The sequence below is a fragment of the Sinohyriopsis cumingii genome, chromosome 19 (assembly GCF_028554795.1).
Source record: "Sinohyriopsis cumingii isolate HCF-2022 chromosome 19, ASM2855479v2, whole genome shotgun sequence".
Classification (NCBI taxonomy): Eukaryota; Metazoa; Mollusca; class Bivalvia; order Unionida; family Unionidae; genus Sinohyriopsis; species Sinohyriopsis cumingii.
Genome location: NC_142979.1, coordinates 63,612,697 through 63,740,778, shown reverse-complemented (window position 1 = coordinate 63,740,778; position 128,082 = coordinate 63,612,697). Strand labels below are relative to the sequence as shown.

The 128,082-nt window shown below is 36.1% G+C and overlaps 2 protein-coding genes across 4 annotated transcripts; one reads left to right on the top strand and one right to left on the bottom strand.

The window, feature by feature from the left end:
* Positions 1 to 28,111: 28,111 nt before the first annotated feature.
* LOC149775842 (translation initiation factor eIF2B subunit alpha-like) lies at positions 28,112 to 59,218 on the bottom strand. 2 transcript variants are annotated; one of them, XM_089944033.1, is made up of 9 exons: positions 59,054 to 59,218; positions 55,723 to 55,824; positions 53,624 to 53,763; positions 43,392 to 43,508; positions 41,663 to 41,775; positions 40,460 to 40,528; positions 37,828 to 37,903; positions 31,138 to 31,263; positions 28,112 to 29,595 (listed from the first exon to the last, which is right to left on the bottom strand). In XM_089944033.1, exons 1-9 carry the CDS (start codon positions 59,073 to 59,075, stop codon positions 29,440 to 29,442), a joined length of 921 nt encoding a protein of 306 aa, XP_089800159.1. In that variant the 5' UTR covers positions 59,076 to 59,218; the 3' UTR covers positions 28,112 to 29,439. The 2 variants fall into 2 exon arrangements, with proteins under 2 accessions (XP_089800159.1, XP_089800160.1); XM_089944034.1 differs by lacking the exon at positions 59,054 to 59,218 and adding an exon at positions 58,812 to 59,012.
* A 91-nt stretch (positions 59,219 to 59,309) lies between these two features.
* Positions 59,310 to 124,444, top strand: LOC149775841 (general transcription factor IIH subunit 3-like). Of its 2 annotated transcripts, none has more exons than XM_089943280.1 (13): positions 59,310 to 59,408; positions 61,254 to 61,362; positions 63,682 to 63,767; positions 76,321 to 76,424; positions 77,341 to 77,489; positions 79,131 to 79,193; positions 81,464 to 81,522; positions 86,046 to 86,120; positions 91,466 to 91,519; positions 97,438 to 97,506; positions 115,805 to 115,940; positions 119,236 to 119,272; positions 124,079 to 124,444. In XM_089943280.1, exons 2-13 carry the CDS (start codon positions 61,356 to 61,358, stop codon positions 124,143 to 124,145), a joined length of 906 nt encoding a protein of 301 aa, XP_089799406.1. In that variant the 5' UTR covers positions 59,310 to 59,408; positions 61,254 to 61,355; the 3' UTR covers positions 124,146 to 124,444. The 2 variants fall into 2 exon arrangements, with proteins under 2 accessions (XP_089799406.1, XP_089799405.1); XM_089943279.1 differs by having other exon boundaries at positions 59,315 to 59,374.
* The last annotated feature ends 3,638 nt before the right edge of the window (positions 124,445 to 128,082 follow it).

Sequence of the window (128,082 nt, the reverse complement as noted above, 5' to 3'; positions counted from 1 at the left end):
ATTGAAATTTGTCCAAAAGTAGACATGGATTCATCATTAAACTGAGTATTATGGACACACACATATACACGCGCGTGTGCTCTCAGATTGCTACACGCACGCTCTCTCTCTCTCTCCATGAATACATTAACACAGTGTGATTTTGACTTAGGGGCCGCTCACCAGTCATTGTGTCCTTTTGAGAGCGACCTGTGTAACGTGAAGTTGTTTGCATTTAAAACATGCACAGTGGAGAAGAGAATGTTGGCATACCTCTATGCCACTTTAATGTAATGTGGCAGACACTTATTTGGATATTGTACTTTTGGAAATTTCACATGATCTAGGCATATTGCTAACTAAAACGACTGCTTCCTTCTGCTCGATAATTCAGCCTGAATTAGTCTAAAATACACCATCCGTAGCAGCTATTAAAATAGGGAAATTGAATCTTGCCATACTAGACAATACCAGCTTCTGAAAATGCAATGAATGAATTACCAAATATATCAAATGTAAGAAATGTTATCGGCTCTTTTTTTTAATACCATTTACGTCTGAAGTTCAGGAAGTGAAAATGACCAAGTGGAGCTAGCACTTGTTTGAAACGTGCGCATCTGGAGTAAGGCGAAGCTGTATGCTCTATAACCCATATTACACACATCAATCATACACCAAAATAAAGGGAATTAAAGGTTCTTTGAACCATATCTAAGATATACAAGGTCATTTTTTAAAATAGCCAATATATCCAGTGAGGAAAGCCGGGGAAATCTTTTTCTTTAAAATTCTAATGCAAAATACGTAAATGTAGAGCGCCACCTTAAAGGAAAAAAAAAATGTTTTCGAACGTACTCTCTTTAACTCACACTATATTAATTTATTTCCTGTCATTTTGCTCAGACTCATTCTTCTCAGGTAACATCAATTTATTTTAATTGTCATTCTTATTACAAGGATGACTGATACGACTACATATGTGACTTACCAACAATTTCTGTAATACGTGTGAGGGGGAATAGTATTGAGAGAAGTACCAAGTATACCAATGCATGAAGAGTTCATAGGGAAATTTATTAAACATTATTAAAAATTTATTAAACAGTTCAGAGCGATGACATAATTTGCCCAAGAGTAACATTCATGAGCATTTTTTGTCATCGACAAATTCACACTAATATTGTTCAGAATAATCGTGTTATCACTGTTCTGAGCTGTAATCCATCACAATGCCATTCCTTAACATATCATATTGTTTTGAATTGCTCCCATCCAATGTCTTACCACCAAACTGTACTCAGATTAGTGTTGATTATACGGGCACATGTCAGTGAAGATCCATTCATCAGACCGAATCTCTACGATCATATATGTGATAACATACACCTAAACATTACATTGAAATCCTATCAAATTATTTGGAATTTTCATAAAAATCTGGGATCGTTATTAACATAGTGGCCTTCTTAATTTCTTCTATAGAATTTAAAATTTGTTTGTACAGTAAGTTGTTGAGGTTTCTCTGCCAAAACCCTTTGAGCCCTCCCACTCCATGATATCACTGGTATCACATGAGATAATATTATCTAGCTGATTTATTCCTTCCAATTTTCGTATGATCAACTCTCTTTTCTTTCATGGATGTCACATCTTTCCCGTATGCACCTCTTCACGATCATCCCCGTTTTATGCTGTAATATTGCATCAGCTGTCAAAGCACGTTTAGCAGTTATTTTAGACTGCTCGCATCCTTTTTCTTATTGTAATGTTGTATCAATACACATCACCAATAAGTTTAGACTACACACATGATCCTACTTATGTCTCTTTCATATCGGCAACATTTTGTCAGTTGTAGGTGTGCTGTGATTTTGCGCGACACCATTTATTTCACCTCCTGAAGGAAATGAGACTTAAAAGAGCACAAGTGTCTAACAGTCCAACCTAAATTTACTGGAAATATTACATTGCTTTATTTTCTGGAACATACTTACACATGTTTAAAATGAATTATGCAGATTATAGCCACAAAATACTGCAGAGAAAGGTCAAACTGAATACACAAATGAGAAATGTATGATACATTTTTGAGTTAATCTGCGAAGCAATTGTTAAGAAGTTTAGTGGGGTTTTTTCCTCTTCTTTTTTCTCACATTGAATCATTTTTTGTCTTCTTGCAATATATTTTCTTTCATTGTTCCTTTACAAGATACATTTTCTATGCCCATCATTTAATTTTATTCTCTGCATAATTTGACTATTTTATTCACTTTTTTTCTCTCCCTTTTCTCTTTGATTGAAAACTGTATATTTCTTACGCAATTTCTTTTTCGTTCTATCTGCAATTTAAAGTTTTATCTTTGTTCTTATATAGTATAATACAATAAATACAAGCAGTTGTTAATGTATCCCCTTCATGTTAGTTGTTAAGTGATTTCATTTTAAAAACTCTCTCATTGTGATATAGATAAACCACTCTCAATAGCTCCCGCACAGATAACTCGCAAACCCACTTATAATGTGGGGTCCAATGTCGATCCCATTTTGTAAAACTTGAAAATGCAAAATATTTTCAACCTATTTGATGAAGAAAATTGTGATCTAAATTGGTTAATGAAATCTTTATATATCGCATGTTTTATCGTTGAAATTTGTGGTTAGTAACCGGAAATGTGAATCAACATCATGGACTTCTCAACTTTTAATAATTCGTATATTTTGTGATATTTTCTTTCCAAACAAAATGCTCAAAAAAAACCCCCAGTAAATAACGATATTCGGCAAAATTCGGATCAATGGAGATGTCACTAAATCATATTCGTGGTAACACTTTCATAAATAAATGTAAATTAAAAAAGTTTTGCCAAGTGAAATTTGTGATTTAGTTCTATCTTTTGATTCGGTTGCAGTGTAATCATCATACATGCAGTATACCCTTATGTATTTAAATGTGCAAACATTAGATCTACTGTCGCAGCTACATTCGTGAGAACCTAGTTAAATAGTGACCATGTATCCAACTCGTGCAAGTATTTGTTGCATTGTTACACTCAGTTAAAAGTAGAATAGCTCTGTATTATGTTATTTACATCTTTTGTACCAAATGAAGGCTTACAAAATTCTGTCTGTATAAAAGCTAGAGGTCACGGTTATGTGTCAGGTCAATTCATTTCAACTGATCAATCAAACACTGTTATAGTTTTATGCAAGTAAAATAATCATTATACCTTAAATTAACATATTCATTCACAAATGTTATGAAAGAGAGCAAAGTAGCAAAGCAAAATGAGTACTTTGTGAATAAAAGCGTTGTTTCACATTTATTGTTCATTATAAAGAAGCGAGTTCCGGAGTTTGTAATGAAATTAAAATTCCTGAATTGGCACTCAGAGATTTCCTCAAGAATAAGAAGTTTCACTATTACTTGCAAAGAAATCATGGCATCAATATTTTAGAAACAGAACAAACTCACCCGACCCCCAGTTTTGATGTTGACGGTTGTTTCATTAAATAAATGTCACTAGTTTTTGAGAGAAAAAGAATACTGCTTTGCTGTGAATCAACACAATAAAAAGCAGTGACATAATATACAACGATTTTGCATACACATGATGGATCTTGAAATCTCTTTGAGTAATGTTAACAATCTTTCAGAGGTTGGATATCTTGAAAAATAAGGTTATTTATAAAAAAAATAGAAAAACATCATTAGATAAAAGCTCTTTGTTGATAATTATTCCCAACACAATTATAAAACAGGTATTCTGCTATTCAACGGCCCTATTACCCCCATTGGATTTCTCAATGTCCATCAGGGTTGGCATCGATTTCTTAATTGGCCTGGCAGATCGGTAACATGAACACTTGCTTTTAGTGCAGCCTGTGTTTTTGGATCCTGTTGTATGCGAGTTATCAAAGGAGGGTTGCATTTGAACAGATAGAGCATATGGAATTAATTAATAATCAATATTCTACTTGGTAACACCTATTTGTGGAATACCCAGCCATGGATTACTAATATTTTAAGCAGAGAAAACATCTGACTAGAAAGCTGCCATCATAAAATACATATCTCCTTCTCCCTTTTGTTAAATTAAATGTAGAGATAATGAAACTAAACATTAGTAGTTAAGTGGGGTACATTAGCGACAATGGGAATTAGCATTACAGAGACCCCTGGGTCAGATTAGCGACAAGGGAAATTTAACATGGTAAAAAATCGTGGGTCAGATTAGCGACAAGGGAAATTAACATGGAGAAAAATCGTGGGTCACTCTAGCGACAAAGGGAATTTAACATGGAACTATAGTGTGGGTCTGTCTAGCGACAAGGGGAAATTAACATGGGGAATAGAGTTTGGGCTTTTGGGATTTTTTAAAAAAAATTTTAAATTTAAATTTAAATTTAAATTTAAATTTTAAAAAAGGGTAGGCAATGGAAAGGCTATCTCTTCTCGAGAAATATGGCTGGCCCTGAAAAGGGCCTTTGGGTTTTCTTCTTCTTCTGCTTCTAATTTCTTCTTTTTCTCCACCAAGTTCTTATTTTATCTCCAACACTCTTTCTCTTCTTCTCTTTCTTTTTCTCATGCTCTTCTTTCTTCCTCTTCTCTTCCTCCTCTTCTTTCTTCCTCTTCTCATTTTCTTCTTCTTTTTCAATCTTTTCGTTCCATTTGCTTATTCTTATTCTTTCCTCTTCATCCTCCTTCTCCTCCTTTATCTCTTTCATGACACCACTAATCTTGTCCTTTACCTTTTTTAAGTTATTAATTTCCATCTTTACACGATGGGGACTATAGGAATAATGGTGTTCAACCAGTCTTATTAACATCTGCTCCATCATTCCTAAGTTGTCTAAAACGTCTTGTAATGTTTGTATTTTGTCCATTTGGTTAGAAGCCATCTTCTTTTTTTATTCTTTGCAGAATGGTTTGAACGACGAATACTGTGGGTTCTTATACTTAAAGCGCGTACGTGAAGGAAAACATCCCCCTAAAACGTAAAATTGATCTTACCTAGATCATGACCAAACAACGCGCGAACGTGAAGGAAAACATCCCCCTACTTTTTCATTTCATATAATAAAACCCAAACTATACTTTCTCATTTCATATAATAAAAACCCAAACTATACTCTCCACATACGCTAAGAAACAATAAACAAAATCCATAATCTACTATCCACACAATCTTACGTGAGCGCTTACAAAACCCAAACTATACTCTTCACATACGCTAAGAAACAATAAACAAATCCATAATCTACTATCCACACAATCGTACGTGAGCGGGTACAAACACAAACACACAAACACAAACACATACGCTAAGAAACAATAAACAAATCCATAATCTACTATTCACACAATCGTACGTGAGCGGGTACAAACACAAACACACAAACACAAACACATACGCTAAGAAACAATAAACAAATCCATAATCTACTATCCACACAATCGTACGTGAGCGGGTACAAACACAAACACACAAACACAAACACACAAACACATACCCTCACACTATCTTAAAAAAGAGTTAGTGTTTATATTCACACTACTCTACCTACACATTGGCAAATTGATGGTTATTTCTTTTCTAGAGTATTGGGTAGCCCTGAAAAGGGCTGTTTTTTTGGAACTTCAGGGACACCTGGTTAATGGTGGCACCTTCCAGGCCTGGCGCCACATACACATCTTATCCCCCAGTTACTTTTTACTTTTTTGGGGGAGAGAGCAGAGGCAGGATATGTCGCTTCAGAATCCCAATTTTCGCTCTCTGGGATTCTGAAATTTATTCTTCTTCTCTTCTTTTCCTTCTCCTCCTCCTCTTCTTTGTTTCTTCTCTCCTCCTCTTTGTATCTTCTTTCCTCTTCTTCTTTATATCTTCTCTCCTCCTCTTCTTTTTTCTTCTTTCCTCCTCCTCTCTTATCCTTCCCTCCTCCACAATGGCTTCCGCGGCCAGTTCATTCAACAGGCGCCTGGCATATTCCAGATGCACATGAAGTTCCAACAGTTTAGACAGTCTCGTGTTCATTTTTGGTGTTGATCAATCAACAAGGGTAGCTAGACTGCCCAGCGAGTTTCAATTTATAGTGAAAGCGCGGACGTGAAGGAAAACATCCCCCTAAAAAAACATAAAATTGATGTTACCTACATCATGACCAAAAACAACAACGCGCGGACCTAAAAGGAACACTCACTCACTTTTTTATGCTACCCATCACTATTTTAAAATTTTTTTATAAATCACTTCATTAGACTATCCACATACGCAAAGCAATCCAATCTAACTCCAAATATACACCTCAAACACCAAAAAAAACATGATTTTAATCTACTATTCATACCAACTTACTTAAGCACTTACTAACACACAAACACATACCCTCACATTTTTTAAAAAAGAGTTAGTGTTTATTTTCACACTACTCTACCTACACACATTGGCAAATCGATCGTTATTTCTTTTCTAGAGTATTGGGGTAGCCCTGAAAAGGGCTGTTTTTTTGTTTGCTATGGCATTCTTTTTTTAGTTTCTAAGAATGCGATGTCCTCTGAGGATAGACTTTCTGGCGATAGGTCTGCTTCTTCGGAAAGAAAAGAAGAACTCTTTGGTGTCGATACGGCAATCGACAAAGCCTCTGTCAGGTTCAGGTTGCTGCTGCTGCTGCTCTTGTTGTTGTTGTTGCTGCTGTCTCTGAAGTCTGTACTTCTCTGTCCATTCTTCTTTTTCCCTGTTCATTTCTTCTCTGAAGAGCTCTTCTATCAGGTCTTCAGTCATTTTTAACATTCTCACATTCTCTATTTCTTCTGGCTTCGGTATGAGACTGTGTCTGACCCTATGCAAATTCACGTAGGCTTCGTTGAGTTTAGCTAGTTTGGAGCACATCTTCTTAGGAGGATGAGTCGACAATGGATGGTTAGACTGGAAACAACCCGGTTCTTAAAGTTAAAGCGCGGACGTGAAGGAAAACATCCCCCACACGGTTTTTGAGTCGCAACGTTTAGTGAGTGTCATGAGAGGGATAGTAAGAAATGAAAGAGCATCAATCCAACATTCTTATAGCTAAACAAAAGACAAAGGCATTTTTTTCAAAACACAACATTTTTTATTCAAAAATCACTTAACACTAAACAACAACTCTAACATTTTTAACAATAATCCAACAATATAACATCAAACAATTTTTTTCAAAACACAACATTTTTTATTCAAAAATCACTTAACACTAAACAACAAGAACTCTAACATTTTTTAACAATAATCCAACACTAAAAGTTTCTCCACTAGGTAAAGAGGGATAACAGTCTTCCATGGTTTCTAGTAATCTAGGATGACTTCTCTCAAACTGTTGATTTCTATGGTATTATCGAATTCTGCATACAGGATGACGTTCACCGTTTCATCAGGGTCTCGGTCTTTAAACTGAATTTCCACACGAATCTGGCCGGATTTTATAGGGTGGAAATGTCCCTCGTCGCTGCCTTGGTCTGGAGTGAAATCGAAAGCCCACAAAGAGTAGCCTCCTGCATAATCCTCGTACGTAATACCGTGACTGGTATTGGTTCCTAACTGTCCGGTGGCTTCGTACAGGGACAAGTACGATCTCAAGTAATTCTTCTTGGTAAAGTCAGGTTCGAAAGGTCGGGTACACAAGGTCTTGCCATCGCGACTGACTTCGATTTTGGACACGCCAAAGTGTTGAAAGTAGAAAGGATTTTTTTCGGCAGCTCCGTTGAAGGCTGTATTCTCGACGATACCAACGATCAAACGTTTGGGTAACTGTCCTTGGAACAGATGATCTTCGATCATGGATCGCTGTCCCTTGGGAATGGTGAAGGTTTTCACTTCCACGCGTCGTATGGGATACTTGGCGGTCGTTCTACTCAACGTCTGACTGATGTCGTTTCCCACTTTAGGTAACACTTCCACACGGCGTACGTAGAGTCTGGCTTCTAGGATTTTGGTTTTGTAACCGTCACTATCAGCCATCAAATGGAAACCGGCACTGCTACGATTCAGTCTCAGGCAGACATCCACCCCGTTCAGCAAATACTTTTCTTGCAACCACATGTCCAAATGCAAACGATCCATCAGTTCTAAACTTGTGTCGGCTCCCGTGATTCTCTTTCTTCGTTCTAGAAATCCATCATTGTTGTCTTTCTTTTCATCAGTTTCCAATATTTCAAACTTGGTAGGTTCGTCAGCTTCCCATACCACACAGGCATTGAGATGAGTGTTCTTGGCATCTATTCCGTACGTCAAGAGATTTTCCAGGTAGGCACGATAAGGGTAAGTATCCATGCTGCTACTGACCAGTTTGTTATTCAAGTACAAGTCCACTCCACTGAACAAGGAATGCATGAAATTGTTGACGGGAGCTACTGCTTCATCGTCTATAGCACCTCCAGTCTTATCTAGAATTTTGACTTTCAGGTACAAGTAACTGCTATTCAGATCGATGTAATCTTCGGGCTGTCCTTTGATTTCAAACTCGATGGGAGCGGAATCGGTCAGTGAGGAGACGGGGTGAAATTCCACCCACTGGGATTCTTGCATGGTTATCATGGTAGGGGGCATGGCAAACAGATCCAGTTCCGTCTTGGAACAAGCGCAAGATTCTCGGTGCATCATTTTTTTTTTGTCTCTTTTCTCAATAATCGAAAACGTCTAAGTCTCGAACGGTTCTTCTTTTCTTGGCCTTTCTCGCTTGAAGTCTGGTGAAAGGGTGTTTTCTTCGTCGTCTCTTTCTGCCTTGTCCTTGCTGAATGCCTGACTCGTTAGCGTGCAGGGCATTTATAGGTGTTTCTCGTTGGCCTAAAATGTCTTTGCCCGTTTGCAGCAAGACATTTTTGCCTGCCCTCATGAAGGCTTCTTTAGGGTTTTGTTTGTCGATGATGACATTTTGGAGAAATTCTTTGCCTTGCGTCAGTGTCGCATCTTTCAAGGCGTGCAATCCGCGTGTCACCATCGGTTTCAACACTGGGGCCACCGTACGAAAGGCCGATTTTAACATGTCTCCTAAGCCGTGTCCTCGCTGTCGAGCAACCCCTCGGTACACTGGATACATGACTTACTTACGAGTCGTGAGAGAACCGTTTTCGAAAATGGAGTTTCACCGTGACTTTTCCTTTGGTGAATGGAATATTTTGTCCCAGATCTCCTTTTATAGCAATGTTGACCGTGTCCAAATACGACTTGCTGACAGGCAAATAGTGAGGATGGACAAATTCGCGGTGGACGTGGTAAGTGTTTCCACCTTCCTCGTCAGCGCCCGTGGCAGAATCTACTTTGAAAGGAATGACACGCAGTAACGGTACGGAGGTGTGTCCCACCACGTTGTACTCCACCACATCGGAATACACGAACATCAAATTCAGTCCTTGGTTCAGTTCTACCGGAGCACGAAATAACTTGCTAAAAGACTCGTTGTCGTAAACGATGGGTAATTCGTTTTTCTTGAGCATGGCCTTTCTCATGTCCATGTCTCCGCCCAACATGTCGAACAATTCAGGACAAAATAAAATGGACACGATTTTACTTCGTTCAAATTTCATCAAGAAGCGACGAGCTGCTTTGTGGTACTCCATGGTGACATTTTTGTTGACATGCTCCAAAGCTTTCAGAAACACGACATTAAACCTGGAGGCTATGGTGCTGACCAAATGTTGACCACTAAAATAATAGCCTGGGGGAATGAACAAGTGATAGGTGGTGTACTTTTGTGTACGGGTTTTCTTTTCATATTTGACATTGCTATCCATCCACTGTTGCATTTGCTCGTCATGAACTTCCACATCAAAAAAATTTTGATTGGGAAGGACATTGAGGACTTGGGTCGGGTGAATCATTTCTACTAAAGCCACTTCCCAATGGGCTTCGTGATCTAACTGGATGGCCTGAGGTAATTTGGCCGTGTAACAGCACAACGTGTTCTTGGGAAACACCTCCATGGAACTGTCACTGGGTAAAGTTAAGTAAAATTGGTTTTGGTGACTCATAATTCCAGAGTTCTGTGGCTGTCCGAGGGGTTACTGGACGTCAGAGGCGTGTCTCCGTCTAAAATGGGGTTCTGGTTGTGATTGAAGTGGTGACTGGCACTGGCACTGGACACAAGGTTCCCGGGGTTCCCGTTCGAGGTGAATTTCAGGGAGGGATTAGGAAGCAGGTAACCGATGCAACTGCTCAATAAAATGGTCCACAATTGTTTGTCTCCTTGTTGCAAACTCAAATTGGCGATGGCTGCCCCGATGACACAATACACCACGAAGATTTGGCAGAAAAAGACGATTTGCGTTTTAGGCACACGTTCTCCACACCACACCCACAAGGGTTGTTTTTGTAAATCTTGCACAGAAGAACTAGCGGAAGGAGGAGTGGTCGACGTAGCTGCGTCTGCTGTGTGAAAAGGCATGATGGTCACTTCTTTTTATAGTCGATGACTTGCGAAGCGTCGATCCAAGAATCAAAACTGGGTGGATATCCTTTCCAACGTACTTTGACTTCTTTGACACGTCGTTTGCCCACTTTACGGGTTCTGCGTTCGAGAATGCTTTCGATGTCGTACACGTCGTCTTCTTTTTTGGTCACACGTTGTAACTCGGGCAAATAAAACGTTCCTTTGAGCACTTCTCCGTTCATGTCTTCCAATTTATAGACGGCAGGATGACGGCCATGCACTCGTCCAGTGACGCGAAACAATTCGGTCGTCCAGTTAGGTAAGTAACCTTTGTCGAAAGTGCGTTTGGTTTTGCCAATGCGCACCCAGTCTCCTACGGCCAACTCTCCACTTTTCTTGGGGACAGCCCTCGTCGGGGACGTACCAAACAGGCGCTCAAACACCAACACTTCGTTCTCGGGAGTCACGTCTTGCGGGGCACGTCCGATGCTTCGATGGTAAGATTGGTTGTACGCTTGCACCAGGTGCGGTAAGATGTCGATGTACTTCAGAGTGTGGTGATGCGTAAAATATTTCCACATGCGTTCTTTCAAAGTGCGTTGAAAACGTTCCACGATGCTGGCTTTGGTTTCGGGATTCTCGGTGGTAAAAAAATGAATGTCACGTTTCTTTAATTCTTTTTGGAAAGCTTGGTTCAGAAATTCGGTACCTTTGTCCGTTTGCCATCGAAGAGGGTGACGACCGTTTTGTTTCAACACTCGTTGCAGGGCTCGCACTAACTCGCTGCTCGATTTGGAAGTCAAGGGCACGACCCAGGCAAATTTGGAAAAGACGTCGATGACACAAAACAAATATTTGTAGCCACGATTGTAGCTGGCCAAATGAGAGACATCGGCTAAATCGGCTTGCCATTGATGATCGATGCCTTCCACTCGGGTGCGACTTCTGGCAAACTTGCGTCGAATGGGTTTGTGTAAAGTGTAGGTAGCTTGTTCTTGTAACCATCGTTGCACTTGAGGTAAACGGAGACTTTTCAGTCGAGTTTTGGCAGCACGATACAATTTTTGAACTCCTGCGTAACCTGCAGGATGCGAGGGATCGTAGTAAATGCTGGCTAAGACTTTTTCCATTTTTTTGTGTTGGTTGGTGTGTTAATAAGACACCCACTCTTGGAGGATGCTACTCTTTTTCTCTTGGGGTATTTTCTTGGATTGCAATGCTTTGCGTGTGCGGCCAGCAATAGGCGTCGAAGAGGAGAAGGATGTCTGAGCGGGGGATATCGGTTCTTGTTTCACTTCTGTCTTCACTTCTGTCTTCACTTTCTTTTTCTCTTGTGAGGAAGAAAGGGTGGCCATCATCTTTTTAATCCATCCAATTCTGGAGGTAGGTGGTGTTGTTAACTTGCGTACTTTTTCTGGTGGAGTTTGAAACCCTTCCTCTTCTTCTCCTTTTTCTGTCTTGGTCACGGGTACTGGTGGTACTGGTACTGGTACTGGTGATGGTGCTGGACTTTTCATCAAGGTCTTAAAATCTTTCAGAGTGGGTAGAGCTGTTTCGTCTAAAGCTTTCTGGTGAAAGAGTTGCAGTCGTTGCAAGAGTTGACCGTACTTTTGCGATTTTTCTGTTTCGGACAAATCTTGGCGATCCATCAAGGACTGCAATTCGTGTTGTAACTGGGACATCTCGCTCAAATGGGGATTGGGAGGTAAATGCGGGGTGCGTTGTTCTTGCCAACGATGGTATTCCATCCATCGTTTGTAAGGCACTAAAGCTAGTTTTCGTCCTTCCATGGGGTTGTCAGGGGTCGATTCTGAGATCTTGGGACTTCCGAAGGCCTTTTTATCTTGCTCCCACCAGTCCTCCCAACATGGTTCCCAAGACTCCTTTCAGTATGGGGCCTAACAAGAGAGGTAAAATACCTCCACGTTGCACTAACATCTTCTTTTTTTGACGAATGGGAATTTTCTTTCGAACCATTTGGCGAAGAACGTGACGATGTTTGCTTAAGCATTGTTTCTGGTGTTTGGACAAAGGGATCGTGCCTTTCAAAACGTTCAAACAACATTCGCACACGGTATCGATGACCTCTTTGGAGGCCGTTTGAATGAGTTTTTTTCGTAGGGGTGGAGAAGCTTTGGACAGGACAGATAACATGTCCCCATGTTTGGCTAAACGTGGTGGCAGTCCTTTCCTTTTCTTTCCTTGGGGTTTTCTGGAGGGTGACATCTTTGAGTCTTCATGAGCACCGAAAAAACACTGATACCCGACTTGGTCACAGGCCTTTTTTATACTGGAACGCGTCGCCACTGATTGTCTTTACGTCGTATCAGTTTGAGGACAGGCATGACACGTCGTGCAGGGGTACGCAACGGACTAAATCGAGCCAGTTCTTGCTTGGACAAATCCAGTAAACTTTGTAACATGCCCGATCTTTCTTGAACTTTGATTTTGGGAGAAGGTACTTTGTGAGCAGCAGCCACTGCCACTAAATTGGAAGGTCCTGCCACTGGGGAAGTTCTTTTGGGGGTCATCAACGGAGAAGTTCTTGGTGTGATCAACGTCTCCAAGTACTCTTCAGTTCTGGGTGTCATTAACGGAGAAGTGGACAAACGTGAAGCTGCCGGAGACGCAGTCACCGCCGTGGCAGGTCGTGGTTTGCGAGTGTAAGGTTGCGTCCTGGCCGAAGTGCCTCTCTTGCGACTAGTTTTCTGTGGACTTTTCTTTTTCTGGGGGCTTCTTTTCTTTTTCCGGGGTGGTGTCTGGTCAGAGGAGGGTCCTGCCACTGGAGAAGTTCTCCTTGGGGACCTGGTCTTTTTCTTCTTGGGGCTTCGTTGGACTTTTGTCTTGGGTATAACTTTGGGATCATTAGGATCCCATCTTAAGAGTGAGCGAATGATGACCCCTCCTAGAGTACCGCTCCCTCCAGGTTTCAAAATGATTTGTTTTTTGGTTTGAGTGTCGATGCGGGGATCGGCCAGTTGGACCAAAGCGACTTTGTTTCGATCGAAAAAGCGTTTGGTTTGATGAGGAATCTGAATGATTCCTTGGAGTAATTGACGTGCCGTCACCGTGAACCATCGTAAGACTTCTTTGAGACTAGCTTCTAAGACACGAGCTCGTGTTTGTGGATCTTTTTCTCGACTGATGCCATACAAGGCACGAATCAATTTGACGGGAAGATGCGACTGAAGGGACGTCATGTTCGCACTGAGAGTGAGACAGACGAAAAAGGGTCTGAGGTTTTTATAGATTTTTTATGGGGAGTGAAATGAAGTCGAGGACGGAGACGTGTACAGGACAGGCCCTCCGTCTTGGCACCAGTGGTGAAACAAGTGGGTACGAAATCGCAAATCCTCGGGAGTCGTAGGTTTCAAATCGACGAGTAAATAGGCGTGTGGAGTTTGAGTGGTATCGTCGTACGCCTGAGTCAGCCAAGGCGTTCCTAACTGTTTGGCTAAGACTTACACTTGCGATTTATCTCGAGGGCTTTTAAACAAAACCACGTAATGCGCATTGAGACTGATGGTGCGATGGGCTTTACTTTGTTGAAACAAATTTTGGGTGATGTAAACGACACTGGCATTACGGTGATGCCCTTTGCGCGTGAACCACAGTTTAATTTCTTCTTCGTCTTCTCCTAACATGTCGTCGAAAATGACCAAATGGGTTAGACGGGAGTCAGAGACGATGCCGTCGTCTTCTTTAGGAATGCCTTCCACAAACACGATGGAATCGCCTTGACTTTCTCGCAAGAGGCTGTACGCCGATTGCCACTCTTTGTAACACCACACGATTTGTTGAGGGGGTCGATCGATCAAATGATGTTTATGTTCGATCAAACGTTTGACGAATTCGGTTTTGCCCGAACCGCTAGGTCCAGCAATGAGCATGTTAAAGGGATGGCGAAGATACAAAGCCTCCCAACTGGCACGATCTAAGTGTTCGTCGATGACTTTGACAGTAGAGGAAGAGGGAGCAGAGACAGCAGAGGTAGCCATGGTGTGAGAAATGTCACTTGTGACACGAAAAACAAATAAGACAAGAGTTTATATACTTTTTCAGAACACGTTTATTGAATGTTTCAAACATGAATACGAAAGACAAAAATACATAAAAGCCAAAGGCTTAAGTACAAGAATAAAAGGCACATGATAACCATGAACGTGGAATAAACACAAGTGTCTGTACAACATGTTTTGGGTAAAGTTCTAACCAGTTCTATAGTAGGGGGTAAGGTCACACAAGTGTCCTCCCGAAAGGGTCTTTCAGGCCTGTCCACGACAGTCCTGTCCTGGGTGACGGGTTCTTCTGGCACCGTCACTAACGCAGGTTGAAAAGTAACTTTTTTCCTTGAATAACTCTCGTGCATACTGGGCCACCTCTTGTGTCCAAGCCTCAAAACCCTGGTCTCGGTGATGTCCAACATTTGACTCCTAACCAATCTCGTTTCTTCTTCGTCAACGACATGGTAAGTTACTTCAATGAACAATGAACTATCGATCTTGCCTAAGGTTCCTTTTCATATACAGACCAATACCGACGTGACCGTACGGTAAGGTGAAGTGATTGGGAAGTCGCACTCGCTTCTGGTATACAATTTGATAGACTTTTTCCAAGGGTCGACTGACGATGTGTTGAGTGGGTAAACGTACAATCTTGTTCGGTTGATAGGTGGTCACTTTAAAGTTTCCATCCTCTCCCGATTGCAAGGCTTCTTTCAATACCCCAAAGTTGACCACTCGACTGGTACGATGATTCAGAGTCAGTCCTTTCACTTTGCACGTCGTGTGCACTTCTCCTTGTTTGTCCCGGTATTCGTAGCCGTAATTTTTGGGACCACCACTGACGAAACTTAGAATCTTGTCGTCGGGATGCTCGTCTGTCCAGGCTCCTAAACGGTCTCATTCGATGTCAGGGTGCTGTTGAATCGGGTGATGGATGTAAATGCAACTGTCCGTGTCAAAGTACAGGACGCGTTCTTCTAACAGTTCTAAAGCTTCGTACAATTTTAAGCGAGCATGAGCTGTCACGTAAGCCGCAATGATGACATTTCCAAAGGGGTCGTCTTGTACAAAGTCCAGATCTTCTTCGTAATTGACCAAGATCAAATCCTCTCGAACGACGTCCACGTGTTTCATGTATTTGGTTTTGTCGTGAATCATCTGGAAGTAGCGGGAAGGTTCTGTCAAATATTCCGTCTTGGGTAAACACGGTCGTTGTGCCATTTTACCCCACAAGCAATTTAACATCACTTTGGCAAACGATCGCCTGCCTTCGTTTTTTTCGATGTGGTCTAAAGAGATGCCTTCTTGTGCATAGTATTTCTCTTTGAATTGTATTTGGTCTTCGGGAGTGTGACACCAGGAAGGATAGCCGCTGGCTTCTTGTTTCAGTTTCAAAAAGGCATCCACGTAGTCGGCGAAAATGCCTTTCTGAGTAGGGTCACCCTTGTGGTACTGTTGTGTCTTGGGAAAGTGGCAAATTTCGTACACTTCTAACAGTTGGTACCCCATGTCCAGAGCTTTGAACAATTCCACGCTGACCCAGGTTCCCGTCAAGGCACGTTCTTCCTGGCTGTGATGGCAAGGTTGGTCCTGGTTGCACGTTTCGGCACAAGTACGGCACAAGGGAAACATCAGTTTGCCTTGACAATGGTGAGGTAAGACGGGATGGTATAGGTTCGTGGGAGGCAAAACTTTACACTTGATCAAGCCGTCGTATTGTCGAATGTTTTTCAGGTCGATGTGTTCCGTCAACAATTGCGGGTGCCCTACAGGAAAGCGACAATATTTGCACACGTAGGGATACAGCGAACACACGTCCAAGTATTTGATTTCTTCTCCTTTCTCTTCGTCGGCTTGGTACAGCAAACAGGTGGCATTGGTCCTTCCTCCGTACAAACTATCCCTCGGGTTCAGCGGGTCCATGAACTGGTAACTTTCCACGAGGCGTTTAAACTCGGGATCGGTTTTCAAACGGTGATCGTACTCGTGTTCCCACATTTCCACCACTTGGTATCCTTGCTGTTCTAACTTTAGGCGTCGCTGACAAGTGTCCTGGTACAAGTCTTCCATGGTTCGTTGCAAAAACTGATTTTTAGTGTCACGGTCAGTGTAGCAGACGGGACATCCGTGAAATAAGCAACCGTTAAACTCGTACACGATCTTGGGGTTTTCTAAGTCCCAGCCATCGACCGAATACGTTCCGATGGTCTTTTCGCCTCCTCCGTTGCGGGCATGCTGAATCCATTTGTCTTCCTTGTCGCACAAGTAATGTAACCAACGTAGGGCTTTGACCGAGTATTGACGCTTGACATAGTGGGTCGTTTGAGGACTGATGACAGCCACGGTGTTTTCAGGCATGAATCGTTGGCGGTACACTAAGGAACACGCTTTGGCAATGGTGCAAGATTCTTTCAAAGGATCGACCCCTCCGTGTTCCATGAACAGTTCTCGAAATTTTCCACAGCAACGCCGTAAAATGTCCACGTCGGAACGACAATACTTTAACATTTCTTCCTGAAAGTCGAAGGGGTCAGAGGCATGAGCCTGGTACCAAGCGTAGAAAGCTTCTCGTTGTTCGGTACGCATGTTGTCGGGGTCGTAATAGTGAGCCTCAGGCAAATGGGGTAGAACGGCATGTTGATTGGCTTCCGTACTGAAAAAGTGTGGAAAGTACCCTTTAGCCATTTCTGTCATTCCAAACGTTTTAGGCATTCGACTCAAAGGCATGGCTAAGTAACTCATCGAATCTTTAAACTGTACTTGTCCCACTTGCATGAAAATGATTTTGGCTCCGTTCAAAATCACTTTAGGACGTTCGGTGCCATGTTCCGTATAGTACCTCAAAAGAAACGGTCCATCGTATCCGGAGAAATTGTGAGCCATCACCGTGGCATGACGATGACAATCTCCGTAACGTTCGATGTCCTCTTGGCTCCACGTCTTGTCGATGGGGTTTAAGACCCATCGGGCAAAATCGGCTAACGTGTTTGGTCCTCGAAAGATTTTTTCACGTCCTCCAGGAATCTTGCTGCAGTGAGGGCAATGACTGAAGATAGGTTCTTGAATGCACTTCTCGCACGCTCGATGAGCCACGCAGAAATTAGGAATGTGAATGCCGGTCTCTTGCATGCATTCGAAATCGAAAAAGATGAAATTGCCTTTCTTCTTGTGACCGTCCTCTTCCTCTGGTGGGGGTTGGTATTTTTGCACGTAGCATTGGTGTTCCAAGTCCACGATGTGGTGACAAATGTGACATTTTTTCTTTCCTCGATATACGTGTGCCTTGGCATTATTGGTAAGTATGCCTTGTCCACAGGTAGGGCACAATCTCAGGAGTTGACAAGCACATTTCTTCTGTGAACCTTGTGTTTTCAAATGTTGTTGGTAACAGGTAGGACTGACAAACGTGCGCAAACAAGTCGAACAAGGCACTGGTCCTTCGCTCAGACAGGGTGGAGAGGCCAAACATCCTGGGCATTTCATTCCACAATGCTTGTGTTGCTCTCGATTGTTATAACCATAGTCACATTTCTCACAATAATAACTGTATCCCAGGAATCCAGTGATACTGGTAATGGTATCGAAATGGTCATCGTGATGATAGACATGAATGTATTTTCCGTCCTTAAAATCTTGGCCTCGAAACAACAGAGTTCCACGCATTTCTTGAGTGTGCACTTTCAAGGTGTAGCGTGGAGCTAGGGCATCTTGCAATTTTTGCATCTCAGGAATGCCACAGGGTGTGTCTTTGGACAGTCCGGCTTGTTGCAACAGGAGTTCTGCTTCATTTCGTTGTTTGGCTCGATCGCATCGTTGAATAGTTTTCCAGGTTCTTTTCCATTCTACCGTGTCGTTCTTGTTGGCATAGGTTCGTCCCACCACGATGGCACGGGCTAAACACATCTGGTCTTGAGGGTTGTTAATTCGGACGAGACTCTTTTTGGTGTTGCGAAGGTCGTCCACCAATAACATCTTTTTGCATCCAGTTCCTTGAGGAGGAGAGACGTGGGCCATTTTCAGTGTGGCTTTACCATCGGTGATGTCAAACTGGTCATTAGATTGTTGCACCGGTTGTATCTTGTCCATGACTTTGGAAGGGGTCAGTTCTGCGGGTCTGCTAAACTCGATCCAAACAGGGGATTTCAAACCGTCGTGATCTATGGATAGTGTCAAGCGATCGTCTTCTTTGGCTTGACATTGTCGCTTGAGTGCGGTGAGCAAAGAATCCCACATCTCGGTGATAAACCCTTCTGCTTTCTCCAAGGGTACGTCGGCCTTGAAATCTTTAAACTTCACCGTGTAGGTGTAAGCCGTGGTTCTAAATTTTCTAGAGGAGCGCTTTTCCGTCTCTCGAATGGAATAGTACTTTTCAGGGTTGACTAAGGGTGGTGAACTTGGTTTAGAGGGTTCGGAATCTGGTTCACTCATGTCCTCTTCAAAATCACTGGCATGAATTTGTGCCAAGATTTCAGCCCTGGTACGAGGCGATAGATCACGTTTCTGCCTCTTACTTTCTTCTTCTTTCTTCTCGAATGAATGGGATCGTTTCATCTTGAGTGCAAAACGTCAAATGACTCAAGTTTAAACACCATAGACTAATTTATAGTCTTGGCAAACCAGCGTATATAAAAAGGGTGTGTGTCTTGTCCTTTCACTATTCATTTCACTCTCAAGATGAGCACAACAATGGAAGAGACTACCCAGATGGAACGTTTCGTCAGAGCTTTGCGAGGGGTCATTAGAAAATTCTCTTCAGACCAACCGACGGACTACTCTCCTTCCTTTCGAGATAAAAGTCAAGATACTTGCTATATCTGTCAGAAGAAAGGGCATTGGTCTTCAGAGTGTCCAGACCGTCAAAAAAAGAAAAAAACAGGGGCTAAAAAAGACAAAAGTCAAGATACCTGTTATTATTGTCAAGAAAAAGGACACTGGTCTCCAGATTGCCCAAAAAAGAAACAAGAGGAGTCAGAAGAAAAGAAGGATTCTTCAGAAGAAGAGAGGGATTCTTCGGAAGAAGAGAGGGATTCCTCGAAAGAAGAGAGGGATTCTTCAGAGGAAGAAGAGGAAGAAAGAAGACAATTCTATTTACAAGAAGCAAAGAAACAGGAGAAGAAAAGAAGAAGGGAAGAAAATGAGGAACAAACGGTGAAGAAATTAAAAAAACAGAGAGACTAAACAAGAAGAAAGAAGTCAATGAACTTTTAATTAAAGTGTTCTGTGGTGAATTGTGAATTGGATTGTAAAAAAAATGGATAAAAGAATACATGAATGATATAAGGTAAGTGTCTTTGAGTTCTGATTTTAAAATAAGAAGCTACACTCACGCACTCATACACAGACACGTACTATAAGGTAAAATGGGTGGGGTTTATTCTTGAGTTATTGGCAAATTGAAATTGTATTTCTTTTCGAGAAATGTGGGTGGCCCTGAAAAGGGCCTTTTTATTTTGGTGTAGGGGTGAGTTTAACCAATCAACTTTAACTGCCTTAAGCCTTTGCCACGGCCAAGGCCTACTTCTGATGATTGGGTTGAAATCACTAAGGGTGGTACGACAGGCTTAGTCACAGGGTTGGCGTGTTTAGCTCGGGAAGGTCGTATTCTCTTCGGTCGTGATAAAGAAGTCTGATACATTTGTTTCAGACTTCTTAACTCCGCTAAAATGTCCAACAGTACCGTAGCCGTTTGATTTTCACCCTCTTGTTTCTTTGCTGCTACTTCTTCTTGCTGTTGTTGCTGTTGTTTTTTTCTTACCTCTTCTTGTTGCTGTTGCTGTTGCTGTAGGAGAAAAGCTTGTTCCGCTTCCTTTTGTCGTTGCATAAATTTCTCCAATTCTTCTTTCTGTCTCTGTCTAAAATTCTCCACTTGCGGTAATGAAGAAGGTAACGAAGGTTCCGGAACAAATTCTTGCGAGGTAAGAAAATCCACAAAATCCCAATGTACCTCTTCTGAAAGTAAGTCCGGGTTCCCTTGGGCAGTCTCCACTGCTGGTGCACCCCAATGGATCGTTTTCTGAGTTTCCGTCATGTTGAATCACTGTCGCATAGATTGACTGCACACAAGCGCTAACGAATCTATATAGACCACGTGACGTCACAGACTGCTCTCTTCGGATTGGATGCGAGCTGACTGAATTTTGTAACGCGTGTTCGGATTGGTAAATGAATTCAATCCGTTTCAATCCTTCCTGTACCTATAAATAAGCGCAGTTCACTGCATTGATTCACTTGTTCTCGTCGCTTCAAGATGTGGACCGATGTGCAATCTTCTACGCTTGTGTCTTCCATGATGTTCCGGACGGACATGCTCATGTATGTCCGAGCCAAGTGGACCGTTGTCCACAGGACAAACACCAGCCTGTGGATACGTAGGATCTACGTAGAAAGACAAGGATGCCTGAAAAGAGTGCTGATTTACGGACCAACAGTGAGACGTAGCCTAAGGACAAGAAGAAGACCAATGCGGTACCATTTATGTTAATGAATACATTAACATAAACCCAAAGGCCCTTTTCAGGGCCAGCCATATTTCTCGAAAAGAGATAGCCTTTCCATTGCCTACCCTTTTTTAAAATTTAAATTTAAATTTAAATTTAAATTTAAAAAAATTTTAAAAAAATCCCAAAAGCCCAAACTCTATTCCCCATGTTAATTTCCCCTTGTCGCTAGACAGACCCACACTATAGTTCCATGTTAAATTCCCTTTGTCGCTAGAGTGACCCACGATTTTTCTCCATGTTAATTTCCCTTGTCGCTAATCTGACCCACGATTTTTCACCATGTTAAATTTCCCTTGTCGCTAATCTGACCCAGGGGTCTCTGTAATGCTAATTCCCATTGTCGCTAATGTACCCCACTTAACTACTAACATTTGATAAAACAAAATACTTGAAAAATACTTTTACACGAATATATAAGCCAGGGGTCAATTTGTACTTGCTTCAACTTCGCGTCCATTAATTTTCCCTTGCAATTTTAATTAAAAGATATTATAATTGTCACGTTATAAGTAAGGAACAATAGCCAGATTGCAACATGTATATGCTAGACCCTGAGGCTAATTATTCGCTTCATAAATGTTGCGAGTGTCAGCCTTGCGAACAGTGAGTGTCAAAGCGATGTGTACACAGCTGGCCGGCCGGCTTATGTTACGATAGTGTAAGCCGTCATAAAAAAAACGGATGGGAAGCCAGTTGTATATAACACCGCCATAGGAACTTGTTATTGGCGCCTTATTTGGCTGCGTGCGATTCACAGGTAAGTGGCATGAATTGCCAGTGTTGGGCTCAAAGGAATATCAAGTGGGGGTCGTAAATCCACCCTTGACAGACTGCCGGGGAGGGGGCAATGTCTGCTAATTATGTAGACCATGGGTGAATTGACATCCACTCGGAATTGAGCAAGGCGTGGCCACCATTGGAATCGCAAGTTAAATCTAGTGTCTTGAAACTAAACGTCAGTAGTCGCTAAACCATCTTGCGGGAATTACATAAGGAAGTTATAAGGTACTCCGACGTCATTCGAAATTGGCGGGAAACATTGTTATTCTGGGAATTACAAAGGAGCTTCGGACAGGTCAGTTACTCATTTGCTCGATTGTCGCAATCTATTACGCCAAGGTAATTGTACTTTAATTATGCGGATTCAGCCAATGTGGGTATGTGAGAAAGCTTGCCAGTAGCTTCTCGTGGATCGGTGGTTCTTTCCGAGATTTTCCCGGGTTCTTCCTCCACCATTAATACTGGTCGCCTTGTATAGCCTATCGTGTGCTGAAAAATGGCGTTAAACCCAACAACAACTTAATTATATGCAGTATGTATACTTTATTACTAGAATCGTTAGGACGTAGAATTACCATTTGTAGGGTTTGATTCATTTTTGGTGTTTTGATTTACATGCATATTTTGAGATATGAGCAATGTTTATGTAAAGAATTAATATTGTAATTCGCTATTTGGTTAATTCGTAGTAACCTCGTGCATTTATTCATGTGATATTCTAGATTTTCAAATGTTGAAATGAATTCTAACTTTGTATAATGGTTGCAGTGTGCAACATTAGTTAATATGAGTATTTGACTATTTGTGTATACTTTGTCGGAGTATAATGTGTAAGGATATATCAGAGCATGGATATGTGGATATCTGTGTACACTTTGTAGAAGTGTAATGTAGAGAAATGCGTCTGATTATGTGATGTTGTTGTGGGGTTTAACGCCATTTTTCAGCACACGATAGGCTATACACGGCGGCCAGTATTATTGGTGGAGGAAGAACCGAAAAGAACCACCGACCCACGAGAAGCTACTGGCAAGCTTTCTCACATACCCACATTGGCTGAATCCGAGACTCGAACCGGCGCAGACAGAGGTGAGATGGCAGTGATCCGTAACGGAGAGCGCTTTAGACCACTCGGCCACTCGGGGCCCCTGATTATGTGATATTGTTCTGTATAATAAGATTGAGAATCTATATATACCGATTTGATGAAATCTATTGATATATGCATGATAAGCAGTTGATACCGTGTATACCATACCAGAAATTATGGATATTTCGCTGTGCACGAATGCGTGACCAAAGAAGGTAATGGCTTATCTGATGATAGATTGTTGTTTAGTGTAAGACTAGATAGCTAGAGGAATATACTAATGTCCTTGTGTGTGTTCGGACAAGAAGATTTTAGGGACCGGAGGAGCTGTAGGAGACAGAGAAGGGAAATACCCTGGTACAGTTGATCCAGAGTCTCTGGGAGACAAGAAAAGGAGAGAACGGAAGTTGAGGAAGTGGGAGGCTGAAGGACGTGGTTGTTGGACCAGTCAAGAAATACTACAGATCAGTAGAAACAAAGGACAGGAGGAAAATCTATCACACTAAGTCAGACGATGAAATAGGCCGTCACATGGTCGAGTGAAAGACGAGTGATAGGGTTTTGAATATTGAATTTCATTTGAGGAAGGACTAACTGTTATTGAATGGCATTAAATTTGTTGTTTATTTTAATTCCACCTTTTGTGTATTCAGTAATTTAACAGTCGGCATCGATGACTGGGGGCTCGGAGCTTTGCATCTCTATCACTACTTCAATTTCTAACAAAAACGAGCCAGGGTGGGTCTTCTGTAATAATTAAAGATAATACTGGGAGCACCCCACCCCAACCTAAGGTAGTCTACGAGATCTTTACAATAATAAAAGATAATATTTCCATATAATATTTTTTATAAGAATAGTTTCATGCATGTATTTGAATAATTTGATATGTTACGTGTTTAGGCTCTTAAAAAACGTAGCAAAAAAAAAGAGAAGACAACAAGCTTTGTAAAATTTAACAATTAATTTATTTCTCTAGAAAAACAAGGTAAAAATGAGAAAAAGAACTTACGGTTTTACGAATCAAATCCAAAAATTATCGAACAATTAAAAACCAGAAATCCTAGAAACAAAATGTCATAATAAAACGGAGTTCGAATGCCGATAAAATCCAAAATGGAAGGTGATGACGTATGTTGTAGTCAGCGTCGTATAGATGTGTCAACAGTTCTTTGTTGAACCACAGAAAAAAATACTCCAGTGTTTGAATTCTGTGTAAATTTCGATAACTGTCCTTGTCCAAGAACTAATTTATAGCAATATTATTTCCAGGGATGAGAATCACTTTTCTTTAAAATAATTTGAAGAAATAACATAATTAGCCCCAAAACTGGTCACAACATTAAACATCTGGACGTCTCCAGTGTTAAGGCAAGTATGACTATTATTTCTCAAAGCATCAACAATAAATCTAGCTACAACGCAAAACAGATACCCGTATGTGGGACAATCCTCTGTAAAAACCTAATTGGTACATGTTATTTAACACATAGCCCAAGTATGGCCTTGATTCTACTTTCTGAATCTTACTGTGAGAAAGAATTTAAATTTTTTTAAAAAGTTGTTTACTACAAACTATCACTGGTTCTAAATCAATGTCAGGAACTAGGTCAGCATTAGATACAATGTTTCTATAAAACTGTTTATGTCAAAAATAAAACCATTCAGTCAGAAATGAACTCCATTCAAGTAATTAAAGTTACATTACAATAGCAAGTAATGGAATTTTAAAAAATTAAAACTTACAAATAAACAATTAAATTAAATCAAATATAAATTAAACCAAATACACATAACACATTCTTGTACTCGTCTGAGATTTATAAACAAAATTTGTACTATTCCAACATACTTCTTATAAAAGTTAACCAAAAGTGCAGTAATGTATATACTTACTAAGAAGTCAGATCCAATTGCAGACTGAATAGACTCAGATCTGCCTCCTCAAAGATCTGGGTTTACGAAGTTAGGATTAATCAGTAGAACAAACAGTACCTGTATTTGTTACACATTATATTATGGCAGATAAGGATCTATGTTGTTTTTAGTCTGGGTTGATTTAAAAGCGAGAAAGAACTGCACCTTCAGAAGTTAAAACAAAAGGAATGACAGCTTTGCAAGGACAAGGTTTATGCAAGATATAATAGATTCTGAGATAATTTTGAGACATTGGCACATTCAATAATAGGTCACTATGGTTTTTACACACACTATTCAATAGGAGACATTCTATAAGTACTACTGAGTATGACTACTTGTATTTTGAAAAATTATTTATAAAAAAATATTGCTTTGGGATTAGTGGTTAAAACCCATAAAGAATTAGAGAAATATTTTTTGTTATGTATATATATAATCAACTAAATATTAAGAATGTATCAATGAAAGAAGCTTATAAATAATCTTAGACACTTTTATTATGTCTAATAGTATCCAAACATTGAATGCAATGTTTCCTTTAATAGACATTTCATTTCAGAACATTGATTTATGCCCTTATTGCTTGACCACTCTGGTGGCCTAAGTGGTAACAGTGTCCACCTTAGATGTGGGAGGTTGCGAGTTCAAACCCTGGATCAAGTCATACCAAAGACTTATAGAAGTGGTACAATAGTCTGACTCTACATCCCCGTTTATTTGTACCCCCCTACCGATTTCAAAAACGAGAACGTTTAATGTGATAAAAAGTGCACAGAACTAAGTCAATTGAATCATTGATTTATAATTTCTAACCCGACTGTGACCAGAATGGCACTAATGCTGGCATCCCCTGCACCACTTCATGCTTAACGGACTTTCCATACTAACACGGCGCCATATTGCGTACACTATAGGCTAGTTTATTTCCATCAGACGACATAATGACGCAGTTCGGTAACTGCTGAATAATTATGTAAGTTACATAACTCTGAGAATTTAGAATTATATCCCTCTGCATATATGAACATAGAAATTCAACCACTTCTTAAATCCACATGAAAAGCAAATTTGCAATTGTGATTATTTTCCTTTGCTTGATTTGACAATGTAAATATCGGAAGCAGGCAACTTATGTATGTACATCTGTAGTCGTGATACACCCCTTTGCTGAAAATGGACTTTTCCAGAAACTGGAAATGGATCTGAGCATGTCTGTCTATTACACTGAAAACTTCCATTAAGCATGAAATGCGCATACGATGATGGAGTTAGGGCCACTCTACTCAGAGTCAGGTTAGAAACTATAAATCAATGAATGAATTGACCAAGTTTCTTGCACTTTTTATCACATTAACGGTTTCCTTATTTAAATCGGTAGGGGGGTACAAACAAATGGGTTTGTATTATCAGATTTTAGCAGCTGCATTGCTTGGCATTCAGCATTAAGAGGTTAGTATTAGGACTGGTCATTATGGTGACAGTATTATGTGTCTGAGCAGGACATGCCAAATACCTGTGGCATGATGCCTCAGTGCTAGAACCCGATCTGCCTGCATATTGTGCTCCAGCAGATAAAATTCTATAATGTTTGCAGTTAGACATGACTTGTAATTGAGCATATATGGTATTTTTGTATTTATAATCACACTGTTAGTCCATGAAATCAAAACCCTTCTTATCAATGTACAATTCTGTGGTTCTTACAAGTTAATGTATGACAATAAAAAAAGATACCAGTGTGCTTATTCTGAGCAAATGTGCTGATCCTAAGTAAATCTATTACATTAAAATCTGGCACCAAAATTGCTGAATGTCCAAATGCTAAACTTGTAATGCCAAAGCATTTTGCGTCAGATTATGGTCAGTGAAGTGCCAGTTTTGAAATTGGGGTCCAATATTTTTGTATATGGCTTAGAGAGTAAACAGGTGGTGTCCATATGACAGTTTTGGTTTTAATGTTGATTCAGCACAACTTTAGGCTCAACTGATTTGAGGTCAGCGAGATAATCAAGCAAACTGTTTTACAGATACACTAGAATGGAAAAAGGTGCTTTATAATTTACTTTGTCAAACTCTTCATTTAGTTATTAGTGGGATGTCTGTTACATGTGCTATGTTGATCATTTTGTTAGTTTATTTTCATTATGAAACACGTTTGAAGATTGTATTGGGAATCACCCTAGTATCTTTAATGCCCAATTAGTTCAGAGTCCCCCTCCTCCATGAGAATTTGCTTTTTGTTTTATCTCTGGTTATAATTTTTGCAATGTTGGTTTCTTTGTTTAAACAACAAAATTGTGTCATGCCTTTATATTGTTTACTACTTTTTTGGTAGGGGAATGCATTCATGGGTCTTTTTCTTTCATTCATCTCTCATCAAAGAACTTACACTAATAGTTTTCTAGGTTTTTAATTAGGAAGGTATTTTCTATCATGATTAAGTATAGTAATGATACAGCTCAAGGCAGGGCACCACAATAGGGTCTAATTAGCTTAAAATTTTGAAATATGTCCCTTGATAGCTCATTAGCATGCCATATCATACTAAAACAAATGTTTTATTTCATGAGTACACCAATATAACTGGTTTTAATATAAGAATATATGGAAAATTTCAAAATTATTGCTTGGAAAATGAAGTTACATAAATCTGAGTTTGGATATGTCACAGTATAATGTACCAGTCAGGTATGATGACTTTTCCACTTGTAATATTGGTCAGCAGCCCTCGGATCTCATTTGTCTTTGACAGTTGGCAATAGTTTAGATATCAATAAAGTTGTAGCAAGTAGTAGTTTGTCTTTAAAGTTTGATGAAAATAGGAAGCATGACTCTAAATTTATCTTGGGGAAACTCAAATCATAGGTTGGGCTACTATAACCTTGACCCTGAAGCCAGTGTCTTACTTTATCCAAGAATAATTTCTGAAATTTTAGTAAAACAGACTAACCAGCTCGTGTTACCACAAAGAAACCATCTTGTCCACGGATGGATAGACAGACTGGCAGCATGACTGCGTGTCTCCATTTCCCTGCTGTAAGTCATCCATCCCCTATTCTCCACATGTAATTAGTCAAAACAGCATTGTAACCAATGAAAGACTCACTGCCCATAAATCAATAAATCAGTTGCCTAGTGACAGACTTTATTTACACCTGCTAGGTATGGTCACTACTATGACTTGAAAGAAAAACTTTCATGCCAACAACTTAATTTGGAAAAACTGACATGCAGCAATGCAAATTTGTCTACAGAGTTCACAATGATTATTCCCAACTACATTCCTTGACATATGGATGAGCACAATATGCTATTTTGGCTAACTAATATGCTATGGATCAGTGCAAAATGAAGTGGATTGATGACCCATACTTGTCTAAGATGCACTGCCATTATATCACTGCAAATCTTCATTCACAAAGATAAAACAAACAAAAAAGAACATGCATCATGCCTCATTTATTAGTAATTAAATAATAATGAAGCAAATTACAACATAGCTTTTTAAAAGGGTGGAGATTCACAATGAAAGTAAATAACAAGTGCACAATTAGTATACTGCATATGAATAATACATGGGGTGATCTGTAAAGTAAATTCAACTTGCATGCATGTGTTGAACCTTTAAACATGAGATTTATGTCAAAAGATCTGAAATTACCAAGAAAAATTTGGAGGCTTCCCTAATTTGTTATCATTTGATGTTTTTACATTCATATTTTAAAACTGCATTGATTTCATCAGCTAATACAATTAAGTCATTTCCTTATTTAAAGTTTATGATGCAATTTACATTATTTATTACCTGGGATGACATACTTTTATCACACTCTCTTTTGATACAATGCAGGCTTTTTCATAAATGCTCTTTAATATGTTTCAACAGGAGAAATAACAACAAAATACTCCAAGACAATATTTGCACAAAGCATTATCTTTTTTATTTGCAGAGGTTTTAAATATTAGGTAAATGGTACATTTGCATTTGCTCTATTTTACTTCCAATATTTAGTACTTTTAAATATCTGATGCAATTTTAAGTAAAAAGTATTACAATAACAACAACAATTAGTGTTTTCAAGAATAATATCATTGGCATGAAAGTGTTTGAATACTAAAATATACTCCCAATTAACCCAATATAAGTTATATACTGCTGAAACAGAAAGTAAAATGGCTACCATTGACTGAGATGTTTCACATATTAAAACACTGAACATCATTATTCACGCAAAGGAAGACTAAGACAAATTTTTTCTTTAAAAATACAACACATCTCATCAAATAAATAAATCAAACTCAACTTTGCTCTGGAAACCAAACTTTTTGGTAAATCAGAAATCTATTTGGAGAATTTGGTGAAGATGTAAAAATTTGGAATGCCATACCATACCCATATTATATCCAGATTTGTGTTATAATGAAGAGCATTAGAGAGGGACCCTGTATCTCGATCTGTACTTACTGTTTCAAAGTGTTCACTGGCTTTTCTAAGTCTTTAATTCTTAATATGAAGTCTCCTTTTTTAACTTGAAAGATATGGAAAGTAATGTTGATTCCAAGTGAAAGCACCCTCATAGAAAAACTACCAAAACATCTGCAACCTTCTCAAAGGATGTGAGAAAAAAGTTACTGTGACACTCCTAGTTTTGAAAACACTAGAAAGGATACTTCAGACAGGAGCACCAATGGCATTATGTGGTTAACATAGTCAAGATCGTCTATGTAATCCACTAAATGTACTAAGTCCCAAAAAAGTGCTGATTAATCAGCAGTATAGTTTAATGAGTTCATCACTGACTGCTGAAGGTGTCAGAACACCTAAATCTGTGAAAAGTAGTGTGATGTATGCTGGAGGGGTGTAATCAACTAAAGGATGTTCCTTGGACAGATCTACTGATTCTTTCATTGTAGTGGCATGATACTGAAACATAAAAGAGAATAACAGTATCTTATTGTGGGAAACAAAACTGGTTTCATCATCATCATTAGACAGACATACAGATAGATAGATAGTTGTTGTTGTTGCTGTTGCAGGGTTTAACGCCATTTTTCAGCACAAGATAGGCTATACATGGCAGCCAGTATAACTGGTGAAGGAAGAACCCTGGAAAACCCAGGGAAGAACCACTGCCCCACGAGAAGCTACTGGCAGGCTTTCCCACGTACCCATGCTAGCCGAGCCTTGGACTCGAACCCACGCAGACAGAGGTGAGATGGCAGTGATCCGGAACGGTGAACGCTTTAGACCACTCGGCCACCGATAGATATATAGAAAGATAGATACGTCAATCAATCACTAGATCTCTATCAATTTTATTTCTGACCCATTTTATGTTATTTTCTGGTTTTTTGGTTGTCTTCTATTTACATAGAAACAGACACAATGGTATTTCTACATAGGAACAGACACAATAAGTATGACTGGATCACAAACCACAAATGCTGTGAATTCATTTTTATTCATGGGGAACCAAGTTTTGTAAACTTTTCATTCTTCCAAACTAAACTGATATATCTACATACCACCCTGTATGAGCCTGTGAGCAACAGTGTATGAGAAAATGATCTAAACACAACCCTAACCCAAAGAAACTGAACAAAATGCAAAGGCAATCCAAATACACTGGACCATGAAACATAGGTCACAGTTACTTAGTTTTCCCTGATAACTGTACCATTCTTCACAATGCAATTACATACCATGTAGTGATTCCACATGCAACAGTGCCTGAAAAAATTGGTAAATGCTACGGTTAACTAAAATTACTCAACCATAAAATATGTGACAGTATCATAAAATTCACAAAAAGTTTTAACACTCCACCTAAAACATCTAAAAACCAGTATGTCACTCTCTCAGAAAATGAACTAATGCAAATTCTAACCTAAATTAAGTGAGCAAAACCACAGGTTAATAAAAATCGATAGACCATGAATTATAGACCACCAAGACCTAGTTTTCACTAATGACTGTAGCTCTCAAGATTTAATTACTTACCAAGCTTTAGGACTCTTGAAACTAAAATCATGTGACTGTAAAATATAAGTAACAGTGACCTAATTTTCACTGATGACTGTAGTGCTCCATATGCCACATCCAAATGTTAACTTATGGAACTATTATGAGAAATTTTATTAGAAAATGACCTAAATACAAACCATAATATTGCTGATGCCACAGAGATGGACAGGACCAAATCAAGATGCTCCCACTGCAGAAAGTGGTGGGGGGCATAATGATAGAACAGTTTGAAAATAGACTTGCATAATGCAAGACTCTAATCTTAGTACTGCATTATGAGAAAATAAACTTGGGGGTTTATTTTTACTTCATTTGGAGAAGAGAATCAAATTTGGATGCACAATAAAAAATATATATCCTGATCGAAGAAATGAATACATCTGCACTGTTTTTACTGCCAAAAGAGCAGACAGGTAGATGAATGCAGAAGACTGTCCTTACTTTAAAATGGTTAGGCAGATCTCGTTGATTCAGTGGATAAAATCTGTGGAACTTGAAACTCTCTGCCACAACATATGTAGGTTTATTCATAGTTTTGGCTGCTATGGCTATATTATACGTTCCAATCTGAAAATAAATAAAGTCATACATCTATATATATATATAATATATATATATATATATATATATATATATATATATATATATATATATATATATATATATATATATAGTCATGGAATTGTATCAATCCTTTTATTTATTAAATACATGTACTCTGGTTTTGTTTTAGTGTACAATGATACCCGAGGGTGATTTATTGTACAAAGATTTTAAAATATTGAGTTTGGTTCATCTTATGCTGCACGATGGGGAGAATTGAACACTTCCAGTGCACAGACGATGTATTGCGGCATCGTCTATGAATAAATACCTCATCGTAGGTCAAAATCTTTACATTATGGAATGTCTTGTCAGTGAGTGGTCTACTTTAAGGACTTGTACATCTTCAGCTGTAGAGGTATGTGAGTTATTAATTTCTTGTGTATAAGTTATAACTATTGTACTACCACATTTTATTTTTGTATTTTTTCTATGTAGCTTTGGCTTATGTAGTATCATGCAAATATTTTCTATTCTTGTTTGTGACTTAGCAAGAGATTTATATTAGCATTTTTAAGAGGAAGTATGAGAATCGGGGTCCTCTAGATTTCTACATCGTAATGGTTTAATGTATAGAGAGTATACTACGCCTGATGGTAGGAAGTTCTTGCAGCTAGTTGTTCCCCAGAAATTTAGGTCGCATGTACTCAAGGTGGTGCAAGAGTTGAGTATGGCAGGCCATTTGAGTTTGAATATAACAACGGTTAAGGTATTATGGGAATGTTATTGGCCCAAGGACAAAAGTGATGTAGAACGATTTTTATATTAGCAACATATAAAGTTGCATTTTTAAGAAATGTTTAGTACTGTAGTATTCTTGTTAGGCATGCTTAGATTCACTTCTGAACTTGTGTATTGTTTTGTAATTATTCAGCCGATAATGTAATCGGTGTAGCTTACCGTATATAACGTCATTACGTTTTATCATATATGCCCGTGTGATGCATAGTACACAGTGTTAGATGTATTTTCAGCTGACCAGAGTGATCGGATTGACCAGAGTGATCAGAGTTATTGGAGTGATCGGAGTCGTCGTGGTACAAGCTGTAGAGCTAACCATAAGAATTGACCATAGCAGCTGTGAAGCAGAACCACAGCAGTTGTAGAGATGAGTAAAGTGTTGCTGGTCAAGTAGCAGGTGATCGGGCATTGCTGACCAAGATTGGTGGGCACTGATTGCTTGAGTGAACAACCTGGAATACTGACTGCTTGATTGACCAGTGTGATTGGTCGCCAAGTGTGCTGGTGACAGAGTGTCTAACTCCATACAAGTAATCTTTTAACCATGGGCTAACCTTTGGCGTTTGCAATACCCAGCGTATTCTGGGGACCGTAAAGATATTTTGCACATCTGTCTCTTTCTTTTCATCATTTTCACTATTTAAGTAAATACATGTTTTGCTATATGAGTAAAATACCAGTTTATACTCTTTGAGTAAAACACATCATTCTTTCGTTGTGAAATCACTATGAATCAATCACCCTTTTTCCTTGTACTGTGTAAGGGCATTTATTTGTATTTTCATTATTTAGTTCATGCAGATTATGGTAACTGATCCAATATTTGGATATTATATATGCATGCATTAATCATAATTATTTTCCCATTGAATTAATTTATCATTAAACATTGTATTTGTGTCACCATCAAAAGTGTTGTAAATCCGAAATCCCACCCAGTTATCTTGTTACATGTATACATATATATATATATATATATATATATATATATATATATATATATATATATGAATGATACATTTTTAAACAAGAAGTTGCCACTTATAGGTCTATTCAGATTGATGATGGATTCTGGTCAGATTGTAAATAATTATGTCACCAAAGTGTACAATCATCTAGGAAAAGGTTTTCTGTGCATGCATTAAATGCTAAATCTGCACCAATTATGCAGGCACTGAATGTTTTCTTGAGATAAGTCATGTAAATATTTCAGGTATTGTAATGTACATATTTAGCATGAAGATTTATCAAAACCATTTTTGTAATGTAACAGGAGTGAGTTTGGCATAGGTTCCCTATTTGTGAAAACATACCTTTACCAATGTTTTAATACAATTGTTCTTCAGATTTTTCTCAAAATAAAACATTGCTAATTTTTGCTGTAATGTTAATGAAATTTCTGAATGCGAGGCTCCAATCTACTGTGTGGTAACCTTAAAGAGGCAACTAAAATCTTGTGTGACCTCTAACTACACCGAGCATATAACCCATTTCTGCCATGAAGTGAGGGCTTGAGGGGTGATATCCTGTTTCCTCACTTTCACCAGAAGAAAGACGGATCTGCATGTACCACGACTTGTCTTTGTGCATTTCAAGTAGTGCTTGAGTGCACAAACAGAATCTTGTGTGGCTACTGCTCTCAACTTGTCTATGGAAGAGAGTAACCAAATGACAACTCCTTGGTTACCAACAGACACTATTCTATTCTTGGCTAAAAAAGGTCTGGTTGTGTCAAGAGGACCACTGAACCATTTCATCTGAAATGAAGATATATCAGGTCGACAGAAAGGGCATGCAGTTTGCTTACCTGCATGCTGAAGCTAAAGCTAAAAGGAAACATGTTTTATTGATAGTAACTTTAGTGAAGTGTTGGCTAAAGGTTCAAATTTATCACACCAAATATCACGTCTAGCATGATGCTAGAATGTGTCTGATATCATGAAGTGATAGCCTTTGATAGTAACTGGGGCCAACTTTTCTCCTCAAAGAGCTATAGAAAAGAGTCTGCCAGTTGAGAGATTGAGGCACTAAGTGGATCAGTTGAGGTATTGAGGTACTAAGAGGGACAATGTTATTGGTATGGCACCAGTCTCTAAAAACATGCCACTTTCCATCATAAGCCTTCTGCGTGGAGGGCCTTCTTGCTCCTGATCATTCTCTCCACAATCAAAGGTTTAAAATGTTTGTCTCACAAGACTGCCCTGATAAGAGTAAAGCATGCAAAAGAAGATGGTCCGAACAGGGATGGAACACCTATGACCATGGTTGCTTTAGAAGAGTCAGGTTGGCCGGAATCATCCTGGGCAGATTTATTGCTAGACTGACTAGATCAGTTACCCAGGACTTGTCTCATCTGAAAGGGGCTATCAGAATCATTTTGCATTTCTGACCCGGTCACTTCTGGATTAATTCTGGTAACAGGACCAAGGGAGGGTACGCAAATGCCCACAACCACACCCAACTGATTGAGAGTGCATCCATGGCCCAAGCTTCTGGGTCTGGGACTAGAGAGATGAAAGTGGGTAACTTCTGATTCCACCTTGTTACAAAAAGGTCGATTGTTGGATGCCCCCAAAGTGAGCAGAGCTGAGTGAAGACTGATTGATGGAGAGACCATTATGTGTGAATGACTTGACCTTTCCTGGATAGAGTGATGGCCAAGACAGTGAGTCTCCCAGGAATGTGCCTGATTTGTATATTGATATGGAAATTGAAACACCAACACAGAAACTGCCAAATTAGAACACACGGGTCAAGTGATTTGGTGCCCTCTGTTTGAGGAGATAAGGTCACCACCACAGAGTTGTCAGACATTATGAGGATCGTTTTGCCTGACAGCCAATCTTTCCAGAGTGAAAGGCTTTTAATGACAGCCTTCATTTTGTAGAAGGCTGATGTGTGGAGGCCACTCCTCTGGTTTCAACATGCCACTGTCAGCAGTGAAGTCCAACAACAGTTGTGCACCCCAACTACATACTGGCATCAGTACATACCATTATTTTCAATTGGGGCTTCTCCATTGGGATGGCCATGGTCATTATCATGATGCAGGAATTATCATATTTTGAGCATGGCCATTACTGATTGACTGAAGGGACTTGAAAAGGAACACCATTGCGTTAGCAATGTCCTTTGTAAGGGGCACATAAAAAGACGGCTGAGCAGGATCAAGTCTGCTGCTGCAATGAATAATCCCAGTGGCAATAACACCCTCACTGAAATCCAAGTTCTGCTGGACATGGACTTGATGAGTTCGACGATCCTGATTATGCAAACACGAGGAACATATCAGAATCAGGTTGGTGATAAACTCCATATCCACGGGGACAAAATTTTGGGTGGGACAGATGATCTAAAAGTGACAGATCATTCCTGCCTTGGAGTAAAATGTCATCCACATATGCAGCCACTGTTGTAGATGAAGTCAATTGGAACAGGGTAATGACAGAATCCATAACCTTGGTAAAAACTCAAGGGTTGCTGTCAAGGCCAAATGGTAGGACTTTGAATTGATAAACATTGTTGCAGTAAGCAATAAAGAGAAATTCCATGATGCGGGGTGGACAGGGACATGAAAATATGCATCAATCAGATCGAGACCAACAGCATACTAATCCCATTCGATGGAGAGACAGATTGATCTCACCATCTCCATTGTGAATTTCTGTGGTGCAATGAATTGGCTGAGGCAACTCAAGTCAATGATGGGTCTCAATTTGCTGATTGCTTCTGATCAGAAGACAGCCTTAAATAAAACATTAGCAACTGCAGTTTTAGCACAATCTCTACCACTTGTTTTCTGAGGAGAGACACTATCTCCTTTCATAGAAAGGTTTCCTTCTCACCATCTGACGGTTGTCCATGAAGAGGGGAGAAGAGGAAAGTGTGGCTTGGATAAATGAAACCTGAAGCCCCTCTGAAATGACCTTGAATCACCCAACTGTTCTGAGCCCAAAATTACTGGAATCAGCCACCCACAGGTAGGCTGTCTGAAGGGGATGGGGAGGGTAGGTCAATATTGACAGTTAGTAGGCTTGAAGGCAGATAAATTTGGTTTGATTCTTAGTTTGGTTAGACTGTTGTTTCCTGGCATTGGACTGGGATTGATACTGGTTCATATCTGACTGAAGAGATCCCTTGTCACAAGGCAGCTTAATGTCCCTCTGCATTGGTGGGGACTGAATGTTTCCAAATGCCTGTGTAGGTTTTGCAGAGTTGGAGGGGCAGTTCCTAAACTGATGGCCTCCAAACTTCCTCAAATCTTCCTCCAAAAGGCAGTGGTGACCCCAATGGGGTCATCCGTAAAGCAAGGGTATAATGAGGTTTGAGCGGTGTGCACTGCAGACATGCATCATATCATATCAGGTCTAAGATGACTGATTCGGTCAATGAACTGGCCATGGTATGTTGAGCTGCTCATTTAATGACTTTATCATGACTGTCATCTCCCAAGCATGATTATTTCAGAATCCTCCATGAGTTGGAAAATTGCCAATGAGGCTAAATCTAACATTGAAGATATAGAGTTTTATACTGGTTAGATGAGAATGTCACTGGGAATTGGCTATCTGAGAAGAAAGACTTAGAATTTCCAAGGACACCAATTCTATCTGGAAGCCGGTCATTGATCTCTTTAATTCTAGCAGATTGGTGAAGATGTTGGAAGGATAGTGTTTCTTCCTCCTCCTCGAAATCTACGAATGCTTCAACTTATAGTCTTGAGTTGTGGTAGTGGGTGGATGGCATTTCGGATTTGCCAACACCCTATAAATTTCATCAAGTGTCACTTTAAAGCTAAGTTCAGTCCATTCCTTGGTCATATCTGAGTATGGCTGATTTGAAGGAGCTTCGTCACACACTGCGTGTTGAGTGATAATCTTGGTCCACATGCAGCCATAAATAAGTCATACCAGGTGGCATCAATTAAGTTTCTCCTCTTTGGAAACTGTCCCTAGCTATCCCTTGTGGATAAGGAGTGAACATGTGATGATCTGGGACTGATGGAATTCCCCAGCATATGGATGGCTTGGACGCTGGCAGTATAGAAGATGGTCCGGTTATCACTGGCACCAGCCGCTCCAAGTGCCTGGCTGGATGGATAGATTTCTCACTGAGATCTCCAGCATATTATCTGATATTTTGATCCCAAAAGTCAACAAGCTTCTGCCTTACAGCCAGTGCAAGTCAGCCACAAAGTTCGGTCCAGATCTATGATGTACAACTAATGTCACTGTGTGAAACAAGTTATCTTCTTTCAGTCATGGTGACCTTGACCTTTCACCTAAGCATCAAATGGTTTCATCTTTACCCCAGGTTTAAGCGATCCAAAGAGTTGGTTCCGATATGTAATGCAGAGCTAATACTAACAGGTGAAAACCATTTTTACCTTAGCAGTCACAGTGATCTTGACCACCGACCTTATAACCCCAAAGTTAACAGGGTTCTTCCTTACCCCAAACGCAAGTTACTCATGACATCTGGCAACAGCAGATGCTGGAAAACATTCTGTTTATCAGAAACAATTTTTCATATTTCTGTTTGAGCAACCTTGACCTTTGATCTGTTGGCATAAAAATGAACAGTGTTTTTCCTCAGGCCTAGAATTTTACATACTAACAGTGCAAGCCATCCACAAAGTTTGGTAAATGTAGACAGTTGACAAAACAAGTTATAAATTCAGAAACAAAAGTGATAACAAATAGATGGTTGAACAGCTTACCAGACAACATTGTAACATACCCTCCACCTTATTATGATGGGCATATAAAAAAAAGAACAGTAACTCACCTTATTTATGATACCCCCACTCTCCACAACACCCTCTGCCCCAAGCAATACCAAGTCTACTTTCTCCATCACATAGCTGAAATTGAGTAGGAAACATTATCTAGTGGGAAGAGTTCCCCCAAAATGTGTACAACTGAGTGATGAAATCAATTTTTTACTAAAATTTACAATATGACAACTGTCAAGTTGAAACAAGATTGTTAGGTATAGCTCAGCACATCACATGCTACCAATGGTACTCTTCATGCATTGGCAAAATAAATAAAACTCTCGTGTTTACTGTGATAATTAGCACAAAAAATGCACCTCTGGTGTTTACTTTGATAATTAGCACAACAAATGCAACTCTGGTGTTTACCATCATAACTAGCAAGAAAAATAGAACTCTGGTGTTTGCCATGATAACTAGCAAGAAAAATACAACTTTTGTGTTTACCTTGATAACTAGGAAAACAAATATACTAATAAAACTGGTGTTTACTGTGATAATTAGCACAACCAATACAACTCTGGTGTTTACCGTCATAACTAACACAACAAATACAACTATGGTGTTTACCTTAATAACTAGCAAGAAAAATAACTCGTGTTTACCTTGATAACTAGGACAACAAATACAACTCTGGTGTTTACCTTGATAACTAGCACAACAAATAAAACTCTGGTGTTTACCTTGATAGCTAGCACAAATAATTTCCTTTGATGTATTAGTAAAATAAATACCAATACTGTTTCCTCTGATATATTTAGTACAACAAATGATAGCCTATTATTCCCTCCATATAAGATGATAAGGCAGTCCTATTCAGAGATCCCATTTAATAGTGTAATATTATCTGTAGATTAGTGGATTTTCCAACAGAAATAATGTTGAAAATTTACTAGTAAATTATATAAAATATTTTTTCACTGCAGTCAATAAACATCAATGACTTTATACTTTATAACCAAAAAATTATATTTGCCATTATGTGTCTTGCTTGGTCTAGTAAAAAGCATGGCCACCTTAAATAGTGGAAAACTGGGTTAAAAAATATCACACAAATGTGCCTTTTTTCTGAGTTTTTTAAATTTTTTACCTGAAGAATTGAAAGAGTGTTATGTTACAACTGATATTTTCTGTGCAAAAAATGTACACAAAACACAGCAGAATGTAAGACAAATTAACTAGCCAATATGTCAAAAGAATATAGGTTTGTTCATAGTTTATAAAGGATATAATTCATCTCAAGGGTGTATTTTCACCCACTCAATTAAATTCATTTGTTATTCACTCAATACATGCAAACATCCTCTATAAAATATAAAGTGACCTCACCTATAATGCAGTCTACATTGGCTTCCATGAACATCATTATAGTGAGAGAGTATTGTACAGTGAAACCTGACTATCAAGGGCACTACACAAGATTGTCTTCTATGGGCTGGTGTCCTTTATATATAAGTATAATATGACCATAAGAAAAATTAAAGGGTTCTTAAAATGCTGTCCTTTAAGAAAATGTGTCTTTGATATAAAGGTGTCTGCACTGGCAGGCTTTAATGTAATAATATATCCCTAGACAAACTTGATGAATGAAAATGTTTCCCCTGTTGCAACAAATAAAACTTTACTTTAATATCAATGTTTCTTTTCAGTTACAAGCACACAAAAACAACTGCCTATTTCACCCAATTCACCTTGAGGTACCATATGTACTTGCTTTTAAGTTCATAAATTCTTCTCCACTGACAGCAGAACCAGTTTCCGGGATTCCATGTGCAACAACTAAATGTTTAAATAAATGGAAGTGTGGAATAAACAAGAGTTGTTTAGTACTGAATCAGCAGGGGCCTCGAGAGGCCGAGTGGTCTAAAGCGCTCTCCGTTATGGATCACTGCCATCTCACCTCTGTCTGCATAGGTTCGAGTCTCGGATACAGCCAATGTGGGTATGTGAGAAAGCTTGCCAGTAGCTTCTCGAGGGTCGGTGGTTCTTTCCGGGCATTTCCCGGGTTCTTCCTCCACCATTAATATTGGCCGCCATGTATAGCCTATCGTGTGCTGAAAAATGGTGTTAAACCCTACAAAAACAACTAAATCAGCATGTTTATGGGATATTTGATTATTAGGTTTAGAAGAAACAACAGTTAAGATGAATGAGGTTACATTACAATTATAAATCTTTTGTGATGTTCGTAAATTATCCCACATAATTAAAGATGACTGCACAAGTCTTTACTGGGTTCAGATTATTCAATTCATCCATTATTATTTATGATTAACAGGTACGGAAGAGATATGGACTTTTCTGTGATTCACATCCAATGTGGTAAGTTCAAGTTGAAACTGATTCCTAAAATCAAACTGAAACCAGATATGTTACTTATGTAATCAATGGCAAATTATCCACTAAACTACAGTTGTCAAAGTCAAGAAAACATGCTCAAAGGAACTGACACTGTTTGATTTCAGTTCTGGTCCAGTGTTCTGGGGGCACTATCTTTCTCACATGACTGTTCATACATAAAATCCTGTGTTACAAATAGTCCTGTGTTACAAATAATCCTCTGTTACAAATAGTTCTGTATTACAAATTGTTTTGGAAGTATGTAGTACAGTGTATTATGTAATGCTGAAATTCTACACTTACGCTACAGCTGCATCCAGCACAACTGTAGTTGGGATACCGCAGGCTGTCAACTCATTGTATGTCCTGATCCTGAAGTAAATGAAATGTATTCACCAATGTAAGAAAGTAATATTTTCAAATTAGTTTTAAAAAATTGTAATTCGAATAGTTGTACATATTTTAAAGCATATTATTATTAAAATGAATTGTACATGATACCAAAACTTTACAAGAATGAGTCTATCTGTCAACATATTAATAATAGTTAGTAACACTGCAAAGAATTTATATAAAAAAATACATTCCTACCTGTCTTGAACAAACATGTCACAATAAATTTTTATATTTAGTAATTAAACTACTCTGATATGCTTGACCTAAAATAAGTCTGAAAGATGTAATAAAATGTAATAAAGATGCAATAAAATGGAATACAATTATGCTGTAAATCTGTATGAAAATCAGAAATTTATTCTAAATGATACAGTTAATTTGCAGACAGGAGCCATAATGGCATCATAATAATCTCAAGAAAAAATATCTTTTATCAAAATTAGATTTGCCTTTGTAAAACATCATAAAAGACATAAGTTGCAAAATGCATAAGAAATAAAAATAGCTGTAATGCCCCCACCCATCAAGATGACAAATATTAAAATCCAATCATGTCATCTAAACAAGACGATCATTTCATGTGCAAAATTTCAGGACTCAATATGAAATAATTATTTGTAATTACCGATAGTGACATGGATTCAAACAGGCGTCTAAAATTCAAAGTCACAAAGAATGATAACAATCAAGCCATCAACATGAGTTTCATACTTCTTGTAAAATTTTACAACTCTTTGTGTGACTGTGATGAAGACAATGCAGGAGCAACACATCAAAAAAGCCACAAAGATCTTAACTTTGTTCAAAATACGGCTATACATGAGGCAATCTAATGGGACCACCCACTTACACAGTGATAAAAGAGTTTAAAATTTAATGAATGTACAGTAAACAGTGTTTGTTCAATTATGCAGACAGATCCAGAACAAACACTGAAGTCTACATCACAAAATGCCATGATATGCGACCATGACGAAGTGTTCAAAATTTCTTACCAATAAGTTTAACAGCTTTTATGGGGCAGGAGGCATATTAAACAACCTAAAATTTTCTTTATTTACAGGACAATCACAATTTTTACTTGTTTATAACAACAGGGCTGTACTTTACCCTGACTGGTTTGGCCCAGACTCTGTAACGTAAACATTAAATCGTTTCTTGGCATTGGCTGCCTCTTTCAGCACCTGCTGAACAACTCTGGAGTATGAATGGACCAATATTGTCTGAAAGCAGGACAATGAATGGTTTAAAAATGAAATGGAATGAAAGCATTCTTATGAACACTTCTGTACAAAGGACACCAGCTTGTACAGGAAAACATTTTAAAACGCTTTGTATTGTTCTCACGTTGATGTTCATCTTCTGTTTTGAAAATTTACATGTTTAGAACATTACTTTTAATTGGCGTCATACAGCCTTTATTGTGCCGACATGCAATAAAAAGCTAATTTATATATACACACTTGTAAGTCAAGACCAACTGCAAACAACACAGACCCCAATCATGTTGTTGTACAATGCACTGGCAGAGCAGATAACAGTGTCTATGTTTGTGGTTTTAGTGAACACCCCGAACAAAATGCATAGACTTACATCTGATAGGCATATTATGTGATAGCAGATATTGGTCTGTGCAGTTTACAGTTGGACTCATGGTACTCATACAACAAAATGTTCACAAACTCCATGTTTACTATTCTCACTGTCATATTAACCTCCATATACCACACTTGCTAATACTTGATATTAAATAAAGGACACACCTGCTAATACAGGATGACATCTATAAGCAATTTTTATTGTTCACATGTTCATATGTAAACTCTTTATAAAGGACACCCACTAATACTGGAAGATATTTATGAACTCATTTTATTGTTCTCATAATGGGAATTGATCACCATATAACATGTGCTTATAATGGATGAAATTTACTAACCCATTTTATTGTTCCCACTTTCAAATTTAACCTCTGTATAAAGGCAACCTGTCAATAATGGACACACTTCTGTGTTCCCATCCCCCTTGTCTCCCTTAAAAGATAATTTCACTATCTGTGAACTACAAAGTTTTATAAAGGTGACATTGGTTATTCATTCTATTATATGCAAGTAAATCACAATAGTTTAGCCTTGTAATTAAAAACCACACATTAGGCCAACTATGCCACAGTCAGAGATCTTGTCTTCTATTATTAAAACCCTCACACAAGGCCAAATGTACCACAGTCAGAAATCTTATCATCTGTTATTAAAACCTGCACATGAGGCTAAACATGACATGATCAGAGATCTCAGTAGCTGTCCACCTAAGAAGATATAAGAAGATACAAGAGAGGATTGCCCATCTTTTTGTCTACTGAGCTGATCCATTATTCCCATTTTGGCTTCTGGTTGTAAATAAATTTTATGAGAAAGTGTTATCATGGTTAACTTTACAATTTAAAAATAAGTTTTACCTCTTAGTTAACTTTTCAATTCATATGACGTAGTACCAACTGAACATGCATAAACTTGGAAATATAAATGAATTTTTTTATGATCAATGTATTTTTAGCACTATACAACTTTTTAATCAATGCATGTAATATTTTTTAAAAGAACTATCAATTAAGGTCAAAATATCAGCAGTAATTATAGGATTGTTTTCATTATAAATTTTGCCCATGCCAGCTTGCCCTCTTGCACAGAATATTTATGAGCAACTGCCCATCTTCAGCAACCAATTTTTAATGCCAAAAGAGGTAGTCTTTCAAGGCAGGTTTTAATGTAATTGTATAAGGTACACATACAACTGTTAAGTGCAGTTATTGTGCTATAGCAACAACCACTTTACTTACAGCTCCATCTCTGATGAAGGGATGTGCCAATTTGGCTATCTTATGTCTCGACGTAGCCACTTTTTGTATAAACAGTTTACCTCTCTCCGATAAAATCTTCTGACATTCTTGAAAATTCTAAAAGAAAGAAGCAGAATTCACAACATAAAGCATTAAGTTTAGCTGGTCAGTGCATTCAACAAGAAGGTCAAGGCCTGTATTTTGAGCCCATGATGAAAGCTGTAATGTAAACAATATACCCAGAATGAATTGTCTTAGATTCCCAATAATTCACACCAAGTATGAAGGAAATCCTCTAATGTATTTAAGATATAAGCAAATAAAGAAACTTTAATCAAAACCTTAATGCAAATTTTCTGACAGAGACCATGACCCCAAAGAAAAAGAGCTGAGAATGCATTAATAAATAAACATGAAATTTAGCTTCATGCCAAGTATGATGCCAAGTATAATGGCAATCTGTCAAGGGGTTAAAGAAACATGCCAAGGAAAATCTTGAACTAAAACCAAAATAAACTGCTGATGCTACTGACAGAATTTCAACTGCTGTGTCTCACTTAATGTTTTATTGCCAAAAAGTGTCGTAACTACTTTGCAAATGTAGCAAACTCACTGCTGAAAGTTATTACAACTACTGCCAATTATTTCTAGGAGTGTGTGTCTTGCCATTAAAAGAAGAAATTAACTAGATTTCATAATGCAAGTCATGGGCAAGATCCCAGGTGTAACAGGAATATGTTCTGACCCGTGGTCATCCTGGATCTCAAAAATTTGGGAGAAGTCACTTTTCCTTCCTGGCAAAACAAGAAGTAAGCAACCTTCAAGGAGATTTGATAAAATCATAGACATTTTATTAAAGCAATTTTATTATTGTTATTATTACTTTATTATTATATTATTATTTTTATTTTTTTATTATTATTATTACTACTACTGTTATTGTTTTTTGTTATTATTATCAATAGCAATAGCATCAGTTTGTAGTTGATGCTGCTGCTATTAAAAATATATTTATAATCTTGCCATCATCAGAATAATTTTTTTATAAATATTTACAATAAATTTATCACAAAAAATGGAATGGTAAGCATTCAAAAACACAAATATACCCTCACTCTCCAGCATCCCACCTGATTGCATAACTCTTCTGAAAACAGTGCGAGTAAAATGTTTGTCAACATATATTTCTAATAATGATGGCCATAATATGCACCAAGTTTCACAATAATCCACTAAAAACTGCAAGTGCAGTTGCATTCACAAAATTCTGTGAGGTCCCAGATGTCAGAGTGGTCTAAAGTACTTACCTTTACTGATCAATGCTATCTTACCACTGTCCGCATGGGTTAGAGCCTCATACTTGGGTATGTAAGAGAGCTTGCCAGTAGCTTCCTGTGGTTTGTTGGTTCTTACCGGTTCTTCTTACACCAATTATTCTGGCTGCCATGTATAGCCTATCATATGATGAAAAATGGCATTAAACCCAAAACACTAACAACAACAAAATACTGTTAAAAGCTTCTTTCAAAATATGACTTTAAATGGGTAATAACCCATATAAATGCCAGGGAATATAAGTCAAGATGAGCATCTACAGAAAATGCCCATAGTATGTACCAAGTTTCACAGCAACCTGTAAAAAACTGGAAGGCACGTTGCATTCATAAGACTATCTAGCACAGCATTCAGTTAGGTAACAAAAAGGACAATAAGTCTTATAAAAAACATCGGAACAAAGATTTGTCAATATAAGCATATTTAGATGATGCACTAACTCTAACAAAAATCACAGAAAACAATTTTTAATAGTAAATTGTTTCTTCGATTTAGGTACTACTTCAAAGATCTGAATGGGTCTTGTAAGTGGCCTTTAGTTGATGTGTCCAGGAGAAACAGAGGTCTCAAGACAAAGTCTGGTTACCCATCGAAGGAAGATGGTTCTTGGCAATGAGCAAGGAAGAAGTCATGAGTAAGACTGACCCATCTTGTCGGAACTGCAGTTAATTGGGGTCTGTGGACAGGGCATGTATTTCACTAGTTCTGCCTGCTGAAGGAAAGGTGCACCAGAGATGCCAATGCGTTTGGTTCAAAGGGAGTCTTGTTTAGCCAGATTGACACCCATGATAGGTTTCACTTGGGGCAGACAGTAAACATTTTAGGCTGAGTGTACTCAAAGTTTGCAAGTAAATCGGGTAAGTCCTTGTCTTGTCCAATATCTTTGCACCCATGATGATAAAAGTTGTTAGCTATCATGGAGCTGTAGCCTTTGAATGTACTCTGAGCTAATTTTCTTTTTTTCAAAGAGCCAGAGGAAGAAATTAGCTATCTGTGGTATTGATGCCTGGAGACGTAAAATATGTTTATTTGCGCACCACTGGGTGAAAATGTGCCATTTGCCTTCATATACTTTTAGAGTGGATGGCCGTCGTACCTGAGTGATTCTCTCCATGACTGGTTGCGAGAATTGTTTAAGTCTGAGGGCCTGTTTGACATGATCCAGATGTGCAGTTCAGGTACGATGAGGATGAGATGACAGGCTGATTCCTTGCTTTCTGTATCATTTTTGGAATCAGGTGTTGGAGGATAGGCGTATGCATTCAGGTTGTTCCAATCCAAGGATAGAGCATTGACTGCCCATGCTTTTGGATCTGGGACAGGAGAGATAAAGGCTGGGAGTTTGGTATTCCACCTTGTCATAAACAGGTCCACCAATGATCAGTCCCATCGGGTACAGATCTGGGAGAAAACCGAGGGATGAAAAGACCATTCTGTCTGAATCAATTGTTTTGTGATGAGTCGGCTATAACGCTGAGGCATCCCGGTATATGACAAAAATGTATATGGATTTGTTGTTGACCACACCAGTTTAGAAAGTCCCACACCATGACACAAAGGTCTGGGGACTTGGTTCTTCCCTGTCATTTGAGTTAAGTCACTACTGTAGAGTTGTCAGACAGAACCAGGACTCCCTTGCCAGAGAGGTGCTTCTGCCACCAGTGAAAAGCTTTCACAATGGCCATCATTTCCAGAAGACTGATGTGTAGAAGTCGTTTGTGGGGAAACCATGCACCGCTGGCATCCCAAAATAATGGTAGGAGGTGGGCTCCCCAGCCTCCATGCTGGTGTCGGTACAAATTGTAATCTCTGGCGGTGGTAAATGCAGAGGTATACCTGCCATAAGCCAAGAAAGGTTGCTCCAAGGCTGCTGATGGTGCCTCAGTTGTGAGCAGATGGTTAGAGGCTGGTCCAGTGGGTAAACTTTGGGTCTCAATTAAGATAGAAGAAGCATCTGTAATGAACATATAAAAAGACGACCTAGGACGTGGAGGTCTGCTGCTGCACTGAATAAACCAAGGAGATGAAGGAATTCCCATGCGGATAGGGTTCTCCTTAAGAGTAAAGAAGCCACCATGTTGCGGATTTTCAATGTCCGACCCTGAGGGAGACGAACGTTTTCCTGTTTATTGAACTCCATACCTAGATGAACAAAATGTAAGGAGGTTACTAGGTTGGATTTGTCCTTGTTTACGAGAAAGCCCAGATTGGTAAGTAATGTGACAAGGTTTAACATGTCTTGAAGTAAAATAGAACTGACCTAATGTTTTTGAAGGATATCGTTCAGGTAACTTCATGCTGCTGCTGTAGAAATGAAACAGACATGTGGCATGACACTTGATTCATGAGACGAGTGAAAACCCAGGGGCTGATATTGAGACCAAATGGTAGGGCTCTGAACTGGTATACCACATCGTTGTAGGCAAATGGCAGGAACTTCGTGGAAGCCTTGTGAATAGGGACATGGAAGTAAGCATCTTTTAAGTTCACAATGATGGCAAAGTCTCCCTCTTGGATGGCATTTAGCATGCAATGTGGTGTTTCCATTGAAAACCAAGGAGTGTAAATGAAGCGATAGAGAGTGCTGAGGTCGATGATGGGGCCTTTGCCTTTGGAACCAAGAAAAGTCAAGAATAAAATACCGAAAAGAGAGTGTTTCGAGCAGGTTCTACTGCCCCTTTCTGATGGAGGTTGTCTATTTCCTGTTGTAATGTGCTGGCTTTGAGTGGATCCGATGGGACATTGGTGAATGACAGAAATCTGAACAGAGGTGGAGACATGTGAAACCAATTGCCAAGTCCAGGTATTATGGCAAATTTTGTCCCATTCAGCAGCAAAGAAATGAAGTCTTCCTCCTACCGGCATGTCAGGAAAGTGCGCATTGGAGATGGCGTCAATTTTGGGTAAAAAGGCTGTCAAGCAGAGAAATGCTGAGTCGAATGAAAGGCACCCCTCTGTGTTTTATTAACTTTGGTTTGCGATGGCTGTGGCTTACAGTGAGTGGATCTCTGGTAGGAGTTTCCCAGAGGTTTGTGTCCTACAGGTGGCTCTTGGATCCCTTTCCTGATTTCCCATATTATCCATGTAAAGGCGCTGTGGTGGGTGATTAGGGAAATCTGATTCTTTGGTGGCCTGATTTGAACCTCTTTAATCTGGCCATTGAACAAAAAGTTGGACAATAAAGGTTGTGTGCACAGTCTGGCTTTATTGTGGTTCTTCAGGAAGGTGGAGGTTGTGAGTACAGAGTCCAGTTCAGCCAATTGTAGATTGGTAGCAGCGGTGATGGCATTGGCCAAGGTGTGTTGTGCTGCCCTATTTAAAACATAGATCATGCGTGGTAACAACTTCCAAGTTCCATACATGCCCTGTAGAAGTCGAAGTGGGAGGAGAGAGGCTATGTTCCGCTTGTTGGAAAATTGCCATGGAAACAAAGTTCAGCAAAGAGCCCACAGCAATGATGTTGCACACTAACTGTTGAGAATCATCAAAGGTCACTCAGTCCATATGTATGGGGTGCCATTTGGACATCCCCAAAGCGGTGATATTCCGCTCTATTGCTGGGATTTCCAAGTGAAAGACTGGCATGCGACAATGGTAGAAACATCTATGGAGGTGAGATGGAAGGTGTTTTTGTGTAAAGAAAATTCTGTTAATACTGGGATCCTGCAATTAGTGATAAAGACAGTTCAAAATGTCTGTAACTCTCCCTGACTGTGATAGTAACTTGAAGGCAGGCTCCTCTTTTTTGTCATAAGATCAAAAGAAGCTGGGACTCTAGTCCAGTTTGGTGTTGGCGTAGGGGGAGGTGGGCAAAACTCAGGGGGGTAAAAGGAGGAACACTTCCTCAATGGAGGCCCTGAAGGCTGAATCTTCATCTGCCATCGTATAGTCCAGAATCGATGGCATTCCTTGAGAACAAGCATCATCATCCTTAGGGGTATGAGATGAGCCTGAAGAGTGACAAGATCTATCACCCACTAAACTCATAGTATGTCCCGAATTAGAAACTGTGACCTCCAAGAAAGTCATTTAGAATAGAGGCTCTTCCCATGGCAGGCTGTTGGGAGACTGGTGATTCAATGTCTGTAGAACACTGAGGAGCTAAATGAGGCATCATGCAGGAAGGGAGTCCTGAGGAGGAAATGTGTTGGAGTGGTCCCTGGGTATTTTCTCGTAGATCTGTTTCGATGCACTGGGATAAGGGCTGTTGTGTGACTGAGCCCTAAAAAGAAGATGTTGTTGCCACTCCTGATCACTCGAACATGGCCATGGCTGGCTGTAATGGAATTAGGCCATGTGTGTGGGAGAAATATCGTTCAATTCATAAAGCTGGGACAGATTACAGGCTGCTTGACCCAAGTAACCTGCCTGTATATCTGAAGATTGAGAGGAAAGTAATGGCTGTTTGTTTAAGCCCTTTCTCTCATTGATCCACAAGAGAAATAGAGTAAAGTCCAATAGGAATTGCCAATAACACTGGGTCTAGAGGAGATGACTTGGGTGCTGAGGTAGTTTCTGATCTTGTTGCTTTCCGGCGCTTAGTGGCTGAAGGGATAGAGGTAGAATTGTCCCCCTTACCCACCAAAAATTACTGTATGGATGAAGGGTCAGCTTGTAGACTGATGATGTTATCATCTTTTAAATTCTGTTTGTGCTTTGCCCATATATGACAAAGAGGACAATGACAAAATCTTCAGGAGCCAAGTGTTTTGTCAATATGGACTTCTTTGGATGATGACTATAACATTTGAAACTGTTTTCACTAAAAACTGTAAAAGTAGCTGTCTTCACAAGATTCCAGCATATGCTACATACAATTACAAGTCAAAAAGGGCATTAACTCTGATAAAAATTTTTTGCAGGAATGCAACGATTTCTCAGTATGTGCATCTTCTGCTGAAAAGTATAATATATACTACATCTCAAACCAATCCATGAACAAAAGGCCCAAGTGGGCCTGATATTGCTTACCTAGCTCATATAACAGTTTCACTAAGCAGGCTTACATAGTAGTGTAAAAACACATCCTGTGCAAGCTATCTCCCAAACTTTATAACAGTTAGATTTCACTTATTTTACTATATCTTGATACAAATTCTTTATAAATGATGATGGCATAATTAATATGCAGTCTCTGGCTCATAACTGAAGTTATCCAAGATAAACCCAACAGACTAAAAATATGACTTGATGAGTCACTCAGATAAAAGATCTCACACTTTATTGAAACAGTACAATATTCTTATGGTACAAGCATTTTTTCCTAGCTCAAAGAAAATCAGATTACCAGAGTGATACCAAGCCTGGCCAATCAAAGGTAACATTACGTGATTAATATGTGTTGATCTCATTTATTTTCAATCCCAAAGAAGATCCTGATAATGCAAGCCAATGTTTTAAATTTTTATCAAAGCTGGATCAGAAATATAGCTTCCAGCATGGTAAAAAGCATAACCACAGCATGCAAGATCAATTCATTGATGCATGCATCTCCCTCATTTTCAAACCTGTACAAACTCTTGGTGATATAATTGCACACTGCAAGTTTGATCAATTTAAAATCAGAAATCTGGCCTAAGGAGCAGCAACAAGGTCAGCCAATTGGATGCAAGATTATCTCATTATATTTTGTCAAAATGACATAATATTATGACTGTCAATTTAACATAATATTATGACACTGTCAATATGACATAAGTTTTTACCCAACTGTATCATACTGCTTTGTACTCTGGAGGGAGACCAGAAGTAAAATGATATGGTTGTCTGTCTCCTATTAAAAACTTAAAAGAGAAATGTCAATAAAATTAAAAAGTTAGTTACAGTCCTGTGAAGAAAAAAATGATAACGTGAATGGTGTGTGTGTGTAATTTGGATTTTTTAAGTAGCTTTAATAGTTTTTCAGCTATATCACTGCAGTGTGGCAGTTTAGAGTGATGTCTAGCACTGGGATATCATGCCGCAGACACATAGCATGACGTCCCACCCAGTCACATTATCCTGACACCAGGCCGACCAGTCCTAACACTAACCTCTTAATGCAATCTTTTTATATAATAATAACAGCTGGATACCAAAAAAAAAGTAAATCATCTTTATGTTGATTATATATTTGGACAAAAAAGATCTTATCAAAAGAGTCTTGTATATTTAATGTATCTGTGTTCAGGTGTCATTTAGGTGTCATTTATATTATCTGATGTCATCTAGTTTGGGGTATATTACTGAACAGCCCCAATTATAGCCCAGTGATTAACTAAGTGCAATAAAGTTTGATAACTGGACAACTGGTAACTGATAACTTCAGATACTATTGGGGAAGGTATCATTAACACATTAACCCCTGGAGGTTTTTGCCATTTTTGCCAGAAAATCAAGTAGGAAACACATTTTGAAAGCTATTTCTGAATAGATTCGAAAACACCAAATCCCCAGTCATCTTTCAATAACATATTTTTGCTAACATTTTGTATACAGGTTTTATGAGAAAACAACAAATGAAAAATACTACAATATTGTTTAATGATGAAATTTAAACTATAATTAATTTCCTAAAATTGCTTTATAATGATCTTGAAGATTGGTTAACATACATTGTTATTTCAGAAATATATAACTTATGCATCAGATTTAATACAAAATAAATTGTCCTCTTAACAGACATCAGCATTACTTTAAATGCATTATTATTGTTGCTGTTTTTTCTCTTCAATCATTTTGGAAAGAGAAGCTACTGCTGACATCTTGTAATTATAATAATAATAATAATAATAATAATGAGGACTTTGTATAGTGCATAATCTTTAAAAGCTCTAAGCGCTTTACAACATTAGACAGCACCTAAAAACATATATAATGAAAAGATTATGAAAAGCAAACACCATGAAATTAGAAAACAAAAAACATGCTGAAAATAGTTATGGTGCTGAAGGATGTAGCTAGCTTGCTTTGATGAAGAGTGCACGTGCTATTAAAGTCACCGCCAAGGTCAACTTTGGATGGCCAAACAAATGCTTGTTTGTTATTTGCAATGGCAATGAAACTTAACAGGTCATCAAAAGAAATAAACCAGGAAAACTTGACTATAGTCTGACTATACATCCCCGTTTGTTTGTACCCACCCCCTACCGATTTCAATAACGAAATAATTTAATGTGATAAAAAGTACACAGAACTAAGTCAACTGAATCATTGATTTATAATTTATAACCTGACTGTGACCAGAATGGCACTAATACTGGCATCCCCTGCACCTTTTATGCTTAATGGACTTTCCATAATAATATGGCACCATATTACGTACACTATGGGACGACATAATGACGTAGTTCATCCTATTTGGTAACTGCTGGATAGTTCCGTAAATTACCATAACACTGAGAGTTTGGAATTATATCCCTTTGCACACATGAACATAGAAATTAAACCGCTTGTTAAATCCACGTGAAAGGCAAATTTGTTGTTGTCATTCTTTTCCTTTGCTTGATTTAACATTGTAAATATCAGAAGCAGACAACATATGTATGTACATCTGTAGTCGTGCACACACCCCTTCGCAGAAAATGGGACTTGTCCAGGAACTGGTAATGGATCTCAAGCATGTCCGTCTATTATATTGAAAAGTTCTGTTAAGCATGAAATGCACAGATGATGATGGTGTTAGGGCCACTCTACTCACAGTCTGGTTAGAAATAATAAATGAATATACTTATACTAAGTTCCTTGCACTTTTTATCACGCTAAAGGTTTCCATTACTGAATTCAGTAGTGGGGTACAAACAGGTTGGTATAGTCAGACTATACATGCGAGTCTAACAGCCTTGGACAATTTATTTGTGATTATGGAAAGAAATTAAAATTTTCGGGTTTATTTCAACTTTCAAAGACTTTTATAGACCTCATGGTAATCTGCTCGATTTTCCCAAACTTTCAAGGCCTTGAAAATGCTACCTCATTTTTCACAAACTCTCAAAGACCTTCAAAGACCATATGAACCCTGCTGAGCCAGTGATAACACTGCCTCTCTCTCTTGCAGAGGAATTCAATGATTTGACACATTGCATTTTCATTTATCATTTAGTTGATACAGAAATTGCTAGCTGATGATATTCCATTTTTCACAATGTTAAATGATGAAGACACACTCTTAGTAATATATCCCCCAACAGCACAACTCCATCTCATGGCGCAATCTGAGAACAATCTATAAAAATTTCACGTTCAACAACAGAAAAAGAATGCTGATTTGCAAGGTGGGGCTCATCTTAATACATCACATGGACTCAAGTCACAAAAGCTACTTAAGTTGTACATGGCCTAGAAGGAATATTTTGACATGTACATATAAACCAAAGTCCACTGCATGGTACTACAATAAATTTAGTGTTAATTTAATGGTCTATTATTTTCAGGTATAAACATTTGTGAATTTTCTGGATGCTGCAACAACCAATTTAAAGATGTGATTTACTGTAAGTCATCAATAAAAATAACTGAACCCGCTTCCAAATCTACATATTTAAGTACCCTTTAAACTGAAATTTTTTGTTTGCCAAAACAATGAATTCATGTCTAATAAAACAATTAGGCATGGCTAAATTATGCTTTCATGGTGAAATTCAATGATAAATATAAAATGACACTGGCTAAAAAAAATGTGACTGACCACTTCTGATTTCGGTTATGTCTAATCTATTTGAGAAAAAAATTAATATATACTGATATAAATTGTAAGATACTATCTGCTCATATTAATAGCTGGTGTAAATGCGAATCTACTGTCTGCTCTATCAGTAACTGGTGTAAATGGAGACTTCCTGTCGCCTCATATTAGTAACTGGTGTAAATGGGGACATAATGTCTGCTCATATTTAACAACTGGTGTAATGGGGACCTACCGGCTGGTCAAGACTGGCCAATGTGATGAATCTGAGGAACAATTCACACCCAGATGAGATGGATGTCACACTGCTATCTGTCTGGGTCAACACACTGATTGCATCTCTCAATTTCGCTCTCATTCCTGCTAGTGTTTCAACTAAAGAGAGAAGAGAAAGATTTATATATATTTATATGCATCTGATTCTTAAAAAAGAACAACAGATCTAAGCCTAGCAATAGAACTTAATAGATGAAATTCTGTAATCTTTAATACCAGTGAATTATGAAAAATAATCATTATGATTAATAATTATTAATTATTAATAATAGAAGTATTATTCTATTGAAAGAAATGTGTATTCTGTTTCAAAGTCAAAGAAAGGTGAAAATACGATTAATTTTTTTATGCATCATTTTAATATGCATCATTTTTTGTGGTTTTCAGAAAAATGCTATATTCATTTGTACTTAGGCTCAGTAGATTTGTAAATTTGGAGAAAAAATCCATTATTTTTAAATTCAGACAGATGATTGTTTTGCTGAACACTGAAATTTGTGGTTTGAAAGCCTAGAAGCTGGTGCCTTGTGAAAATTGTTACATATAATGTCTGCATGTTGTGATGTCATATGACCCAATTTTACTACCAGTTAAACGAAGTTATGTAAATAAAATCATTAACAAGTATGATATGTACTTCTGTAAAAGTCGTGTCCTACCACAAACAGACATGGATCTATTGTTGCATAGTGCACTGGCAGATCAAGTTCTACTTTGTTTTACTAATTATTCCTAACTAAAAGTACAGACCCAGATCTGCTGGCATATTAGATAAACAGATCTGGGTCCATGCCGTTTGCAGTTGGATCCTATTTATAAGTGAGTATACAGTAATTCCCAGTCATAGCCATATACAGCTGATTTGTGACAGAAGACTCCAGTGAAATAATTTTCAGTAATTAAAGTGTCAAATTATTTGAAATCACATTGAGAAATTGGCCTTACTTATATAATAAACTGTTATTTACTGATGTAATCTGACTATTTACCTACATGGGGAGTTATGTTGTTGTTATGGGGTTTAATGCCATTTTTCAGCACAAAATAGGCTATGCATGGCAGCCAGTATTAATGGTGGAGGAAGAACCCGGGAAGAACCACCGACCCACGAGAAGCTACTGGCAAGCTTTCTCACATACCCACATTGGCTGAATCCTAGACTCGAACCCATGCAGGCAGAGGTGAGATGGCAGTGATCCGTAACAGAGAGCGCTTTAGACCACTCTGCCACTCAGGGCCCTGACATGGGGAGTTATAAATAAGCTGACCTTCATAAATTGCAGAATACTGTTTGCTTCATTTGGAGTTAGGTCAAAATGGCATTTTTGCTGATTTCTCAGCACAATTATGTGGGCACAACTCCTCCTGAAATCCCCACAAACAGTTTGCAAGTTATGCTCCTCCTGAAATCCCCATGAACAGTTAGCAAGTTATGCTCCTCCTGAAATCCCCATGAACAGTTTGCAAGTTATGCTCCTCCTGAAATCCCCAAAAACAGTTTGCAAGTTATGCTCCTCCTGAAATTCCCACAAACAGTTTGCAAATTATGCTCCTCCTGAAATCCCCATGAACAGTTTGCAAGTTATGCTCCTTCTGAAATCCCCATGAACAGTTTGCAAGTTATGCTCCTCCTAAAATCCCCATGATCAGTTTGCAAGTTATGCTCCTCCTGAAATCCCCACAAACAGTTTGCAAGTTATGCTCCTCCTGAAATCCCCACAAACAGTTTGGAAGTTATGCTCCTCCTGAAATCCCCATGAACAGTTTGTATGTTATGCTTCTCCTGAAATCCCCATGAACAATTTGTAAGTTATGCTCCTCCTGAAATCCCCATGAACAGTTTGCAAGTTATTCTCTGGAAATGTATGTTTGCAAACTGACAGACCAACAGACATGGTGATAACAATATTTCCCCATATTTTCATACTGGGATGTGGGTTGTGGGGGTGAGAAAAAAAAATGATTCCAAATGAGTGGTTAATTTAAAGGAATTCTCAAACACCCCACCCTCCTCCAAAGGAAAGAGTGCTAATTCTATAGGAAAACTGAGATACTTACATTTGTTTGTCTCAATAAAATGCAGGAGTGTTTCAATTGCAGCCACTGCAGCCGACATGTCTGGGTTATCATTCACCAACTGACTAAAGTATGACAGAACCCCTGTGTAAAGAGAAAATACAACACCTCATCAACTTTCTGCATGTGTTGGAGACATGAGCACTGATTAATACCATTGTATAATTTTGTACTACATACTGAAACCTATAACGTAAAACCATTTATTGGTTCCTGACTGAAAAATGTGGTCCACATTGGAAGGCTGGTCTGATTTCTGAGGTAAAACATGAACTTTCATAATAAAAGGGAATAAGATTATTGTTTGGGAGTAGACTGAGTGTTCCAAAGAAGAGGTACATTTCACTGTGTGTGTGTGTCTGTGCATCTGAAAATGGCATATATGTGCATGTGCATTTGCACAAAGCATATCATTTTATTAAATATTTCCCTTTCTTTTAAAAGAATTTAATTTAATGTATATTTGAAAACAGCATTATCAATATCCTGTGTGTGCATACCAAAACAGCATTATCTGTGTACTGTGTGTGCATTTGAAAACAGCATTATCAATGTACATGTACTTTGTGCATACCGGAAACAGCATATTTTACTGTATATGTGCGAGCATTGAAAAACAGTATATCATTTTACAATATGTATCGATGTGCATTTCAGCACAGCATATCATTTTGTCTGTAATATTGTGCATGCATTTACAAACAGAATATCATTTTAAGGTGTGTGTTTGTGTATGCATCTAAAACTGGAGATCATTTTGCTGTGTATATGTGTGTGCATCTAAAACAGAAGATCATTTTGCTGTGTGTATGTGTGTGTGCATTTAAAAGCTGCATCTTGTTTAACTGTGCACATTTATTTGCCTATCATTTTATCTGAAGCATATCATCATTCATTAGATTTCTAAAAAAATATTTGCCTCAGATAAAATGCTATTTCTGTACTGATTCTATTGGACACAAGATGCTTTGATCATTCCAGTAATATGAAAAAATAACAATTAGGAAAACACAATCTTCAAAATTGGTATCTGTAAAAAATAGAAATGTTTCAATGACTAGGACTTTAATTTTGCCCCAAAATAAAATAAGTGACATTAGAGTAGATAATAAAAATTTAAATTATCAAGGATATAGTTTATATATAGAATGCAGCTTTGCCAAAGCCAGACAAATAGTCAGTTGACATGAATAGAGAATACGGTAAATCTACAATATAACAGCTGGGTGGTACTGATAACTTAAATATTAACGGATATTTGTTTTTTAGTTACATATTTTTACCTGTTTTACCTGAAAATATATGCTATCAGTATGGTTCGATGAAAGACATTTAAGAAAACTACATATGTCACCATGTCATTTCATTACTTTATTACAGATCCTACAAAAGGAGACTAGTCTTGTAAATACAAATAAAATTGGTTCTTTGACAATACTTTTATTTCTTTAATGAGCAAAACAAAAATCAGACACTTATTCCCTATTTATTGTATGTTACCGCAACCTAAAAGGTACTGAAATGTGATGTCTGAAATATAATATTTTCAGCATTGGATGGCACACCCTGGGTTCAGTTCTTTGCCCTAACAATTAATTTATCTGACCAGAAAATATGGTACTCATGTTGAGTCTATCAAAACTTGAAAAACAAATATGAATTGACTTTCAAATAAAACACAATTATGTGTTGCTTGACTTCTGGAACAGATATGGGAATAGGTATTCCTGTAAATGTGCTGAATACCATCCATACCAGATTATAAGTCAAGACCAACTGTGTGGACACAGATCTACCATCACATAATGCACTGGTAGATCTGGGTCTGTGCAGTTTGTTAGGAATAATCAGTAAAACAAACAACATAGACCCTGATCTGCTGGTGCATTTTGGGATGTTAGAACAGGGACTATGCTGTTTGCAGTTGGACTCAACTTATAAGCATGTACATAAGGTAGTAATCCTATGGATAAGTAAAAGTCTATGTAACTCATTACTAATGCTATACGACACATTTATTTTAGTTGTTTATTTATCATGTGGCCTATAAAAACATATACCTCCCATTTTTCTATCTTATGATTTTTCAGAATGTCAGCATTCTCACACTGCAGTCATTTCTGGTTACATAAACAAATGCAATATCAATGGTATTATATTCCATCCTTTTGTTTAATAATCCCTTATGTACACACTAGTGGGACATGGTTAACACTACATGACTGACCAACACCTCTCAATGAACCAGACATTTTTCAACTAAACTTCCTCAGCAGAAACCATAAGGAGAATTCAGAGAAGGAAAATTCAAGAGTAGTGGGATAAAATGTTAGGCTGCCACTCAGTCTGATGTAACTATTTTTCCAAAGACACATAAATCAGACTCTCTGGCAGCCAAAAACATAAAATATGACAAAACTAAGAGATAAAGAACCTTTAGCCACATTGGGTTGATAAGAATACATGGCCTGAACTAACAGACACAGAAGGAAAGATGTTTTGCAGCCAACTGCAAACAATATCCCAAACTGGCATGGGTTGAATATTCAACCAGTGTATTTGTCAATGTAATTTACAAATTCATGGTATATTCAGTCATTGCCCATGACAGTTTTGAACTTCATAAAGCCTATGCATCATAGTATATGCATGACATTAAGCAGAAAATCCCTGATGTTAGAGCTGCTAACAGAGAATAGTCATTTGAAATTTAAATGAAATGTTAAAAAACAAGAAGAAATTAGTACTTTCTTGAACAACTACACCCAAGGCCAATATGGAAAAACATTTCTGATGTGGAAATGCTGTGGGTACTCTAGAAGAACAGATTTAAACTTGGTGCTAATTATATGCACAGACGAAGAGCAAGATAATTTTCTGTCAGTTGATAAAGTCTCGAGAGAAGTAGTTAGCAAGAGTCTCAATTCAAGTAAATTAATTTCAGTTTTAGCTGATAGAAATACATATCAGAGCAGGACAGACTGCAAATAAGATACATTACAATAAAAGTTAAGCCCTTCGAATAAATAAATCTACTGTACATTATTTTCTTTATGGATTAAAATGCATACCTCAATTCTACGCAAGGGAGTTACTTTTTGAGACAAGTGATAATGTTGGTGAGGAATGTGAATTTTCTGAAACCTCTTGTCCTGAACATGTGGGTAGAAGAAAATCTGACAGACACACGCAAGCACACATACGCGTTACATGTTAATAGAAGTATGCATAATGTGTCCACATCAAGTAATTTGTTTGATAAAACGGGTATATGTTTTGGAGGGTATTCAACAGACACTTGTGCTGTTTTTACCAGCTTTGTCAATCTGATCCATGCTACCTAGACTCTATTGTAGCACTCTGATATCCTTATTCTTCAACGAAATGTCTAATACCCCTATAAAAATATGTTATGGGACAATTTCGCCGAATATAGATGTTACAACCCTACTTCAACCGGAAGTTGTTCTACCGGAAGTTGAAGCCACCAGCTTTGCTTGTGTGACTATATTTCATTGGCTGAAAATATAAAACTATCCAATACAATTAAGCGTGCCAAAATGCAAGGTAATCGTGTCACGTGAACAAACAAGATTAAACCACATGGATGTAGAGCGACATGTTTACAACACTGGTAAAGTGTGATCATATTGTCATTCGAATAGACTGTTGAGTATTGAATTATTTTTCATCTTAGTAACCTGATAAGATTTCAAATTAAAATTTCATATGCACTTGCTAATAAAGAAAAAGTTTGAACGAACGAAAAACTTCGCAAGAATTCCATCAAAATGTGAAACATATATTACCATGAGATTATTTGAAATAGTCCTACAACGTAAGACACATCACCCGTTATATTTGTTCTGGGAAGTGATAGCACTAAAACAAAACCAACATGTGCTATGTCTTACATTGTATGACTAATTTGAAATGAGTTTGAGTGAGCCCCTTGCATCTGAAACAAATGCAGACCATCATATATTTATATATATATATATATATATATATATATATATATATATATATATATATATATATATATTTATTTATTTATTTATTTCAGGTAAATTAGTTTACACTTATTTTTGGACAGGCCCGATGACGAACTCATTTATAATACTAGAGAGACCTGATCTATATTTAGAGTGGCTCCCGGCATCAGGCTGACAGAATTGTTTATCTATAACTTTAAATCAGATTTTAGTTTTTGTACAGAATGAAGATATCACTCCAGTGGCCTAGTGGTTAGAGCATCCGCCTTGGATGCAGGAAGTCGCAGGTTTGAACCCTGGCTGAGTCATACCAAAGACTTATAAAAATGGTACTAACAGCTGCCTCACTTGGCGCTCAGCATTAAGTGGTTAGTGTTAGGACTGATCAGCCAGGTGTCAGGATAATGTGACTGGGTGGGACATCATGCTACATGTCTGCAACATGATGCCCCAGTGCTAGACATCACTATAAACTGCCACACTACAAACAATCAGTCTGAGTCCATACAGTTTATCAACCTGGTTTGTTACTAAACAACTTATGGTATATTTTGGTTTGATTGGGTGGATTTAATGCCATATTTCAGCACATGATAGGCTGTACATGGCATGGAGCATATTAGGTGAAGGAAGAACCTGGGCAAACCTCTGGATGAACCACTGACCCACTAGAAGCTATTGCCAAGTTTCTAACATACCTAATTTGGCTGAGCCTAGATTCAAGCACATGTGGACAGAGATGAGATGTCAGTGATCTGTAAAAGCGAGCGCCTTAGACTACTCTGCCATCTTTGGGTCCCCTCTTATGATATCTAGTTTGTCATATCAGAATGGGGTTTTTGCTGAAAAAGTTTTTATGTTGTCTAGTTGGTTATAAATGAAAATGGCGCCCATCTGACTTCCAATATGGCCACCACAATGACCATCTTGAAAACGTTGTTATTACTATTTCTTCTAAATAGCTGGTCAGATCAGTGTTGTGCTTTCACCAAAAGACTTCTTATTATGTCTGGTTGTTCCTAAATGTTACTAGTGCCACTCTTATCCAATATGGCCACCATGGCATTCATTTTAAAAATGTTGTCATAATTTCTCCTCCGAAATGGAAAGTCACATTAACATAGTGTTTCCAGCCATAAGACTTATTATGATGTCTTGTTGGTCTAATCTGACATAAGTATGTCCAACTAAGCAGCTAATTTGAAAATTTTGCTGTTGTTGAAGAATATCTGAAATGGTTTCAACACTTGGAAGTTAAAAGAAAGCAATGATTTTATAATTCATTGGAAATTCTTTAAAGCCATTAGAGTTTCAGTCCCTTCAAGGGAGTCTTGTTTCACACTAGGTTAGCAATATCATTCTGCTGATCAAAACTTTTGTATATCCAAACTGAACTGGTGTCACCTGGGGTAATTTGGATGAATGTACTTGTATGTACTTTACTGTCATGGATCTTTACAATGAAATCTTTTGTAGTGCTATTTTCTGTACATTCAACTTAAAGTTGTTTAATTTCAGGTCTGTTAAAGTGTCTGCCTTGGTGATGTAGCAACAAGTCTTTTGAGGATGATTCTCTAGATATGACGGGGATCTATTGAGTGTTCAACTGAATTGAGCAAAATGAGTGGTATGTACAGTGACTCTGTAACAAGGAAAATGTTGAATGAGTTACATACGTACTAATTTGTTATCAATATTTTATAATATTGCTTGCATAAATATTCCCATGTTGTCTTTTATTCCCAAGCTTTCAGATGAAATCTAGGATATTATGTACTTCCTGTATTTATGTCTATCAATCTGCCCATTTCTTCATTACCTCATCTCTTAACAGAAATGTTGGTTGGGAATTAATAGAATTGAAGTCAAAACATTATCTTGCCCATTTGGAGACCATTTAAAAAAGGAATATAATATTATGCCTCCCTTCCTGGAGTCCTTTTAATTGTGGGGCGGGGTGTTGTGATCAAGGTTAAATGTGATGACAAAATAAATAACAGTGACAGTATTAATTCTTTTCTTTTTTCTGTTCAAACTGTTTGCATACAGTTATGGCTAACATTCTACATGATAGTCAGTCAGCTCTAGGCATCTCTTCCTTCCACAGTAGGTGTGTGTATCAAATGGATGAAATCACTAAGAAACATAAATAAATGCTGTACTTATTAAAGTACATGTTAGACCACTTGCCTCTTGCACTTCATTTTCATTTCTTCAGCAATGTTGCATTTATGTGAATAGTTGTTTACATACTCTGTGTGAGTGTGATGTTTACATGATAGAGGGCCACAAGGTAGATTATATTCTCATTTGTAACTAATTGAGTCACCCTCTGAAAATAAAGTTTTTGTTAGTAGTAGTGGTAGTAGTAGTAGTAGCAGTATTATTATTATCTATCCCTATGTTCCTCTTTCCACCTGTTCATTCATAGCATACATTAAGGTCAATTTTAAAGGTTTTACTGTCAAACAAGATAAAAGGTAGCCCAGGAAAATGTTGATCTTTTGTTGTAGAATAAGGTAGACACTTTTCTTGGAATGGCATTTGCAGCAAGGCTGTCACTGAACATGCCTATAAGTATAAACCTACAATTATTACAATTACAACCTAATCCTACAATTATTATAATTTTTAATTTAAATGATCTTCAGATGTATGTTGTACACTTCTCTTGTGAGTGAAATTATCAGAATGTAGTCTTGTTGTTGTGGGGTTTAACACCATTTTCAGCACACGATAGACTATGCATGGCAGCCAGTATTAATGGTGGAGGAAGAACTCGGGGGTGGGGGGAACCCCAGGAAGAACCACCGACCCACAAGAAGCTACTGGTAAGCTTTTACACATACCCACATTGGCCGAACCCTAGACTCGAACCCACGCAGACAGAGATGAGATGGCAGTGATCCGTAACGGAAAGCGCTTTTGACCACTCAGCCACTCGGGGCCCCCGAAAGTAGGCTTGAATTGTTTGAACAAAACAAATACTGATAGACTCTCCTACACTGTGCAATTAGATTAGCATGGAAAGCTTTATTTTTCACATTTAAGCGACTTTTGTTTGTGTAGCTATTTGTTTCATACACTTCAATATCTTGAAAACTATGTCATATGCACATTAAGTATAGTATATTAGTATGTCAGTGCATCTCAAGAAGAGACACTTTGATCTTATTTTCAGGATTGAGAGTCTGTTGTATTTTTTTTGTACCAGTATTTACAAGTAAAGATCTTTACCTAACATTGAATCATCACATAACTTTCCTTAATAGGAACTTTAGCAGTTAATATATATACAGTATTATCAGTATTGTAATTTGATACAGATTCATATATGACAAGTTTGGAGCTATTGGGACCTTACAAAAACCCAGTCAAATTCAGTCTGGATCACAATACATGACATGACAGTGTGTATGAATGATGTCTTTATTATATTTTTATGTTCATACAATTTTAAATAATGTTAAATTTTATGAGGAAACGAAGAAGAATGCCACTTTCATGTCTTATGTTCTTCATGGTATAGTGAACCAAGTCATATTGTGATGGGTATCCTGTTTAGTGAATAGAGATACTGTCATGCATATGCTCTGCCAAGACTGCATATTCCAAATTCAGCATTTTGTATTCTTTTCTCATATTTGAAATTAAATACATAATTACCAGAGAAAAATGCATCTTCCTACATTGCAGATTGAGTCAACTTGGTATCAGTGAAAAGTGGCCAACACATGTCAGATGTTGCAGTTAGCATATGATGTGGACGTTGACAGGACATCTTTCTGATCCTTTATCAGATGAGAGTCTCATATGAGGCTATATCATAATTCAAAAATGTTGGCAATATCACTAATCATCCATGATGGGTGTGTAATAAAATTTATTATTCTATTCACTTAATCTCAATAAATATAATTTTTTTTTTAAATTACTGTATTCTCAGATAGAAAGAAAGCTAGTCTACTTGTTGTGGTGATTGACACTAACCCAGTCTGGTGGGGACAGAGGCTGGAAGATGGACCAGTTAAGGTATTAATACCAGAATTGAATAGTGCTGGTTCGATGTCAATTATAGTGAAAATTTTTGCACATATTTTTGGGATTTGCAATGGCTATAAATACCTGTAGGTTGATTTAAGGCACTGTGCTGATTTTTTTAGAAACAAGAAATATCCATGTCAGCAAGAGTACTTTGTATGTGGTACAGTTATACCAGTTTACCACTGTATTTTTTCAGTGATACATATCATGATACTTTTTCTCTGTACCAATACATAGTAGTTTCCTCCAGTTAAGTATGGGAATCCCAGAGTAATATTGTTATGAATTAAATGATATTAACAGCATCTTTTCATACTTCATGACAAAAAAATTAAACAAGGTTTTATTATTTGTTTTACAAAAAATTTGTATTCATCACAAATTAAATTTGAGTAGTATAAATATAATTATATTTATAGTTTTTAATCACATGTTTGACACGTTTTACATATGCCAACATGGTGTGAGAATGAAATATTGTAAAAGATATTTAAGCCAAATCCAACTTTTGGAAACATTTTGGATTTTAAGAAGACAAAGAATACAACATTAATTTATATTTACTAGTGTATATGTTAATGTGCTAAGTATATCTTTTCCTTTCTAAGACTCTGAATCTTCCTAAATTTTCAGGAAAACATTTGTCTTCTGTTGGAATTTTATGACATTTCTCAAGTTCACTAAATATTTTCCCATTTGTTGCATAAGTGTTTTGTGTTTATTGATCCTCTCTGACAAATATTTTGCCTGGGTGTTGGCATCACACTTAAAGTTTCCCTGCTTGTTATATCAGTAGTATATATAGTAAATTGTAAGCTACATTATCACTTCCTGTGTTTATCAACAAGCTCTCTAATGTCAGTACAATATTATTCACAGGGTGTTAGGTATAATATAAGCTTAATCATGCCACTTTAGTTTTTAGGGCTGTTCCAGAAAAACATATATCCCCCTCGGGGACGGCACTTCAAAAAACTTATGTAGGAGGTTGTGTTTCGAATTATTTTAATTCTGACAGTGGAAGGTTGGTTAGGAAAATCACTTCTGTTGTGGGTTGTGCTAACAAAATGAGAAATCACTGGTGGGTTTGTCAGAAAGAAAAAAGAAAAAAACCCCGAATATATATTTAAAATCGCATCTACCCCCCTCCTAGCGGTCTAATGTGAATAAAACATTGGGTCCGAAAATGATGCCAGTACACGCATTCTTTGTACAAATTCACGTACTTTTAAAGCAGTGATACGCGTTCGGCAAATTACGTCAACGCTGCAGATATAAAAAATGTTCTTTGCGCAGTATGCAATTTTTATTAAACTTTTAACTTTAACTTAAAAAGTGCATTTCGCGACGTAATTCGCGCTGCCGCAGCTGTCTCACAACACTTGATGCGACATCCAGATATCTGGATACTTCAGTTTGACATGAATGGCTGTTAAACGAAATTTGATTCGTTCATTGGCCCTGGAACAGGCATTTTATGGAGATTTAGCCTTACTTTCATCGTGGAAGTTTTACAAATGCATGTTTCCAATAAGGGCCACACAGGAAACCAAAATGGTTGAATCACAGTACGGTTTGTCTTCAGACGAAGTTTTTCAGTCGGCAAATACTGGTTGGTGATAGCTATGATGACAATGAATTTCATGTATATCGGTCTGTTGGACATTGGAAAAATGTCACTGGAAATACCAGTGTGTGATATTGAGCCCAAAATTGATGTTGAGTGCGAGTCCGATGTACGTGTTGGATGGACAATATGCCGGTTATATTTATTAAATATACCCTTGTCTAAACAAGCATACTATGGGAATGTTGGACTTAAAACCCCAATACAGCATTATGGAAGTCAAAAATCTGGCATAAGAGGCAGCAAAACACTGATTCAAGGAAGTGAATCTTTGGCAGGGTTCATGTTAGTGAAAACTGACAGAGGTCTCGGAAACGCTTAAAATCACGCGTATCTGGACGCCAATTTTGTTTTATTTAGGCTGGCGGTAAAATTCAAATACTTGCCAGTCCTGCTTCGGTCACCTGCATAGTGGTAAAATGTGTTGATCAGTTAACCCATTACCTCATACAACCGTCTTTGGACGCCTCTACAAAAGTCGCATCAAAGCGACTTTTGACGCTTCTACAAAAGTCCCATAGAAGCGCCTTTTGACGTCTGCTGTAAACATCAGCCATTTTAAGCCGGTTTTCGTAGCGCCACCTTCGAGGAAAACCCCTTATTAGATACTACATTCATTTCTGTGAATGACAATTACGTCAGATCACGTGGTCACTGTTTATATACTGGTCGATATCTTCTATTTAAAGTAACTGGGTCGTAATCTCCACTCTCCAAAATGGCAGTCGCGGATTTCATTCAGTACTTAACGAAATTTTCATGATTAGAATCACAACTATGAAAGATTCAATAACCTAGGTAAAGGCTCTGATATTGATATAGGCTGCAATTAGTTTTTATAAATTATCAAATTTAGATGACTTAGTGATGTAGACACAGATGAAAACCTTGTAAATTTCGAGTATAAGAAATGGCAGCTCTACGGTTGGTCACACGGCCTCACTGACATGACGCTGAACGAATTCTCTCCAGATTTTAAAGCACATAACAAATTCTTCCGTGATAAATAATTACACAGCTATAACAATCGGACTTTACTCTTAAATTGTTCCACATGTAATAGATGTGTACCAAAAATGTAAAATGGTTAAAATTGCTGTTAAACGTAACATACACTACATTGCTTAATAGTTCACAGGCAAGCTATGCGTATGCGGTCGACTAGGTAACCTGTGTTCTATGTATAGCGAGCTGCACTTTGTCACTATGCTCTGTGAGGTAAAGGGTTAACTGTGATGATATTTACAATGACAGAATTTAGTGGTTGAAAGCCCCCGTCGTCACCATTATAAGAGTACATCAAAAGAACATGCTGTAACAGCTAAGCGGCGAGATCAAAGGCTTTGACTGGCAGCTGGTTGGGAAAAATCTACTGATATTTACAGTACTTGAATTTAGAGGCAGAAATACCCAGAGATGTACACGTGGTCATTTATAACAGTACATCAAATAAACAACTTTAGCTTTCATTCTTGTGTTCATTTCCGAGTGTAACGGAATAAACAGTGCACGTGACCTCGGAATCATGACATGTTGAGACAAAGACTTGAATGAGTATTTTGGGGTTCAACGGCAAACTGACGAAGATTGTGAGATTCATGAGAGGGCTGCAGTTGCTAGAACTGATAATTTGAAAGGGACATTAGCCAAGTGAATGAAAGTGTGTGATGCCTAGCTTAGTTGCTTTGAATAAGACCTTCCTTGGATCGAAAAAATTCAGACTAACTCTGATGGACAAGCAAGAGCTATGTCAGTTTTATAAATATGTCAGTGTTATAAAGAATGAAGAAATTAAACTCTATGGCAACCAGTAGTTACTATAATTGGCATAGTTTTCTGAGAGGGGACTGCAACTTTTCCTGATGGGACTCATATTTTTACCAAAATGGGAGCCATGGACTCTTAGTTTTAAAATCCTAACGAGACCTCTGATTCAAAACTTTTCTTTCTGGGACAGAGATATCCAAGAGAGAATACCCATATGGCCATACATGTGAGATGTTGAAAATTGCACAACAGTAAAGAACAGTAACTTGTTCAAGCTAGTTATGCATATGCGTTTCAGACAGCAGACAATGAAAGGAGTTCACAGCACAGAAAAATATTTGTACATCGAGGAGGAGGATCATATTAAATTCAGAAACAATTAACAGATTAATGCTCATAAGGAACATCAGAGAATCCCCATACAACATAATTAAGTGTGTGTAGATCTCAAGTTGGCAGAACCACTGAGCAACAAAAGAATAAAAAGACAAACTTTTGTATCATATGCATATGTATGACCAAATGATGTACATGCTCTCTATGTGCAAAAATTAAATGACATTAAACATAAGAGACTGACTGATTTGTGTAAACTCAAAGCAAGATGGATAAAATTTGACCTGTTTATGTTCGGTTCTTCCATATACATGTATATAGATCATGGTGGTATTTTCTGCAGACCTTTTGGCACTTAGTTCCAAGCCATCATTTGGTATTTGTATTGCAAAATGGATAACTAAAAAAGTATATTATCTAGTATAATACATTTTTAAGCAGTATCATTAACTGATGATGAAATTGATGAAAAAATACTTGATGTCATTCTGATATACGGATTTTTTCACTACACTACTAATCTGTTTATCCTGATTCTTTTCTTTTTTTTTACCAAATCCTTTAGTCTTACTGGTACTGGTGCTTTTAATAAAATTGTAACTTCTATTTTCTTGCAATCTAAATATTTATAATGATGTGTTATTGTCAAAAGGTAAAATATGCTTAGTGGTGTAAAATCTAAAACTATTAATTAGCAAGGGATTAAAGTAAAAAGTGGACAGAAGTTATTGCCATATTACAGTGCTGTTAGAAACAACAGAATAGTTGTACAAGATGTATTTTGCACAAAGTTGTAGAACTAGCGCTCGTATTATCACCACATATTCTACTTAAATAATTATATCATTATTTCTATATAGTCCTATCAGTATTTTCCCAGTGGTAGTAATTTTCTGATCTGATGTTCATTTCTTGTGCAATTTTTACACATCAAGACTTCTCACCGTATCATTAAAAAACAATGTAATCTGCACCAAATTGAGTTGTTTGAGAAGAAATTAATTTTTTTAACCCAAAAATCACTGAAGCTACAAGTTCTTGTATCAAAGTCTCACATTAAATAACATTTGAAGTAGCCACGATAGTAGTTTAGGATGCAACTGTACCAATTTCACCTTTGGTATATCCAAATCTTGAATGTGATGGAGGAAAATAGCTCCAAAATAAACACATCAATATTAGAACCTGTTCACTGACTAAGAATCAAGTATCCGAGTCCAACGGAATTGCTAGAAATTTTTTAATTCTTTTGACAACATCATAATTAGCTGTCAAATATGGAGTAAGCCTATAGTCTTTATGCCATCCCAACCATGACCCCACCACAACCACGTGACCATGCCCAATGACCTCACAGTAATAATCGCTATACAACTAGAGATGACATCTCTTAGAGAATTTTGATTTCAGTAGAGCTGTAACAGAGTGGAACAGTAAGAAAGGGTGACAGATATTTAAGTGTTCGGGAGATATTTAACAAAGGCTATTCCCACCACCACCACTTCCTCATTGGAGATCACACACACACAAAACTTAAGAGTACATCCTGAAATCCTGGCAGCATCCCTGCAGAGGAGATAACTTGACTGTTCAGTTTTATTGGTCTCTGGTTATCCCATGGTATTTCTGTTACTTGAACATTATCTTACAGTGTGTCCATTCAGCATGGTCGAAAAAGGCTTACAACCATTGAGTTGTTCAAGGACTCCCATTAATACAGATGTGAAAGAACGAGAACCATACTATAAATCAGTGAAGATAAAATAGAGTATATATGTGTTTGACTGTCCCTGTTTGGTTGATAATGAAAGTAAGATTTTAGTAAAAACAATCTTTTGAGAGCTTGTCCTACTTGTAACTGAAAAAAGTGAGGGACATTGTTTTATTAACATAATTTCCATCCCTTTACAGACCTGAGTTTGGATGACTCATTACTGAAATCAGGAGCTGATTCTTTGGTGCAGTATTGAAAGCACACATTTCAAATTTGTATAGATCCAGAAAATGGTGCGGCTGTTATGGGTTTTTTTCTTCACAAAAGCTGTCATCATAGATGTGTCTATACTGATACAAATTTGATCATGAGCACTCAAAATGTTAAGTTACTAAATTTTAATATCATGGTGTTTGCACAAATTTACAGTGGGAACTGAATTAGTGCAGAGTTCTGAACTCTTCAGTTTTGTGCAGAAATATGGAACTCAAGCAGAATATATCCAGAAATGTAGAGGTTTTTAATCTTGAATTTAGTCTCCCCATTGTGTTTCACACTGATATGCATATTCACAGAACATCTGTATAGTAGTAGGAAAAGTAAGTGAGAAATTTAGATACATATCATAAACAAGACAAACAGTATGTGGGGGAAGAAGATCATTAGAACAGGCTGGAATGGAGAAGTATAATAAAAACAATAATGAGTAGAAGTGTGCCTCTTATTTATGTGTGCAGCATTATTTTCTTAGCTTCAGTAAGAAATTTCATCAAAAGGAAGACAATAACAGTTAACTAAACCAATATGAATTTAGATACTCAAAAGTGTATCAAATTGATTTTAACCTTCTGGTCTGTTTCTGTCCATTCTGGTGATATGTCCACTGAATCAGTATGGTTGATAAAAATATTTGGCAAATTTAAAAAATTAAAAATCTTTTGGCAGATTATGATTATACCCTACTTCTGCCTGAGAGATGTGAATAATTTTATTTCTTGGTTTGTTTATTGTAGTTGTTGCTCAATTCAAATGCATAATTGAAAAACATTGATGCATTCTCATACTTTGTTACAAATATTTATTACAGATGCATATAATCAGATATTGGTGATTATAGCTTGAATAAGTTATAAACAGTTCTAGTTGGAACAATGAACATTGTTAAGAGAAAATTTAAGTGAGCTAAAATGTAAACTTTTTGGCAGTGTGAGATGCAGGACTGCTCAAGACTTTTCCATCTCATATGCTCACCATGAAAACTCCATTTGCACCAACTGATGATGACTTTCAGGTAACTGTCAGAAAGACATAACTGACAATATTCTATAGTCTACAAAAATTACTTGAGTCAAAAGTTGTAAACTTGTACAGCTGTGGCAAAAATGATTGAATAGTACTTTTGCTGCTGTTGCTACAGTTGATTAGTTGGTTGATTCAGTGTGGTTTGATTTTGGGTTTTTTGGTGATTCTTTTTACAATATATTAGGTGGAGGAAGGAGCCCGAAAGACCACCAACCTAAATTGGTTGATCTGTGACACCAACTCACTCTGTGAGATGTTTAAGTGATGTAAAAGCAGGCACCTTAGTACACTTGGGCACATGGAGCCTCTGTTGATTTGACGTTTATCTCCAACAGCTGAAGTCATTTAGACATGAGCTCTCAGAGTTTCAGTAGATCAGTATGGCCTTACACCATTTTCAGATGAAGAAAATCTATATATGGCAGCCAGTTTTACTGCTAAGAAAATCCAAGTCCTTTTGAGACACCAAACACCACTTATGTAGAACCACTGACCTTCCACAAGTAACTGGCAACATTCTCATTAGCACATTGGAGCCAAGTAATCACATGACAAGCATTTTGTACCACTGCCATGGAAGCCCCTCAGATCTGTATCACAAGACAAGCATCTTATACTACTCTGCCATGAAAGCCCCTCAGGCCATAGGTATAAGTCTCATATGCAAGACTAGAAGTGGGTGATAGAACCTGTGACAACTGGATTGAAAGTGCATAATGTTACTGCTAGGCCATCAGTGATGATGATGCTGTTGACAATGCAGTTAACTGCAATGACATTGATTTTACGAATGCTTTGGGAAAAATGATTCCTTGACTTTCATCCATTTTTTTAAATCTGTGATATAAAAATGTTTGACTTGATATATTTTGTTATAACTTTATATTAGTCTTGCAACAAGGCGTAAAAATAAGACATCGGTAACTGAAAAAGATGATCTTACAAGAAATGATATAGTGTAAAAGTAGACAAATGATGCAACATCACTTCCACAGGTGTCATTGTTTTTTTCTCTGACAAATCATAAAAATTTACCAAAACATTTATTGGAAAAAATAATAACAATGAATCATAGAATCTGACCACACATTTAAAGCAATACAAGATTTACTATTATTCTAATCAAAAGCAGCATGCCTGTGAACAAAGAAAAATAGCAAGACATATTGATCACTTTAGGAAACACAGAGTTTAGTAAGGATACAAATTCATGATTTCTGTATTAGAATGGAAATGTGTATTATAAAATCTGTATTCATGGATGTTAAATTAGTAGGTATTAAGGGACTGATCAATGACATCTACAAATAATAAGCCACCATGAAAATCTGTGATTTCACAGTATCAGAGACATACTTGTCTGACAGAAAAACAAACAAAAGGACAAAAGACTGATTATAATGAATGAATATAAATAAAAATATGCAGTAGATTATATGATGTATATGAATTCAGTAGATTACCTCCAGCCAGCTGTCATTTAAATCACTTCTGTCCCCAACCCAATATTAAAATTGCTTCTACCGCCCACTAACCCATAGCCAGAAATTATGTTAAAAAATATACTTCTGTAGGGGGCAGTGATTCTCGATTTAAACACATCTGACGGGGGATAATTTTTTTAAATTGCTTCTGTTGTGGGTTGGTTGAATTTGAAAGTGCCTTCCCCCCGGGGGGTATATGTTTTACTGGAACAGCCCTTAGATTACAATTTATACAACAGTTAACATACACATTGCAAATGCAAATTCATATATTTCAAGGAACTGACCATTTAATTGGTGGTAGGCAGCAATTATTTTTGGAGCAGAGATAGGTTTTTTTATTCTTTTATTGCAGGGTAATTCTTTTTTTTTTACAGCAGATAATATATGAATATAATATGATGTTACTTTACTATGAATCAGAGCAAAATATTTTTTTCAAGTTATTGACAGAAATTATTTTAGAAAGGTCTAAGGCCCCTGCCCTAGAAAATTAAAAATGTTTTCCATGAGTATAGTTCAGATATCGTTATGTATTTTTAATTTGTATTGTTTGTCACTTTTTTCCCAATCATTATGTCTTAATTTTAATTGTGCTTTGGATTTGACCTTATCCAAAATCAAGATGTGTTCCTGAATTTGTGTTTTGTTAAATATCCAGATAAGTATCTTTGTCTGAGTCAAGGACATATGTTTACCATGTTCTTTATTATATTTTAGTATCAGATTGTTCTTCAGATGAACTTTTGTCCAAAATCCTGACTCTTCTCTTGTGCCATTGATTTCTATATAATGTTCTTTACTGGAAAAATTAGTATTCATGCCATAGGATCTTGAAGCAGAATCATTTTTTATTGTGTTCATTATTTTGATTGCTTGAAATTATTAATTCAGTTATTTTTTTTATTGGATATACAAAGTGTTCTTAAATAATATTCTTGACAGAAACATTAAAATGTGAATTAAAGTGAACTCAAGCAAGGATGTCTTGGTTTATAGTACTGTGATTCATCGAAAGACTGTTGTGATATCAAAACATCACAAACCAATACAGGCACATCAACTACATCAGAGTTTTGAATCTTATTTCAGACACCACAGAAATTTAATTAGAACTTTATTTTGGGATTTAATTTGCATTATTTTAAGTTCTTTTTAAACTTTAACTTTGTATTCTCAGAAAATAAATTATTTGTTGAATTTTACAAAACATTGGTTTTTGCTTTTTTTCTATTACATACTTTAAGACTATAGAATGATTATAATATACAGTTGTACACATTGTGTTATTAAAAATACAACAGTACAAAATTTTCATGATACCCAGTTCTGTTATATGTCTGCTTAAATGTCGAGTCCAACTGCAAACAACATAGAGCCTTATCTGCCATCACATTATGTAAAGATAGATCAATGTTTGTGCCCCTAACAAACTGCATAGACCTCTACCTGCTGGCACATTATATGATTGCAAATCTCTGTCTGTTCAGTTCTGTTCAATTTGCAGTTGGAGTCTAATAATTTTGTACAGTAAGTTTAGTCTGATAAAAAAACTCAATAATAATCTATAATCTCTCTGTCTTAAATAGTAAAGACCTCAAAGGTTATATAGGGGTTGAAAGCTTATAGCAAGTAGTTACATTTTTGTAGTTATATATTTTATTTACTAGTAATCATCTATCTTGTCCATCTGTTCACACTTCTTGTAACCAGCACATCTTTGCAGCCCTTGCACATAACTGGATGCCATTTAGTAGGTGAATTGTCTGTTATGTGCAGATATGCCTTCTAGATTTGTTTCATTTATTGTCCAGTTTTCGTCAGAATATATTTGCACATATAAAGACCCTTGACTCAACATAGTTCATGAACCATTCAACATTTTCCAGTGCAATTTGGAGTGTACACTGAATCATACATTTTATACGCCCTCATGGGTCTTGTCTCATCTGTTCCTTTGTGAGTAGAGTTATGGCCATTTATAGTTAAACTGCATATCTCGACGTGGGGTGTTGCTTGTAACCAGCATAGCTCAAAAATGATTTGACATTTTCTTCGCAGTTTGGTGTCAACATTGCATTGTATGTGTCTTATGGGTTTTGTCTTGTTTTAAAGAGTTACCAGCCCCTGATTGATCATCCTACTGACCTACATTCCACAAGGCAACTTCAGCAACATTTTTTGGATTTCAGAAATATTTGGCATGTGGCTGTAGACTGACATGACCTTGAGTGAATTTAATTTTCAGTGTTCTATAACATTATTTGCAATAGTTTTGTTTCCTGACTGCTTGCTTTCATATCTTCATAGTTTACCAGTACCATGTGTTTGCTGTCTGAACACTTGAATTTGTGCATTCTTTTGTCAGACTAGATGTAAGTTCATACAATAATTTTTAATTTATTTTCCCAAAATGTTTTAGGAATGTGCTTCTTTCCTTGTTGTTGTGGGGTTTAAGGCCATTTTTCAGCACAAGATAGGCTATACATGGCGGCCAGTATTAATGGTGGAGGAAGAATCCGGGAAAACCCGAAAAGAACCACCGACCCACGAGAAGTTACTGGCAAGCTTTCTCACATACCCACATTGGCTGAATCCTAGACTCGAACCCATGCAGACAGAGGTGAGATGGCAGTGATCCGTAACGGAGAGTACTTTAGACCACTCTGCCACTCGGGGCCCCCGCTTCTTTCCCTTAAAGATACTATTGTAAAAAAAAAAGAAATCTATAAACCATTAATAAATATAAGGTTATCAAATGCCGAGTTTGGCAGTTTCGATTCATGTTTGCCCATAAAATAGTGGCATAAGATTGGGTACTATGGTTCCCATAGAAACACCAACAATATCTAGTTAATGGGAGTTCATCAGCAAAAATTATTACAGTGTAGTAAACGTTTTAGTTGGGCTAATTTTATTCTATTTTAAGAGATGATATCTGGATTTATCTGTAGCCATGGTTCTGGCTATTGATGTTAGTCCTTTTATGTTGGGTACATTAGTGTATAAGGAATTGATGTTCACCATGACAATAATGAAATCATACAGTAAATTGTTGATGGCCTGAATTTTATCGATAAAATCTGTGGTTTCTTTTAAACTTTGATTGGATAATGTTTTGAGAGGGTTTATTATGTTTATTTATTAAACTCCTGATTTTTTTTATTAGGACAATTATTCCTACTAATGAGAAGGTATCCCATCAATCAACAATAAGCAGAAGCAAGAAGAATTTTATCAAATACCATGGTTCTTTATGTTTTGTAATTTAAACATTAGTTATTAAATAATTCTAAAGAGTTTTTCTACCCACTTCTTTTGGTGTTTATGTTCAACCACTACTTAAGTAGAATCCCGACTGCATTAAATATTAATGATTTCTGAAAAACGGTGTACCATCTGCAGATAAAATGTTATGATATGAATCACCATAAATCTGATGGCACATAACCGAAAAAGCAGCTGTAATGGTGGCACAAGTGGCCTGGAGTATATAAACTTTGCACAGCGAGTTGAACAAATGACTGAATGAGTTACAAATATAAAGAAGCCGATAATGGACTAGGGTAACTATACCACCCCAGCAGAAGGGGGGAATGCTTCCACATAACTTCAGACAGTACATTATTACTACAGATGTTTTGTTGAGATTGTTAAAAAAAAAATCTAATGGTTCATGCATATTACTACAGTGGGGAGGTGCCAATCATTCCAGATTTTTTAGGATTATTACAGATTTTAAATGAAAAGTTTGCATTTCAAATGACATTAAATCATGGAAAATAACAATTTTGGTGACAGTTTGTGTGCTCACACATGTGGGAAGAAAAGTACTTCAGTACCATACTGATAGACTACTACATTGAATTTGGTTCCTTAATGTTATAAGAAAGTGAAATTGGGGATAAATTGGCAGCAGAGGTGAAGAGTGAAGGACATTTCTTAAATTGCAAGGAATTGTAAGGTTTATGGTTGTTATTTTGGCCAAAAATGAATTTGAGGTTATCGTTTTGGCCAAATAATATTGGAGAAATAGAATGAATTAATACACCTTTTATTCATTCTGGACTAAAATCATTACTGACTCTATGGGTACTATAGAATCATCATAGGATGCAGTGATTTTATAGAAGTTTGTTACTGTTACTTGCTATCTATTCCAGAAGGGTTGTTAGAACTCACAATAAGAATGCTTGTGGGTTGTCATTGGTATACTACATTGCCAAGAAAAGAAATCAGTGGCTTACGTAATAGTGAGTTTTAAAAAAGTATGTGACCCTTGATCTTGATATCTTTTTATCTGTGTTACAGAGCCTGACCCAGTTTCTGGATAGTGTAATGGTATTTACTAATTCCCATCTGATGATGAGCCACAGGAACAAACTGGCTGTTATTGCAGCTCACACAAATCAGAGGTAGTTATTACAGTTACCTGAATATACCGATCAGTTCCAATTTGCTAGACCTGTTATATTTTGCTTGTGTCTCCTAAATGACTGACACCATATACACTCATTTTTGAGTCAGGGCCAGGTGCAAACAATGTAGACCCTAATCTACAGTCACATAATATGCTGGCAGATTAAAGTCTTTGTTGTTAGTCCTAACTTGTTTCAAAGACACAGGTCTGTTGGCACACTATGCAATTTCAGATCTAATTTTGCAGTTTGTAGTTGGACCTGACTTGTAAGCAAATATATATGGTAGAGAATAATTAGATAATAATCTAGATTGCATGCATTGATACATATCTAGATACATCAGAGAAAGGAGTTGGATGCATTGTTGATATATCTTCCATGGTTAAGTGCATGTCTAGATCCGGAGAGATTGGGTGTAGTTGTGCATGTATATTGATCCGAGTTTGACTTTAAGCTTCAGTACTTCTGCATGATTATGGATAATGGAGACTTGAGGATGTTTCTAAAATGCAGGGGAATATGTCACATAAATGAGTAAAATGTATCACCTTGGATGGTTCAGGTGGTTTAGCCCCTGTCTTTGTCCCCATCTAGAGATAGGGATGTCTCAGTCTGGCCAAATATATATATATATATATATATATATATATATATATATATATATATATATATATATATATATATATATATACACACACAATAAGTCCAGTCATCTTTCTATAATAAACCATAGTAAATTATGCTTCATATGACCTGAAAATAGTGGTGGTGACTGGTTGCATTAAGTGAGTGCTTGCTATATACTGGCAAATTAGATAGGGAATATAAGGTGATTTAAAAATGGTGCTCACTACAGACAGCTGGTATCAATACCCAATTTTACTGTCCCTTGTTTTATTTTTATTTATAGTTGCTTCCTTTACCCAAGGGCAGAGAGCAGGGAGGCAGCAGGAGGAGGAGAACCAGGTGGTTCTGCAGGAATGAATGATGGAAAATATGAACTCTTTGCACAAGTTAATGAGCAAGTCATGGAAGAAGTGAAGAAACTCATCCTCACCAGTATGTTTAAGAGTTGTCTCCCTTTCAAAAGCACCTTCACAAAGTAGCAACATTTTGAACTATTTGGCAAAGGTGGATGTTTAATATTATTGAATGTCCTATTCTGTATAAATTTATTTTCATTCAAAAGGTCGACAAAAGCATATATCCAAGGACATAAGATCATAACTCTGGATTTCTGTATAATGCACCAAATGTGTTGACCTGTCACGAGAAACCACCTGTCCTGAGAGACCACATTTTCTTGGCAGAAGGGGCTGTCTCTTAAGACAAATTGCATGTTTAATGAAGTGTTCACCACATTAATGTACATCAGTTTACTATGCATGAAAATACGATGTTGTGGACCCTGTTCATAGTTATCAAAATTTCAGTACTTGAATTGATTTTAAAATTTTTAACATGTTGGTTATCAAAGTTTTAATTGTAAAATCTTGTATTTACCAAAGGATTGCTTGATAGGGTTTAAAAATGGTTGAATTGAATCTTGCAATTTCAGTTAAAATCATAGCTACCTTAAAAAGAAATATAAAAAAATGAATGTCCCCAACAATCTCCATCTTACGGTACTAGCTGTAACACAGATTTATTATCTGAAATTTGCAGTAGAAAACATAAGTTACTGTTAACTTAGTGTTGATACTAAAACCACAGGGGGTCTAAAGCACTCTCCATTACGGATCATTTCCATCTCACCTCTGTTTGAGTGGGTTCGAGTCTAGGATTCAGCCAATGTGGGTATGTGAGAAAATTTGTCAGTGGTTCTTTCCGGGGTTTTCCCGGGTTCTTCCTCCACCATTAATACTGACCACCATGTATAGCCTATCATGTGCTAAAAAGTGGCGTTAAACCCAACAACAACAACAACAAAACCACAGGTTAGCACATCAAAGCTTTAATCATTTTGTCAATACATTTGGTTAAGTGTTACTCTCAGCACTTTAGAAATCTTCCATACCATTCATGTTTTTTCCTCAAATCCCTAGAGGTTAACAGATTATCAGCTTCAAGCATTTTAGTGTTAAAACCCAGCAACCATTTTTTTTTCTTACCACAAACCAAGCCTCTGTAGTCTTAACCAGCAGAATAGAAAGAACTACAGGAGATGCATTTCTAAGTGAATAGCAAATGTGGGAAACTTGTTCTAACCCTGTTTAAACATCATGTTATAGTATACTTTAATGTTTACAGTTTGGATGGGGGCAGTGGATCCAGTAAATCATAAAGATGTAAGGACTTGCAAACAAAGCATGATTGTAATTCTTACATGACTAATTTCCTAATAAATGTATTATTTACAAATTATCTGCAAGGATAAATGAATCAAAGTTAGTCCATGCAGTACCACTGTTGGGAGCGCATCAGATATTTTACCTATATATCAGATTAGCTGGAACCTTACAAGGGGATGCCATTACAACCTGACATAGACAATGTGTATTAATAATATTAGTGTGATTTAAAAATATGAAAGAGTCTTCAGTTTTAATGGAGAATGGAAACATGCTTGTTATGTGTCATTTCTCACTATGTATTTTCTTGGTTTTGATATGAAATTGATGATAATAACATTTTATAATGAAATATCACTAAAAACTTGCTAATAAGTTGTGGACTAATGTATTTTGTTTTTTCTTTCAGGTCTAGAGGGTCAGTCAGAAACAGACTCCCTTTTGGCAGGTGCCCTGGCCATAAGTCTCTGCTGTATCCTTATCTATAGTATAATTTTAATGCTGAAGATGCATTCCCATCCAAAATCAGTTTTTAATATTTTTATTTTCTCTGTAGCTCATTACTGTGTAAAATGTTATTCTTATCACAGGAAGAGTTCTTTTAATAGCTAGTTCTATATAAAATTGGTGCTGTTCACACATCTAGGATAGCTGCCACAGTGACCATCTTGAAATTCTTGTCATTGCTGCTCCTCATGAATTGATGGTCTTATCAGTATGGTGTTGTCACTAAAGACTTATAACATCTTGTTGGTTCTAACTGAAAATGGGTATATCTTAACCGATTTGACCCCAATCCCATCAGAAGGCGTGGTGAGCATCAAGGTAATTTAAGATACACCAACATGGGTGGCATTACAAAAAAGCAGACAGATATAGCTCTAAAATGATAACAAATAATCTGGACGTTCTAGTTGCACTGCAAAATACAGAGGGAAAAACCTCATTTCTTTTACCCATTTTTTTTTCTCACCCAAAATTTGCTTGTGGTCGATATGCGATTTTGTGTCTGGATTTTAGACTTTTTGGCCTCAGCTGTAAGGCAGACTGGTCTGAACTGCCTACAGACAGGTGATCCTTTGCAAAAACTAGGATGAGGTGGGCATTTGGAATAAAGAGCGGTCTCCATACGAAAATGATGGGTCCATTAAGCGAGAAAAAAGAACTCCAACTTTTACCCTTCTGCTCATGCGCAAGCAAAATAACCAATGGAAAATGATGTTTCTAATACAACTAGGCATTAGTCTCATGGAAAATCTGTTGAAAGCCGATGTATTCAGAAACAGCCCCCAAATGTCTTTCCTAAACATTTCAGGCAAAAAGACAAAAACCTCTGGGGCTGAATGAGTTAAGTCCAGCATGGTTACCACAGCAGCCACCTGCAGAATCTTGTTATTGCCACTTCTTTGGAACAAAAACATATTGATATGGTCCCACTTATACATCCAGCATAGCCAGCACAATGGACATCTTGAAAATTTTGTTATTGCTACTCCTACTGAATGGATCGTATCAGGATGGGTTTTGTCCTGAAAGATTTTTTTATGTCTTTTTCATCCTAAATGGAAATGATGCCACTCGGACATTCAGTATGGCTACCATAGTGTCTGTCTCAAAGACTCTGGTATCTCGACCTCCTGAGCAATACATTTTATGTTTCAAACTAGCTGATTTGGTGGACATAATGCATGGTATAAACACGACAGTTATCAAATGAAACAGTTGTAAAAGTTGCTTCCTTTAACATGTTTTGGTTTTATTAGAGAAACAAGATCTTTGCTGTAAGGCTGTAATCAATATTTTATATGCAAAAAGTGAAAGATAAGGTATGTAAATGTGTAGAAAGCAAAGAGATACATGGTTTAATTACAGAAAAACTCAGATCTGATTCATTTTAATCTTTGTGCTGTGTATGCTTCCCAGATGGTCAATATTGTAACTGTACATGGGATTCAACATATTATGAAGAGATGCTTTACTGTTTTAATCTCAGATCAGTAAGGTACTAAAAAGGTGAAGAGCAGATAAATGTCATACAATAGGTATGGTTTCTGTCAGAAATAAAATTTGATGTTTTCATGTTGTTTTCACATTTTTTGCAATTCATCTTTTAAGAAAAGAAAAAGATCACATAATTACAAGAAAATTAAAAAATTATTGTTTCTAATATTTTTCCATGTTTGATTTTGTAGAGGATTTGAAGTTTTACAGGATTTACAGTAATTGTGTTAAGACAAGGAAATGCTGGATGACAACCTCACCCTTTTTCATTTATTACTCATTGTGTCATCTCTTTTAGAAATACTGATTGAATAGAGAAAGTGGCAAAGAAAAATGACAATTAGGCACTTGTTTCACTGGACAAAATGTGCCATGAAGATGTTTGCTATAACTTATGGTGCGATCAAAGTCTAATTCAGTGCCCATCAGACATGAATTTGATATGACGTGATTGGCAGTTCTTTTGCTTATAGTATACCTAAATGTGCATGCCTGTATTTTGTATGCAGGGTTTAGTGAATTTCTAAAATAATATTCTACTTAAATATGATATGTCTGTATTCTGTACACAGGGCTTGAAAATTTCACTTGTCCTGACAAGTAAATGGTGAATGAGGACTTAGATTTTTCCTGTCAGAAAAAGTAATGCAAGTTATTGTCATAGAACATTTTTCTGTTATGAAACAATTTGATTTTTTTAAAGTCTTGTTCAAGTATTTCATAATATACTTAATGTGTGAGATATTCATCGATGTGAGAAGGAAAGCTTTGCAGGAGAAGATCTCTCATCCAGGATCTTGGTAAGATTTATTCAGCAAATGTAAATACCATATATATTCATGTATAAGTCAAGTCCAACTGCAAACAACATAGACTTTGATCTGCCATTGCATAATGCACTAGCAGATCAGGGTTTGTGTTGTTTGTTCTACTTATTACTCCTAACAAACTGCATAGACCATGATCTGTCATGTGACAGTAGATCTGGGCCTGGGCAGTTTTTTATTTGGACTTCACTTATAAATGGCTATCAAAGACTTGCCACATGACATTTCATCTAAATAGATGAAGGTTGGTAAAATTTAAAATAAAACGGCCAAGAGTTCAGTTATGATATTCCTTTAAGGAATGTAAGTAGTTAAAAGTGTTTGATTTTTTTGGGATGAATCTTCCAGAAAAATATGACTAAGAGCTTCAAATTAATTTAGCATAAACCATGTGCCAGCAAAATTGCAGATGAAAAAAGTGTGGGTAAACTATACAACTTTGCTAGACATAAGCAACTTATCCATTCCCAAATGCAATGAATCTGACCTTAAAGAACACCACCATAGATCAAATTGTTTATTGTGAAAAAACTTTGCTTAAATGTCCTTTATGTAGCAGACACTTGCACACTACAGATAAAAACAATTATAAATGTAACAATTATAAATTTAGATTATGCCCAATGTTACTGTTGGCAGCACTACTGTATGTTGAAATTAAATAATGGCATGCTTACCTTGACCTTTGGATGAGACTGGTTAAACAGTTTTGTTTTATAATTTAAATTCTGAAAATGTTTTTTGATTGCTATTATTAAATGTTCAATTTCTAATCAGTGCATTAACTATTTCATTTCAATTCTCATTTTTTTAAACACTTATTATGCATTTCATCATTTTGTTCGACAGCTACTGGATTTTGATATTTTCATTGCTGATATTCATTCATATTGAATGTAATAGTGAAGTCAATGTTTTCAGAAGGAATTCAAACTTACCTTAATCTCAGCATTTTCATTTTAAGCAATCTCAGAGTCATAACTGTGTAACTTCCAGTCAGATTGAGAGTACTGGCCCTGTATATCAGAAACACCTGTGAGTAAAAAACAGTTTTGTCTCTTGACTGTTTTATACACAGGTTTCATTCTATGTGAAAATGGTATTGTCAGTAAGAAACAGAAAATGTTTCCAACTGATTAAAACCAATGGTAGATTGATTTGATAGTCAGGCAATTCCTAACATGAGTAAAGATAGGAGAACCCATTTTAAAAAAGAACTTGGATCTGTTGAATTCCTGGATAAAGTAAAATTCTTACTTAGTCTGAATGGTTATATCTTCTGTTTAAATACGCTTATGGCAGGTTGGAGCATTTATGTCCATTGGTCATTTGGTCTTCATGCTGTAACTTGTGTATTGATTTGTGTACCTTTGCCAAAAAGAAACTTTGCTATTGATTGAATTATATGATACAATGGATCCATATGAATTGGGAAAGTAGAACATCATTGGTGTAAATTGTTTTCAGACATTCAGCACCTTTAGGCAAAGTCTAATGTAAGTTATGAACTTTTTCAAACTTAACAATACACAAATCCACCTTAATTACCAGGATGAACTCGAGTATTAGAGATTTTAAAGTTTAGCCAAGAGGACCAGAAGCGAAGGTCAGTATCAGTAACCAATTAAATAAAATTAGCTTTTGCCCAATTATGCTTTCTGCTTTTTATACCTACCAAATGCAAGGCATGACCTGCAAATGAACTGCTATCATGCAGTTATTTGGTTATTTTGTTTTTCCAGTTGTTTAAGCACTCTGTCACCACAAAAGACAAGACAGTAGAGATGTGAGCTATTATCTCCTGAATTTATTATAACTGTATAATTGAATGTTTGTCCCTGGGTCTGTACTATAAAGATGTATCAGTCCCTCATACTGTTTGATTTTTAATTGAATTACATAGCAGTGATTCAGCTCATTGTATCAGACCTATTCAAGAAAATATATAGAGCCAACACCCTGATCAAAAAGAATAAAAGATACTATCAGAATTATTTAACAATAATTAACCTCTATTATATCCTCAACAAAAATCCTGTTAGAGGACCTCATCAAGTGAAACTTTAAGATCAGCTTTGACCAGAAATGGCTGTCAGTTGAGTTTGATGTATTTTCAAGATACTGTAGCAAATCAGTTGGTTGTCAGTAAAGAATTCATTGTTAAAAACAATAAAGTAAAATGTTTTGTGACATGTGATAGTATAGTTTTCTAGAGACCAAAAAATCTTTAGAAATAAATATTTTAAGAGATAATGATTAAAGCATAAAAGGATGGTTCTAAAACTGAAGCAACATCAGTAATGACACAAATAATAAGTTTTCTTTTTTATCACAACGTTGGTTTGCTTCTTAATAATGACTGTATATTATATTTCATAAAAATCTGGCCATTGTGTTAATTTGGCGATTAGAATTTTGGGACCTCTGATACCTACACTGAATTTTAGAATTTTGGGACCCCTGATACCTACACTGAATTTTAGAATTTTGGGACCCCTGATACCTACACTGAATTTTAAAATTTTGGGACTCCTGATACCTGCAGTTTGCTTGCCTCCAGGGTCACAAAGACACCTTTTGAGTTTGAAGGGGTGAGGGTCAAAGGTCTCAGATCAAAGTCTCAGTGACTGATCAGAATAAAGTTTGGACTGCACGTAAACTTATCAAATTTTGCAGATGGGTTATTGGATTCAAAGTAGCCTATTGGTTTGGAGTCAGAGATTGAAATCTTGAGTAACCAACCAAAAGAAATTGGTTTCCACACAGTAACTTAGTTCTCCTTCAAATATCTTTACAGGCTGTGTGCCAATGTGTAGTAGAAACAAGCATAATTTTCAACTTGTCCTCTGTGACAGGATGATTTCCAATACTGAACAGCAAAAAGGACTAAATTAAAAAATATACCCACAATCTGTGGAAAACTTCCTTGCAATTGCTGTTCAGTGTGATTGTTGAAAAGAAAATCACCATACCTATATTCTGAGGAGTACTTCCTTGTTATTGCTGTTCAGTGTGATTGATGAATAGAGAATCACCATACTTATATTTTGAGGAGAACTTTCTTGCAATTGCTGTTCAGTGTGATTGCTGAAAAGAGAATCACCATACCTATATTCTGAGGAGAACTTTGTATTATTAACATAAAGTGTGAATGCTCAGTAGAGGTGATTGATAGAATTATATATTTGTTTTAAAGAGAGATGTTGAAAGACCATTTGATCACATGATGGAGGTAAAGTTTATTAAATGGGACCTTCTCTTGTCAGAGATAATGGCTTAAACAATCTGGTGTTTGAAGGCAAAATGATTCTTGATGTTTCCAAATTATAAATTGATGGCAGGGTCAATTTCTGCATGCTGTGAGCAGCTGATTCTTCACTTCAAAAAATAACTGAACATTCTCTAATCCATTTTTTTTTTATTTTTTAAAAATATTTTATTATTGTCTTTCATCATTTTTATTTGTCTAAAAATTAAAATTCTGTATGTTGAATTATTTTTACCTAAGTAAAATATAACAATTTTGTCTAAAAAGACTGCTTTTAAAGTTGGGAATTTATACCTTTAGTGAGTGTGGGGTTTTGTTTCAGCTGAAACAACCAATAGTATTTCTTACCCCATGCGGTGATTCTCTTTTTTTAATATATGCTATATTACTCTTGACTACACAAAACTTGAATGAGGATAGGTCAAAATACATGCAGTTTACCATTCAACAGAAAGAAAAGTAATGAGGCATAAATAATGTAATCATTTAATTGATACATTAGTCTTTTCTATCCAAAAAATAATACTGTATATACTTGTAAGTTAAATTCAACTGCAAGCTGCACAGACCCTGATTGGCCATCACATAATGTGCCATCAGATCTGGTTTTATGCAGTTTGTTAAAAGTAGTCAGTAGAACAAACAACATTGCATTTTCTGACAGTAGATTTGCATCAATGTTGTTTTGCAGTTGGACTCAACTTAGTGTATATACTGTAGCGCAGTGGTGTCAGGTTAATCTAAGACATAGACTGGGATTAAAAACAAGAATATTCACTACCCTCCATTGTAAGATTGATTGGGTACTGCAGTTGCCAGTCAAAACTTGGTGTGAGCCAACCATAACATTGTCCACAGCAGTAGGTATGTAAAGGACATCCTTAAAATTCTTTATTCATGGTGTTATTGACTGACTTGATTTTATTTATTGTATGTTTCTTGTACCTGTAATAAAGATTGGGTACCAGAATCAATTTATTTACTGATATTGCAGATTACCAAACTATTCTTTTTTTAAAAAAATATTTTTTTTCCATACAATTTTTATTTCAATGCTCCACAAAATGGTTTTGCCACATTTTTTGTAGCAGATGATAAATTTCAGTGGAATTTATTTTACAATCTCAATCAGAAGTTGCTAAGACATTAAAATTTCTCAACCATTATTATAACCCACTGTATGGTAACTTGTAAAGTGTGTACTTAATGTATGAACATTTATTTCTAGATAATCAAAGGCTCAGAAGATAACCCTGCCCAGTATATGAACTTCATGAATGCCGTTTTCACTGCTCAGAAACAGGTACTTCATCAGCATTTTTATTTCACATTCACACTGTAAGAATTGATAGTTCATTGCTTTGTTGTTGTTGTGGGGTTTAACGCCATTTTTCAGCATACGATAAGCTATACATGGCGGCCAGTATTAATGGTGGAGGAAGAACCCGGGAATCTCCGGAAAGAACCACCGGCCCATGAGAAGCTACTGGCAAGCTTTCTCACATACCACATTGGCAGAATTCGAGACTTGAACCCACGCAGACAGAGGTGATATGGCAGTGATCCATGATGGAGAGCACTTTAGACTACTCTGCCACTCGGGGCCCCAATAGTTCATTGCAGCCATTGTAAAATTTCCTATATTTTGATTGAACCTAGGCAGAAGTTTTAAGACATTGATTACATCTGCATCGATGTATGAATCTGCCAATTTGTACATCAATTCATCCATTGTTTTCTACACCCTAGATTAACCTAATTGTTAAAGATTTGTTCACTTTTCCTTTTATGTGTCTTTTCTTGCTAAATAAACTGCAGACATGACAGAAAAGGAACCACTTGTCTTAAGGTTTTTTGTTCCACATTCTGCTTTATATCCCAGAACCATTTGGGTTTGAAGTTTGTCATTTAATTTCATTTTGATTACTTGTCTTAGCATCTCTTTCAGTTTTTTTGTCATGCCCATGTCAAATTTGACAGTGATTACTTTGGTATCATTGGTTGTGTCCTCGGTATGTTCATCTGCACTACCATCCAGTTGTGTCCTTCAACATCCTAGATGAACTTTTTTTAAGAATTTTTACTTTCCTCTTTTGTTATTAAATTGCAGTTTTACCCCACTCTCTTTAGATTTAGAACATAGATTTGGTTTGTTATTATTTTTATTTTGGGCTGAGGATTTTACCCAGTCTTTAACAATGATAGCATGTGAAGCTTGAGATTAACTTTGTTACAGTCTTTTTTGTTTTGCATTTACTTAAAAAATGTGGTTATTTTGCAAGTACAGGTGACAGTAGTCATGTCAGTAGTCTTAGCTATATCATGATGCATGTAACAACAATTTTACCTAAATAGGTCAATAAGACCTACATTTAATTATTTATTGACTTTGGATGTTTTTGGTTTTTTTAACCCAGTTTGTGTTTTGGTAGGTACAACACATTCATTATAACCTATATTTACTATTTCTTTGATTTATATTAGTGTTTGTTCATTAATTGTCATTACCTATTGTTAAGCCCAGCTTGGCTTAAGCTCAGCATCATTTGATGAGACCTGGAATGTGCTTTATTTCCAGCATTTCACAAAATTATTTACAGGAGTTATGACTTTGGATGCCCATGACTTTGGTTTCTGCAGCATACTGTTTCCAGGGCATGTTGAATTTTACAAAATTTGGAATGCATCTGTGCATTGAGATCTTGAACATTTCTGCATTCCATGACATAATTTAAAGCAGGGGTCTCAAACTCAAAACCACCCTGAGGGCCACATGAGGGCATTTTCAATAGCCCAAGGGCCACACCACCTTTGTTCTCTCTCATGACACCTTGTGATGCCAATCATATTGTGGGCCACAGGATACGGTTGGCAGGCCATGTGGCCCTTGGGCAGCATCTTTGAGACCCTGATTTAGAGCAGTTATGACACCTGGTTTCCCTTAATCCTAACCTTGTTTTTTTTTCAGCATGACTTTAATAAGGATTGAAATGTGATATCTTCCACATTTAGTATGAATCTTTATATCGACACCCCGTCGTTAGCATGCTGACAAAAGCGTGCAGCAAAATGTGCACCTTCAAAAGTGCATAGCATAAACTATAAGCCTGTAATCTTATTATGACTTTGATTGATAAATGTCTCATTTCGAATGAAAACTGACAGTTTGAATCACTGTTTCCAGTGAGCAGACATCAAAGTGTGTACAGTAGAAATAAAGTAATAGTTTGAATCACTGTTTCCAGTGAGCAGACATCAAAGTGTGTACAGTAGAAATAAAGTAATAGTTTGAATCACTGTTTCCAGTGAGCAGACATCAAAGTGTGTACAGTAGAAATAAAGTAATAGTTTGAATCACTGTTTCCAGTTCATAAACATCAAGGTGTGTACACTCTTAATATTGAGTAGAAATAAAGTAATGGTTTCAACCATTGTTTTCACTGAGCAGACATCAATGTGCATATTTACGCAGTATAAGCCTAGAAAACCATAAATACCAAATTCATTTTGTAAAAATTTGAAAATCATATCTAGCCATGGAAAAGACTGAGTCACAGAAGAAGAAAGAGCAACTAATGGATATCACATTTTGAACAGTGATAGAAATAACACACTGAAACTCATATTAATACTATTAAACATTTTTTAAATAGCAAATATTTGCATATTTAATTGACATAATAACATTTATAATTTAAGCCTTGCACACTTTTGTCTTGCACGCTTTTGTCAGTGCGCGCTTTTGACCTGTGTGCTAATGACGGGATAAGACCTTCAGTGATTTGATTTCTAGCATTACACGACATTTATAGGAGTTATGGCCCATGATTGTCTGTCTTAGTGACTCTGGTTCTGCAGCATTTTTGGATTTTAGCCAAATGTGGCAAGCAGATTTATATTGATGAAGCCTTGATTATGTTTGATTTCCAGCATTCTATAATATCATTTCAAGATTCATGCCTCAAGTTTGCCTGACCTTCTAAGTTTGGTTCTGCTGTACAACTTTACTAAGCATTGTTGGATTGTAACCGAATTTAGATTGCACGTTCGTATTGATAACCCCTCAGAAGAGTTACATTTTCAGCATTCTTCATCATCATTTAGAGGACTTATGACTATGTGCACCTGTTTTACTAACTTTGTTTCCAACACAGATTCTTCAGTATTATTTAAACTCTGCTTAGCGTATTTTATGATACGCTGATTACTAATAGCTTCTTGTATTAGTTGCACCAGACAAACATTGAAGTTGCTTGGTTAGCAAGTCAACCCAGTTGTTGAAATACGTAATAGTGGTGATTTTCTTTGACCCTTTTATCTATCAGTCTGATTGAATTTTACTGCAATATTTGCCAGAAAAATGGCTAGCTGTGCTAGTAATATTTATATAGATGCTCAGTTTTAAGTCAGTAACCATATGTACTGGCTTGAAAGTAATATGTTTTTTTTTTCTTCTAGCATTTGACTTTGATTTGGCAAGTAAAGTTAAAACACATTTAGTTTTCTTAATCATTATTAACATCAGTTTTGAACTTTATTAGTATACAAAATAGCCATGTTTATTTAAATTTTTGGTTTTTAAATCAACCCCAGTCATGATTTAATTTTTTGTTGAAAAAACTTTGAGTTATATATGAGCATGTATGGTGTATAAAAATCAACTGTAAACCAAATAGATCAGTATGTGGCCAACAGGTACTCCTCAGTCTAACATAATTTCAAGCATTATTTGACGATAGATCTGGATTTGCACATTTTTACAGGTCAATGCGATGATACTTTGTTGATCTTTCTCAAACATAAATTGAGTAAAATGTGATCAGCTGTCCAGCATTCAGTGAGTCATCCACAAAACATTCTCCCTCCTCACTTCTGTCATACATTTAAATGTCTATCCAATTCTGATGTAATACTTACGTTGCCTTCTGGATTTTATTGGTTACAGTCTGTAAACCTTTCACTAAAAGCATGTCTTTGTTGGTTGTTCATATCTTCAAAAGTTTATTGTTATACATCATATGGACATCTCTTAAAAGAATCCAGATCTCCTATCAGCTCCTGCTGTAACCAATACCTGTTTGTTTCATAATCATGCCAGATATACTGTACCTGTCCAGTGTTTTTTTTTTCAGCACACCTGAACAAACACCTATGATTATATTAGGACCTTGTATCACTTGTTGTCAATCCCATCACTTATTAAAACTTCTGACGTAAATTGTCTGTATAGATTTTGTTCAAGGATTACATAGACTTGTATCATCAAGATATGTGAATTACATATCTTAATGAGGTCTTGTAGATCTTGAATGAGTTTGGTGCTGAGCTTCATTATGGTATATTAGTGAGCTCATGCCGTATTTCTGATTGGCTGAGCTTGTTATCACTTTAGAGGCTAGAGTTCTGATTGGCTGAGCTTGTTATCACTTTAGAGGCTAGATATCTGATCAGATGTTTAGGAAACTTAGTATTCAAGCTTATGTCACCAAGATATTAGTTAGACATATCGGATTACAAGCAAAATGTATGCATGCCAATGAGGTCATCTTGCATCAGAGATATTGAGCTTGTCACCACTCTTGGGGTTATATTTCTATTAAGAGTTACACCAGAGTTACATTAGCTTATATTGGCAAGATCTCAGATGAATTTGATAACTGGTATGATTGTTCTCGGTCCATGGTAAAGATGTATTCTGATATTCTGTTGGCAGAGATTGTTGCCACTCTAAAAGCTGTATTTCCAATCAGATTTTGATTAATGTAACTTAGTCTCATGGTGTTAAACCCACAACAAAAACATTAACATTAGTATATATGTTTATGTAACTTTGATCTTAGATGAGTTTGATCATGAATGACATCTGTGGTGTTTTGCCTTCTTATTTTCTGAGTTTTTCACTGTAGTGGCTTTATTTCTAATCACATTTTGATCAAACTCGGAAGGAAAGACTACATGATCAAGATCTTAGATGAGATTGGGATCAACATTTGCACATATTAAGGAGTTCTTAAATGACCCAGGTGAACAATATCAGATCTACCAGGGACATGAGCCTCATGTTGTTCATGATTCATTGGTCAATTTTATTTTCTTTCTTTTCATGTTTGTGGTATGGGCTTTTTTGTCCCTTGTTTTGATTGTAACGATATAGAGATGGCTACAAACATTAGCATCATTCTACTGTTTGTTTGTATTTAATATTGTCTTAATTTTAAAAACTGCAGTGTTATTGTTTTTTGTATTAAAAAAAATATTAAACGGGTTTTTATTTGTCATGAATAATTATGGAGGGAAGAAGAAAAAAAGGATTTTCATTGAATGCTTCAGTGGTGTTAGATGGCATAGAAGATTTCTTTTCATGCATACACTTTGAAATGGGTTTAATTTTGTGGGTTTAAGTTTTCATGGTTTTGCAAAACAACAGTTTCATCAGGGCATTGATTTATTTCCTATATCTATTAATGAAAATTGAAGTCATTGCAGTTATATGTAGCAGCTATAAAGTTAAAACTAGAAAATTGGTACCATCAAAATAAAAGTTGATCCATATTACATGGGAAATATTTTGGCTTGGTTATTAAGACAGATTCTGAAGATAAATAGTTTGTATTATTTATTAATCCCAGTCTATTGTATTTTTTTCAGAATGTCACTATTGATGCCTGCATTTTGGACAATGACTCAGGACTCCTTCAGCAAGTAAGTAGTGTGTTTGCATATATAATATTACCTGCCGTAAATATTAGCGTATAAGCCAAATAATTTAGGGGAAGAAAATAAATGGGAAGCCTGGTAGTAGGGGGGAGGGGTTGGTTTATCTGCAGGCCAGGGTCTACAGTGGCTGTGATACCAGGAGGTTTAACATCAGTGTTACAACCTCTTGATGTCTGCCTTAACAAGGTATTGAAAGACAGATTATGAAAGATATGGTCCGAATGGATTTGTTCAGGTGCAGTGAAGATGAAAAAAGGCGGGAATTTCATGAGGCCGGACATCAACTTGGTAGCCAAGTGGGTCAAAGACACAGGACTCAATTCCATCAGAAATGATTGCCAAATCATTTTGAAATGCTATGCTATGGATGGAACTGAGGATGATGTCATATTTTAATCAGACAATGATGAGGAGAATGAGAAGCAGAACAACACACTATCAAATGACAATGATGACAGCACTCCCATAACAGAAGCCGAGTTTTAGGAACTGTTTGGCAATTCTGATGTTGAGCCAGATTTTCAAGGATTCTAAAAGTGGTATAACTTTTATGATTCAGGATATTAGCATGAGGATTTTATTATTTCAGTTAAGACAACATTGAAGATAAATTGTTTATATTTCAACATATAAATTAGCTTTCTTACTTTCATTTTCGTTAAGTTTGAAGAGAATATTTATTTTTATTAATGTGATTTGCCCAAATAAATGTATTTAGAACTCACTTTGTGCATCTTGTGATGTAGTCTAGAACTTATGCACTGGTCATGCACTTTTTAATATTTTTACCTATTCAGTTTTGGGGATCGGCTTATATGCAAACGGGCTTATACGCAAGAATATACAGTAAGTTATCTCCTCTACATCTATTTATAGATTTGCTGGGATTAAGATCTAGTGCTTAGTACTGATCTTTGACCTCTTGGTTTTAACACTGGGTATGAATCCATGATTTTTATGAAAACTTTTTTAGATTCCCAGATTGCTGAGATTTAGAAGTTTCCAAATACAGTAGATTTGTTCTAACACACATGAAGGAATCAGGACATATAGTTGGTTTATTCACAGATTTGTGTAGATTTTCTAAACCTGGTTCAATACATTGATTATCTTTATAAAATTACAAGTTTCAAAAGATTGAAAACAACGAAGCACATTTTTTATCATACAATAATTTTATTGTATATATTGAGACATGATAAAATATTTAATTTCTTTCTTATCCTAGAACTTCTAGTGAAACTTTTTCTCACCCAGGTCATATGTCCCAAGACTTAAGAAATGAAATAAATTTGTGTTGAATTTGCGCCCCCACCCCACCCCACTGCTCATTGCAATAAAATAGATTTATTTGATAATAAAATGAAAGAAACTAACTTTGTATTGGTATCATTTACTCCCCTTTTTTTTCATCATGAGCATGGAAGAAAAATAATATATCCATGACCTCTGTATATGTAGCATAGGCATCCATACTGTAGCTTGTATCACTTACGTCAGTTAACACATGACACATTGTTTATTGACATGAAGATAGAAAAACAAAATCATGTTTGGTTGAATATGTTATTCAACTGAAAACTGGATCCAAGAAAATAATAAACTGGAGGGAAATAATCTGCTAATTGCTTGAAGGCCTCTGCCATTCATGCATCAAACATCGTTAGGTGCAAAATAATCTTGATCTTGATGGTATTATATCCAGGTCAACTAGATGGTAGTATCTTGCAAATAAAAATCATTATTTGAAAATATATTCACTTGAGTGCAAATGACAATCTTTTTCTACATGGGTTACAAAAAGTATTATTAAAGCAAGTTATTGCTGTGTATACAATTTACCCATAAACATCAATGCCCGTTTGTATTAAATATGACTGCAGATGCCATTTAAATAGAAGCCCCAGTGGTGAATAAACAACTGGCAGCAAGCAATAAACTCATTGTTTGAACTTATCGATAGGATATCAGAAACAAAGATTATTTTATTACAGTGCAAGCTGACCAGGGAAGCCGACTTTGGACTCTTTTTGGTGTGACAATTTTTTTATATTTTTTTATATACAAAGTCTGCTGACAGAGGGAAACTTACTTTGGTTCCTTTTCACTAGTATTTGTAGGAATTTTGAAAACAAATTGAAACAATGGAACAATTTTTAAAGTGACACAATATAGTGCTTTATGCATGGACATTGATGACCCAGGTTCAGCCAGAAGATTTGGAGAAAATAAAATTATTTGATGAATTTGTTAAGAACAGAAGAGAAGATGATGATTTCTCTGATAATATGATCATTAACGTGGATGAATTTCATTATTGGATGGACTGGCAATAAGAAAGGGGGTTAAAACTGTGAGAATTAGCACGACTAGTGCACATTTTTTAAAAATCTGACTTAAGTTCTTGCAGTTTCTGCCTCAGGAGCTGTGTTGCCTCCAATGATGATTTTTCACAGCATGAGAAAACTAAACAAATATTCATGCACCGAAAGAATCAGTTGTACGTGTGCAGGAGAAGGGTTGGGTTGATGAGATGATGCAGTAGTGAATGAAAGAGTTTTATCTCCAGTACACAGTTTTATATTTTTAAAACTAAAATTTCAGCAGGAGTGCATTTTCCGATACAGCTATATGTAATTTTTGAATGACTTAAAAGGTGTCCCACAACTTATGACTCAAACAAACCTGATGTGTACCAGAACACACAGTGCACAAAAAAATTACTTTAAAAATTATTTTATGGTGTCCCAATAAATATGTTATCCCAACGTATACAGTAGTAATGGTAATATGTATTTTCTTATCACTATGTTGCAAAAGTAATTATTTATAATGAGTCAATGTACTTTCATATGCATTTTAGAAAAAGTTGTAAACCTTTGCTCATTGCAAAGACTTTTTAATAAAATCCACAAATATTTTTGTTTCCTTCACAAGATCACTAACTGGTGATCACTGAGAACATTCATTGTGATTATCAAATTTTGCACTTAACAGGCCTTCACTAGTTTTCTGATCCAGGCTTTCCTTCAATCATATTTTGTGAAGAATGGAGAATGGCCTCTATATATCATCATTAGAATGCAGCAGTGATGAAACAACCACACCAGGGCTTTCTTTATCAGCTGGGAGCCAGGTTATTTATCTAACTACTTTTAGTTTACATCTGGCTACTTTAAACAAAACAAAACTGTATCCTTGTTGAGGGAGGTCCCCCAAAACCTTCCTACTTTGGCAACTCATACTCCAACTTGAGATCTAATTGAAGGCTCTGTATACTCATTCAGAAAGGAAGCTCACACTTCAGATTTTCTGTGGAGGGTTTTTTAAGGCTGCTGACTGCTCTCAAGTACTCCTCAAAGCTAGGTTCCCTTCATGGAGGAAGTTGTTAAGATGGACTTGAGATACATTCCTAAGCCTCTTATTTCATAGCTGTTGAATTCTTAGCATTGGGTGAAAGCACACATAATGGAGTTTTGACATGAATTAATACAGTTGAAAAAATGGATAGATGCCAGTAAATATTCCTCTTAAAAGATCTTGAACAACCACAGTACGAATGAAACAAAACAAAATATCAAAATACTGACTCAGATGTTCTGCCAAAATCATTTTTTAGTCAGTCTTTCCTTTTATCTCAACTCCCCAAAGGTCAGCCAATTTTTAAATCATAGATTCAAAAGCCATCATAGACCACCACTGATTCCTTTATTATTTATAACACCCACGAAAATATTCCACAGATCTGGATCTATCCAGTTTTGTTAATAGTAATGAGTAGAATGGATGACATAGACCCTGATATGTCAGAACATTATGTGATTGCAGATCTTCATATGTGTTGTTTGCAATTGGACTAAAATTCTAAGTTCATTATCTGATAAATCTGACACTTGTGGGATAGAAACATACCATGTAGACTTGCTTATAAGGTGGGTCAATTGCATGCAAGATAAATTCAGATCTGCCATCACATAATAAGCCAGCATGGTAGGGTCTTTGATGCGTGTGCAAATGATTACTCCTGAAAAATTAAATAGACCCAGATCTGCCAGCAGGTGAATTGACTTATAACTGAGTATAGTCAGTGGTATATAGAAGAAATTCTTTAAGAGTGCTGTAGTGATTGGGCAGTTGAAGAAACTTCATTGACAAGATACCACACTGAATACTTTTGAACTTAGACAAATCTAGAAGACAGCATTTATCCTGTAAGTGATGTTAATGCGTGTATTGAATAAGGTGCTCAAGAAATAAATGAATGTTATTTTGAAGTAAAGTTTGTTATATATATATATATATATATATATATATATATATATATATATATATATATATATATATATATGTATACACACACTATGTGTGTTAATTTTTTTGATTATAGATTGAAAGGGACATTTAGTACATAACATATTAAACACCAATTTAAAGGATGTGGATTTGTACTTTAAGATGATGCCATGATTTTAGTAAACACATAGTTTCAGCATAGAATTACATATGCTGATTAAGTTCAGCTCAGGTCACAGGTTTCCTGGAAAAACCAGAGTACCAGGTAATCTAATTAATTACTGACTGGCTAGCTACTAAAGTACTTGACCTTGCTGACTTTTATGATTTGGAATGATTATTTAAACCTCATTCTGGTTCAAAGTTTGCATCTTAGTAACTCATATAAGGGATGATTCACTAAAAATTAATTATTCCCCGCATACACATCAGCCTTAGAAGAGACAAATAGTAGTGTTCAATTTAATGGAAAGGATTTATTTCAGTTATTCATTGGGATTACAAATTGCTCAGATTTTTGGATTTAGTAGCTGTTTTGTAATTACTGAGAATTCATTTAAAGACAATTTATATTATATCATGATGATACATCAGGACTATTGGTTCATCGGCACAATAGATTGAACTTCATTAGGAACACCACTGGAACTCATTTGGAATACTCAGTACTTTTTGACTTGTTAAAGAACTGTTAGGACTGTTTAGGATTTCATTGACCATACTGTGCGTTACTTTTAATTTCTCACTTTCTATTTAGGGAATAAATTATAATTTGAATTTTACAGAACATTTTGGTTTTCAGTGTTTTCTGTTACTTAAGACCATAGAGTCGTAACAATGTATAGATACAGTTTAAACAGTGATGGTTGTTGAAGTATCATGTAACAGTTTTGCAAAGTCTTTCTTCATCTCCAATTATATTTTAAAAAATCAATACAGTTAATAAAACTATTTACTTTTCTATCAGTCACTACATGGTAAGTCATCGTTGTTTATTATGTTTTAAATCAGGCAATATAAAATGTGCAGGTCCGGAACAAATCGGCAGTTTACAAATTTTGATGATGTTGATGTAGTTTCAATGCGTTTGTTTCAGACATAGCCAATTTGCTATTTTAAAATGTAAAGTTATTGATCTAAATGTTTAATGTTATCTCCAGTCCTAAAATCTTTTTTCATTAAATTTGAAGCATCTCTATTTACTGACCCCTGAATCACACATGGAGTTGTGAAGGGGAATCCACACAACATTTATATCTTAAATGGTTGGATATTCAATATCCTGTCAGTGTTATATATATATATATATATATATATATATATATATATATATATATACCAGGGGCAGCAGAAATGTGATCATTTACTTCTCATTGAATACATACAGTAATATCTGTCTTGACAGGCACCCTAAGATATAAAAAAATAAAAAAAAGGAAGCTGTAATCAGTGAATTTAACAGTCATTGGTAGCCATAATGTTTTCTTCTCTCAGACAAGATTTAATACATTTATGCAATATGAAAGTAAATTTCTATATTTAAAAGCACTTTTTTATATAAATATTTTTTGACAATACCACTAAACATTTGATTTTTTTTTCTTCTTCAGGCATGTGATATCACTGGAGGCATTTATCTGAAAATCCCTCAACCCTCTGGACTATTACAGTACCTTCTGGTGAGTTACCTCCCTTTAGTCATGCAGGTACTGGTTAATTGTAGATGTGTAAATTTGCAGTGTTTGTCATTGACCATTATCTCTTCTTTTTGGCTAAAGTAATCACAGACATGGCTTTTCTCTTACTTTTTCCATCAATTACATCCTAGATAAAATCATCATTTCAGGGCACATAACCACAAAAGAGTTCTGGCACAAAAATTGCCCAAACTGACATATGTTGTTTGGCATGTATCTGGATTATTTATATATAAATAAATTTGTCATTCTTTATTTCAGTTTCCATCTGATTGGTCAGGCCCTTTTGAATTTCCTTTGTTTATACCTTGATGATCCCCCTTCAGTAATTAGCCCTGCCCACTGGCACTACTTTTCCTGATTTTCACATAGAATTATGCGTAAAATATTTGCATGTTACACTGATATAATGTTTGTTTACATCATCAACAAGGACAATGTGATCATATCATCTTTTTAATTTATAATAAATAATTCTCTTAATGATAAACAATGAACAAATAAATTTGAATTTATAAGACTTTAAAAATATAAAGCTGAAAGTTGGATTGATTTTAAAAAATGTAAAAAAAATCCATAGAGAGAGAGAGAGAGTATGTGAGTGTGTGCATTTGCATCGACATTCCAAATGTTCTTCCAAATTATATTGTAACATGTACATTTTTTATATTGTTATATCATGTATGGCCAAGATGAGTTGATTCTATATGAAGGGACTAAAAAGCAGATTTTACATAGTATTTTAGACATGCTTTGAATCTTGGCCTATTGTCATATTTGCATGTTTTGAAGAAAATAAACTGGGGCCCAAAAAATAAAATATACATACTTTGAATCTAGGCCGATTATTTTATTTGCATGTTTTTAAACATATTAGGGCCTAAACAAAAAAATAAATGAAAGAAGTTAACATTTTCTTCAGGTGCAATTCCGATTAATATAAATAACTTGTTGTAGATTTTAATAGTTTGGATTTGGCCATATTCACCCCAGAAAACAATGGGAGCTATCCTTGACTGTTGTTTGAAATAAATCAGCTGACATTAAAGCTAGTTTTGGGATTTAAAGTGATGGCAAGCATGTGTTTTGAAGGAATTTAATATGGACAGACTCTGTTACAGCAAAGAAATAAAACATTGAATTAATAGACCAGTTTAAAAAATGGAAATTAAGTCATGTTATTTTCGAGGCTGTCTGTGTATCTGTCTGTCTCAGGTTATAAACTGTATAAACTGGCCACTGTATTTGTCATTTGTCGAGGAGACTCGTGCATATTTTTTAAAACAAGACTTCATTGTCATTATTCACATACAACCAGCCCCTACCCACCCCCAACACATACACTTTAGCTTCAAGAAGAATATTTACTGTCAGCTTTGATCAGCCTGAATTTATTTACTTGATGAGTATTTTTTTTCACTTTGTCTATTGATGAGATCCTTAAACAGTGATCTCTCTCTCTCTCTCTCTCTCTCTCAGTATTATTATGTTAAACACATTTGTCTTTCAGAGTAAACTGTAGACAGTGTTGCAAAAGCTAAGGAATAAACCATTTCACTTTATTTGCAACTGTTGTACTCTAGTTAGGCCAATAGGCCAAGCAGATCCTTCCAAATTATGACACCACAAAATAAGGGTAAAAGTAATTTAAAAAAATTCAAATTAATGGTGCAGTTTATCATACACATATGTCGCCACAATGGTTTCACTTTGGACTATATAATTCAGTTGATGCAACTCAATGACTTAGCTACTAAGGATTAGTTTGGGCTATAATTCAGTGGATGCAACTCAGTGACTTAGCTACTAAGGATTAGTTTGGGCTATAGTTCAATGGATGCAACTCAATGACTTAGCTACTAAGGATTAGTTTGGACTATAATTCAGTGGATGCAACTCAGTGACTTAGCTACTAAGGATTAGTTTGGGCTATAGTTCAGTGGATGCAACTCAGTGACTTAGCTACTAAGGATTAGTTTGGACTATAATTCAGTGGATGCAACTCAGTGACTTAGCTACTAAGGATTAGTTTGGGCTATAGTTCAGTGGATGCAACTCAGTGACTTAGCTACTAAGGATTAGTTTGGGCTATAATTCAGTGGATGCAACTCAGTGACTTAGCTACTAAGGATTAGTTTGGGCTATAGTTCAGTGGATGCAACTCAGTGACTTAGCTACTAAGGATTAGTTTGGGCTATAGTTCAGTGGATGCAACTCAATGACTTAGCTACTAAGGATTAGTTTGGACTATAGTTCAATGGATGCAACTCAATGACTTAGCTACTAAGGATTAGTTTGGGCTATAGTTCAATGGATGCAACTCAGTGACTTAGCTACTAAGGATTAGTTTGGGCTATAGTTCAGTGGATGCAGCTCAATGACTTAGCTACTAAGGATTAGTTTGGGCTATAGTTCAATGGATGCAACTCAGTGACTTAGCTACTAAGGATTAGTTTGGACTATAGTTCAATGGATGCAACTCAATGACTTAGCTACTAAGGATTAGTTTGGGCTATAGTTCAGTGGATGCAGCTCAATGACTTAGCTACTGAGGATTAGTTTGGGCTATAGTTCAATGGATGCAACTCAGTGACTTAGCTACTAAGGATTAGTTTGGGCTATAGTTCAATGGATGCAACTCAGTGACTTAGCTACTAAGGATTAGTTTGGGCTATAGTTCAATGGATGCAACTCAATGACTTAGCTACTAAGGATTAGTTTGGGCTATAATTCAGTGGATGCAACTCAATGACTTAGCTACTAAGGATTAGTTTGGGCTATAATTCAGTGGATGCAACTCAGTGACTTAGCTACTAAGGATTAGTTTGGGCTATAATTCAGTGGATGCAGCTCAATGACTTAGCTACTAAGGATTAGTTTGGGCTATAGTTCAATGGATGCAACTCAGTGACTTAGCTACTAAGGATTAGTTTGGGCTATAGTTCAGTGGATGCAACTCAATGACTTAGCTACTAAGGATTAGTTTGGACTATAGTTCAGTGGATGCAACTCAATGACTTAGCTACTAAGGATTAGTTTGGGCTATAATTCAGTGGATGCAACTCAGTGACTTAGCTACTAAGGATTAGTTTGGGCTATAATTCAGTGGATGCAGCTCAATGACTTAGCTACTAAGGATTAGTTTGGGCTATAGTTCAATGGATGCAACTCAGTGACTTAGCTACTAAGGATTAGTTTGGGCTATAGTTCAGTGGATGCAACTCAATGACTTAGCTACTAAGGATTAGTTTGGACTATAGTTCAATGGATGCAACTCAATGACTTAGCTACTAAGGATTAGTTTGGGCTATAATTCAGTGGATGCAACTCAGTGACTTAGCTACTAAGGATTAGTTTGGGCTATAATTCAGTGGATGCAGCTCAATGACTTAGCTACTAAGGATTAGTTTGGGCTATAGTTCAATGGATGCAACTCAGTGACTTAGCTACTAAGGATTAGTTTGGGCTATGGTTCAATGGATGCAACTCAGTGACTTAGCTACTAAGGATTAGTTTGGGCTATAGTTCAGTGGATGCAACTCAATGACTTAGTGACTAACTAAGGATTAGTTTGGACTATAGTTCAATGGATGCAACTCAAATAATGACTCAAGATTAGTTTGGACTATATAGTTCAATGGATTCAACTCAAATAAGGACTTAATGACTAAGGATTAGTTTCTGCCATTAGGTCAGGGAGCTCGTTGCTGTCTTCTGATTTGTTGTATTCAAATTACAGATATTTTGATTTCTAATTTGCATGTATTTTCAGTTTAATGGTCTACTAAACAAGTCTTATTGAAAAGACATTTTATTATTTTGTTCTTATTAAATGTTAAATTTAATTATAAGAATTTACCAGTTTACTTTTTTATATTTATTGAAGTATGACTCCCCAAAAACCTGCAACCTCAAGCATGATATACCATAATGCAGTGATTCAAAAACTGTGTGCTGCGGCACACTAGTGTGCTACGAGAATTGCAGGTGCGCCGTGGGAGTTTTGAAAAATATTTAAAATTGCTAGTGTTTTAAAACTTTTACCAAATCTCATTCATCCAAATCACATTAAGATAGATGTCAGTTGCTGTTTTATTTATTCTGAACCATGCACTCACGAATTAACATTTTTCAGAGATATAAGCGATCCAACAAAGTGACGTAAATCATGACACGCATATTTAAATATACAAGTTGCATAACCAGCATTCAGTATGTTCACATAACTGATCTTTATCGATACATTTTGGTTTTGTGTTTCAGCTTACCATAACACAAATTTGTAACTTCAACACAATATTCATTATATCTTTGATTTTGGATAGCTGGTTGTATCTGTGTTTCCTTTTGTTTATAATTGGCAGATTTGTCTTTTGTTTTCTGACAGATCAGGTAATTGTTTGAACCCTGAAATTGGCTTGTGAAAAGGGGGATTTTCATCTGGCAGCAATGCCAGTAACCATTTGTTCTACAACATTAATGAACACAAATGAACTGTTGTAAAATCTAAAGTGGTTTGAGCAGGACAAGATGACCTGCTTAATAACAGTACTAAATTATTTGGTCCCCCTCAATTAAATTGGACTAAGCATTGACTCTCATTGACAATCAAGTAAGGTATGAGCGTATGAACGATTACCGTAACCGAGTAAACAGGTACTTATTTATGGTCACTGACATCAAAGCAAACTATGTCGGAGTGTTTAAGGTATTGCAATTATTCTCATATTATATTTTAAACTTCCTTATTGCATTTTACAGGGTTCCCACACTACCGGGAAATTGGGGGAAAAAATCCTTGAATTTTGCAAATATTGATGTAAGTTGGGAAAAACCGGGGAATTTTCTGCCACCCCTTGATGCCCGAAACAATTACGTAATTGAGTCATAACTGAACTGATTGTGAGTTAAATTTAACGAGTTCTGACCTGAGTATTCGGAGGTTGCACTATATATCATTTGGGTGCTTGTCATAAACACATTTGTTGAGTTGATCCAAATGCTCATTGGATGAGATTTGTCTAGTAGACTTTTTTTCCCGACAGACAGCACGATGTCTGTATTTTTTCTTACACAAAAGATACAAAAACCAGTCTAGCATCACAAGAGGCCAACAAAGTGTCAGCAGTGCATAGTCGCTTACCAAACTTTAACGTTAAATCAAGTCAGACCCGCATTAAATCAATATGAAATTATTTATTTTCTCATGAATTGCGAGTATTAAACTAGTAATGTCTTTAATCTGCTGAAAGACAAAATAAAACTAGGACGTTGATAAAGTTTGACCTGGTACCGCGATTTGCATTGTTAGTTGTACGAGTACACAAATTTCACAACCCACATGTTCATCACCTCATAGATACCGTAGTCACATGATATCAATAATATTCCATTTCAAATGTTGTAGAAAAAAATAATAAAAAAAAATAATAAATGAAAGTCCCACGCAAGTTGTAATAAAAATACAAAATCGAAAGAACTCTAAATTATACATTTATTCCTAGAACAAATGCTGGGGCTTTGTTTTCTCACTCATGCAACAGAGAAATCTAGCTGTTTTGCTAACCTTACTTTTCTTATCTCAGTCTCAGTCAAAGTGTCCACGCGCTCAGAACTATTTAAAAAAAAAGAAAACCTTCTTGTCTTCTGCTGTGCCTGACATAGTTGTTTTGAAACAAATAACAACAACAAGAAATGTATAACAAAAAACATAGTAACTTAAGGTCAAACAATCTTTGAGAACATACCATACAAAACATTTCATGAGAGACACACACATGCGCATGATGTCAAGTTATTTGGTATTTTGCTAGCTAGTATCACACAGCATGGTTAATTTTATCCTGTGTACAGGGCTAACTCAGTACGTTTTCAGGTCAGCATCATTAAATGTAGCTAAAGCCACCTACATTTAAATACTTCGTGTGAAACAAATTATATTCTGTTAGCTACATTTAATGACGCTGACCTGAAAACTGGCTGTGCTACAGAGAGGATAAGCTTCTCAATACTGTGTGGAATGAACTATGACAGAAAACACTGATCCATGCACATAGACTAGGCCTACATAATTCATAACCTCATGGAGAGACTAATACTGTAACCCCTTGACTGTAATTTCCTTGTCTTGGACCAAAATCCCAACAAAGATTCTATTCAAGGTACACTCAGGCTGTACACATTACCAGCCACAGAAATCACAACTCTCTCAGCAACTACAGAAAATTTAGTCACAGCCAGAAATGTGTTATGTCAAACACACTTTCTTCTAATTTTGTTAACCATCTGAAATTGTGCCCCAGCTCAATCAAAAATATACCTACAATCTTTAATGACAAATAATACACTTACCAGCCAGAAGGAATCAGTTATCCATCCACACATTAATCTATAAGCAGATTTCATGGTGGCACTTGCCATATTTCAAAAACAGAAAAAGTAATTTTCATAGAAATCATGAACTTGAAAGTTCAGTACATTGTTATCCCTTAGGGTCCTTATTTGGAGGGTCTTTCATACACAGGGATAATTTTACAATTAATATTAATTACAATACAACTATGTCACAAAACAGTTTCACCTCCTCCAAAGAAAAGGAGAGTTATATACAATAGTGACACATCTCTAATTACCCATGAATAATCTAATGCAACATGTTACTCTTTGTTACACTTGTACTAAGTATAACTACAGTAGAGATGTGTACCCAGTATTGTTTCATTATTTACAATATAACTTTTCAAAATCGGAACTGATGAAAATGAAACATTTTCTTGTAATAAATATTAATTATTTATTGTTAATTTCATATCACATTCATATATTAAATGTGATAATACCTCATGCAACATTTTTTGTTGTTATTTTTCTTTTCTCATGCATATAAGCTGTGTACTTTGGATGCAATGTCACACCACAGCCCTCATTAACATAGTTGTATTAATGAGTAGCATGTAAACATTTGGACTTTGTTACACTAGTGCAGAGTTCTTTTTACTTTAAAGAAAAATATTGAGTGAGAAAAATAATCTACATTGGGGTTTGGACCAAGACAAGGAAATCCCAGTCGTGTGGTTACATTATGTCTCCCCACGAGGCAAGCCTCATGGGTAGACAAATAATGTAACCTCTTGACTTGGATTTCCTTGTCTCAGTCCAAACCCCATCATAGATTCTATATGTATCACGTGACTACCAGGTTTCTTGTCGTTGTTCTCCAAATAAATATGTTGAGAATTATGTTCTTTCTGGTTTTTACAAAAGGTATCTGACTTTCATTTAATATAATTGAATTTTGTACAACAAAAATAAAAAGGAGTGAGCTGTTGATATCAATATCAATATGAAGTTATCACGTAACTATTGAGATTTGTGAAGTCTTGTGACTAGTAATGCAAATGGCAGGTACAGGATTAGGTTTCCTATATGCTGTAGTTTCGTCTAGACTGTCAGCAGATTAAAGACATAACGATTATAATCCTTGTGATTTCTGAGAAAATAAATCATTTTCCTATAGATTTCGTTCAGGTATGAGTCAATATAACATCGTTTAAATTTGCTAGGCCTGCTAGTAAGCAACTGCCAAATGCCACTTGGCCTACCACATAGTTGTGACAAATTTCGTATTTTTAGTATGCAATTTCTCTGACCCCACATCCCAACTTAAATGTCCATGGGGTGGGAATATGTGGAAGAAATCCGGATTAGAAAATGGACTGCTATTTGTTTTAAGCCAAATTTGTTGTCCAAAATGTTGAATTTGAGCTGAACTTTGGTGAGAACCTATTACACAGTGACATGTGGCTGGAAGCATTGATTTCAGATCTTAAATGCAATGCCAGAGAAATGGGTAAATTGTCGTCCCTTGTATTAAATTAAAAGATGATATGAGCCAGTATCAATACAAGTTTGGGGACTGGTTTATCAAATTACAAGAAGACAAATTGATTTTGCAGAAAATTCAGTTCTTTTTAGTACAGCAATTATAAATTTTAAGGTCTTCTGTCAAAATTTAAATCATCCCTTTTGTAAATGTTTTTGAAATGATGGATTTTTTACCAAATCATCTTAGGGAGTTTATGTTGTTTAAAAAATCTTGTTTCAGATTTTATTGGCACAGATAAATTCAGGTTTTAACCTTTTTCCTTACAAGATAAGATTCTAATATTTTGCATTTATTGTTTTTTCTTACTGCAATAGGAAATTTTACTTTGTGTAACATGCATATATATTGTTATATAATTATTTAGAATTAAAGGTTTGAAAGGAAACAAAACCAATTTATATTCATTATTTTTATGTATATTTTATTTAATTTTATCTGATTTAATATATATATATATATATATATATATATATATATATATATATATATATATATATATATATATATATATTTCAATTTAATTGTTTGTCAGTTTTATTTTAATTTTATTTTTCATTACATGATATTGTAATGTAAATTTATTCACTAGAGATCATACTTTTTTTAGAAAATAGTTTGACCTTGGCTGTTAGCTTATAAACACCAGGTGCTGATCTAAATCCTGAACTTGTTTCAGAATTTGTAGCAACCTTCGTAAACTTTTTCTGTTTTATTTTAACATGATTGGTTGTTTCCAAGGTCATGATGGGACTTTGTCTTTAAGATATAAACAATATTTTTAAATATTATTTCTTAGAGTAAAAATGATTGGTTTTTGTCAGGGTCACACTGGGTAAACGTGATCTGTAACAAGTATTTGCTTCTGTAAACTTCCAGAAGATGATCAGGTGACCTTTGTTTACGTTTTAGAAAGCCCATATAACCCATGTTTTGGAGAATTAATCTCAGTAGAAGTTGGGCTGTTAAACTGTTAGTTGTATGTTGTGCTGTTTGGAGTTATTTCAAATTACATGGTTTGGAGTTATTTCAAATTACTTGGATTCAAAAGGATTAATTCTGTTATATTTCTGGATATTACTTGTGCTCATTTAATATTGTGGAACAAGGACAGTTTTTATATAAAAATTTATTCAGCTATCAGAAACCGGAGTGATAATTCTTGTTTCTACAAGGAACTGTAGGCTTCAACACTATATATTACAGCATATGTCATCGTCTTTCATCTTCGATTCTTACGTCGGGATTCAAACATGAAATCATTAGAACATTTTATTAGGACTTCAAAAATTTTATTCTTGGATAGGTTTTGGATTATTTTTGGATTTGATTCTATAAAACAGTTCATATTTTTTCATTTTTACAGAATTTTTCCAGGGAAATAAATTTTTTATAATATTTTTATTTCACTCTTTCTTGTGTTACTGTTTCTTCGAGCCTAAACAAGTGTCATAATAATTATGTTTCAACGTAGTAACTTAATGCAGGTCAGCATAGTTAGAATTTATATTGTGTACATTGTAATGCCCATTTCTAGGAATATAATCAAACTTGTTTCGTGTGATATATTTGGTGGTTTTGTACCTGATCATCTTTTCTGACTTAGATGTTTTGGAGAGTCTTGAAATAGAAACATCTTTAGATTTAGAAAATGCATTTTTTATTATCTAAAGTGTTATTTAATTCCATTCAGTAATGGTCATATGTGAACTTTGTAAAACATAATTTCTTCCTGGAAAAACCTTGGAAATGACCTGGAAATTTATCTTCAAAAACATGATTTTAGTTTAGTGCAGTTGTGCCTATAATTCAGATTCAAATGATGTACTTCATTTAGTGCAAGTCAAAATCCTCAATGTACATGCAGTGATGCCATGATGTAAACATACTAACTAAAAGTGAGTGTTACGCTAAACGCTATTGTTTGTACGTTCTTGTCATACAGGGAGCACAGTTTTAATGAGTTAGAGATTACATTTGTAAGTTCAAAATTAAAACATAAATTGCTAAGTGCATTGATACAATATTCTAATATAATAATGCTTAAACAAACAATAATAAACTGAAGATAACTATTGACAAAAGTCTGGAAAACTGGATATTTCATCCACAACTTGATGCCAGAAACAATTACATAACTGAGTCATAACTGAACTGATCGTGAGTTACATTTATCGAGTTATAACCAGAATATTAGGAGGTTACAGTATGGATCATTTGGTTGCTTGGCAATAATATATTGAGACAGTCCAAAAGTGGATGAGATTGACTACTAGATTCATCTAGTAGAATTTTTGTTTCACAGTTCGATATCCGTATCTTTTTTATGGAAGGTATGAAAACCAGTCTAGCATCACAGGAGGAGAACGTGGTGGTGTTAAAGCATAGCTGCTTAGCAGATGGACTAGCAAACTTAAATGTTGTTAAATCGGGTTCTACCCACATAAAATAATTATGAAAAGTATTTATTTTCTCAGAAATTGCAAGTATTAAAATCATTATGTCTTTAATCTGCTTGGAGATGATAAAACTAATTCGTTGATGAAGTTTGAGCTGGTACTAGCGATTTTGATTGCTAGTAGCACAAGCACACAGAATCTCACAGCCATTTTTTTCAAATATTATAGAATTTATTAAAAAAATGAAAGTCATATACTGGTTGTAATAAAACTACAAAGACAAAATAGCACAAAATTTTCTATGTTTATTCCGAGACCTACTTCATGAGTTTAATGTTGTGTCACATGACCCACCACTCTGCAGATTGTATTTTGCATAGGGTTAGAATTTTAAAGAAAAAGAATTTTCCCGGCTTTCCTCACTGGTTATATTGGCTATTTAGAAAAGACCTTGTATATCTTAAATATAGTTCAAAGAACTTGTCATTCCCTTTATTTTGGTGTGTGATTGATGGGTGTAATATCAGTTATAGAGTATACAGCTTGACCTTACTCCAGATGTGCACTTTTCATAAAAGTGCTAGCTCCACAAGGTCATTTTCACTTCCTGAACTTAAGAGATAAATTGTAAAGAAAAGATGCAATAACTTTTTTTAACTTTTTATATATTTGGTAATTCATTTATTGCACTTTCAGAAGCTGGTATTGTCTAGTCTGGCAAAATTCATTTTCCCTATTTGAATAGCTGCTATGGATAGTGTACTTTATACTAATTCAGGCTGATTTTTTAGCACAAGGGAGGAGTCATTTTAGCAGTGTGTACAATTTTGAAAAGTACAATATCCAAGGAAATGTCAGCCACATTACATTAAAGTAGCATAGTGGTATGCCAACCTTCTCTCCATTGTGCATGTTTTAAATGCAAACAACTTCACCTTACATACGTCAATCTCTCAAAAGTACATAATAACTGGTGAGTGCCCCCTCTTGCAGGGAACATATGAAACAGGGAACCAGACTAATCTGCTTAATGAATCAGACTGGCCAAGTTTCTTGTAGTTGTTCTCTAAATAAATATGTGGAGAATTATATGTTCTTTCTGGTTTTTACACAAGGTATTAGACTTTCATTACATATAATTGAAATTTTGTTGTTGTTGTAGGGTTTAACGCCATTTTTCAGCACACGATAGGCTATACATGGCGGCCAGTATTAATGGTGGAGGAAGAACCTGGGAAAACTCAGGAAAGAACCACCAACCCATGAGAAGCTACTGGCAAGCTTTCTCACATACCCACATAGGCTGAATCTGAGACTCGAACCCATGCAGACAGAGGTGAGATGGCAGTGATCTGTAATGGAGAGCGCTTTAGACCACTCAGCCACTCGGGGGCCCCTTGAAATTTTGTACATCAAAAAGGAGTTTTGTGACTGTTGGACTTCCGCTGTTGTTGTTTGAGAGTTGTGAAGTCATGTGACTTATAAAGCAAATGGCGAGTACCGGATCAGGTTTCATCTATGCCAAGTTTCATCTAGTCTCTTAGCGGATTATAGACATAATGATTATAATACTTGCCATTTTGGACAAAATAACTAATGTTCCTATCGATTTCATGCAGGTATAAAAATTTTTACGTAATTGCTCAGAATCCAAACTCCATCCTAAATGCCCAAATGTGAAAAATGGAGTTGGAATATTCAGAGGAAACCCGAATTAGAAAAATGTTGAATCTCTGAGCTGAACTTTGGTGCGAAATTATTACACAGTGACATGTAGCTTTGGTTTCATATCTTGAATAGAATGCAGGAGAAATGGGAAATTGTCGTCCCTTTTATTATATATTAAGAAACAAAAAGAGCCCATGTATCAATTTGAATACAGGTTCACAAATGGACAATCATACAGATTATTGTTGCTGCTATTGGTGTGGGCATCACATAATTACAGGCAGCTTGATAGACCTTCATATGTAATGTTATCACCTTGTCAACTGCACATACATACATACATACATACACACACATACATATACACACTCATACATATACACACACATACATACACACACACACACACACACACACACACACACACGTACATACATACATGGGGGCCCCGAGTGGTCTAAAGTGCTCACCTTTCTGGATCACTGCCATCTCACCGCTGTCTGCTTTCGGTTCGAGTTTCAGGCTTGGCTAATGTTGGTACGTGAGAAAGCATGCCAGTCGCTATACATACATACATACATGCATGCATACAAACATACATACATACATACATTTGTATTTATGTACACACATCTGACAGAAAATCACATTAGGTACATGTCAACATAAAATACCTTGATTTAATACAACGTTCTATGCTATTGAGTAGGTCATTGTTATGTCTCTAGGTCAATTCCATTACTATAGGTAAGTTTTTGTTTACTTATTTTTCGATGCATAATTGTATGCATGGTCATGCAACTTTGCATATGGGTGTCATGTGATGAATACAACATTCTCCTATCAAATATTGGCCATTATGACCTAAATTGTGTGCCTGAGTAAACTGGTTGAGTTTAAGTCAGTTTGATAGGCAATTCATAGTTTACAAAAGAGGCATGGTTGGATATTTGACAATTTTGAATTTTTAAAATATTTAGTTTGGGAAATTTTTTGACAAAAATCTTGTCAACACAATTATGCAAACAAGACTTGGTGCAAGCAAATGAAATTTGATAGTTTTTTCTTCAAATAATGAAATCTGACTAAAATGTGCTGCCTCTGCAGCATTTGTACATTTTTCAGACATTTTGACGAAAATCTTGTTAATACAATTTAGCAGCATCAGTCAAGGCTTTTATATGCACATTTGAATGCATTTGTATGTAACTTGAATTTTGCTTTTATAGCATCAGGTTTTCAAACTTGTCCTCATTTTTTTCTTCAAGTTTTGGGACTGAAATACTTTTGACACTTTAACTGAAAAAAAAAGGGTTTTATGTAATAAATGTACATTTATCTACTGGGGGCAAATTTTGTGGAGGGCTTGCACTTAAGGTTATGGAAGAGGCCTGTCAGATTTAGGGTCAAAGGTCAAGGTCATTGTGGCTAAAAGTTGATTTGCTGAATAGCTCTTATTATAGAGTAAGTTGCTTGATCAGACTTTATGCATGGCTGGCATTATTGGTAATAAAAAAATATAAATTATAGTGTGAAAATGTGACATTTCATGTTTATAGTAAGTCTAATAAAACGATAGTAGTTTCTGCACATTAAATTCAGTGTACTGAGTGCCTGATAAACATGGGACAGCCATTTATTTATATATATATATATATATATATATATATATATATATATATATATATATATATATATATATATATATATATATATATATATGATATTTCTCATTCCTCTCTTAATTTTTTTCAGTATTTATATTTTTTTATATTGCATTATATTTTATTTTCAACACTAAATTCTTCTACTTATACTATACTCAATAAAAAAGGAAAAGTACATGTACCAGATACTATTATTGAAAATTGGCAAATATTACATTTGCTTGTCAAAATTATTTTCATTACCTTTGGCTTGCATTGACTTTACACTTGTGGATGTTTTGTCAAAAGCAGTCAACAGTATCATGTGTAAGTGACCGTTATTCAGGATGACCTTAGTTGGGGACAGCACCTGCATAAGAAGACAAGGACTAATGTCATGCATGATCTGTCTTTACGACAAGAAAACTTTTTTAATTTTTAATGAAATGTTTTTTTTTGTCACACATGAAAGATATGGCGTGCTATGATGTGCAATACTGCCTATGATTATGGTTATATTGTAAGAATTATTATCTGTTCTCTATATGCTTTGACTGGTTTCAACAATATCTTGACCAGCAACAAAGCAAATATTCATAACAGACGAGTTTATTAAAAAAATCTTTTTTTGTTAAGTAGTAATTATATGTTATAGAATTGTTTTTATTCCACCCACCCCATTTTTGTCCCATTATGTAGATTAATTTGGTTTACCTTTATTTGGCTATGACTGAATGTGTTAGTTTCATCGAATAATAATGCACCTGTTTACTTTGGCACATTTATTGATCCTAGTATATTCAATACACAAATGCATTGATTATCTTCATTAGAATTATTAATAGTTGAGCAGTTGTGTCACTGGATACTCAATAGATCAATAAATATAATCTAGCACATGTAAGTGTCTGTAACTAAAACAATTTTGTCACATGAATACACAAGCAGATACATATGAAAACTGGCCAGGTATTGATAAGTTAGGTTCAATCAGTGTATTGATTATTCCACTTCTGACACCAGAAATTTGCCCAGCTCTGCCTGTGCATATTGAATCGTAGTCAAGCACAGCCCATTCTTGTTGAGACAGATTTCAGAGACTGTCCTAAACATATCTCTGGCAAATACCCAGTGAAATTTCATGTCCAGCTTTGTCTCAGCTTGGTTCATTCCTGACACAGCTTGCCAGTGCAAGCCTGCTGTCATCGTTTTATAAGGGACTAGACCATTTAAGAAAGACTTTCAGTTGATTTTATGGAATGGTCCACGTTTTTGTATTTAGGGGGTGTACATTCTGATGCTGTAGAATATTTTATACTACAGATGATTCGGCCATAACTTGCAAAAGGGTTTGTGTACATTTGGGGGTCATGTTTTTGAATTATTTCTCATCTTATACACCTACACGTACTTTTGAAATTTTTTGAAAATGATGATTTTTCAACTGTTTTTTAACTATAAACTCAAACTTATTTGTTTGTGTTTTTCTTGCATATGTTCCTTAATGAAAGAATATAATTTAAAATATGTGGGGTTTTTTTTAAATTTGAAAAATTTTTTTTGTCTAGGTACGTTTTGGTCATTAAATATAAGAAGATCCATATTGAAAATAAAGTATACAAAATGAGTTCCAGTTATTATTTGACATAACATGTACAGCTTCTGCATATGCCAAAAATACAATATTAAATTAAATTTACAATTATTACAATATTTATCCAATGAAAAACCTATGCTTGTTGAGAAGTCAATCCCACTTTTAAATATTTTGTATCCAATGTTTACTAATCATACATTTTTCTGATACTTGTTACTTTTTGACAGATTTACTGGTCTTATCGTGGGAGAAATTCTCTTAAGTTTTCTTAAAAGCAGGCCTTATCATTTGATTTGGTAGAAATTATTTGTATACTAAGAGAAAATAAACATTTTGGTATAAGTTGCTTTAAATGAGGACAGGTCAGCAGAATTATATCCATTTGCTCTAGTACTAAAGACACATAAGTGCTGAGTATGTAAATTACAAGAATGCCTTTCTTTATTGATGTAATCTTTTCAGTTAGTGATTGTCCTGATTGAACTCTGTGTATTTATATCCCACAGTAGTTTATTGAAATCTGCCAATGTGTATTGAAATCCACTGTTGTAAATTGAAAGGCACTATTGTACTACTTACAACAAAATCAAAAGTAAAAAAAGGGTATGATACATCACCAGGGGACACAGGTTATGTTAGTAAATATTGATTTGGCAGGTCTGATATTCTGATCTGCTCTTACCTGTGTGTGCTGATACAGTCTAATCATTTCAGTTGAGTATTTATTGTTAGAGTCAGTTCAATGTCCTGACTAAAATAGCATTCACAGTCAGAATAAAGATTGTCTAACCACCAGCAAAGATAGTTATTTCAGATGATTACACTAGTGCTGTAAAACACAAATGACTCAAACCATCAGGCACTAAAATGAGTCTTTAATAGAATCTGCTTCTTTTTGGTAGCATGTTTCTTTCATTTGTCTTCAAGCACTAAAACTCTAAACAATAGAAAAATCAAAGAAAAAACCAAGACTGTAAGCACTGTGTATGTTTAAGTTTTACAGTATTTAAATAAAATCACTACTCAGGTGGCCTTGTGGTTAGAACATCCACCTCAGTTGCGGGTTTGAACCCCAGCCGAGTAATAGCAAAGACTTATAAAAATGGTACGAACAGCTGCTTTGCTAGGCGCTCAGCATTAAGAGGTTAGTGTTAGGACTGGTTGGTCTGGTTTCAGGATAATGTGACTGGGTGGACATAATGCTACATGTCAGCGGCATGATGCCCCAGTGATAGACATTACTATCAACTTCCACACTGCAGACATTGACTGAAAATATGACAGATTTTTTTAAAAGCTATGATAAAAATCCAAATCACACACACACACACATTTAAATAAAGTCATTTAGAAGCTATGTGTATGATTTATATCAGGATCAGTTTATAGTGATAAAGAAAAAACTTGTGCAAATGGCTATAATAAAATTATGGTTGAAGTCTTACAAAATTTCACAATGAGCAGTAGCTGTGTGGAAGACTTATCATTCTTTTAACTCCACAAGATGTATTATAAATGGTGTTTTTGCTATCTCACCTGGTCATTTAGAATTAGCTTACCAGGGTTTAGTTTGACCTATTTTATGGTATTTCGTGTATTAAATATTATTAGTCACACATTATTCTAAATTTGAATGATATTTTTGGTCTTTAATAAAAATTGAATAAAACATAGTGACAGGTTTAACCTAGTATGCATTTCTGCTGAACTGCTTTGAAATGAATAAAACATAGTGACAGGTTTAACTTATTATGCATTTCTGCTTTGAAATTAAATTGCCATTATTAACCTAAACACTCCAGTTTTCCAAATGCCATCATCACAGATTTTGTGTCCATTAAACAGAATTAAAAAACTAAGATAACTAGCAAATTCCAGATTTTTCTAACTGTTGTGACTAGACTATATTTCATTTAATTAATAGGTGACCATAATAATGCAATAATATGACCAGTTGGTTTAAGGTGCTCACCTTCATAGATCACTTGCACATCTCAACTCTGTCCTTGTGAGTTAGTCTCAGCTCAACCAATATGGGTATGTGAGAAATATTGCTCGTATCTTCTTGTGGATCTATGTTTCTTTCCTGAGTCTTCCCAGTTTCTTCCTGCACCAAATATGCTGGCTACCATGTATAGCCTATCCTGTGCTGAAAAATGGTGTTAAACCACACAAAATCAAACCAAAACGTCATGCACATTTAGACGCTTACTATTTTGCCTAATATCTTTAGCGCCTGCTGGATAAAGACCAGAAAGCATGATTCAGTAATGGCTACCGTTGCCTACTGTTTGCTAGTCATTGTTGGTTTAAATGTACAAAAGGTTTATAATATAAATTATTTAAGTAGTTATATATAGATTGTGTATCAAACTGTTGCATAACATCATGTTGTTGAATAATTGTGACAGTGTTCTTTGTCAAAGCAAATAATTTGCTCATGCAACTGTGGTTTACTTTTGGTTGTGGTTTTGTGGGTTTCTCACTATTTTTCATCACGTCATACATGGTAGCTAGTGTATTTAGCAGAGGAAGAACCAGAGATCAGAAACAGTCTGAAACAGTTTCGGAATATGTGTTAGAATCTAGAGTGATTAATTGGAAGAAATGTAATTGAATTATTACAAAGATTAACCTGGTTTTTGTCTCACCTACTTAAGCATGGTGAGACATACCATATATACCAACGTAGTAGTCAGGTCTAATGCAAACTGTGCAGATCCTGATTTGTTGTCATATAATGTGCTATCACATCAAGGTCTATTTAGTTTGCTCTACTGATTACTCCTAACAAACTGCAGATATCCAGATCTGCCGGCACATTAAGTGGAAGCTCATCTGCATCTATCCAGTTTATGGATTGATCCTGCAAATAAGCACATATATATGTTAGGTACCACTTTTTCCTGAAATGGCAACATTGAAGTTTGAATAAAAGTTTTCTCAAGTCTAATATTTCGAGGTGGAGAAAATACATCATTGCCAGTGTGCAAGCAAGACACTGGGTGCTGTATAGTAATTGTTATACTGTATTTTATCCTCTATGAATCATGTCCAAGGTACTTATTTAAGATGTTTTATTTTCCAGTGGGTATTTCTCCCTGACCCTACCCTGAGGCCAAAACTGACCCTTCCCCCCAAGGCTCAAGTAGACTACAGGGCAGCATGCTTTTGTCACAGAAATCTGATAGACATTGGTTATGTATGTTCAGTCTGTCTTTCAAGTAAGTAATCATTGGTTCACCAGAGGTTGAAAATGCATCAGACTTGCAATGATCAATGAAAATTTTCAGAGTACTTTTAAAGGGATAGTAGTAATTCAGGTGTGACCAATATTTGTCATTAATGAAAAGGTTGTTTTACTGAAAAATAGTGCCAACTTTGTTCATTTTGGAAAGTCTATTCTTTCTACTGAAAGTTTGTTTTCCCCATGTTTTGATCAAACTCATACGAGTGCTTTATTTTGATCAAACTCATACAAAAGCTTTGCTCTCTGTCTTCATTACTAATAAACACTTACCAGAGGGAAAAATGGACAAGTCACGTTTTCTTTGCAATTACTTATAACTAGTGTTAAGAGGCGCCGAGTGGTCTAAAGCGCTCTCCGTTACGGATCACTGCCATCTCACCTCTGTCTGCATGGGTTCGAGTCCAAGGCTCGGCTAACGTGGGTACGTGGGAAAGCCTGCCGGTAGCTTCTCATGGGTTGATGGTTCTTCCCTGGGTTTTCCAGGGTTCTTCCTCCACCAGTTATACTGGCCGCCATGTATAGCCTATCTTGTGCTGAAAAATGGCGTTAAACCCTAGACAAAAACAACAACAACTTGTGTTAAAAGGGTTGCAAAATAAGTTCCAGAAAGTCTTTAACATGACTATTCCAGAAAGCCTTTAACATGACTATTCCAGAAAGCCTTTTACATGACTGAATTTGTCTATTAACATCATCAAGTTTATATAACTATAATATCTGGTTGAGTAAGAATTTATTTTGTGCAAGTAAAACTTTTTAATATTTGCCTGACAGGGTATGTGAATATTTTAAAGAGATTTTTCATCCTTTGTCCACAATTCCAGAATATTCCCATTTAATGGCAACATGATGTAATAAATTTCACATATCACACTGTGACTTAAAAGACTATGCAATATTACGCAGCATCGTTGCTGAAAAATGAAACTTTGAATAATGATATTTCCAATATCTTAAGATAGAATCCAAAACTAATGTTGTAAATTATCAGAAATTTATCAAACTCGGTGTATAATAAAATATGAATACACTGCCAAGAGGTATGATGGCCTTAATGGTAGGCATAGCAAGCTGAGATATGATCAGTGTTATGTTCCATTGAGGAGGGTGCTTAAGTTAGCTTGCCCCTATCAGCCCAGCTGTAATTGGGTATTAGCTGTAAATTGCTTATCCCATTCATCCCAGCAGCAAATGGGTACTGACTGTACATTACATCCGCTATTCTGGATATCTTGAAATAGACCTGCGTTCCATCTAGGAAGAGTGGTTTACTTTCAAGGTAGTGCTGTGCCAAGTATATAGGATTGTGAGAATCCCACAATATTTTGCAACTATCCCTTTAAAAGTATGGTATAACATGCCCATAGGTACAGTGTAAAATTCTGTCATTCCTGTCATGTGTGGTTTTGTAGCTACAGACAGACAAAGGTCCTTGTAAATTATTGTTTATCTTTGGTTTTGGGGCATTTTTAGATGGGTTCAACTTTTCTGCATGACAAATACACACACCACACTCATAAAATGTAAGAAGACCAGACTTTCAGTATAGCCTAATTTATGAAATAAAGTTCAGTTGATTAATAAGATTGCCAGTCAGCTAATTGAAACAGATTTCCCATAAATAATGACAATCACCATTGTGTTGGCCTCAGGGCAGATAAAAATAGTTCTGATAGAACTCTATTTGATTCTGAATGAAAAAAGTGTGAGGATCATACCTCAAATATGGTTGCCACAATGAACATATTGAAAATTTTGTCACTAATTCTCCAGAATGGATGGTCAAATCAACATGGGGTTTTCATCAAAAGTCTTCTAATGGTGTTGGTTTTATCCTAAATGAAAACAGTGCTTATTGTACATACAATATGGCTGCCATTGTGGCAGATTTGAAAATTTGGAATACTTGAATCCTTAGCTATGTAACAATATGCAAGTGATTTTTAAATATGTGAATCCATAGCTATGCAGTTATGTATATGTACTGTAATTTCTTTTTACAAAAGTTATAAATACTCCAACTTACACAAGCATTCATCTGTAAATATTGTTTTTTCCAAATGCAATAAATGTCATTAAATACATGCTTCATCTAATAGGAAAGTGTTTGCTTTTTTTAATGCATGTAGTTAGTGTAAGACTGAAAGAATGAAAACCTGTAGTCCTCAGAATTTTCACAACTTTATGTATTCTTTATTAAGCACATAAGTAGCTATATTAAAAAGAAATTATTCATCTGGCCCCAGTTTCACTAATCATCAGCATTTTCTTCCTCACATTGAAATTTTACAAATCTTACTGTTTGGTTTGTAAAATATAACTTTTTACTGAACACATGGCAGGCATCAAAGCTCAAATACAGTCATAATATCTTTCAATCTTTTATCATTCTGGAAACATGAAAGATTTACTCAATTTTTCAATTCTTTTCAGAAATGAAAAGATTTCCAGGTGTACAATTCAAAATTGTTTATTTTCATCCTGTCTGCTATCTGTATCCCTTATGAAAAGGAAAGACATATTGTCAAAGCTAGCTAATGTACAATTGTAATTTAAGAAACATTTGACAAGTCAAACTAGAATCTATTTTTTAAAAAATAAAAGATGAAAAATAACAGGTTTTAAAAATTGTACACCTGGTTTAAATTTATATGGCCTTGATCTGAGTAATTGACATCAGGTGTCAGTAGCTTGGCTTTGGTTGGACAATTCTCATTGAGTTGCCTCCCCTCCATCATCCAGCTCTGCATACACTACTGGGATGCATTTGTGTTTAGCAAGTATTGCTCATGAGTATTTGCTCTAACTTTGGGTCTTTATAATAAATATGTACCTTTCTTTTGCTGGAATAAAATAAAACTCATTACATCATTAAAAGTTGTTAATAGAAAATTATAATGGCTATCTTTATATCCAGTCTAGTGTTAAAATTTATACATTATGTTAAACATTTCTTTCTATTTACTCATCAGTTTTCAGAGCCTGTTATAATCTTCACTTTTTAAAAACATTCTGATGACTTTCATTTCTAAGAATGAAAGGCTCTGTAATTAAAATGTCTAATGCTTTATTTTCATGTTTGTATGTTTGCAGATCCAGTTAATTAATTATATTTGAGGCAAAAAAATCATGCAATTAATTACTGACAAAATTTTTACTAGTTGCTTCAGTGTCTTTACCCTGAATAAATTTCCACAAATCCAGTTTCTTTAATAAATTTTCAAACATTTTCACAATCTTGAACATTTTGTGATATCTTTTTATTTCAGTCTTCTGTTCATTCAGTCCTATTTGTTCAACATGCCAGTAAGTAAAATACTTTTTAAAATTGCACCATTGCACCATTTTTGTCTTTCCTGTCAATTGCAAGACACAGGTGTCACATCCCTGGCAGGAAGTTTTCAGGAATATTTCACACACTTGGCAGTCCATATCAACACTCTTTCACAAACTGATATGTAATTAGTATACTTACTGTGCTGTTTTTATCCTAATGGAATGAAATTCTGACACTAGCAAATGGACACATTTTCATGTTTCGTTGACATACATTTGAGTTTGTTGAAATGCAATGGTAGTCGAGATATGTTCAAGTAGGTTCATGTGGGGATATGTTTCTTGAATGAAACGAAACATTGCTTACAGTTCCAATAGGCATAGTATATTTTTATTTGTTTTGTTAAAGAATAATATTTCAACTTAACCCATTTTTGGCAGTCCCAGCTTTCATTGCTTTCCAGACAGCTGAGATGTAGGCCTACAAAACTTTAAAACAGGTCCATTTCGTTTGTGAGATTTTGAATATATTAGAGAAAAGACATCAGAATAAGTAAAGTCTGACTAAAACATTATTACTTTACTTTGTAGAAAAGCGTCGTTATTGTTTACCAGTTTGTGAGATATTCCTGAAAATTTGACTTTTGTTACAATGTTAGTAGACATCAAAACATGCTACACAGCGCCATTAGTTAGGCAGTAAGACCCAGACACCCAAAACAAATATCAGCATCGAGGTCTTACATGTTGGACTAAGTATTACTAGTCATACTTTCCAAAACTGGTTGCTTAGTAACTGTCACTTCTGTAGATTGGTCACATGTTTTGGTCCCAGTAAGGCCATTCTGATGCTAAGGGGGCGCTCACCAGTTATTATGTACTTCTGAGAGAGTGACGTATGTAAGGTAAAAATGTTTGCATTTAAAACATGCACAGTGGAGAGAATGTTGGCATTTCTTTGAAAATTGTACTTATGGAAATTGTAAATGAGCTTAGCACACTGCTAACTAAAAAGACTGCTCCTTTGTGCTCCAAAAATCAGCCTGAATTTGTCTAAAGTACACTACCCTTAGCAGCTGTTGAAATAGGAAAAATGAATTTTGCCAGACTAGACAATACCATTTTCTGAAAGTGCAATGAATGAATTACCAAATATATCAAATGTAAAAAAGTTATTGGCTCTTTTTTAAAATACAATTTACCACTGAAGTTCAGGAAGTGAAAATGGCCAAGTGGCACTAGCACTTTTTTTAAAGGTGCATATCTGGAGTAAGGCCAATCTGTATACTCTATAACCCATATTACAGCCATCAATCATATACCAAAATAAAGGGAAATAAAGGTTCTTTGAACAATACCTTAGATATACAAGGTCTTTTTTAAACAGCCAGTATAACCAGTGAGGAAACCCTGGCTAATTCTTTTTCTTTAAAATTCTAACCCTATGTACAGTATGAAACTGTAGATCGCCACCTAATCCAACTTAAATAAACTTGCGAAAGGAGTCAAAATATTTGTTATCTGTATCCAGTACATCTGCTGTGTCTGAAAATTACGGTGGTCCAATATCCAGGACAAAATCTTTTTACCAGTGGACCTGTCATATTTTAGCAACACTAGATCATCAGATGTTTTAATATGTCTTATTGAAGAAAGTCTGTTTTTTAATGCTTTTATCCTCTGAATAGAGTCATAAAAGTGCATTGATTCAAGCGGAAGACAGTCGATAAGAGACTGGTGTAAAATGTTAGTGGAAATCGGCAAATTTAGCATGCAATATATGGATTACAAGTCTCTGCTTGATTGTCATCAATCAAACATTTGTCTTTTCTCAACCATAGCTAAAATGGTGCATCAAAATTGTTGACTTAGGGTTTGTTTAAGTATGGATTTAACAGCACTGGGCAAGAAACAACCACAGGGAATATATCCACTACTTGATGTATTGCACTACAAGACCAAAAATGTCCCAGGTCCAGAAATGACACAAACTATAATAAAAATAAATGTATTGGAACTTTCTAGGGTCATTGGAAAAACCCTTGGCCATGGGTTGAGTATTATGAAAAGATGTCAATTGTGTTTTGTTTAATATTTACAACATAACCCTGAGTCAGCAGATCCTTCAAGTACCTCTTTCCAAGGCATGTCCAATTTTAAAACTGGCCAATTGATAGCAACAAGCAAACAGCATAATACTTGTTGTTGTAGGGTTTAATGCCATTTTTCAGCACACGATAGGCTGTACATGGCGGCCAGTATTAATGGTGGAGGAAGAACCCGTGGGATCCTGAAAAGAACCACTGACCCTCGAGAAGCTACTGGCAAGCTTTCTCACATACCCGCATTGGCCGATTCCGAGAGTCGAACCCACGCAGACAGAGGTAAGATGGCAGTGATCAGCATAATACTTGTACCAGAAAGTTCTGTTTCTGTTAGTAAGTCAGTCAGCCACAACATCAGCAAGACCCTGGTTGCTCAGTCCGTTATAAAGTCATGTGCAGTAATAGCTGTAGATCTTTTCTCAACTCCCTGAAGGCACCAAAAAACAAATTAGTTGTCTAAATTTTCAGTTTGCATTAATTTTGTTATTTTTTTGCCTGTCTTTTATTAATGTTACTACACTGTAGTAAATATGTGCACTGTAGTAATTTAGCTGTTGGTCCAGTCCATGACTCGTGTGGAACTGGGCCCTACTGGTCCTGGACAAAAGCATACCTGCCTTAACATGATGAGTCTTGTGAAAAAAACAATTTATTTATTTCCATACCTTTGAAAAACATGATTTTTTCAGTAATCTGAAGAAGAAGAAAAAATAAACGGACATTCTGACCACCACTATATATATATCTAATATGTAATCAATGTAGACAGTAAATAGTCCTGCTTATAGCTCATGACAAACTGGGCAGTTTATACAATAGATTATCATAGAGATAATTAAAAGGTAAGGTGGTCATACATAAGCAACCACTATTTCACAGAATGGCTGAAAATAGCTAGGGTGAAGCTGTGTTAGCTCCTTTGAAGACAGCTTTTGGAGATCTAATTTGGCTAATTTACATAAAATGAAACAACCTAATTTATTCTGAAGTTAAGTAAATCAAAGAGATGCATGTTGAAGAACAAATTATTATGCATCATTGCCTTGAGTGAGAATGTTTAAACCATCTTTATTAAAGGTTTTTGGCAAGTTTGCGATATGCAGCAACATTTCTTTGAACTTGGATTTTGCTTTGTATATAAAATGCGAAACACAATTATTTTGGGTGCTCGGAATAGTGTACAGGTGTGTTCTGTATAGTGGGCAGAGCACAGAAATGCTACATCAGTGATATTCAACTTTTGCAGATTTGATGAAGTTTGAAATACCCAGTGGATTCAGCTATCATTTTATGGGCAGTTAGTGATGGTACTGTTTAATATATTCTTCTCTGTAATGGTCCTTGCTTGGAGATCTCCTATGGCCGAGTGGGGCAAAGTGCTAACTGTTCAAGATTACTGCCATCAACAGAAACAACAACCCCTGCCCATAGATAAATATTTGTCAAAGAATAGCACAAGAAATGCACACCAACCATTACATTTTTTGGTGATGTTTGATTGCTTGGATCCTTAGTCTTTCTACAACTAATGAGTTTAGTTGCAAACCATTTCATACTGTGTTTGGCATTATTGATGAAGGCATTTTTTTGGACATGTGATCTATCTTGTATGCTGTCTGTACACAAGATGTAATAACAGAGTTAAAGAAGGTAAAAGGGAAGATGCTGTGCTTGTTATAGCTAATTTTCTTGAATATTCTGTACTTTACTAACAAATTATTACAGCATCTTTCATACTGACAAAAACATATTGTAAACTTAGATGCAGTCTTACATAAATGATTACCAGTAATCAAAACTATTCTTTGTAATTAATCCAGGACAGTTTAGTCCACTCATCATACCAGAACATGAAGAGTGTTTATTTTACCTTTTTTATAATTTATTTTAAACAATAGGTCTGAAGAAAAAAACATTACTGACTACTTGTTATATGCAGTTGTGTCATGCTCCAGATTAACAATACAAGTACCAATGTGTTGTGTACGTTCAGCTGTATTAATGAGTTACAGGTAGGTTGGAATTACATGTAGATCAGAATTACAGGTAGATCAGAATTACAGGTAGATCGGATCTACTGGTTTATAAGAATTACAGGTAGATCGGAATCCTTACTGGGTAATTACTGTTTTAACAGTAAGGATTTGCTCAGTAGATTTCAGGTTTTGTGGTAGTGTCTTTGTAACACCTGTTCTACTCATTAATCATAAAACTGTATAGATCCAAGACTAGTACATTATGCAACAGTAAACTCTGAGTCTATGTAGTTTGCAGTTGGATTTGACTTATAAGCAAATACATCTTAATTTTAACCAAATTGTAAAAAATGTAGATATTCCTAAGGCTTACATGTTTGACAGCTGTTATTTACATTAATATATGGCAAAATATGTGCAAACAAGCAGGCTTCTGGTGTTCTAGTAGGAGATGCAGTTTGGGTTTATTTTGCACTATTATGCAAAGTGTTTTTTCCCTCTAACAAAAATTACCATGTATGCTCGCTTATAAGTTGACTAAAACTACAAACAACAAAGCTCCTTATCTGCCAAAGTATAATATGCTTGCAGATCAGGGTCTGTGGTGTTTATTCTACTGATTACTCATAACAAACTGCACAGACCCTGATCTTCTGGTGCATTATGTCATGGCAGATCTCCATCTGTGCAGTGAGTATATATAGTAACATCATTTTATCTGACAAATATATATTTTGCATTCTGTCTATTTTCAGAACAACTTTTAAGTTCATGGGACCTCCAAAGATAGCAAAGAAGAAACAAAAGAAACCAAACTCCTAACATATTGTTATACTTTGTTATTTTATGTGCTACAATAAATGTTTGTTAAAAGTTAGCTCTCTACCTAAAACAGTCATATATATATATATATAATTGAGTGTCCTAACATGGTACTCAGATTAGTGGACCATGTTTCTTGCAACTTTACCCTTACACACTTTTTGAGATCATGATTTCATCATCTGGGTCACTAGCATTTGTTGACAGTGACAGTAAGTGCTGATTAAAAAATATTCATTGAAAGGAAATTTTAATCAATACTGCAAAATTCAAATTGAAAATAAAACACAAAGAAAACAGCCAATTTTACTTGTGCCTTATTTGCCTCATGTTTGTGGGCCCGACATAGGTGTTAGCTATTCAAGCCAGGGCTGCTATTCTCATATTGGTTTTTCTTTACCTTTTGATTAGTAGGAACACCACCAGAGATTTTTGGGGCAGCAAAGACAAGGTAAAAACTTGGATACTATAACATGCACTTATAATATCATGTTAGTGTAATAAATCCAATGGAAGAGTGTACATTATGAATATATTCATTTTCTTCTGTCGTAATCATCTATTTATTCATTTATTTTTTATATTTTTTATTTTATTTATTTATTTTTTTTGTGTTGGAATAAGTGCATTCACACGGTAAATACAACAAATCTGATATTGTGCATCTATCATTGTCTCATCCTTTTTTAAGAAAGTGATATACATTATTTTTCTTCCAGTCCAGCATTTTGTCTGTCTGTCTTTCATTACTGTTATTTTTTAAGATCACTGCATCAAGATACCAACACCTAAAGTAAAAACCTTTTCTATTTTTCCATCTTGGCATTCATTCACACTTCTTGTAAACAGCGTAACTCTGCAGACCCTTACATATAATTGATTGCCACTTCATAGGTGAATTATCTTTTTTTCATTTCAGGTCCAATTTGATGAGTTATTACTTTTTTCCCATCAATATTACTTTTCCACCATAGCAGATCCATGTAAACAGCCTAGCTCAGGAACCATTCAACATAATCCATAGCTGCCAACCCTCATGATTTTTGCATGAATTTCACGACTTTTTCAGTGATTCACAGATTCATGCCAAATGCAAAAAAATCATGAATTCTTCAATTCTCAATTTTTTTAAATCTTTAATAAAATAACTGATTTCCCATTAAGCGCTAGTCGTGATATCAGCAGTTGCCGAAATGGTCCGGTACTGCTGGTCACGATATTATTGGAACTATAGCTGATTGATACAGTTGGCCTGGTAGCAAGCATTTTAGCATATTTTAATCTATATGTATAAGAGTAGTTTTACAAATGCTTTTGAGAGAAACTGGGGCCTAACCAGAATTTTGCTCTGCACATGCGTCACAAACACTGATTTTAATTACCATTTGGCACAGCATCCTGAAAATGTCTCCACCAGCAAGGAAAAAGAAATGTATTGCACAAAAAGTGCATTTTAGTTTGGAATATACCAAAAATTGGCCGTGCATTCAGCCATCAAACACCAATATACATCATGCTTTTGCATGCAGTGTGCCACAAATTTTATCATTGGGCATGGCGGCAGAGACGATGTGAGGAAGCACATCAGTAGCAAAAAGCACATAAGGTTGGGAAAATTAAGAACTCGCAGTTGATTTCAGCTGCAAGCTACCAATGCTGAAGCATTGTTTATGAGTTTTCTTGTTAAACATATCTGCCTTTATCAGCTGGAGACCATGTTAAACATTTGTTCCAACAAATATTCCTGGACTGGAAGATCGCTTCACAAATTCATGTCAAAATTCACAAACTTTTATCCCTGTTTTCACTAATTGTAAACCTGTAGGGTTGGCAACAATGCATAATCAGATGCAATTTGATGTGTACCATGTCACATGGACTTAGATGTACCATTTATTGATTTGTTTCATAAACTCCATTTTAGTTGGAGTTATGGCCCCTGACATTTAATATCTCTGCATGGGATGTTGGATGTAACCAGCATTGCATTGTAATCCTTCCTCATAATTGGATGCCTTTTGGCCTGTATTATACATACGTGTTCAATTCCATTACTACCGCAGATCCTTTTAATCAGCACAACTCGGAAACCATTCTGCATAATCTGATGCAATCAGTGTGTACGTTTTCTTTTTTCCTCAGATGTGCCTTTTATGTTTTTTCCTTTTCGTCTTCATTGTAAATACACTTATAACCCTTGACAGTTAACTTAGCATCATCACATGAGAGATTGTTTATAACTGACACAGCTCAAGAGCAATTCAACATATTCCAATCCACTGTGATCTGAATGTGAAGCATTATGCCCTGGATTGCAGGCCTTCCTGACTTTGATTTGCAAATGATACAATTTATTATCATTTTGACCAACTTTGGCATGTGGCTTCAGACTGATGAGACCTTGAGTGAATTTCACAACATAAGTTACAAGTGTTATGGTTTTGACATTGATTTCCACAGCATACCTTCACTCAGCTTCGTTGCGTTTCAGCCTATGTGGCATACAGCTTTGTTGCATTTCAGCCAAATGTGGCATATGGCTTGTTGCATTTCAGCCAGATGTGGAATACAGCTTTTTTGCATTTCAGCCATATGTGGCATACAGCTTTGTTGCATTTCAGCCAGATGTGGCATACAGCTTTGTTGCATTTCAGCCAGATGTGGCATACAGCTTTGTTGCATTTCAGCCATATGTGACATACAGCTTTGTTGCATTTCAGCCATGTGGCATACAGCTTTGTTGCATTTCAGCCATATGTGGCATACAGCTTTGTTGCATTTCAGCCATATATGGCATACAGCTTTGTTGCATTTCAGCCATATGTGGCATACAGCTTTGTTGCATTTCAGCCAAATGTGGCATACAGCTTTGTTGCATTTCAGCCAAATGTGGCATACAGCTTTGTTGCATTTCAGCCATATATGGCATACAGCTTTGTTGCATTTCAGCCATATGTGGCATACAGCTTTGTACTGTGGAGACCTTGAATGATTTGAAGTATTCTTCTTTATCATTTAGAAGCGTTATGGACCATGATTGCTTACCCTGTCAGTTTTGCTTTTCACACCATAGTTGTACAGGGGAATATTGTATATGGCTGTTTTACTGATGGTGGAGTCCTCCATAGCAAAGGTCAGACTTATAAACATTTCCACCATCATGGTTTCCAGATCCTGAAAATTCTGCACTTTATTCAGGCTTCATGCTGTAGCTTCATACAGGCTGACATGGTAGCAATCAGAAGACGTGTCAAAATACATGCCCAAAATTGCTAGACCTCTTGCCATATGTCAAAATACATGCCTAAAATTGCTGGACCTCTTGCCATGTATCAAAATACATGCCTAAAATTGCTGGACCTCTTGCCATGTGTCAAAATACATGCCTAAAATTGCCAGACCTCTTGCCATGTATGCTTGAAAGTACTCGGATTATAATGTTCTGATCCCGATTTCTTAGAAGTTGAGAAGAAGCAACGAATCTTACAATCCAAATATTAATTATGAAGCCATGGGCACTCAGTATTAGCAAGCTGTACTTGGGACAAAAATGGATGCAGTTTCAAATCTGCTGAAAACCAAACCATCGCTGCCTGCTATATAATGTGTGTCTAGGTAAGGCACTTTACTCCAGGTGCCTTTCATGTGTTATTGTGCCATTAAATATCAATAAGTTAATCAGTCTTGATTTTAATAATAATAAGATATGGTGACTTGGTTACTTCAGTTATTCGCCCAGGAGATTGATGATAAAGAAATAAAAATAAAATATGGTGACTTGGTTACATCAATTATCCTCCCAGGAGGTCGTTGATCAAAATAAATAAACAGTAAACATCATCTAATTCACTAATAAAAGCAGTTAGGTGCATAAATGCCTACAGATAAACATGCATGCTAAATACACACACACACACATACGTACATACACAGGCAC

Excerpts from the sequence above, each read along its gene's own strand:
- LOC149775842 (XM_089944033.1), bottom strand. The coding sequence starts at position 59,075 with ATGGATCAGATTGACAAAGCTG. Across the intron at positions 40,529-41,662 it reads TCTGGGCCAAACCAGTCAGG|GATCAGGACATACAATGAGT; the intron begins GTAAAGTACAGC and ends CATTTACTTCAG. Across the intron at positions 29,596-31,137 it reads ATCTGCCTAACCATTTTAAA|TATCATGCCACTACAATGAA; the intron begins GTAAGGACAGTC and ends TTTATGTTTCAG.
- LOC149775841 (XM_089943280.1), top strand. Across the intron at positions 77,490-79,130 it reads GAAGAAACTCATCCTCACCA|GTCTAGAGGGTCAGTCAGAA; the intron begins GTATGTTTAAGA and ends TTTTTCTTTCAG. Across the intron at positions 115,941-119,235 it reads ATGTTCAGTCTGTCTTTCAA|TCTTCTGTTCATTCAGTCCT; the intron begins GTAAGTAATCAT and ends TTTTTATTTCAG.